At 44.5% G+C, this 144179-nt stretch overlaps 1 protein-coding gene across 1 annotated transcript; it reads right to left on the reverse strand.

Moving 5' to 3' along the window:
- Window positions 1–26384: 26384 nt before the first annotated feature.
- Window positions 26385–76928, reverse strand: SPDEF (SAM pointed domain containing ETS transcription factor). The gene is made up of 5 exons (XM_075850638.1): window positions 76553–76928; window positions 60359–60556; window positions 60214–60261; window positions 57358–57507; window positions 26385–27621 (listed from the first exon to the last, which is right to left on the reverse strand). The coding sequence occupies exons 1-5, from the start codon at window positions 76926–76928 to the stop codon at window positions 27443–27445; spliced, it is 951 nt and encodes a 316-aa protein (XP_075706753.1). The 3' UTR covers window positions 26385–27442.
- Window positions 76929–144179: the final 67251 nt, after the last annotated feature.

Raw genomic sequence — 144179 nt, forward strand, 5'->3', positions numbered from 1 at the left:
AGCTAACGTCTTAGCATTGGGTAGATTCTTGAGGGGCACAAAGTGGCACATCTGCGGTCTACTACAACCCACACCACCGACTTGCCTTGAGATGGAGGCAGATCGGTGATAAAATCCATGGAGATATGGGTCCAAGGTCTCTGGGGAATGGGCAAAGAACATAGTAAGCCCGCTGGTCGGGACCTGGGAGTCTTGGACCTAGCACAAATTTCACAAGCGGCGACGTAGGCCTTAACGTCTTTAAGCAACCCAGGCCACCAATAGTTTCTGGTAATGAGGTGCTTGGTACCCAGGATGCCTTGATTACCAGATAATGCAGAGTCATGATTTTCCCTGAGTACCCTTAGCCGGAATTGCAGAGGAGCAAACAGCTTGTTCTCAGGAAGGTTCCCGGGAGCTGAACCTTGATCAGCCGCAATTTCGGAGACTAAGTCAGAATCAGAGAAAATGATTATACCTGGGGGCAAAACACAAGCAGGATCTTCCTCCGAAGGAGGGCTGGCCATGAAACTACGCGACAGTGCATCAGCTTTAATATTTTTAGACCCAGCCCTATAGGTGACCAAAAAGTTGAATCTAGTAAAAAACAAGTGCCTATATGTATATATAGGTGTATATATTTTTGTGTGTGCATATACTACATTATCTGTACTCAGAGAGTTATAACTGTGTTATCTGTTGGTGTTACATAGGACTGCAGGTGTGTGTGTATTTGTGGGTCTAAGTGTCCAGATATGTATCTGTATGTGTATATATTTTTGTGTGTGCATACACTACCGTTCAAAAGTTTAGGGTCACTTAGAAATGTCCTTATTTTTGCAAGAAAAGCACAGTTGTTTTCAATGAAGAGAACATTAAATTAATCAGAAATACACTCTATATATTGTTAATGTGCTAAATGATTATTCTAGCTGCAAACGTCTGGTTTTTTATGCAATATCTACATAGGTGTATAGAGGCCCATTTCCAGCAACCATCACTCCAGTGTTCTAATGGTACACTGTATTTGCTAACTGTGTTAGAAGACTAATGGATGATTAGAAAACACTTGAAAACCGTTGTGCAATTATGTTAGCACCGCTGTAAACAGTTTTGCTGTTTAGAGGAGCTATAAAACTGACCTTCCTTTGAGCTAGTTGAGAATCTGGAGCATTACATTTGTGGGTTCGATTAAACTCTCAAAATGGCTAGAAAAAGAGAGCTTTCATGTGAAACTCGACAGTCTATTCTTGTTCTTAGAAATGAATGCTATTCCATGCGAGAAGTTGCCAAGAAACTGAAGATTTCCTACAACGGTGTGTACTATTCCCTTCAGAGGACAGCACAAACAGGCTCTAACCAGAGTAGAAAGAGAAGTTCGAGGCCCCGCTGCACAACTGAGCAACAAGACAAGTACATTAGAGTCTCTAGTTTGAGAAAAAGACGCCTCACAGGTCCTCAACTGGCAGCTTCATTAAATAGTATCCGCAAATCGCCAGTGTCAACATCTACAGTGAAGAGGCGACTCCGGGATGCTGGCCTTCAGGGCAGAGTGGCAAAGAAAAAGCCATATCTGAGACTGGCTAATAAAAGGAAAAGATTAATATGGGCAAAAGCACACAGACATTGGACAGAGGAAGATTGGAAAAAAGTGTTATGGACAAACGAATCGAAGTTTGAGGTGTTTGGATCACACAGAAGAACATTTGTGAGACGCATAACAACTGAAAAGATGCTGGAAGAGTGCCTGACGCCATCTGTCAAGCATGGTGGAGGTAATGTGATGGTCTGGGGTTGCTTTGGTGCTGGTAAAGTGGGAGATTTGTACAAGGTAAAAGGGATTTTGAATAAGGAAGGCTATCACTCCATTTTGCAACGCCATGCCATACCCTGTGGACAGCGCTTGATTGGAGCCAATTTCATCCTACAACAGGACAATTACCCAAAGCACACCTCCAAATTATGCAAGAACTATTTAGGGAAGAAGCAGGCAGCTGGTATTCTATCTGTAATGGAGTGGCCAGCACAGTCACCAGATCTCAACCCTATAGAACTGTTGTGGGAGCAGCTTGACCGTATGATACGCAAGAAGTGCCCATCAAGCCAATCCAACTTGTGGGAGGGCCTTCTGGAAGCATGGGGTGAAATTTCTCCCGATTACCTCAGCATATTAACAGCTAGAATACCAAAGGTCTGCAATGCTGTAATTGCTGCAAATGGAGCATTCTTTGACGACAGCAAAGTTTGAAGGAGAAAATTATTATTTCAAATAAAAATCATTATTTCTAACCTTGTCAATGTCTTGACTATATTTTCTAGTCATTTTGCAACTCATTTGATAAATAGAAGTGTGAGTTTTAATGGAAAACACAAAATTGTCTGGATGACCCCAAACTTTTGAACGGTAGTGTATACTACATTATCTCTACTCTGAGACTGCAGGCAACACTACTACATTATCTGTACTCAGAGAGTTATCACTGTGTTATCTGTGGTGTTACATAGGACTGCAGGTAACACTGCTACATTATTTGTACTCAGAGACTGCAGGCAACACTACTACATTATCTGTACTCAGAGAGTTAACACTGTGTTATCTGTGGTGTTACATAGGACTGCAGGTAACACTACTACATTATTTGTACTCAGAGACTGCAGGCAACACTACTACATTATCTGTACTCAGAGAGTTATCACTGTGTTATCTGTGGTGTTACATAGGACTGCAGGTAACACTACTACATTATTTGTACTCAGAGACTGCAGGCAACACTACTACATTATCTGTACTCAGAGAGTTATCACTGTGTTATCTATGGTGTTACATAGGACTGCAGATAACACTACTACATTATCTGTACTCAGAGAGTTATCACTGTGTTATCTGTGGTGTTACATAGGACTGCAGGTAACATCTGCTACATTATCTGTACTCAGAGTTATCACTGTTATCTGTGGTGTTACATAGGACTGCAGATAACTATCTGTTCTGTGTATTTGAGCCTGTATGTCCATATTTTTACCTATATGTATTCTTGTAAGACTCATTATGTGTGTATACATGCCTCGTGTGTGTGTGTGTGTGTGTGTGTGTGTGTGTGTGTGTGTGTATATATATATATATATATATATATATATAATGTATGTATATTTTCCTGTATGTCTAAATATGTGTCTCTATGTATATATGTTCCAGTATGTGCGTGTGTGTGTATATACATATATATATATATATATATATATATATATACATAAAGTCCACAATCCAGCAGCACCAGTCAAAGTTGTGGATGGGTGCACGCCCTGGGAGCTTGATCACTGCTCCAAATCCAAGTATAGTCGTCCAAAGACAGGCAGCACTCCAAGTTTTAGTGAAAAAATGGCTTTTATTTAGCCCTTGTGCAACGTTTCGGCTCAGCGTATGGAGCCTTTTTCAATCATACAAAAAGTGTGTAAAACAGTGGTATATATGGGGATCAGACACATGATTCCATTAACAGGTGATTAGCATAAATAGTAGATAAAAAGCAGTAATTCAATCTTTACAATTTTAAAAAAAGCATACATGTGAATACATAGTGATCAATGTACAGAGTAAGCCAGACGAATATAAATATCGCTGGATGTATAAGGAGCATAAATGTTAATTGGTAAGCATACTATTAAACCCTCACATGTGTAAACCATAGGAAATAATTAAAAACAATACCATGTGGTACTGTGGATCCGTTCCAGTGTGTATCCGGCATTCTAAAAGTTGATGGGCGCTTGTCAGAGATGCTGGTCCATGTATTTCCATGTATCAGCGGCGCATTTCCGCGCATGCGTATCACGGTCTCGAAGCTGGCAGTGGCCATCTTGGTGAAGAAATCTACATAAGGGTTTATTGTAGTGTATCAGTGGCGCATGCGCAGAGCGCTTCGAACGGCGAATTCCTTGCAACAGGGCATACATAAAGATAACTGCCTAAATGGGATCTATCACCAATATATCAAAATTATAAACAATTCAAAGCTAGATTTATTCTGTATATAAAAAGGATTGATTAAAGAAATATTCAATGATATTTCTATAGATGTATAGTTTTACATTGTTTAGAAGGGATATATTTCATAGGTATAAGTGTAAAAAATAAATACACCAAGTTCCTGAAAAAACAAATATGCAAAATTAGCCATTTCAAAGACATTCAATGGTATTTCTATAGATATATAATTCTACTATGAATAAAGTAATAAATTTCATAAGCATAAATGTAGATAATGAAAATACCAAATTCCTGAAAAAACGCTGTAAAAAATGCACAATGTGCACAGTGACATAAGATACTGACATATGTGTTGGGAAAAGGCAATTTGCTAATTTTTACAAAATTCTGAATAAACGCTGTAAAAAAATGCACCATGTGCACAGTGACATAAGATACTGACATATGTGTTGGGAAAAGGCAATTTTCTAATTTTTACAATATTTGCAAAGTCAGCCGTTCAAGGACATTCAATGATATTTCTGTAGATGCATAGTTTTACTATTGGTAAAAGTAATGTGTTTCATAGACATAAGTGTAAATAATGAATACACCAATTTCTGAAAAAACGCTGTAAAAAACGCACCATGTGCACAGTGACCTAGGACACTGACACAAGTATTAGGCTATGTTCACACGGAGTATTTTGGGGGAGGAATATCTGCCTCAAAGCTCCAAACGGAATTTTGAGGCAGATATTCCTCCCCCAAAATACTCCGTGTGAATAGCAATGATCGCGCCGTTTTTCGCCCGCGGCCATTGAGCGCCGCGGGCAGAAAACACGCTTTCTCCTGCCTCCCATTGAAGTCAATGGGAGGTCGGACGCGGAAGTGCCCGAAGATAGGGCATGTCGCTTCTTTTTCCCGCGAGGCAGTTTTACTGCTCGCGGGAAAAAGACGCCGACGCCTCCCATTGAAATCAATGGGAGGCGTTCTCGGGCCGTTTCTGCCGAGTTTTGCGACGCGGTTTCCGCGTCAATAAACTCGGCAAAAGACCCCGTGTGAACCTGGCCTTAGGGAGGAAAAAACAAATATGCAGAATTAGCCGTTCAGTGTGGATTCGATACTAAGACATAACTTCATAGAGCATACTGTTTTGGAGACAAAAATAGCGCATAAACACCGTTAAGAAGGTGGAACGATACTAGTAATTTTTTCACACCGGAATGGAAGATCCAGAGTAGACATAGTAAATGCTTGAGAAGAAATTAATACAGATGATCTGAAAGAAATACGTAAAATGTTATATAAATTTTATACACTCATTGTTATACACAGAGAGCTTATAGCCCACGTATCCTTGCCTGTGGAAAGGTACATTTCTAGATCACACCAGATGTAACAAAATCAACATTGAGTCCGTTAGTTCTCAATGTATGTAGTCTCTCTATCCACTGTAGTTCCTTATATTTAAGTAATTTTATGCGATTGCCACCCCTACGTGGAATCGGTACGTGGTCTATCAGATAAACACGTATTTCCCTCTCCGTATGTCCTGCCTCTGTATAATATTTGGATACCCAGCATCCCAGCATATGACGCATTTACTGCAGTAGTCAAGAGTGATGTTGAGCAGTTGAAAAAGAGCAGTGTGGATATTCCTTTTAAACATCCCAATATGTCCAGGGATGACATCAATGCATTACAGGCTCTTGTCCATGATAGCCACATCACCATCAAACCAGCTGACAAAGGTGGTGCTGTGGTTGTCATGGACACGACCCAATATGAGGATGAAATAGTCAGGCAGTTGAGTGATACAACTGTTTACAAACAAGTAATTTCTGATCCAAAATTCAATATCATGAGACGTATACAGAATATCATTGACAAAGCTTTACAGGGTGGCATTATTGACAAAAAAACATCCGAGTACCTAATTATGGAAAACCCTAGGACACCAGTCCTATATACATTACCCAAGGTACATAAATCTTTAATTAATCCTCCTGGGCGCCCTATAGTCTCGGGTACGGAGTCTATTTTTAGTCATATAGCTATCTTCTTGGATAGGGTCTTTAGGGTATTTTCAACTGAAGCCGTCTCGTATATACGCTATACATCAGATTTTCTAAATAGGCTCAAGTCAGTATGTATTCCAAAAAATGAACAAATTATCTTAGCATCACTTGATGTTGTCAGCTTGTATACGTCGATTGATCATGAAAGAGGTTATTAGAGCCATAGGTATGTATCTTCAAGAAACTAGATACACAACGAGGCTCAACAATTTTTCCTTGACTTACTGAGAATTATCCTCACGGATAATTATTTTTTATTTCGGGACGACTTCTTTATACAAACTCAAGGTACGGCGATGGGGTCAAATGTGGCCCCCAAGTACGCAAATACATACATGTGATTTCTTGAGGAGACGTTTGTCTATGTCTCCCACCACTTTAGTCAGGTCCTGAGGTGGTGGAGATACATAGACGACGTCTTTCTCATTTGGACAGGTGATGCTACTGAACTTCAACTTTTCCATACATTCTTAAATACCATAGATCCCACGGTTAAATTTACTCTAGTAAGCTCCGATACATCTATTCAATTTCTAGATGTATTGATTAATATCCAGGAGGGAAGTTTGACAACTGAGCTGTTTGTAAAGACCACTGATAGGAACAACTTACTAAAATTCAATAGTAATCACTGTATGGTAAAGAGCCTACCCACTAGTCAGTATATTCGTGCTAAGCGCATCACTAGTGAAGACAGCAAAATTGACAGTACTCTTCAGAACATGGAAAACAAATTTCTTCATAGGGGTTATCCAGCGTTGCCCCTTAAACAGCAGAGGACAAAAGTGGAACAAATGCATATGGTCACTGTAAAGGATCTGCCAGGCACAGCTTCTGTATCAACACCCATAGGTAATCAGTCTGCACCTGCTTCTATGTCTGTGAGACTGACTCCATCTTCCACCACTCAGGATGGCAGGCTTAGGAGTGGGAGAGCCTATCAGAGCCTGGCCAGATGGAGCTAGCTCCCACCCTCTGTCTATATATACCTGCCTTTCCTGTTCCTCCTTGCTTGTGATTCTTCTCTGTTGGTTTCCTGGCCCTGCTGCAGCTTCTTGAACTATTTGTCCTTGCTTCATATTGACCCTGGCTTACTGACTACTCTCCTGCTCTGCGTTTGGTACGTCGCACACTCCTGGTTTGACTCGGCTTGTTCACTACTCTCCTGCTCTGCGTTTGGTACCTCGTACACTCCTGGTTTTACTCGGCTCGTTCACTACTCTTGTTGCTCTCGGTGTTGCCGTGGGCAACTGCCCCATTTCCCTTAGCTTCTGTGTTCCCTTGTTTGTTTGTCTGTCTTGCACTTATTGAGCGTAGGGACCGTCGCACCCAGTTGTACCCCGTCGCCTAGGGCGGGTCGTTGCAAGTAGGCAGGGACTGAGTGGCGGGTAGATTAGGGCTCACTTGTCTGTTTCCCTACCCCCATCATTACATAATCACAAGCCTATATACCTAGTCTACCCTGGTCCCTTACACTACTATGGACCCCCCTGAGACCCTGGCTCAGCAAATGCAGGGTCTCTCCCTACAGGTCCAGGCCCTGGCTCAGAGGGTCAACCAGCCTGATGCCACATGGTAGCGCCCCTCACCTCACCTCTTGAACCCCACCTCAAGTTGCCTGACCGGTTCTCAGGGGACCGGAAGACTTTTCTCTCCTTTCGGGAGAGTTGTAGGCTCTATTTTCGCTTATAGCCCCACTCCTCAGGTTCTGAGAGCCAGCGGGTGGGTATAATTATGTCCCGGCTCCAGGAAGGGCCCCAAGAATGGGCCTTCTCCTTGGCTCCTGACGCCCCTGAACTTTCCTCCGTTGATCTTTTCTTTTCTGCTCTCGGACTCATTTATGACGAGACTGACAAGACTGCCTTTGCCGAGAGTCAGCTGGTGACCTTACGTCAGGGTAAGAGACCTGTTGAGGAGTATTGTTCTGACTTTAGGAAGTGGTGCGTAGCTTCTCGGTGGAATGACCCTGCCTTAAGGTGCCAGTTTAGTTTGGGTCTGTCGAACGCCCTGAAAGACCTGCTAGTTAGCTATCCCTCTTCTGACTCCCTAGACCAGGTTATGGCTTTAGCGGTACGACTTGACCGACGTCTCAGGGAACGACAACGTGAACGTTTATGTGTTTTTGCCTCTGACTCCCCCATGATGCCTCCTGAGGTTCCGTTGCTTCGTTCTTCCACGGAAGACTCGGAGGTACCCATGCAACTCGGGGCCTCCGTGTCCCCCCAACAACGTAGAGAGTTCCGCAGGAAGAATGGTCTCTGCTTCTATTGTGGGGATGACAAGTATCAAATGAACACCTGTCCTAGGCGTAAGAATAAGCAGCCGGAAAACTTCCGCGCCTAAGTGATCATCGGGGAGGTCAATTGGGTGCACAGGTATTTCCCGTAAATATAAAACGTAATAAAATCTTGCTTCCCTTTCAGGTCTCTTTTGGTGGTAGGTCTGCTACCGGCAGTGCCTTCATGGATTCAGGGTCGTCTGCTAATATCATGTCTGTGGAATTTGCTATGTCTCTAGCTATGCCTTTGATTGATTTGCCTAAACCTGTCCCGGTAGTGGGTATCAACTCCACTCCTCTTGCTAATGGTTATTTTACACAGCATACCCCTGTTTTTGAACTCCTTGTTGGCTCCATGCATTTGGAGCAGTGCTCTGTACTGTTGATGCAGGGATTATCCTCCGATTTGGTTTAAGGCCATCCCTGGTTGCAGTTGCATAATCCCACGTTTGACTGGAATACTGGGGACCTTACCAAGTGGGGTAATGAATGCTTGACGTCATGTTTTTCTGTTAATTCTATTTCTCCCCCTGAGGAGGTGAACACGCTACCTGAGTTTGTTCAGGACTTCGCTGATGTTTTCTCTAAGGAGGCCTCCGAAGTGTTACCTCCTCATAGAGAATACGATTGCGCTATCGATTTGGTACCAGGAGCTAAGCTCCCTAAGGGTAAGATATTTAATCTCTCTTGTCCCGAACGTGAAGCCATGAGAGAGTATATCCAGGAATGCCTGGCCAAGGGTTACATTCGCCCCTCTACTTCTCCGGTAGGTGCTGGCTTCTTCTTCGTAGGGAAGAAGGATGGTGGTCTTAGGCCATGCATTGACTACCGTAACTTGAATAAGGTCACTGTAAGGAACCAGTATCCCCTTCCTTTGATTCCTGATCTCTTTAATCAGGTTCAGGGGCCCAATGGTTCTCTAAGTTGTATCTACGGGGGGCGTATAACCTTATCCGCATCAAAGAGGGGGATGAGTGGAAGACTGCGTTTAACACGCCCGAAGGTCATTTCGAATATCTCGTCATGCCCTTTGGGTTGTGTAATGCTCCCGCGGTCTTCCAGAATTTCATCAATTTTAAGAGATTACCTGGGGGTATTTCTTGTAGTGTACCTTGATGACATACTTGTGTTTTCAAAGGACTGGTCCTCCCACATTGAGCATGTCAGGAAGGTGCTCCAGGTCCTTCGGGAAAACAAACTGTTTGCGAAGACCGAAAAATGTGTGTTTGGGGTGCAGGAGATACCATTTTTGGGTCAAATCCTCACTCCTCATGAATTCCGCATGGACCCCGCCAAGGTCCAGGCTGTGGCGGAATGGGTCCAACCTGCCTCCCTGAAGGCGTTACAGTGCTTCTTGGGGTTCGCTAATTATTACAGGAGATTTATTGCTAACTTCTCGGTCATCGCTAAGCCTCTTACGGACCTCACTCGCAAGGGTGCTGATATCCTCCACTGGCCTCCTGAGGCTGTCCAGGCTTTTGAGGCCCTTAAGAAGTGCTTTATTTCGGCCCGGTGTTGGTTCAGCCCAACCAAATGGAGCCATTTATCGTGGAGGTTGACGCGTCCGAGGTGGGAGTGGCGGCTGTCTTGTCCCAGGGTACCAGGTCCCTCACCCATCTCCGTCCCTGTGCCTACTTCTCCAGGAAGTTTTCGCCCACTGAGAGTAACTATGATATTGGCAACCGCGAACTCTTAGCCATTAAATGGGCATTTGAAGAGTGGCGCCACTTCCTGGAGAGGGCTAGGCACCAGGTAACGGTCCTTACCGACCACAAGAATCTGGTTTTCCTAGAATCGGCCCGGAGGCTAAACCCGAGACAAGCTCGTTGGGCGTTATTTTTTACCAGATTCAACATTGTGGTTACCTATAGGGCTGGGTCTGAAAATGTTAAGGCTGAAGCACTGTCACATAGCTTCATGGCCAGCCCTCCTTCGGAGGAAGGTCCTGCTTGTATTTTGCCTCCAGGTATAATCATTTCCGCTATTGATTCTGATTTAGTCTCTGAAATTGCGGCTGATCAAGGTTCAGCTCCCGGGAGCCTTCCTGAGAACAAGCTGTTTGTTCCCCTGCAATTCCGGCTAAGGGTACTTAGGGAAAATCGTGACTCTGCACTATCTGGCCATCCAGGCATCCTGGGTACCAAGCACCTCATTGCCAGAAACTATTGGTGGCCTGGGTTGCCTAAAGACGTTAAGGCCTACGTCGCCGCTTGTGAAGTTTGTGCTAGGTCCAAGACTCCCAGGTCCCGACCAGCGGGCTTACTATGTTCTTTGCCCATTCCCCAGAGACCTTGGACCCATATCTCCATGGATTTTATCACCGATTTGCCTCCATCTCAAGGCAAGTCGGTGGTGTGGGTTGTAGTAGACCGCTTCAGTAAGATGTGCCACTTTGTGCCCCTCAAAAAACTACCCAATGCTAAGGCGTTAGCTACCTTGTTTGTCAAACACATCCTGCGTCTCCATGGGGTCCCTGTCAATATTGTTTCTGATAGAGGGGTACAATTTGTTTCATCGTTTTGGAGAGCCTTCTGTAAAAAGTTGGAGATTGATCTGTCCTTCTCCTCTGCCTTCCATCCTGAAACTAATGGCCAAACTGAGAGGACTAATCAGTCTCTAGAACAATATTTAAGGTGTTTTATCTCTGACTGTCAATATGATTGGGTCTCATTCATTCCCCTCGCCGAATTTTCCCTTAATAACCGGGTCAGTAACTCGTCAGGGGTCTCCCCCTTTTTCTGTAATTTTGGGTTTAATCCACGGTTCTCTTCCGTTTCACCTGGTAGTTCCAACAATCCCGAGGTAGAGGTCGTTCATCGAGAACTGTGCACAGTCCGGGCTCAGGTTCAGAAGAACCTAGAGGCGTCCCAGAGCATACAAAAAACTCAGGCAGATAGAAAACGTTCTGCTAACCCCTTGTTTATGGTCGGGGATCTGGTGTGGCTATCGTCTAAAAATTTGCACCTTAAGGTCCCGTCCAAGAAGTTTGCTCCCTGGTTTATAGGGCCGTACAAGGTCATTGAAGTCCTCAATCCTGTCTCCTTCCGACTTGAGTTGCCCCCATCTTTTAGAGTACACAACATGTTCCATGCCTCCCTCCTTAAACGCTGCTCCCCGTCCTTGGCTCCCTCGAGGAAACCTCCGGTCCCTGTTCTCACCCCTGAGGGGGCAGAATTCGAGGTGGCCAAGATTGTGGACAGCAGGATGGTCCAAGGCTCCCTCCAGTACCTGGTCCATTGGAGAGGATACGGGCCTGAGGAGAGGACTTGGGTACCCGCTCGGGATGTTCACGCTGGGATATTGGTCAGGAGGTTTCACCTTCGTTTCCCCAGTAAACCAGGTCCACTTAGAAAGGGTCCGGTGGCCCCTCATAAAAGGGGGGGGGGGGTACTGTAAAGGATCTGCCAGGCACAGCTTCGGGGTTAACGCCCATAGATAATCAGTCTGCACCTGCTTCTATGTCTGTGAGACTGACTCCATCTTCCACCACTCAGGGTGGCAGGCTTAGGAGTGGGAGAACCTATCACAGCCTGGCCAGACGGAGCTAGCTCCCGCCCTCTGTCTATTTATACCTGCCTTTCCTGTTCCTCCTTTGCTTGTGATTCTTCTCTGCTGGTTCCCTGGCCCTGCTGCAGCTTCTGTACTATTTGACCCTGCTTCATATGACCCTGGCTTACTGACTACTCTTCTGCTCTGCGTTTGGTACCTCGTACACTCCTGGTTTGACCCTGGCTTTACTGACTACGCTCCCGCTCTGGGTTTGGTACCTCGTACACTCCTGGTTTGACTTGGCTCGTTCACCACTCTTGTTGCTCACGGTGTTGCCGTGGGCAACTGCCCCATTTCCCTTTGTTCTGTGTTTCCTTGTCTGGTTGTCTGTCATGCACTTACTGAGTGTAGGGACCGTCGTCCAGTTGTACCCCGTCGCCTAGGGCGGGTCGTTGCAAGTAGGCAGGGACTGAGTGGCCGGTAGATTAGGGCTCAATTGTCTGTTTCCCTTTCCCTATCATTACAGGTTAGTCGGGAGGGAGGCCTTCCTAGTCTGGCCCCTACCTTGCAGCAACCCCTGCCGACCTCAGATGCCGATCCTCCTCAGGAGTCTGTGAGGATGGACCAATATAAGCTATCTACCCAGGAGAGACAATGCAGACGCACTTCGGGACTCTATTGCGTGTCTTTATTGCAGCCTCGGAGGCCATCTTGTGCGTCTGTGTCCCCAAAGCCTAGGGTCGGTAGGAGACACAACTTTGGTTAAAGAAGAACTCCCGTCTAAGTTGTCCATACCCATGACCATAGTGTCCGGTGAGAAAACGCATCAGGTCTCTGCATATCTGGACTCTAGATCTGCTGCTAATTTCATTTGTAGAGACCTGGTGGACCTTCTAAAAATTACCTACTACCCCTCTGGAGAGACCGTTGATGGTTGCATCCGTAAATGGACTACCTCTGCCAGACCCTGTTATAGCTGTGATCAAGCCGCTGAAGCTCCAAGTAGGGGCTCTCCACTGTCCTGTCCAAGGCCGTTAACCCTGTGCTGCTGGGTCTGCCTTGGCTCCGACTACATGCCCCAGTCCTGGACTGGAACTCTGGAGAGGTTCTCCAGTGGGGCCCTGAGTGTCACAGCCGATGCCTGGTGCAGATTTGTTCGGTCCAGCCTTCTCTGCCTCCATCATTGGCAGGATTGCCTGGTCATTATGCTGCATTTTTGGACGTCTTCAGCAAAAGGGAGACGAAGACACTGCCCCCACATTGGGCGTATGACTGTCCTATCGAGCTGATCCCTTGGGCATCCCTTCCCCATGGTAGGATATATCCTCTCTCTTTGCCAGAGACTCTGTCCATGTCCACCTATGTTAACGAGAACTTGGAGAGGGGCTTCATACGGAAGTCTTCCTCCCGGGCAGGAGCCGGGTTCTTCTTCGTCAAGAAAAAGGATGGCTCCCTGCGTCCTTGTATTGACTACCGGGGTCTCAACCAAATCACGGTGAAGAATAAATATCCGCTGCCGCTGATCTCTGAATTATTTAATCGTATACGTGATGGCAAAATTTTTTCCAAACTAGACCTGCGTGAAGCTTACAACCTAATCCGGATTCGCCAGGGTGAGGAATTGAAGACTGCATTTAACACCCGTGATGGACACAATGAGTATCTAGTACTGCCCTTCGGCCTGTGTAATGTTCCCGCGGTCTTCCAGAAGTTTGTTAATGACATTTTCCGTGACCTCCTCTATGTTTGTGGTTGTGGTCTTGATGACATGTCCGTCAAGTTTTGCTGCGGTTAAGAGAGAATCGTCTGTACGCTAAGTTGGAGAAGTGCGTGTTTGAAAAGGATGCTCTGCCCTTCCTGGGCTACATTGTCTCGAATAGAGGTCTCAAGATGGATCCTGAAAAGGTAAAGTCTGTTCTGGAATGACCACGCCCTCAAGGCTTGAGGGCCATACAGCGCTTTCTGGGATTCGTGAATTTTTACAGTTTATTCCAAACTTCTCCTCACTGACATCTCCTAACTCTGACTTTACTAAGAAGGGCATGAACGCCAAGGTGTGGACTCCTGAGGCAGAGTCTGCATTCAATAGCCTAAAGAGTGCCTTCACGTCAGCTTCTATCCTCCATCATCCCGACATTTCTCTACAGTTCTCGCTGGAGGTGGACGCATCCTCTGTCGGTGCTGGTGCACTCCTGTTCCAGAGAGGTTCCAAGCGCAAGTCTATGGTATGTGGATATTTCTCTAAGCTCTTCTCTTCCGCAGAAAGCAACTACTCGATTGGGGATCGGGAGTTACTGGCCATCAAGTTGGCCCTGGAGGAGTGGAGACCTCTACTAGAGGGTGCAGCTCATCCCATCCTGATTTTTATGGACCACAAGAACCTCACCTATCTCCAGACGGCCCAACAGCTGAATCCTCGTCAGGCCAGGTGGTCGCTGTTCTTTACCAGGTTCCAGTTTGAGCTCCATTATCGCCCGGCCGACAAGAATGTGAGGGCCGATGTCTTGTCCAGGTCTTTCGAGACAGAGGACACCATGGAGATGCCACAGAACATTATTGATCCGTCTTGTATTGTCTCTGTTAATCCCCTGCAAGTTGGGGACATTCCTCCAGGGAGGACTTTTGTGCATCTGGCTGACCGAGGGAGAATCTTCCGCTGGGGACACTCCTCTAGACTGGCAGGTCCTCTAGACTGACGGGGACTCGTAAGACCCGAGATCTGCTTGTCTGTCATTTCTGGTGGCCCACGCTGCCCAAGGACATTTTGGACTTTGTTTCCTCCTGCTCAGTGTGTGCAGCTAACAAGGTCGCTCACTCCAGACCTGCTGGCCTGCTCCACCCATTGCCTGAGCCCGATGCTCCCTGGCAGCATATAGCTATGGACTTTATTACTGACCTGCCTCTCTCTGCTGGATGCAGTGCTGTCTGGGTGGTGGTGGATCGATTTTCGAAGATGGTCCACTTCGTTCCTCTGACCGGTCTTCCTTCTGCTCCTCTACTGGCCAAGCTGTTCATCCAACACATCTTCCGCCTCACGGCTTACCGGAGCATATTGTGTCTGATCGGGGCGTTCAGTTCACCTCGAAGTTCTGGAGAGCCCTCTGCGGACTCCTAGGTGTAAAGTTGGACTTTTCCTCAGCCTACCATCCTCAGTCCAATGGTCAGGTCGAGAGGATCAATCAGATCTTGGAGAACTACTTACACCACTTCATCTCCAAGCAGCATGACGACTGGGTGCAGTTGCTTCCATGGGCTGAATTCTCATACAACAATCACACTTGCGAGTCCACACAGAAGACACTTTTCTTCATTGTCTACGGCCAACACCCACGAATTCCTTTCCCGGTGCCTGATATGTCCGAGGTACTAGCTGCTGACACGGCTTTTAGGAGCTTTCAGCAGATTTGGCAGCAGACTTGATCCTCCATCCTTCTGGCGGTCGACCGCATAAAACGGAAGGCGGACACAAGGAGAAGAGAACCTCCTCAGTTTCTTCGTGGCACGAAGGTCTGGCTGTCCTCCAGAAATATTCAACTGAGGGTGCCGTCATACAAATTTGCTCCCAGGTTCCTCTGACCCTTCGTGATCCTACAGCAGATCAATCCTGTCACCTACAAGCTTCGGCTGCCTCCTACCCTCAAGATCCCCAACTCCTTCCATGTCTCTCTCCTGAAAGCGGTGGTTCTGAACCGCTTTACCAAGACTCCTAGCCCTGCGGTTGCCTCCAGCGGTCTTTCAGACACCTTCGGGGTTAAGGAGATCCTGGACATTTAAAAAAGTAAGAGGAAGAACCTTTTATTTAGTAGATTGGAAGGGGTTTGGTCCAGAAGAGAGGTCCTTGGAGCCAGAAGAGAATCTCAACGCTCCTACCCTCATTAAGAGGTTTCTCTCTCGTTCTGGTTCTCGTTCAAGAGGAGGGGGCGTAAGAGGGGGATACTGTAACGTCCGTGGTTGCTGAACACGAACTCCTTCCATCTAGTTGACGCCCTTCTCTCCAGAGATGTCTGCACATACGGCCGTCCTGTTCCACTGTTACCACCAGAGTGCGCTCGCGAGCTCAGTCCAGACTCAAGAAGACAGAGCGCACGCATGTGGGAGATTGAGCTAATTGCTCAAAGAGCACCCTGAGCTAAAAGAAGGTCTCAGCCCCTTCCTCCCATGCCTGAGCGTTGTTGTCGTATTCTAAGTTTGTCTTGCAAATGGTCCCCTAGTGTTTCCTGCTCCCAGTGTTCCCTGTTCCTGTAACCTGTATCTAGTGCCGTGTTGAGCTGTTGCCGTGCTGTGCTGTATACCACGCCTGTCCTGCTACTCCACGCCTCATGTCTACCTGCTGCCTAGTCCCAGCCAAGCCTGCCTTGCTACTGTCCGAGCTGTCACAGGTACCCTATATGAACTATAGACTCTGACCTGCGCCCTGTTGGCCAGCTGCCATACCGCCAAGGCGGTACGGCCCTGTGGGTCCACGAACCCTATGTGACAGCGGGGCACCAAAAGTTCCTCGGGAGTTGAAAGAGCAGGCCGAAGGTGGAGTGCGCCGACACTCCTTCATGATGTCACGCAGGTCCCTTTTCCGTGCTGCTGGATCGCTGGTTGTAGGTAAGGAATGATCACACAGTCCCCTGTAGAAAGTGCCACCCCCTATAGATAACACTTCACACACCTCACCCTGTTGACATTGCTACTTCCCCTCCCTGTAGATAGCTCCATTGGGGCTCCCTCTAGGAGTGGAATCCCGGGGATTCCGCTCCTAGAGGTAGCCCCTGTCATCATTGTCCATATATGGCACTGGAGAAGGGGGAGTGTGGCACTATCTCTAGCAGGTGTGTGTGCCACTATCTAAAGCAGGGGTCTCAGTCATGCGGCCCGCGGGCTGCATGCTGCCCCTGGGACTGTCATCTGCGGCCCGCGGGACGCAGAGCCGCTAGTATAGGCTCTGCTCCAGGATGCTCTGGAATCCCCTGACATCGCTGTCCATATCTGGACACCCGATGTCTGGGGCTTCCCGAGAGCGGAAGTCCCGGGCAGAGCGCTAGTATAGGCTCTGCTCCGGGACTCTGTGGAATTCCCTGACATCGCTGTCCATATATGGAGAGTGTTGTCAGGGTCTTCCCCAGAGTGGAGTCCCGGGCAGAGCGCTAGTATAGGCTCTGCTACGGGACTCTGTGGAATTCCCTGACATCGCTGTCCATATATGGACACGTGATGTCTGGGGCTTCTCCAGAGCCAGAGTCCTGGGCAGAGAGCTAGTATAGGCTCTTCTCCGGGACTCTGTGGAATCCCCTGACATAGCTGTCCACATATGGACAGCGACGTCTAGGGCTTCCCCAGAGCTGGACAATGATGTCAGGAGCACAGCTGGAGTCCCACTAGGCGTGCAACTAGCGCTCTGCCCGGGACTCCAGCTCTGAGGTTGCCCCTGACATCTCTGTCCATATATGAACAGTGATGTCAGCAGCAGAGCTGGAATCCCAGGCAGAGGGCTAGAAGTGGCTCTGCTCCAGGACTCCAGCTCTGGGGTTGCCCCTGACATCACATTCCGGTAAAGGAGGATCCCCTGAAGTCACTGTGTGTGTGTGTGTGTGTGTGTGTGTGTGTGTGTGTGTGTGTCACTATCTACAAAGGGGAGTGTGGCATTATCTTCAAAAGATGTGTGTGCCACTATTTACAAAGAGCACTGTGGCACTATCTACAGAGGGCACTGTGGTATGATCTACGGGGGTGTGGCACTATGTACAGAGGGCACTGTGGCATTATCTACAGAGGACACTGTGGCATTATCTACAGAGGGCATCTATGGGGGTGGCACTATTTACAGAGGGCACTGTGGCATTATCTACGGGAGGTGTGGCACTATCTACATAGGGCACTGTGGCATTATCTATGGGGTGTGTGTGCCACTAGCTACAGAGAGTACTGTAGCATTATCTATAGAGGGCACTGTGGTATTATCTATGGGGGTTGGCACTATCTACAGAGGGCAATGTGGCAGTATCTACAGAGGGCACTGTGGCATTATCTACAGAGTCCACTGTGACATTATCTACAGCAGGCACTGTGGCATTATCTACAGACGGCACTGTGGCACAATCTAAAAAGGGTGCCCAATCTTGACATTCTTGTATCTGCCATACGCTGCCAAGTGAGCTGCCAGACTGCATTTAGCGTCACTTAAACTGGAAAACTGGATTGTTAAAATAAGCACGTGCAGTAAACGCGCATATTTTCGGTAAGTTTAAACCTAGTGGTATTAATATAGTAATATAGTATTGTTATAGTAATGTAGTATTATAGTAATGTACTATTGTTATAGTAATGCAGTATTGTTATAGTCGTTCAAAGAAGTAATTAATTAACAATAATTTTGTATTGTATTAACTTTGAAAGTAATGCGGCCCATCAACATTACATGATAACAGGTTGAACTAGATGGACTTATGTCTTTTTTTAAGCCTTACATGTATTGTCATGATTTGGCGGTATGATTTGGCCCTTATATAGTGGTATTACATAGTAGCTGTAAAACGTTATTATTTAGAGGCTGCGTGCCATTCGGTAGATTCTGCTGAGCAGAGGATACAGATGCTTTTCCCCAAACACTGGCAGCCACATCTGCTCAGCAGAGTTTGCTGTACTCAGCCTGCCCTGCATCTTCTAGAACTGGCAGAGAACACGTGCTAACTACTACTACTGCTATTAGCAAGTTTTCCCTTCAAGTACAGCAGCGCTGGTACTGTACACAGCCTTTCCACAAGAGTAGACTATAAACCTTTCTCCTTGTTAACCGGCAGCAACATTCTCTAAGTGCTGTGTGCACGACACTCCGAGTCCAGCCAAAGCTTTATCATTTTTTTTTATTTTTAATAACCACTCCTCTCCTTGAGATAATCCTGTGTAAGATCATGCGCTGGGCAATGGGTAGCCAGTAAAGAGAGTGGCAGAGGGGAGAGCCAGTAGAGGAATGAGAAACCAGACAGCAAAGTTTAGTATGGGTTAGAGTTGTGCAAGAGTATTAGAGGAGATATCAAAGAGCAGGATGCTTCCAGTATTATAGGCTGGTTATGATGAGTGAATGTACAAGCGTTTTTATTGGCTTGATCAAAGAGCAGATTCAATAAATGTTTGTGAGGTGAAAGCTGCAGAAGGTGGTAAGGACTAAAGGCGCTTTTACACCGGCCGATAAGCGGCCGGTACAGCAAGCGCCGATCAATGAGACATTGTTGATCGGTGCTCACTTGCTCCTGTCACACGGAGCTATGGATGGGGACGAGCGGTCGTTACTCCGATCGCTCGTCCCCATCCATTATTATCATGTCGGCAGCGCGTCTCCCTGTTTACACAGGGAGATGTGCTGCCGATAACGATAACCTTTTACTTTTTTAAAAGGTTATATTAACGCTCGTCTGCCCGATAATCGTCCTGTGTAAAACCACCTTTAGATGTGTGGTCTGAAGAACAGAGCAGAATTGAAGGTTATCTTGAAACAGTGGACTTGCGAGACTGGGGAAAATATGGAGCCATTAACTGTAATTGATAGTTCTGGTAGGGTGATTGAGTAGTGATTTAGGTTTTGTTTATGTTGAGCTTTAGGAGGAGGAAGGATCAGAAGGGGGATATAACTGATAATCTGGATAGCTGAGAGGTAACATCAGGAAATTTGAGTGTCATCTGCATAAAAGTGGCAATAAAAAGTGCTTGTTTGTATCTTGTCAAGTCTTCCTTGAAGTAGGGTTTCTTCCATTGATTCTCTGCCACCATGCAGGATGTATTTTTCATCAGATTGGTGCCAAGGTTGCCTATTGATGTGTCGAGTTCTGATGTGAGAAAGGCAACTGAGTTGAATCCTGAGAAGTTATTGCAGTGTTGTAGAAAGTGGCTGCTTCTGCATCGTCCTGATGGAAATAACCATCAGACCCTTTGCTATGATTTTTTGAAACCACTGAGGATACGGTAGAAAGATGTAGAAGGGAGTCTGAGAGTACGTGAATATCAAGACATTTGAGATTCTTACATAGATATGCTAGGATATGTGTTATGTGTGAATTCTATACACCTTTAACTTTTTTTTTTTAAGAAACAGTTTTATGTGTTAGGAGTTTGCTAGGGTGAGAATTATAGATGACATTTTTGCTTAAAAGGCATAGAAGATTTGTGAAAATAGGAAGGAAACTCTGCCAGTGAAGGCTTGATCTTTGGTATGTTTAAATGATTGTAGTAGGAATAAGCTTTAGGCAACTGAAGAAGGCACTGGTGGATAAACATATAATATTATTAATGAAATCCTTTATACATACCACGGATCTAGCCTACACTGGCAGTGTCCGAATATCCTTTAAATCTTGACAAATCTGTTACTGCGTACATGGCCTTGGTGACCCATCGTCCAGTTTAAAGGAGGAGCTGCAACCACTTCACATTCCAAAACACATTGAGCACCCTCACTAGAGGCTTATTAATTTATATATTAAGTACACGTGTGTCTTGTATTTCTAAAAAAAAATCTCTAAATAACTGCAAAGTTGCATGAAGGTGGTTGTGAGTAGGGTGTTTTCCTACACAGTGTGACACTGTCAACACTAATTGGACCACGTCAATGTGTCGTCTTTTGACAAGGCAAATTGTAACATCCAGTTGTCAATTTATTCATACATTGCCAGAAGGAATAAATGAGTAATGTCACGACACAGATTTGTAATGCAGATATTTTACTAAAACAGACAAGTCAGGAGAGCTGACAGATCCTCTTTAAAGGCCCAGTTCACACAGAGTTTTTTTACGCTGATTTTGATGCGGAAACCGAATCAGCGGCAAAAAAATGTCTGAAACCGTCTCCCCTTATTTTCAAAGGGATGCAGAGATGTTTTTTTTTCCGCATTGTTTTTTTGCCGCGGTTCCATCTCTGGCCTCCCATTGAAATCAATAGGAGGCAGAGAAAGTTGTTTTCGCTGTGTTTTTTGCCCGCAAAGCTTAATGGCCAAGGGCGAAAAACGTAGTGAAAAAGTGGCAAGAATTTGCAGGCAGGTAAAATCTGCCTGTGCCTGCAAAAAAAGCTCTGTGTGAACAGGGCCTAAGGGTTTAGTATACTATTTACAAAACAAATTTGCTTCAGCCATTCATGTCTTATAATAAATCATATGTTCCTCATCAATATAACTGGTATTGAATAATTAAATGAGCATAATGCTATTTTAAATGTTATTTAAATCATAATAATATCATTTCAATTACTGTAATGTATGTGTGAAAGGTTCAACTGAGCAAACTTCATGTAAACTTAATTACACAAACTGATAAAGAGACCTTTTGAAATTATAATTCTTGGCTAAAAGTCTACAACAACTAGATACACTTCTAAAATGTATGAACGTTTGCTTACACACCACAAAGTATTATGTGCACTTGTTTTTTTACTTACTCTACCCCCTCCCCCGTTTTCTTCAGCGTGAGAAGACTGCTATCGGGAGGTGATTAGGATACAATAGACTTGCATTAGACTGCAAATAGGTACTGTTTTCTCAAACTGGGATAAGAAGACATCGTGGGAACAAGTACAACTTTGTTGTCGGCAATGTTACACCCAAAACAAAACTAAATCTGAAACTTCGTGAACATATAAAGTAGATAACAGCTTTTACATAGAGAGTTAATCTGTTAATTTAATTTCCACTATGTAAATAAACCTGCATGGAGAAAGTGTTAAATGCTGGGTTATTAGAGTTATTAATGAGTTTTAGATGGAATGAATGGCAGGGGTTTATATAAAGTTACATTTAAATATGTACCTAAATGCTGCAAAATCATTGTTTTGTTATATTGTATCAATTAACAAGCATGCACTTTGTGTATGATGACATATTTACATTACATTTTGGACATAAAGTTTTAGTTATTGCATAGTTATTGCATAGTTATAACCTAATTAAAGCGGTATTCACAGAATCAACATTTGTGTCTGATCGCTGGGAACCAAAACGATCACAAAAAGGGGGTCCAGAGCCCCTAGTTCCAGATCTTTGAATGGAGTGGCGGACAAGCATGTGCGGCGCCGCACCATTCAACGTCTATGGGAGTGATAAGACAGATGAGTACAGCACTCAGCTGTTTCCTTTGCATTTGTGATAAATGATGATTCTGAGAATATCCCTTTGATTGTAGGGTAATATGCAAAGTTAGAATCATATTGGTGGAGTCCATGAGCTTGGGCCACCACCAGTTTCTAGAACCAAAGGTCTGCAAGCATTCTATGGAGCATCATAATCCCTCTGGGTCCGCTAAGAAATTTATTTTAATGAAAATCTCTGACAAAACATTTGAAGCAGAATGCCATTAATTTGAATTGCATTTTGCTCAAATGTTGTGTCAGGAAATTTCTGTAACAGAAACATATGAGTAGTGTGAAAAGGGTTTTGGCCTTCGATGGTTATCCAAACTGAGGAGATTCAGGACCACACACTCCACCAATATGATTGTCTCACATATCTTTTAAACTTGTAAAAGGTCAATTTTGGGTGGATTTCTCTGTTAAAAGATGTGAATTGATATAAGATTGAATTTTCACATAGCAATCCAAATGAGAATGTTGGACCATAGCAATAATTGCTACATCATTGTATAAAGTTATAATAATCTGATGTGATTATTTTTCATGCACATAAAAAGAAAAGTATGGTTTCACAACAGTGAAGTGCAATAAAAAGAAAGTACTGTAGGTTACAGAATAAGCAACAAAAAAAAACAAAAAACAAATAGGACACGTTCCGACGTGAGGAATATGCGTGTGCGGATTCCGCACTACAAATAGGCAGCAATTAATTGTACAATACAAGTTTATCCACATGTAGCGGAAAAAATCCTTAATGAAAGCAGAGCATGCAGCTCATTTTCTTATCCACAGCATGTCATACTGTTGCCGAGAAGCAACGGATTTTTACCACGGATTTTAGCCATTGCAATGCATAGGCTTGGGAAATCTGCTGCAGATTTTGCATGTAACATATGTGGATTTTGCCACAGATTCGTTGATGAAATTGTTCACCACGTCTGAATGTGCCCTTGGGGTCACACAGCACCGCATAACACAGCATCAGCATGGGTTTATGAGGGATGGTTTGGTTCTGTCAAACTAATCTGATCAGCTTTTATGAAGAGGTAAGTTCTATACTGGACCGTGTACGGCTGTGGATGTTGTGTAAATTGACCAAGGCATATGATACTGTGTCGCATAAAAGGTTGACACTAAGCTCTGTAAAGTAATCAACACAGAGGAGTATAAGATAATATTACAAAGGGATATTGGGAACCTGGAGGCTTTGTAAATAGCAAATTACGTTTATTGTGGATAATTGTAATTGCTTGGCCTGAGAAAAGAAATGTTACAATTATCAATTAAAAAGTAAAACATTGGGGACATTGGTGGACAGTAAACTTATGTTTAGCAACCAGTGCCAGGCATAGACGCACATGACAAGGACTTAATTCTGCCCCTATACAAACCACTAGTCAGACCTCATATGGAATATTGTGTACAAGTTTTGGCACTTGTGTATAGGAAGTACATAGCTGAACTAGAGCGGGTGCAGAGGAGGAAGACCAAGGTAATTAAAGGAATGTGTGGATTGTCTTCCCAAGAAAAGTTATCAAACTTGAGGTACAGAGACACTACAGAGATTTTTTTAATTATATTTTTACACCTAGGCCTGTAACAAGGGGACAACCTCTACATCTAGAGGAAAAAAGGTTTAATCATAATCACAGATGGGGATTCTTTACTGTAAGGGCAGTAAGTCTATGATATTCCTCTCGATGTTGTGATAGTTGATTTGGTAAACAAGTTCAAGAGGGACCTGGATGCCTTTCTTGAGTCTAATAACATTACAAGTTATTGGTACTAGATTGATGGAGATGTCATTGATCCAGGGATTTATTCTGATTGCATATTTGAAGTCAGTAAGGAACTTCCTCCTTAAAATGAGTAAATTGGCAACTGCCATCATAGGAGTTTTTTGCCTTCCTCTGAATTAACACTGTAGGATTTGAGGATAGCTATGTAATCTATCTCTTACACAATTTATACACATGACATATTTGTTGCAGATTTTTATTGTGGATTTCTAAATTACAAAACTTAATTTTCACTCTGCAGAACAAAATCCACACAAATTTAAAGGCACACTGAGAAATTTATTTTATGGTTTACCTTCCAGATTTGCATTGGAAAAATGTGCAACAAAATCCACTGCAAAATATAAGACTCTGTTCACATTTGTCTCTAAGCCTCTGTTTATATTATACAATGGAGAACAAGACAGAGTGGTCTATCATGCACAGTTGGTATTTATCTAACAATGGATCTGACAGAGCATAGTGGCTTCTGTTATAAATGGAAGCTGCGATGTAGATGTGAACATAGCCTAAAACATGCAGATGTTGCCACTGATTTCATGGCATCTGCGCAAGAAACATTTCCTCTGAATGTAAAAAAATGTAAGCAGAGGGGGCTTTGTTTGTTTTAAAAAATATTTTTTTTTTACCTAGCCTGATGGTCTCCTAGTAGATTTTCTTTGTGTACTGTACTTTCTATAAACTGAAAAATAAATGTGAATAAAGCAAAACAAATGACTATACTTTATAACAATGTTAATCAAAGATGAGAATTTATTTTAAATGGGTTTTTCCACCACAAAAATATTATGTCATATCCTCAGGATATGCCATACCTTGCTGATTAGTGGGAGTCTGACGACCAACCCTCACCGATCTGTAGAACGTAGCACTAGTAAAGCACAGTGACAGCTCAGATTTTTTTTCTCCGCACAGCACCACTCTGGTCAGGAGCAGCGCTAGTCAGAGAAAAAGCTGAAGGGGACTTTTTGTTTTAAAGTTTGGTGAGGGTGCAAGCGATCATCTAGCCAGCAGCATAACTAGGAAAGACTGGGCCCCATAGAAAACTTTGACTGGGCCCCCCTCCACTGTGTGCCACACACAGCCCCCCTTGTAGATAGTGACATACAACCCCTCTGCAGATTGTGCAATACAGCCCCTTGTAGATTGTGCCATACAGCCCCCCTGTAGATTGTGCCATACAGCCCCCCTGTAGATTGGGCATACAGCCCCTCCCCCTGTAGATAGTGCCATACACCCACCTGTAGATTGTGCCATAGAGCCTCCCCGTAGATTGTGCCATATAGCACCCCCATAGATTATGCCATACAGCCCCCCCTGTAGATTATCCCATACAGCCCCCTGTAGATTATGCCATAAAGCCCCCCCTGTAGATAGTGGCACACAGCCCCATGTAGATAGTGCCCCCACATTCCCCTTGTAGATAGTGCCCTCCACCTCCCCCTTATAGATATTGCCATACAGCCCCCACCTCCCCTTTGTAGACTGTGCCATAAAGCACCCAATTCCCACTGTGGACAGTGTCCCCCAACTCCCATTGTAGATAGTGCCATACAGCCCCCACCTCCCTCTTGTAGACAGTGCCCCTACCACCCCCTTACCGACAGTTTCCCCCACCTCCCCCTTGCAGACGGTTCTCCTACTTACCTCTTGCAGATAGGGCCCCCCACCTCCTCCTTGTAAACAGTGCCCCCACCTCCCCCTTGCAAACAGTGCCCCCCTCCCCTTGCAAACATTGCCCCATCTACCCCTTGTAGATAGTGACACCAACCTCCCCCCTGTAGAGGGTGCCCCCACCTCTCCTTGTAGACAGTGCCCCCCACCTCCCCCTTGTAGACAGCACCATACAGCTTCCCACCTCCTTCTTGTAGACAATGCCATACTGCCCCCACCTCTCCCTTGTAGACAGTGCCCCCCACCTCCCCTTGTATAGTGCCAAACAACCCCCCACCTCCCCCTTGTAGACAGTGCCCCCACATTCCCTTACCGACAGTTCCCCCCACCTCCCCCTTGCAAACAGTGCCCCCACCTCCCCCTTTTAGACAGTTCAACACAGCCCTCCCCCTCCTGCTTGTAGACAGTGCCCCCCCAAAGAAAAACGAAAAAATTTTACTCACGTAGGACCCGTCCCCACAATGAACGGAGCTGCTCCACAATTCCGACGGGATCCTTGCATAGGCCGGCGTGATCCAGCGACATCACGCAAGCCTGCGCAGGAATTCTGTCCCTGCGGTTGCTAGCGGCGCCACCGGGCATGGGGGGGTTTCGTGTGGGGGTAGTGGTATAGGCCCCCCTCATGTCATGGGTCCTGCAGCTATGGCTGCTACGGCGGTAGTTACGCCACTGCATCTAGCTATATGCCATAACTTACGTTGGGAAAATCTCCTTTAAGTTCTGTTTACACAAAGTGATTGCCGATAAGCAATCAGAACTTGACCTGCGGTGTGGATTTTTCAATGTAAAACGGTGAAATTCGATCCAAATTGCATGTTAAACATGAAGATTTTGCAGCGGACATGCAGCAAATTTTGCAGCTAAGTGTGGACCCTGCCTTATAATTTTAAGACCTCTGTTGACACATAAATTATTGTATGCACCGTGGTTGTGTTACTCATTTTAATAGGCAACTATTGTCAAGACCACTATTATGTTTTGCATTTGAAGCAACATCACTGCCAACGATACACAGGTTTTATTATGTTTAACTAATCATGTACAGAATAAACATAACATTGTACAATGATTGGTTTAGGTTATGCATTTAGAGGTAAATATAGAAATAGGTGGCTGTCTACTGCTGTGTGTAGTCCAGGAGGCAGAGAATACCGGTGCCCAAATAGTCAGTGAAAGTGACAAATAAATCTCGAAATTTGGTCATCGTTAAAATGTATTGTGTAGCTGTCAGATTACGTGTCATGAAAGCTGCTCATTAACTTAGATAAAATGTTGCAATAATGGCAAATTATAATTGGTCTGGACCAATGGTTGAGTCAATGCACACAGGAGAAAGTACACGTATTGGCAGTGTGTAGGTATTGTGCTGTGCGACCAAGAACCACGTGATTAAAATCACACGCTTGAGCCGCAACACAGAGCGGTTGAACAGGGTTTTAGGGGCCCCGTTCTAGAGATAGGAGCGGGTCCCAGATGTGGGACCCGCATCTATCCAACACTTATGACATATCCTGGGGATATGTCATAAATGTCTCTGATGGGAAAACCCCTTTAATAGGTTATATTACTACAATAAATAATGCTTATAAAACATATTACTTCATAGAGTTGTAAGGACTGACAAACATTCATTTACATCAAGCTAAAATTGTGTTTTCTTATTTTAATATATATGTTTGCAATGATTTTGGTCACTCTGTTCTGTTTCTCCCCACCTCCCATTGTCCTGTAAGGTCATTGAGTCCAGTAGGTCTCACATCAGTGAGTACCTCTAAAGCAAGTGGGTAGAGAAGAAAACTGAGTAACTGCAGTTTAGAGTTTCCTGTGTCGGTTAATGTCTCTTGAAGCATGACATTCAATCAGCATGTGTGTGATGTGCACCAGGGCTTGATCACTTTGGCAAAGAGCAGAACTCATTGCTATTTTTCTAAAAAAAAAAAAAAAGATCTGTAGAATATAGTCTCTACAAGAATGTACCTGTTCTTCTAGTTGCTCAGCACACAGTTTTTTTTTTCTTTCTGCCTTTTAATTATTTTAGTATTCCTTATCTTCTTTTAAATCCCTGTATGTGTAGACTTTATAATGGTTGTACAAACTGATAGACAAGGCGTTGAGATACGTCAGGCTTACGGATGATGCCTTTTTTGTAGTACTGTCGAATAGAACGGCTTAGTTTATCATAGTTCATTGCTGGGCGGTTCTTTCGGATTCCCCAAAGGCGTGCAACTTGAGCAGAATCTTCAATTTTAAAGATACCTGAGAAAATAGTAGATTGACAATATGAAATGGGATATAAGAAAATAAAATTTAAAGAGACCAGTTTATTTTGTCAACTTAAATGTTTATAGTTTCTCTTAAACCTCATGCATACAGCCATATCACTGATCTATGTGGTAAGGATCTGTAATACCCTCCCTAGAAATCTATAAGTCCATACTATAAAAATGTGGCACGTTCCATCGAATGCTTTATAGCGTTGTTCTCCACTAGAAGCATGCTTCCAGGTATGAATACTGTACCTCATTGAGGAACCGTATGGCGGCATTTAAAGTGGACCCATAGGCATTCTGTATGTTGTCGTAAGGGAGTCTATGCACATGGCATTGCCGTACACATGAGCCCTTAATAAACCAATTCAATTTATTTTACTACAGTGAATTCTTATATAGTTTGTAACTACATAAATCTGCCCCTCATGTTCAGCAGTTCATATTATAAGCCCCATCACACCTTGAAAAAAAGCATAGTCCAAAGTTTGCTTTAGGCCTTTGTAATGAAAGTGATTGTTTTTTGAGTAAGGCCAATAACCATGTTTTAGCCAGTTATGTACAGAAAATAAACTCATGAAATTATCCAGACTGGGCAGAAATTTTATTGCAGTTCTGAATGTATTTTGCGATGTTTTTTTTTAATTTTATGTCCGATTGGGGGGGGAAGATTTATTAATAGGTATTAGCCAGTCTTAGTAAATCTACCTTATAGAGCAACATTTGACACCTAGGCCTGGTCTCTGCAACTTCTAAAGATGGGCAAATGGAAAACTCCTCATTCTGGACTAATGGATCATAAAGAGGTGAATAAAGGGACAATTACTCATTTAATATTTATGGTCCTTTCCCCTTTATCAACTCACTGTCATTTACGGTTTACCTCATTTGTCTAATGACTGGTGGGCAGCTCTGGAAACCTGACCCAAGGACTAAATGTATGACTTGTATAATAGAAAGTGGTTCACATTGTGGAGGTCAATTCCAAGTCTGAGGTTTACTTTCTTTCCTACCATCAAATAAATATAAGATACTCAAAGAAATGCAAAACAATCAAAACAATATTTAGAGTGCGTTAACCCTTTGACTGCTGGAGAGCAGTGTGTATGTTGGGAACCTATCTAGACAGAACTCGTTATATGGTTGCAGCGAGTTGTATTTCCTGGCTGTGTGGACTGCGTTTGGGTGCGATTTATGCTAAATTTTCAACCTAAGGTAAAGGAGAGGGCAAGATTAAGTGAGTGGAAACAGATTTACCCCCTACAGTTGCACGCACGTCACATGCTGAAAAGGTGTGCACGAGACAGTCTTGTTCTCTCAATGAAGATTTGGTGCAGTTTTGAATGAATCTCTGTAGGACTTTAATCTCTCCTATTTCTGCATGCAAAACGTCACCGAAATTCCGTTACCAATTTAACCCTCTCACAGCACCCACATTAATTTTCAGGTAATCCCTTCACTGCCAGGTTTTTTTAAATAATATCTGCACCTCTAATAGCCAGGACAATTTTCACACTTTTGACATGTACAGTTAAAACCTAAATAACAAACTGTAAAAATGATTTTAAACCCCATACCTATCTATTTTCTGAAAGTAAACACCTGGCACATTGTCAAAATGCCATTCAACACTTTAGACACACATGCACCATCAAGCAATTTTTTGTCAAAGTGTATTTTTTTTAAAAATGCATAAAAATTTGTATTTGTGGCTAAAAGCACAAAAATTAGATGCACCACACATCCTAAAAATAAAAGCTCAATATGTGCATAGTTAATTCAAACAATTTATGCTTATGTCTATATGCACATATCTTCAGAAAATCACCGGAATTTATGAGAACTGAAATGTATTTTTAATATGGAAATGTAAAAAAAAAAGTAACAGCCTATACATTACACACCTTAAAAAAGTGAGTACAACACCAACCCTATATCTTTCTTGAAAGCAGACAATCTGATTGTAGTCTTGATGAACTGTTGGAAACCATGTCCACCTTCAAGTAATTTTGACAAACAGGAATGATTCTTTTAGGGTTAGGGTATGTGCACACGCTAGCTTCCTTTTACGTCTGAAAAGACAGACTCTTTTCAGGAGAAAAACAGCTGCGTCGTTTCAGACGTAAATGCTCCTCCTCGTAATATACGAGGCGTCTTTGACGCCCGTAATCTTGAGCTGCTCTTCATTGACTTCAATGAAGAACGGCTCAAATTACGTTGCAAAGAAGTGTCCTGCACTTCTTTGCCGAGGCAGTCAATTTACACGTCGTCGTTTGACAGCTGTCAAACGACGACGCGTAAATTACTCTGGTCGTCGGCACAGTACGTCGGCAAACCCATTCAAATGGATGGGCAGATGTTTGCCGACGTATTGGAGCCCTATTTTCAGACATAAAACGAGGCATAATACGCCTCGTTTACGTCTGAAAATAGGTCGTGTGTACCCAGCCTAAGGCCACATGGTTCAGTCACGGTGCGTTTATGTTGCGTTTTTAACCCTTTCAAGACCGAGCTCATTTTGACCTTCATGACCAGCCCCATTTTCTCAAATCTGACATGTGTCAATTTATGTGTTAATAACTCTGGAATGCTTTTGCCTATCCAAGCGATTCTGAGATTGTTTTCTCGTGACATATTGTACTTTATGGTAGTGGAAAAATTTGGTCAATAAATTCATTGCTTATTTGTGAAAAACACCAAAATGTAGAGAAAATTTGCAAAAATTATGATTTCTCATTTTAAATGTATCTGCTTGTAAAACAGATAGTAATACCACACAAAATAGTTACTATTTTATATATTCCATATGTCTACTTTATATTTGCATAGTTTTTTGAACATTATTTTATTTTTCTAGGACGTTACAACGTTTAGAACTTTAGCAGCATTTTCTCACATTTTCAAGAAAATTTCAAAAGGCTATTTTTACAGGGACCAGTTCAGTTCTAAAGCGGCTTTGAGGGCCTTATGTACTAGATAGACCCCATAAATCACCCCATATTAAAAACTGCACCCCTCAAAGTATTCAAAATAGCATTCAGAAAGTTTCTTTACCCATTAGGCGCTTCACAGGAATTAAAGCAAAGTAGAGGTGAAATTTACAAATTTTATTTTTTTTGCTGTTAAATACTTTTGTGTCAAAAAAGACAAAAGTATAATAGGTGTGATACCTTTATTGGCTAACCATAAAAGTTCTATATGCAAGCTTTCAGAGCGCAGAGGCTCCTTCTTCAGGCGTTTTACAAATGAATGACTTAGAAAAAAGCACAACGTTTAGATGTTACACAAAGACAATTAGTACATGAAGTGACATATCATTAAGATAAGCCGGGGCAATAAAACTTAGGTTATAGGGGTGATGACTTAGGAGTTAAGGCATCTGGAGTCAGTCTGATGGGGGACGTGACGTGTGTCCATGTAGTGGCTCATAAATCCTGGTGTTAGATTGAGGCCTTGTGTCAATGACTGGAATTTTATCATCATCTTGAATTCCCAAATTTTTCTTTCTCTGTTGTTTTTAAAATGACCCTTCAGAATGAGAACCTTTAAATCTGCCAAACTGTGATCAGGTCCAGAGAAATTTTTTCCCACGGGTGTATCCACCTCCTGTTTTATTGTATGTCTGTGAAGATTCATCCTGGTTTGTAGTTTTTGTATTGTTTCTCCAATGTAGATTCCTTTATTGATGCACCTTGTACACAAGGATCATGTCAACTACATTGGAGGATGTACAGGAGAACGTGCCAGTGATTTTATAGTCCTGCTGCGTGTTTGGTATCTGGATGGTGTTTGATGACCAGATGTTGGTACAGGTCTTGCATTTTCTACTGTTGCAAGGAAAAGTGCCAGTCTCTGATGGTGGTGAGAGGGCACTTCTGACCAGGATATTCCTTAGGTTTGGTGGAATATCCTGGTCAGAAGTGCCCTCTCACCACCATCAGAGACTGGCACTTTTCCTTGCAACAGTAGAAAATGCAAGACCTGTACCAACATCTGGTCATCAAACACCATCCAGATACCAAACACGCAGCAGGACTATAAAATCACTGGCACGTTCTCCTGTACATCCTCCAATGTAGTTTACATGATCCTGTGTACAAGGTGCATCAATAAAGGAATCTACATTGGAGAAACAATACAAAAACTACAAACCAGGATGAATCTTCACAGACATACAATAAAACAGGAGGTGGATACACCCGTGGGAAAACATTTCTCTGGACCTGATCACAGTTTGGCAGATTTAAAGGTACTCATTCTGAAGGGTCATTTTAAAAACAACAGAGAAAGAAAAATTTGGGAATTCAAGATGATGATAAAATTCCAGTCATTGACACAAGGCCTCAATCTAACACCAGGATTTATGAGCCACTACATGGACACATGTCACGTCCCCCATCAGACTGACTCCAGATGCCTTAACTCCTAAGTCATCACCCCTATAACCTAAGTTTTATTGCCCCGGCTTATCTTAATGATATGTCACTTCATGTACTAATCGTCTTTGTGTAAAACGTTGTGCTTTTTTCTAAGTCATTCATTTGTAAAACGCCTGAAGAAGAGGCCTCTGCACTCTGAAAGCTTGCATATAGAACTTTTATGGTTAGCCAATAAAGGTATCACACCTATTATACTTTTGTCTTTTTTGACACAAAAGTATTTAACATTTCATATTGTCTCTGGCTAACATGGTACTACACTATTTTTTACTGTATTTTTTTTGCTGAAATTCATTTGTAATACATTTTTTTCTGTAACACAGAAGGTTTTACCCGAGAAATGCAACTCAATATTTATTGCCCAGATTCTGCAGTTTTTAGAAATATCCCACACGTGGCTCTAGTGTGATAATGGACTGAAACACAGGCCTCAGAAGCAAAGTAGCACCTAGTGGATTTTGGGGCCTCCTTTTTTTAGAATATATTTTAGACACCATGTCAGGTTTGAAGAGGTCTTGTGGTACCTAAACAGTGGAAATCCTCCAAAAGTGAGACGGTTTTGGAAACTACACACCTCAAGGAATTTATCTAGGGGTACAGTTAGGGTATGTTCACACGGCCAAATTTCAGACGTATACGAGGCGTATTTTGCCTCGTTTTAGGTCTGGAAATACGTCTCAAATACGTCGGCAAACATCTGCCCATTCATTTGAATGGGTTTGCCGACGTACTGTGCAGACGACCTGTTATTTACGCGTCGTCGTTTGACAGCTGTCAAACGACGACGCGTAAAAATACAGCCTCGTCAAAAGAAGTGCAGGACACTTCTTTGGACGTTTTTGGAGCTGTTTTCTCATAGACTCCAATGAAAACAGCTCCAAAAACGGACGTAAAAAACGCCGCGAAAACGGCGTGAAAACGCCGCGAAAAATGCGAGTTGGTAAAAAAACGTCTGAAAAGCAGGATCTGTTTTCCCTTGAAAACAGCTCTGGATTTTCAGACGTTTTTGTTGACTACGTGTGAACATACCCTTAGCATCTTGACCCCACAGGTATTTTGCTATATTTATTGGAGTTTGTCTGTGAAAGTGAAAATCTACTTTTTTTCTGAAAAAATATAAAAAATAATAATATTTGCAAGGAATAAAGATTAAAAAGCACCCCAGAACTTGTAAAGCTACTTCTCCCGATTACGCCAATACCCCATATGTGGTACTAAACTGCTGTTTGGACCCACGGCAGAGCTCAGAAGGGAAGGAGCGCCATTTGGATTTTGAAGCGCAGATTTTGCTGGATTGGTTTTCAGTGCTATGTCGCGTTTGCAACGCCCTGGAGTAAGCAAAACAGTGGAATCCCCCCAAAACTGACCCCATTTTGAAGACTACACCCCTCAAGGAATTGTTCATGGGGTATAGTTAGCATTTTGACCCCACAGTTTTTTTGCTGAATTTAGTGGAATTAGGCCGTGAAAATGAATATCTACTTTTTTCTGAAAAAACATAGAAATGTTTAATTTTTACAATGAATAAAGGAGAAAAATTACCCCAAAATTTGTAAAGCAATTTGTCCTGATTACAGCAATACGCCATATGTGGTAATAAACTGCTGTTTGGACCCACGGCAGGACTCAGGAGGGAAGGAACAATATTTGGCTTTTGGAGCTCAAATTTAGCTGGAATGGTTTTCGGGTGTCATGTCGCATATGCAAAGCCCCTGAGGTACCAAAACAGTGGAAACCTCCCAAAAGTCCCTTTAGGGGACTGGAACGAGCGATCATTAGGTCGCTGGTACAATACACTGCAGTACTAATGTATTGCAGTATAATGTCATTTTACAGGCTCCTGTAACAGCGCGATCTCTGTTCCTGTCCGTTAGTCCCGGGTGTCAGCTGTAATACACAGCTGACAGCTGCAGAATATGGAGCGGGCGCAGCGCGTGAGCCCGCTCCATATATAACCCCTCGCACCACGACATGCTATTAAGTCGTGGTGCGCCAAGGCGTTAATGCGCAGCGGATGGTGCAAAGTGAAAATTACAATTTTCCACTGATATGCCATTTTAATGCACAATATATTGTGCCCAGTTTGTGCCACTGAAGACAAATACCTCATACAATGTTGAGCGGGTTCTCCCGGATATAAAATGTCATATATGTGGACGTAAGCTGGTGCTTGGGCACGCTGTGGGGCTCAGAAGGGAGGGAACACCATTTGGCTTTTGGAGCGCAGATTTTGCTTGGTAACTGTTCTGTTTGGGGTTTTGCTGGTATTTCAGTTTATGATGTGGGGGTATGTGTAAATTGGGCAGAGTACATCAGGGCATAATAAGAGGGTATAATAATGGGGTACATAAATAATAATCCGCAGATATGTGGCCAGTGTTGCACTTGTATTATAAATGGCGCCCGATCTTATCCGCTTTTGGAACACTCTGCACATTTTGCATCGCCATATTCTGAGAGCCAGAACTTTTTTATTTTTTCTCCAACGGAGCTGCATGAGTGCTTATTTGTTGCGGGACAATCTCTACTTTTCATTGGTACCATTTTAGGATACATGCGATTTATTTTTATCACTTTTTAGTAGATTTTTTTGGAAGCAAAGTGACAAAGAAACAAATTCTGACAATGTTTTTTGTATTTTTTTTTTTTACAGTATTCACCGTGCGGTATTAATGACATTTTACTTTATTCTGCGTGTCGGTACGATTACGGCGATACCATATGTATATAGGTTTTTTATGTTTTGTGGCGATTGCGCAATAAAATCACTTTGATAAAATTATTTATTTTTTGTGTCACCATATTCTGAGAGCCATAATTTTATATTTTTCCGTCAAAAAAGCGGTGTAAGGGCTTGTTTTTTGCGGGTTGTAGTTTTTATTGGTACTATTTTGGGGTACATGCGACTTTTTGATCACTTTTTATTCTATATTTTGGGAGAGTTGATGACCAAAAAAAAGTGATTCTGACATTGTTTTTTAATAATTTTTTTTGCGGTGTTCACCGTGCGGGAAAAATAATATTATAGTTTTATAGTTTGGGTCGTTACGAACGTGGTGATACCAAATATGTGTACTTTTTTTAACATTTTCATTTTTTTCCTATAATAGACTTATTATAGGAAAAAAAGCATTATTTTTTTTTTGTAACTTTTATAACTTGTTTTTACACTTTTATAAAACATTTTTATTACTTTATTTTTTACTTTTTACTTGTTTTACTTGAAGCCTGGCAGCACTGATCGCTGCTATAATACATTACACTACTTAGGTAGTGTAACGTATTATAAACTGTCAGTGTGACGCTGAGAGTCACACTGAAAGGAAGCTTATGAGGAGCGGCCTCCGGCTGGTTCTCATAGGCTGCTGTGCATGGCAGACCCGGGGGCTGTTATATGGCCCCCGGTTCTGCCTTATAACCGACTGCAGCACCTGCAATCGGTCCCCGGGAAAGTTTGTTGTAGCAACAAACTTTCCAGTTTGTTACAGCAACAAACTTTCCAGTTCGTTGCTACAACACACTTTCCCTGCGATCACATGACCGGGACCTGAACTAATCAGGTCCCGATCATATCTCCGGGAACAGAGGTAGGTGATAACAGCGCGATCCGGGTGTCAGCGCTACTCTGAGACACCCGGATCGCGCTTTTAACACCCACCGTGAATTCACGTCGGCACTGCACAAGTGCCGACGTGAATATACAGTGGGCGGTCGGGAAGCGGTTAAACTGCAGCAAGTCATTTTTCAATAGAAGTCAATGGGGAAATTTGTGTTATAAGACAGACGGCTGCTATTATATTACAATGTGTTTTTTGTGCAGTTAACTGCATCTTCATAATATCCGACCGCATGGAGTTAATGACCGCGCTGCAAAAGTTGTTGCTGAACTGCTTGTGTTTTTTCTAACAGTTCTGCAATGCATTGTAATGAACTATATACAGGCAGCACTTAAACTTCAACATGGGTGAAAACTATGTCCATCAATTATTTCCTTTAACCCCTTCCCACCGCAGCCCTTATTCAGATTTTCATTTTAGTTTTTTCCTCCCCACCGCCATAACGTCTTTATTTTTCCGTCGATATAGTACTATGAGGGCCTGATTTTTGCGGGACGAGTTGTAGTTTATCGTAGCACCATTTATTTTGCCATATAATGCACTAGGAAACGGGAAAAAAATTATTTGTGGGGTAGAAAATAAAAAAACAGCGATTGCTCCATGGTTTTTTGCGCACCGTTTTTACGGAATTCACTGTGCAATTACAACAACATGTTAACTTTATTGTGTGGGTCAATACGATTACGGTGATACCAAATATATATAGTTTTTTCTATATTTTACTACTTTTACAAGTAAAAGCCTAGGTGTAAAAAATAAAATTTATTTTGTGTCACCAAATTCCGAGAGCCATAACTTTTTTATTTTTCCGTGGATTAAGTGGTATGAGGGCTTATTTTTTGTGGGATAAGCTGTAGTTTTTAATAATACCATTTTGGTGTACAAGCGACGGTTTGATCACTTTTTATTTCATTTTTTGTGGGAGATTAGGTGACCAAAAAATAGAGATTCTGGCGTTTCCAATTTTTTTTTACGGCGTTCACCGTGCGGGTTAAATAATGATATATTTTAATAGTTCAGACTTTTACGGATGCGGCGATACCAATTATGTTTATTTTTTTTATTTTTTACTATGCTCTAGGGGGAAAATGGGAAAAGGTATTTTTTTTTAACTTTTAATATATTTTTTAACACAAAAAAACAACTTTATTTAACTAATTTTTACTTTTTTTTATTAGTCCACCTAGGGGACTTCAACCAGTGATCGTTAGATCGCTTGCACGATATACTGCAATACTAATGTATTGCAGTATATCGTGATTCTGATAGGCATCTATTAAGCCCTGCCGGAGGTGCACAAAGATGGCGGACCTGGGGGCCTTCATTAGGCCCCCAACAGCCATTGCAACCACAGCGCGATGAGATGTTAGTGGGGGTCGCCCCCCTCTTTTTAAAGATTTAAATGCTGTGGTCGCTATTGACCGCAGCATTTAACAAGTTAAACGAGTGGGATCGCGATGCCGCTCGTTACTCTGAAGTGTCGGCTGTAACAAACAGCCGACACCCGCATCGTATGGAGCGAGTTCACTCCATGAGCCCACTCCATACTTCCCCCACCCGACTTTGGCGTATGGATACGTCAAATGTCGGGAAGGGGTTAAAAAACACAACAGAACTGCAGCATTACAGAGAAAAAAACCAACTAATATGTTCACCCCCCAAAAAAAAATGCTTGTGCGTGCGTGTAAGTATTTGATCCCTTGCTGATTTTGTAAGTTTGCCCACTGTCAAAGTCATGAACAGTCTAGAATTTTTAGGCTAGGTTAATTTTACCAGTGAGAGATAGATTATATTAAAAAAAAAAAAGAAAATCACATAGTCAAAATTATATATATTTATTTGCATTGTGCAAAGAGAAATAAGTATTTGATCCCCTACCAACCATTAAGAGTTCAGCCTCCTCCAGACCAGTTACACACTCCAAATCAACTTGGTGCCTGCATTAAAGACAGCTGTCTTAAATGGTCACCTGTATAAAAGACTCCTGTCCACAGACTCAATTAATCATTCTGACTCTAACCTCTACAACATGGGCAAGACCAAAGAGCTTTCTAAGGGTGTCAGGGACAAGATCATAGACCTGCACAAGGCTGGAATGGGCTACAAAACCATAAGTAAGTCGCTGGGTGAGAAGGAGACAACTGTTGGTGCAATAGTAAGAAAATGGAAGACATACAAAATGACTGTCAATCGACATCGATCTGGGGCTCCATGCAAAATCTCACCTAGTGGGGTATCCTTGATCCTGAGGAAGGTGAGAGCTCAGCCGGAAACTACACGGGGGGAACTTGTTAATGATCTCAAGGCAGCTGGGACCACAGTCACCAAGAAAACCATTGGTAACACATTACGCCGTAATGGATTAAAATCCTGCAGTGCCCGCAAGGTCCCCCTGCTCAAGAAGGCACATGTACAGGCCCGTCTGAAGTTTGCAAATGAACATGTGGATGATTCTGAGAGTGATTGGGAGAAGGTGCTGTGGTCAGATGAGACTAAAATTGAGCTTTTTGGCATTAACTCAACTAGCCGTGTTTGGAGGAAGAGAAATGCTGCCTATGACCCAAAGAACACCGTCCCCACTGTCAAGCATGGAGGGGGAAACATTATGTTTTGGGGGTGTTTCTCTGCTAAGGGCACAGGACTACTTCACCGCATCAATGGGAGAATGGATGGAGCCATGTACCGTCAAATCCTGAGTGACAACCTCCTTCTCTCCACCAGGACATTAAAAATGGCTCGTGGCTGGGTCTTCCAGCACGACAATGACCCGAAACATACAGCCAAGGCAACAAAGGAGTGGCTCAAAAAGAAGCACATTAAGGTCATGGAGTGGCCTAGCCAGTCTCCAGACCTTAATCCCATCGAAAACTTATGGAGGGAGCTGAAGATCCGAGTTGACAAGCGACAGCCTCGAAATCTTAATGATTTACAGATGATCTGCAAAGAGGAGTGGGCCAAAATTCTATCTAACATGTGTGCAAACCTCATTATCAACTACAAAAAACGTCTGACTGCTGTGCTTGCCAACAAGGGTTTTGCCACCAAGTATTAAGTCTGGTTTGCCAAAGGGATCAAATACTTATTTCTTTGTGCACAATGCAAATAAATATATATAATTTTGACTATGTGATTTTCTTTTATTTTTATTTATATAATCTATCTCTCACTTGTAAAATTAACCTAGCCTAGAAATTCTAGACTGTTCATGTCTTTGACAGTGGGCAAACTTACAAAATCAGCAAGGGATCAAATACTTATTTCCTTCACTGTATATATATGAGACAGCATATCTATAGCACTATGACCCTATAGCAATGGATTGTGGCTCAGCAGACAGTATCACACATGATAGGATTAGATATAGGGCCCAGCTCGCTGACATTGTAGCTCCATCGCTCGACCCAGGAAGGGTAAGAATAATAATTATTTAGCGTTTTTATGTGTTACAATTTTTTTTTGGTGCATTTGGCTTTTTGATTCTCAATAAAATGGTTAAAGAGGGTTGTGTGTGTCTTTTTTTATTTCAATAAAATATTTTTTCTATGTCCTTGGATTTTTTATAAACTTTATTACTATCGCGGAATTAATGGCCACTGGCCGATTGACAGCGTCCATTACTAAGGTTTGGGCTAAGTGTTAGCTGGTGAAAAGGCTAACATTAACTCCCATTATTATCCCGGTTCCCACCGCCATCAGGGGACAGGGAAGAGCTGGGTACGATCCAGCTCTTCCGGCAGCTGCAGGCTGGTATTATTAGGCTAGGAAAGTGACCTGTCCGACTCTCGTATTGCTAGGCTGCTGCTGGTATGTTGTATCTGGCTGGTTATGAAAAATGGGGGGCACCACACGACGTTTAATACATTTAAAAAATAAAAATGATGTGGGATCCCCCCATTTTTGATAACCAGACAGATACAACACAGCAGCAGGCTAGCATTACGAATGTGGGAAGGGCCAATGTTTCTTGCCTTTCCCAGCCTAATAATACCAGCCTGCGGCCGCCCCAGTACCCGGCCATCACTGCAGATGGTCGGATACTGGATGGTACCCAGCTCTTCCCGGTAACCTTTGGTGGTGGTGGGTACCGGGGTAATAATGGGGGTTAATGTTAGCCTCTGCACCGGCTAACACTAAGCCCCGTCTTAGCAATAGACGCTGTCAATCAGCCATATCAGTCAATCAGACATAGAAAAAATATATTTTATTAAAAACCCCCCTTCATTTGGTAGGCTTAGTTACAGGGCCCATGTGTGATCCTGCCGTTGGACCCTGTATCTAAGCCTACCACATGTTAGGCTTAGATACAGTGCCAAAGCCGACAGTAATCTTATACTGTATAAGATTACTGTCTGCTGCGGTCCTGTATCTAAGCCTGTGTTGTGGTAAGATTAGATACATGGTCCAACAGATCGTATCACACATGAGCCCTGTATCTAAGCCCATGTGTGATGCTGTCTGTTGGACCATGTATCTAAGCTTACCACAAGGCAGGCTTAGATACAGGACCCCAGCAAGCAGTAATGATTTTACACTTACACAGCTATTCAGCAGATGTCCCGACACCATCCAGCGTTGTGACGTCATGCGCTGCCCAAAGCATCATGATGCAAGAAAACGTCAGGACTTCCGCTACGCTCTGGAAGGAGGGTAAGTATTTGTGTCGTTACTATAGTTTTATGACGAAGGCCCCAGTTACTATAGTAAGTTTCTATAGATGCGCTGTGACGGCCGCGGCCCGGTCGCAATCGCGACCGCTGCAACCCCTGTAGCGGCAGTCACCTGGGGATCCGGGGCACCTGGCCAAAGATCTGGGGCTTGGGCCCCAGTGCTAGCGAAACCCCTGATCAGAACCAAGATCTGTACATATATACAACACCAGAACCAAGATCCGTACATATATACAGCACCAGAACCATGCTCAGTATATAAATACAGTACCAGAACCAAGCTCAATACATATATACAACAACTGAACCAAGCTCAGTACATATATACAGCACCAGAACCAAGCTCAGTACATATATACAAAACACCAGAACAAAGATCAGTACATAAATACAGCACCAGCACAAATACAGATCAATTCACTGCAACCCCTGCCATATAGATGGAATGGCGCAAAACTACAGCTCCCGAACAATGGTAAGGATATGCTGGAGGTTGCTGTTTCACAAAAAAAGACCATATCACCCATCATCTCGCTGCAGATCATACAGTGACTACAGCATGGATTAGAGGCAGAATAAACATTTACATTAAGTGACTTACAGGTGACTGAGATTCTAGTTGTTCTTTTTCTCTTTTTCTTCTCCAACCAGTCCAAACCTCTATGATGACTTCTCCTGGCCACAGCCCATTTCTACAGTTTGATGCTCAGATGTCTTCAGCTTCTCACTTTTCAAAATTTCTGCACCTATACATGAAGATAAAAAATTCTCATGTGCCACACACTACGCCCCTAAATATAATAGCGCCATACACTGCACCTTTGATTATAATAGCGCCATACACTGTGCCCCTGATTTTAATAGCACCATACACTTTGTCCCACAGACAGTGCCCCTGTAGCTAGTGCCCGCATAGAGCCCTGTGTGGATAGTGCCCCTCTTATAGAGCCCCCTGTAGACAGTGCCCCACAAAGAGCCCCCTGTAGGCAGTGCCCCACATAGAGCCCCCTGTAGACAGTGCCCCACATAGAGCCCCCCATAGACAGTGCCCCACAGAGCCCCCTGTAGACAGTGCCTAACATGGAGCACCCTGTAGACAGTGCCCCACATGGAGCCCCGTGTAGACAGTGCCCTACATATAGTGCCCCTATAGGGCCTCCTGTAGATGCTGCCCTCTTACAGCCCCATGTAGAAAGTGGCCCCCAGAGCCCATGTAAGTGCCCCCATAGAGCCCCTGTAGATAGTGCGCCCCATAGAGTCCCCTGTAGATAGTGCCCCCATAGAGCCCCCTGTAGAAAGTGCCCCCCATAGAGCCCCCTATAGATAGTACCCTACATAGATCCCCCTGTAAATAGTGGTCCCCATAGAACCCCCTGTAGATAGTGCCCTACTTAGATCCCCCTGCAGATAGTGGGGCCCCATAGATTCCCATGTAGATAGTAGCTCCTGTAGATAGTGCCCCTCATACAGCCCCCTGTAGTTAGTAACCCACATATAGCACCTGCTGTAGATAATGCCCCACATATAGCCCCCCTTGCAGATAGTGCCCCACATTTAGCTCCCCTGTAGATAGTGCCCTACATATAGCCCCCTGTAGTTAGTGCCCTACACATAGCCCCCCAGTAGTTAGCACCCCACATATAGCCCCCTGTATATAGTGCCCCATATATAGCACCCCTGTAGATAGTGCCCCACATATATTCCCCTGTAGATTGTGCCCCACATATAGCCCCCTGTAGATAGTGCCCCAAATATAGCCCTCCTGTAAATAGTGCCCCTCATATAGCTCCCCTATAGATTGTGTCCCCTGTAGATAGAGCCCTCCTGTAGATAATGCCACTCGCACTTTTAAGAGAAAATAAAAACTTTGCATACTCACCTGATCCCGTTCCCGCGCCGTCGTCTTGCAATGCAGGTCTGCTGGGGCTGAACGATGCAAGCGTCGCTTGTGGCGTTGAAAAGCGTTGATTGGCAGGGTGCCTTGCCATTCAACATCGCAAGTGGCGTGATGATGTCATCGCGCTGCTTCCGTCATGGAACGTGCCCTGCTATTCGGTGCTTATGCATGTAATTGGATCTGTGTCCTATAGACGCAGATACAATGAGGGTATGATCACACGGCCGTAAACGCCCGAAAAACTGACGAAAAATCGGAAGCAGAACGCATCCAAACGGAGCATAAGAAAACGGCCACGAAAAAGAAGTGCAGGACACTTCTTGGGACGTTTTGTAAAAAAAGCTCCAGAAACGTCCGTAAAAAAACGCAGCGAAAATCGCGAGTGGCACAAAAAACGTCTGAAAATCAGGAGCGGTTTTCTTTTGAAAACAGCTCCGTATTTTGAGATGTTTTTGACTCTGCGTGTGAACATACCCTTATAGTGCTGGAGAAGGTGTCGGCGGCTGGTTTGAGTGGAGCTGCCCGCTCAGAGAGTCAGCAGGCCGTCGCCTTACGCAAGAAAATCATCCCACCTAATGGACGCCTGGCCCTGTTAACCCCCCTCCTCCTTTCCACACAGGCTGAAGTGAGAGCTGCAGTTATAGGCAGTTCTCCCTTTAACCTGCTCTTATTTAGGCTAGGTCGTTGGTAGAGCTGCAATCCAGTTCTTGTTTGAAAACCAAGAATCCAAGCTTTAAAACAAGACTTATCAGATACATCCTTGGCTACTAAAATGCCTTCCTGCCAGTACATAGGAGATACATCCTTGGCAGAGATAAGGTGAAAGCAGTTGTCTCGTGAAAATATCCGCTATCCATATGTATATATGTCCTATAGCAGCTCTCACTAATTGTGCATTATGTCGTACTATATTTCACCTGTATCATCTGCCAAACCAGCTGAGAAACATGAGTTTAGGAGCAGAACTCATGGCAATCTGCTGATTAATGGGGCGTATTTCTTCAGGGAATTGCTAGGATTGTATTATTTTATGTTATTTTTATTGTATAATTGTTTTTGCTTACCAGTGTAGCACGATATATTGTATGGATTAATTAACCTATTCATTCATACATTCATTCATTCATTCAATTCATATTACCATTGCCCCATTGTAGATTTCATTTTAATGTTACTACCACTGTTAGGGCAGGTTCAGACGTGGCGGAATTGCTGTGGAATTCCGCAGCGGACAGTCCGCAGTGGAATTCTCCAGCGGATGTTTTTTACATTTGTTTCAATACATTTTTAGGCAAGTTAGTTCAGACGTTGCGGAATACTCCGGTGCGGACCATAGGCTGCGGTGCGGAATTTTCCCTGCGGAGAAGAAGCGGAATTTCACTGCATATTTCAGCATTTGCAATGCAAAAACTGAAATATGTGACAAGTCCGCTGTGTTTTCTGCAACGTCTGAATTACCTGTCAAATATGCAACTGTTGATGCAGATTCGTTGCATAATTGCCCCAAATTTGCACCAACATTTGCAGCGGAAAAACTCTGCCACTTCTGAATGTGCCCTTAAAGGTACACATCACATTAGAGGCTAATGTCACCACAGAACAGATCCTTGGTTTATGGATCTCTCTATTAGCTCTAATGCCCATTGCACATGACTGAGTGCCAACCTGGCTGTTTTTCATGGCATCAGAGTGGCACCCGATAGCTTTCACAGACCCATTTACTTTAGCGGATGAAGATCAGGCCCAGTCATTTGATTTAGGCGTGTAGCTATTGCATACTTGCCAACAGTCCCGAATTTTCCGTGACTGTCCCGAATATACAGAGACAGTCCCGGCAAATTACTGTCCAGGGATTTGTCCCGGCAACTGCTACAATCAATTGTATCTGTGTCCTCAGGACTCAGATACAATTGAATACTATGGCAGAGCAGAAACTATCCGCTTCCTGCTCTGCCATTCACTCCTCCTGGAATCCTAGGCAAAGCGTTGCCGATGCCCTGGCCGGAGATTCTGCTCATAGACGGAGCCCCTGACTTCACTCTCCATATAAGCGCAGTGACGCCAGGGCACCTCCTGCAGCTGAATCCCTGGCCAGAGCATTGCCGATGCGCCGCCTCAGTTTCCGCTCATAGACGGAGCCCCTGACTTCACTGTCCATATAAGGGCAGTGACGTCAGGGCAGGGCACCTCCTGCAGCGGAATCCCCGGCCAGAACATTGCTAATGCTCTGCCTCAAATTCCGCTCATAGACGGAGCCCCTGACTTCACTGTCCATATCTGGACAGTGATGTCAGGGGCTTCCCCAGACAAGGAGTCCCAGAGCAGAGACAATACTAGCGCACTGCTCCAAGACTCCTGCTCTGGGGAAGCCCCTGATATCACTGTCCATATATGTGGGGCTGTGTGGCACTATCTACAGAGGGTACTGTGCTATTATCTACAGAGGGCAATATGGCACTATCTAAAAAACAGATGTGTGCCACTATCTACAGAGGGCACTGTGGCACTATCTACAGGTGGGCAATGTGGCACTATCTACAGTGGGTACTGTTGAATTATCTACAGGAAGCAGTGCGTGGCAGTAACTACAAGGAGCAGTGTGTGGTATATCTACAGGGCGTAGTGTGTGGTAATATCTATAGGGAGAAGTGTGTGGTAATATCTATGGGGAGCAGTGCATGGTAATATCTACAGGGAGCAGTGTGTGGCAATATCTACAGAGGGGCCATGTGGCATTATCTACAGGGAGAAGTGCGTGGCACTATCTACTGGGGGGTAGTGTGCAGCACCATTTATAAGGGGCACTGAGTGTGGCACTTTCTACGCTGGTTTTCACACTACCAGTAGTGGTCAGCACATATCACCTAGCCCTAGTAGTAAAGTCAGATATAAAAAAAATTCAAATGTTGGCAACTATGCTATTGAGAATTTCTTAAAGGCTATTTAACCCCTTAAGGACGCAGCCTAGTTTGGGCCTTAAGGCTCAGAGCCCATTTTTCAAATCTGACATATTTCACTTTATGTGGTAATAACGTCGGAATGCTTAAACCTACCCAAGCGATTCTGAGATTGTTTTCTTGTGACACATTGGGCTTCATGTTCGTGGTAAAATTTGGTCGATATATTCAGTGTTTATTGGTGAAAAATTGCAAAATGTAGAGAAAATTTAGAAAAAATAGCATTTTTCAGAATTGAAATGCATCTGCTTGTAAAACAGACGGTTATACCACCCAAAATAGTCACTAGTTCACATTTCCCATATGTCTACTTTAGATTGGCATCGTTTTTTGAACATTATTTTATTTTTCTTGGACGTTACAAGGCTTAGAACATAAACAGCAATTTCTCATATTTTTAAGAAAATTTCAAAAGCCTTTTTTTTAAGGTACCTCTTGAGTTCTGAAGTGGCTTTGTGGGGCCTATGTATTAGAAACCCTGATAAAACACCCCATTTTAAAAACTAGACCCCTCAAAGTATTCAAAACAGCAGTTAGAAAGTTTTTTAACCCTTCAGGCATTTCACAGGAATTAAAGCAAAGTGGAGGTGAAATTTGCAAATTTCATTTTTCTTGCTGAATTTCAATTTTATTCATTTTTTTTTCTGTAACACAGAAGGTTTTACCAGAGAAACACTACTAAATATGTATTGTCCAGATTCTGCAGTTTTTAGAAATGTCCCACATGTGGCCCTACTGCGCTCGTGGACTAAAACAAAAGCCCTAGAAGCAAAGAAGCACCTAGTGCATTCTGAGGCCTCTTTTTTATTAGAATATATTTTAGGCAGCATGCCAGGTTTGAAGAGGTGTTGAGGTGCCAAAACAGTAGGAATCCCCCAATAGTGACCCCATTTTGGAAACTACACCCCTCAAGGAATTCATTTAGGGTTGTTGTTACCATTTTGACCGCACAGTTTTTTCACAGCACGTATTTGAATTGGGCTCTGAAATGAAAAAAATGTCATTTTTTCCAATAAAATTTAATTTGTGATCAAAATTTCTTATTTTCACAGGGAACAAAATACCCCATTTTGTTGCCCAATTTGTCCTTAGTGTGGCAATACCCCATTTGTGGTGATAAACTGCCGTTTGGGCCCATGGGAGGGCTCAGAAGGAAAGGAGCGCTATATGTTTGTTGGAGTCCAGATTTTTGTTGGATTGGTTTTCGGGTGCCATGTCGCATTTGCAGAGCCTCAGAGGTATCAAAGCAATGGAAACCCACCAAAAGTGACCCCATTTTGGAAACTACACCCCTCAAGGAATTCATTTATGGTTGTTGTTAGCATTTTGACCACACAGTTTTTTCACAGCACCTATTTCAATTGGGCTGTGACATTAAAAAAAATGAAATTTTTTCCAATAAGATGTAATTTTTTACCAAAATTTCTTATTTTCACAGGGAACAAAATACTAAATTTTGTTGCCCAATTTCTCCTGAGTGCATCAATACCCCATTTGTGGCAATAAACTGCCGTTTGGGCCCATGGGAGGCCTCAGAAGGGAAGGAGCGCTGTGTGTTCTTTGGAGTACAGATTTTGCTGGTTTGGTTTTCGGGTGCCATGTCGCATTTGCAGAGCCCCAGAGGTATCAAATCAATGGAAACCCGCCAGAAGTGACCCCATTTTGGAAACTACACCCCTCAAGGAATTAATTTATGGGTAATGTGACCATTTAGACTCCATAGTTTCTTCACAGAACTTATTTGAATTGGGCTGGGAATTAAAAAAATATATATTTTTTCCAATAATATGTCATTTTAGCTCAAAAATTCTTATTTTCACAAGAAATAAAATACTCCATTTTGTTGCCCAATTTGTCCTGAGTGCGGCAATACCCCATTTGTGGTGATAAACTGCCGTTTGGGCCCATGGGCGGGCTCAGAAGGAAAGGAGCGCTGTGTGTTCTTTGGAGTACAGATTTTGCTGGTTTGGTTTTCGGGTGCCATGTCGCATTTGCAGAGCCCCAGAGGTATCAAAGCAATGGAAACCCACCAGAAGTGACACCATTTTGGAAACTACACCCCTCAAGGAATTCATTTATGGGTAATGTGACCATTTAGACTCCATAGTTTCTTCACAGAACTTATTTGAATTGGGCTGGGAATGAAAACAAAATTATTTTTTTTCAAATAATATGTAGTTTTGGCTGAAAATTTCTTATTTTCACAAGAAAAAAAAATACCCCATTCTGTTGCGCAATTTGTTCTGAGTGCCGCAATACCCCATTTGTTGTGATAAAATGCCGTTTGGGCCCATGGGAGGGCTCAGAAGGAAAGGACCACCATTTGGCCTACTGGGGATTTTCTAGTGCGAAGTCATGTATGCAGAAGCCCCTGAGGTACCAGTACAGTTGAAACCCGCAAGAAGTGACCCCGTTTTAAAAACTACACCCTTAAGGCATTCATCTAGAGGTGTAGTGAGCATTTTGACCGGAGACCTACACCCCATAAACTGTAATGTGGGTTCTCCCGGGTATGGCAATACCCTACATGTGGCTGTTATCAGCTGCCTGGACACACAGCAGGGCCCAGAGGGGAAAGACGAGGGGGGATAAGCTGTGTGGAGTGCATCAGGGTAAGTAAAATTGGGGTAAATTATAAACCAAGGGATGTATGATAAATTTTAAAACACTTTCATACAGAGCTCTGGTTATTCGGGACACGTGTCACATTGATATATTGTGTCATCCATTATCGCCCTCTTATAGCAGACTTTGCACCTCTTTTGACTTTTTCCCTTCTTGCCAGTTTGGGGAACTTCTCCTGGAAAGTGTTGCCCTGGTACGATGCGTGTGGGCTCGCTTCCAGAAGTACTGGGTGCCCCCCCTTCTTGGTCCCTAAAGATTAGGTTCTTGATAATCACCTCTTGAAATTCCAGGAAAGTTCCCGTCTGGCCTGCACATCGACGTAGCATGTACGCATTGTACAATGCCATCTGTATGATGTGCCCGGCCAGCTTCTTATACCACACTGCATGGCGCTGTAGGGCTTCAGGGCTTGATCTTACAAGTCCATCCCTCCCATGTACCTATTGTAGTCCAGGATGCAGTCTGGTTTGGGGGTGGCCTTTCCTTCATATATCCTAAACCTGTAGGTATACCCTGATGCACTCTCACAGCTTATACATCTTCACGCCATACCTTGCCCTCTTACCTGGCAGGTACTCGCGGAATTGAACCCTCCCTTTAAAATGTACCAGGGACTCATCAATAGAAATACACTTCTTGGGGGTGAATGCTTGGGAAAACCGGGCACTGGAACGGTCTAATAGGGGTCTCCGTTTATACAAACGGTCAAAACAGGGGTCATCTCGGGGTGGGCACGGCTCATTATCAGTATAATGTAAGAAGCGAAGTATTGCCTCATTTATTTATTTTTTTAGGTTCCAGTTCAGTTCTGAAGTTGCTTTGAGGGGCCCATATATTAGAAACCCCTATCAAATACCCCATTTTAGAAACTAGACCCCTCAAAGTATTCACAACAGCATTTAGAAAGTTTATGAACCCTTTAGGTGTTTCACAAAAATTTAGAGCAAAGTAGAGGTGAAATTTACATTTTTTTTTTGTCAGAAAATCCTCTTTATACCATTTTTTTTATAACACAAAAGGATTTATCAGAGAAACGCAACTTAATACGTATTGCCCAGATTCTGCAGTTTTGAGAAATATCCCACATGTGGCCCTAGTGCGGTAATGGACTGAAGCACCGGCCTCCGAAGCAAAGGAGCACTTAGTGGATTTTGAAGCCTCTTTTTTATTAGGCACCATGTCCGGTTTGAAGAGGTCTTGTGGTGCCAAAACATTGGGAACCCCCCAAAAGTGACCCCAATTTGGAAACTAGACCCCTTGAGGAATCCATTGTAGTTTTCTTGGGGTGCATGCGGCTTTTTGATCAGTTTTTATTCTATTTTTAGGTGGCGTGGTGACTAAAAAACAGCAATTCTACTATTGGTTTTTTTTCTTTTTTTTTTTACGGCGTTCACCGTGCGCTATAATTGACATGTACACTTTATTCTGCGGGGCGATACGATTACGGCGATACCATATGTTTATAGTTTTTTTTTATGTCTTATGGCGTTTGCACAATAAAATAAGTTTTGTAAACAATCATTCACTTTTTGTGTTACCTTATTCTAAGAGCCAGAACTTTTTTATTTTTCAATCAATAAAGCCGTGCGAGGACTTATTTTTTGCGTAACGAACTGTAGTTTCGATCAGTACCATTTTTAGGTACATGCGACTTTTTGATCTCTTTTTATTCCATTTTTTGGGAGGTGAAGTGACCAAAGAATTGTGATTGTGGTTCGGTTTATTATTATTTTATTTTACGGCGTTCACCATGCGGGATAAATAATTAAATAATTTTGTAGTTCAGGCCGTTACGGACGCGGCGATACCAATTATGTATAGTTTATTTGTTTGTTTATATATTTTTATTAATAATAAAGGACTGATAAGGTAAAAAGGGGGATTTTTACTTTTAATACTTTGAAATCTTTTATTTTCTTATTTTTACACATCTTTTTTTAACTTTTTTTTTACTTTATTACTTTGTCCCACTAGGGGACTTGAGGGCAGGAGGCCCTGATCGCTATTCTAATACACTGCACTACATGCGTAGTGCAGTGTATTAGAACTGTCAGCTACTCACTGACAGCAAGCATAGTGGGTCCTGACGTTGTCAGGACCCACTAGGCTTCCGTCTATGGCATAGCCGGACGCCATTGTTTGGTGTCCGGTTGCCATAGTCACCATCGCCGGCCGCTGTCACGTAGCAGGCCGGCGATGGCAGCTTAACCCCTAAAAAGCCGCGATCTCTATAGAACGCGGCTTTTAAGGGGTTAATCAGCGGGGACACAGCGATCTGTCCCCGCTGTAGGAGCTGTGACAGCTGCTGAACAAGACAGCAGCGTCACAGCTCCTGTATGTGTCGGGAGGACGGCCGAAACGGCCGTTACTCCCGAGACGTACTATTACGGCATGGAGCGCGAACGATACAGCTGCCATGACGTAATAGTACGTCAAGGAGCGGGAAGGGGTTAAAGCTTTGAAATGTCAGTCAGTGTGTTTGGTGCAACTTTCAAATCAGTTTTTATTAAAAATTATTTTAACTTTTTGAGATACAGCTGCTCTTTATCCTGTATACAGAGCAGCTGTAATGTTTGCTGAATCCTGTACCCGTCAAGTCATAACTTAGATGTGACAGATTACGGGTGGATCCTGTGCGTCAGAGACGCGCAGGACACGCTGACACTGAACCCGGAATTCCTACGGACCTGACGGATTCAGGCCTTAGCGAACAATATAGCTGCTCTGCTCAGTAAAAATTGAAGGCCTATTCTCAGAATATTTGATCGCTCGGGTTCCGACTGCCGGGACCCCCACCGATCAGCTGTTTTCGTACGAGCGCTGCTGCTCCTTCAAAACAGCTGATTGTCAGGGGTCCCAGCAATCAGACCCCGAGCGATCAGCTATTGATGGCCTATCCTGAGGATAGGTCATCAATTTTTACTGGCTGGAAAACCCCTTTAATATTGCATAAGGTTAACATATTGGAAACACCTTTATCAAAACAATTACCTCTCATGTTGTTTCCTGCTGCTTTAGTGCAATATTTATACAAATTTTTGCTGCAGGAACAATCACAGGAAACGGTGTACCTTTCTGGAGCTGTATACTTTTCGTCCTGCACAAAGAGCCCCATTCTCAGGGTATGTTCACATGCAGTGTTTTCAGGTGTATTTCGGGGCGTTTACGCCTCGACAAACGCCTGAAAAAACGGAAGCTGAACGCCTACAAACATCTGCCCATTGAAATCAATGGGAAAAACAGCATTTAGTTCATAGGGGGTGTCTTTTTACGCGGCTGTTTTCAAAAACGGAGCATAAAAAGACGCTCCATAAAAAGAAGTAGCATGTCACTTCTTGACACGCTTTTTGGAGCTGATTTTCCATTGAACACTATGAAAAACGCCTCAAAAAACGCCTGAAAAGAAGCCTTAGGGTATGTTCACACGCAAACTCAAAAACGTCTGAAAATACGGAGCTGTTTTCAAGGGAAGTTTTTTAAGCCACTCGCGATTTTCACAGCGTTTTTCACTGCGTTTCTTACGGACGCTTTTGGAGCTGTTTACTATAGAGTCTATGAAAAACGGCTCCAAAAACGGCTGAAGAACTGACAGGCACTTCTTTTTCACGGCCGTTTTTTTACGCGGCAGTTTTTCAAAACGGCCGCGTTGAAAAACAGCCCGTCGGAACAGATTTTTCAGGCGTTTACAGCCCGAAAAACGGCCGAAAATAGGCTGTGTGAACATACCCCCAAAAGAAGCTCCAAATTAAAAGAAACTTCATTTTCAACTTCAAAAACGCCTTCAACTCAGAGGCTGTTTTCTCTGAAAACAGCTCCGTATTTTCAGACATTTTTTGTTAAGCAAGTGAACATACCCTAAGGGCATGACCACACGTAGCGGATTTGCTCTGGAAATCCGCAGCGGACCCGTTTCTCCATTGCCTTCCACAGCTTTGTGGTTGTGTTCGTTTGCACGTTGCGGACAATTCCGCTGCGGAGCATAGGCTGCGGTGCGGAATTTGGTGTCCGCAGCATACAATGGTTGTTGCGGACGTGTGACGGACTGGTTGCGAACTCATTGCGGAATTTCTCCATTGACTTCAATGGAGATTCAAAATTCCGCAATGAAGTCCGCAGATGTAATGTAGATGTAATGTGTGCTGCGGAGCGTATTGGTTTTTTGACATGACATTTCTTCATTCTGGCTGGACCTATGTGTATTTCTAGGTCTACAGCCAGACTGAGGAAGTCAATGGGGCTCCCGTAATTACTGGTGACTACGTGTGTGCACCCATAATTACGGGTGACTATGTGTGTGCACCCGTAATTAGGGGAGCGTTGCTAGGCGACGTCAGTAAATAGTCACTGTCCAGGGTGCTGAAAGAGTTAAGCGATCGGCAGTAACTGTTTCTGCACCCTGGACAGTGACTACCGATCACAATATACATCAACCTGTAAAAAAAATAGAAGTTCATATTTACCGAGAACTCCCTGCTTCTACCTCCAGTCCGGTTTCCCAGGATGACGTTTAAGTCTAAGTGACGGCTGCAGCCAATCACAGGCTGCAGCGGTCACATGGACTGCCGCGTCATCCAGGGAGGTCGGGCTGGATGCCGAAAGAGGGACGCGTCACCAAGACAACGGCCGGTAAGTATGAATTTCGTTTACTTTCACTAGGGAAAATGCTGACCCTTCTCTCTATCCTGCACTGATAGAGAGAAGGGAAGTACTTTCACCTCAATACGCACCGCATCAATTTATTGCCCATTTTGGGCAGATTCTGTGCGGTATTGATGAGGACAGTTGCGGAAGAATTCCGCTACGTGTGGCCATGCCCTTATGAAGATTCAGCCTTCAGCCAACACTACAGTATAGAAAGTGTGCTCCTTAGTAGTAGATAACTTTTTTTAAATGGATTTTCATTCAAAATATATAATCTACAGCCTTTGAATTATCTTCTCAGCAGGTTTTATAATGAAAGCTATGTTGGATCCGACTTCGAATTCTGTCAAATTCCATTAACTTTAATGGGGTTCCTCAGGTTTCCGTCGGGATTCAAGTATATTTAAAGAGGCTCTGTCACCAGATTTTGCAACCCCTATCTGCTATTGCAGCAGATAGGCGCTGCAATGTAGATTACAGTAACGTTTTTATTTTTAAAAAACTAGCATTTTTGGCCAAGTTATGACCATTTTTGTAGTTATGCAAATGAGGCTTGCAAAAGTCCAAGTGGGTGTGTTTAAAAGTAAAAGTCCAAGTGGGCGTGTATTATGTGCGTACATCGGGGCGTTTTTAATACTTTTACTAGCTGGGCGTTCTGATGAGAAGTATCATCCACTTCTCTTCAGAACGCCCAGCTTCTGCCAGATCACGCTGTGACGTCACTCACAGGTCCTGCATCGTGTCAGACGAGCGAGGACACATCGGCACCACAGGCTACAGTTGATTCTGCAGCAGCATCAGCGTTTGCAGGTAAGTAGCTACATCGACTTACCTGCTAACGCCGATGCTGCTGCAGAATCAACTGAAGCCTCTGGTGCCGATGTGTCCTCGCTCGTCTGACACGATGCAGGACCTGTGAGTGACGTCACAGCGTGATCTGGCAGAAGCTGGGCGTTCTGAAGAGAAGTGGATGATACTTCTTGTCAGAGCGCCCAGCTAGTAAAAGTATTAAAAACGCCCCGATGTACGCACATAATACACGCCCACTTGGACTTTTACTTTTAAACACACCCACTTGGATTTTTGCAAGCCTCATTTGCATAACTACAAAAATGGTCATAACTTGGCCAAAAATGCTTGTTTTTTAAAAATAAAACCGTTACTGTAATCTACATTGCAGCGCCTATCTGCTGCAATAGCAGATAGGGGTTGCAAAATCTGGTGACAGAGCCTCTTTAAAGAAATTTAAAAAAGGAGGGGAGGTAAAAGCAAAAATGAAAATCCAGAAAATGGCTGAGGCGAAAAGGGGTTAAAGAGGACCTGTTAGTCCTGTCTGTTTTTGTAAATACTTACATATATGGACAGAGACGTCAGGGGCTACCTCTAGGAGCGGAATCCCCAGCCAGAGTATCGGCAATGCTCTGGCAGGTGATTCAGCACATTGAGGAGCCCCTGACGTCACTGTCCATATATGGATAGTGACATCAGGGGCTTCGCTAGGAGTGGAATCCCCAGCTAGGGCATTGCCAGTGCTCTGGCCGGGGATTCCGCTCGAACGGAATCCCAGGCCAGAGCATCGGCAACGCTCTGGCTGGGGATTCTGCTCCAGGAGAAGCCCCAGACGTCCCTGTTCATTAATGGACTGTCAGGGGCTACCTCTAGGAGCAGAATTCCCGGCCAGAGCGTCGACAACGCTCTGGCCGGGGATTCCGCTTGAAGAGGGAGCTTGAAGAGGGAGCCCTGGTTAGAGCATACCCCACCTGCCCACCACCCTGACTTATCAGAAATCTTGCTGTTGCACATGTGCTGGCACAATAGGAACAATGTAGCTATCTTTAATATATGAACATTGTGGCTTGATCTATTATGTTCCACAACTTGCATTTCTGTTATTCGGGGATACCCTTTTGATTTCAGAATATGGGAGGGTATGTAATAATTGTTGCTGTAAGTAAAGAAGATCTATGAATAGGGGCACTGTATTTTTGCATAAAAATGCTCTTAAATACATTTGAAAATTGCTGTCAAGTCCTTAAAGGGTAACTAAACTTTCAACAAATTCTGACATGTCATAGAATGTCTATGGGCCCGTACACCCCTACCTCGGCTTTCCGAAAAAAGTAAACCAGAAACTAAGCGGCTCAGCGCTCATCCGAGCGCTTCTGCCGCTTCGTTTTAGCGATCGGTGGGGGTCTCATTGCTTGAACCCCCACCGATGAAAGCTTTTAAAATGTCACTATGACATGTCAGAAGTTTGTTGAAGCTTTAGTTACACTTTAAAGGTCATTCACAACATGTAAAAACTGTGGAACAACAATGCTTCCTTGTGTACATAAGCGTCTGCCAAATATGCTTCAAGGAGCACACAAAGTCTTCCTAGTCTTTGAAAAGACTGCTAAAGTATTATGTGTCTTATCCTGTGTACTTGTGAAAACATTAGAAATGAACTATGGTGGAATCAGTGAAAACACTACCCAAACTCATACTGTTGTATCCTTACTTGTAAATTCTAGAAATCATGTTGGTGGAATACCTCTGGACTTCTTATTACTTATAGTATATCTAGAAAATTATGTGATTGAAACTAAACTGTGTGAACCTGCCCTTAAGAAGCAATACTCAAAAAAGACGTTCTGCTTGGAGGAAAGTCTATGTGACTTGAAACTAAGGGTTTACACGGCTTATTTTCAAACAGATTTTGGAGCGTAATAGCCTCGTTTTACACTTAAAATATGCCTGGAAACAGTCTCCCATTGATTTCAATGGGAAATACACTGTGCTGTTTACATGAGGCATATTTTTACGCTGCTGAATTTAAAAAACGCCTCGTAAAAAGAAGTAGCATGTCACATCTTGAGACGTTTTTTGGAATTGATTTTCCATTGACACTTCAAATTTAAAACAGCTTAATTTTCAGGGTATGTGCACATGGTAGCAGGCTTTTACGTCTGAAAAGACAGACTGTTTTCAGTAGAAAACAGCTGCCTCGTTTCAGCCGTAAATGCTCCTCCTCGCATTTTGCGGGCTTCTCTGACAGCCGTAAATTTTTAGCTGTGCTTCATTGAGTTCAATGAAGAACGGCTCAAATTACGTCTGAAAGAAGTGTCCTGCACTTCTTTTGACGGGGCTGCATTTTTATGCGTCGTCGTTTGACAGCTGTTTACGACGCGTAAATGACAGGTTGTCTGCACAGTACGTCGGCAAACCCATTCAGATGAATGGGCAGATGTTTGCCGACATATTGTAGCCCTATTTTCAGACGTAAAACGAGGCATAATACGCCTCGTTTACGTCTGAAAATAGGTTGTGTGAACCCAGCCTCATCTTCAAAAACGCCTTGAAATCAGAGGCTGTTTTCCTTTGAAAACAGTATCGTAATTTTCAGCCACATGTTTTTGTACGTGTGAACATACCCTATCATTTCAATTCTCAAACAGAAATCTCATACATATTAACCCCTTCCCGATATCCGCCGTATATATATGGCGCACGCCGGGTGGGGGAATATGGAGCGGGCTCACGGGCTCAGACCGCTCCATAGATCGAGTGTGTCAGCTGTGTGTTACAGCCGACACTTCCGGGTAACGAGCGGAATCCCGTTCGAGCGCGATCCCGCTTGTTTAACCTGTTATATGCAGCGTTCAATAGCGATCGCGGCATTTAAATTACTAAATACGGGGGCGACCCCCTGTAACGTCCCAACGGCCCCCCCCGCGAGATCGGGGGGAGCCGTTGGTAGGCACGGCTGCCTGGGGGCCTGACGAAGTCCCCCAGGTCCGCCATCTTTGTACTCCCATGAAGCTCTGCCATCGGCAGGGCTTCATAGGAGACTGTCAGAATTGCGATATACTGCAATACATTAGTATTGCAGTATATCGTGCAAGCGATCTAACGATCGCTGGTTAAAGTCCCATATGGAGACAAGTAAAAAACAGTAAAATAAAGTTTTTTTAACAAATAAAAAAAAATAAAAAAATTAAAAGCTCAAAAAACCCTGCTTTTCCCATTTTCCCTCAAGCGCAATGTAAAAAAAAAAAAAGCTAACATAACTGGTATCGACGCGTCCGTAAAAGTCTGAACTATTACAATATATCATTATTTAGTCCGCACGGTAAACGCCGTAAAAAAAATAGTTAAAATTAAAAACATCAGAATTGCTGTTTCTTGGTCCCTTCTTCTCCCACAAAAAATGAAATAAAAAGTGATAAAAAAGTCTCACGTACCCCAAAATGGTAACAATATAAACTGCAGCTCGCCCCACAAAAAATAAGCCCTAACATGGCTAAATCGACAGAAAAATAAAAACGTTATGGCTCTCAGAATGTGGCTCAAAACTCAAATTTTATTTTTAACAATCAGTTTTTTCCTTGTAAAAGTAGTAAAACATAAAGAAAACTATATAAATTTGGTATCGCTGTAATCGTATTGACCCGCAGAATAAAGTTAACATGCCGAGTTTACCATATGGTGAACGCCGTAAAAACAAAACCATTCAAAAGGTTGAGGAATCGCTGTTTTTTTTCATATTCCACCCCACATGTATTTTTTTTTTCTTGTCTCCCACTACATTATATGGTACAAAAAATTCTACAACTCGTACCGCTAAAAACAAGCCCTCATACGGCAACATTGATGGAAAAATAAAAGAGTTATGGCTTTTGGAAGGTGGGGAGGAAAAACAAAAGTGAAAATCCGAAAAATGGCTGCGGAGGTAAGGGGTTCACCAGCTTATCAAAATTCACACAAAAACAAGCTTGTATTATTATATTCACATGCATGTCATCCATATTTTTTCAGTATATTTAGAAGGCCAGAATATATGTACATTTTGATGATCTGTTCTTATAATGCAGTTTTGCAGTAAAAAGAAGAGAAGCCTTACCCTTTTCTTTGTTTAGCCAACGTATGGAGCGTCCATAGCTGTGTGGTTTCAGCAAAAGCTCTTTTAAGAATTGCCATAAATGAATTGGCTGCCCTGAACTTGAGGAGTCGACCTCGGCATCTGCCCAGCACTCTCCGCCAACCCCAATTCCTGCTGAACAGAGAACATAACACAAAGGTAATTCAGAATTTTGCAGTTCGCAGAAAAAAAAAAAAACCCCATGTTCTTTCTTCCAGCAGTTTCTGCCTCTCACCTCCCATTGAAGATACTGGGAGGCAGAAAAAACCTGTGGCGCTCTGAGCGTTTTTTGCCCGCAGTCCTTGCATTAAATTCCTGAAGGAATTTTGAGGCAGATTTTTATCTGCCTGCATAAATACAGAAATAAAATGTGTGAGCTATCCCTAAGGCCCTGTTCACACAGAGTTTTTTTGCCGGCGGAAAAATCTGCGCCAAAATTCCTTCTTAGGGTTTGTCAAAAACCGCCGCAAAAAAATAGATTTCTGCTTCCTACTGATGTCAATGGGAGGTCAGAGACAGAAACGCCAGAAGAAAGGTCATGTTGATTCTTTTTCCCGCTAAAGTTTTTTACGGCTTTCAGGCATTTTTTGGCGCCGTTTCTGATGCGGTTTCTGAATCAAAAACAGCGCCAAAATAGTCTGTGTGAACTGGCCCTAATACTTGCTAAAGCCCATCAAGATTTTGGATGCATCCAACAGGATATCACAGAGACACTATTTTGTCAATATGGGAAAAATGTCCTGGTGTCCACCTTGCTATGTCTATATCAGTTATCTGTACACAAGGCAGTTAAAGGGAATGTATCATCATAAATGGAATTATATTCATCAGGTTTTTATTATAAAAACATAGTCTTTAAACATTTTTGGGGCAGTTTTTCCCCCTTTCTGTAACTATCTACATAAAAAAGAAATCTTGAAATATCTTAGTTCTCATACAATAAGCTGATAGTTCCGGTTTTCTGTAAGTCACTTGCCAGCTTTGCTGTATATACAGGGACAGGATGGGGGAATCATATTACTATTACTACTATTAGACAGTGGTCATGTTAATGACATCTCTATTGTACTCATGGAGGCATGGATAAGGCAGAACAGCAACACTATACACGCAGATAAGACTTTGTATGCATCTATCCCTTGGTCTTTGGGGAAGGGGACTTTATCCAATAATTCCTGCAGAATTTTTTGAACTTTCTCTGTCAATTGATTGCTACTTATTTCAGCTGCCATAAAGTAAACACCCTGCTGTACTTTAGCAAACAAAGCAGGAAAGAAGTGTGTTTGCAAAAAAGTGCTTCTGTGTGCCGTGCGCGAGTTTTTACGCACCCATTGACTTCTATGGGTGTGTGATGTGTGAAAGTATAGGACATGTCGTGAGTTTTAAGCAGCGGACATATGCTGCGTGAAAATCGTGGACTGTCTGAACGGCCCCATTGACTAACATAGGTCCGTGCGACGTACGTGATTTTCACGCGTGTATCACAGACGTGTAAATAAGGCCTAAATCTCAGCCTTGTGGGGTGCCGATAGTTTCCATGGCAGCTGGGGGCCTAACAAAGGTCCTTAGATCTGCTATCAGTGTATGCCTATTAGGCCCTGGCAGAGGGAGTGCCTAATAGAATGCCTGTCAGTTTTACACTGACAGCCATATTACACTTCAATACAGAAGTATTGCAGTGTATTATAAAAGCAATCAAACTCCATCATAGTGAAGTCCAATAGAGGGACAAAATCTTAAAGTTAATAAATAAATGAAAAATCCCAAGTAATAAAATGGAAAAACCACATTTTTCCTTACAAAATGCTTTATTATAAATTTAAAAAAAAGCTGCACATTTTTTAACTGTAATGTACTGCCATATATCTTTATGCCTGCACATTAGCCTATATACTAAGAGTAAATAGGCAATTGTTAGGGCATGTACTGTATGTAAGTATGCTCTAACTAAAGGAAATATGGTCAGATAGCCCTGGGGTCCTTCAGTGAACTCTGGGCTGTCTGCCAGTACTAGGTATGGGCCTCGATCGCATCACAGGAATTCCCTGTGACACAATCAAAGGGGTGTCTCCATTAGTCTTTACATTTGAATGCCAATATCAGCAATGATCGTGGCATTAAAAGGGTTAAACAGTGGAGATCAGAGTTTTGTTTGATCTATGCTGTTAGAGGCTGAGTGGAGCTGCGGCTGTGTTGCAGCTGTTGCCCTGCTCCTTATCAAATGGGCACACTTGCATCCAAAGAGACATAGTTTAGGCCACATTTATTGAAGTAAACAAAGGAAATATGGCGCAAATCTATGCCCGCTCATAGCTTTGTATACAGGGCATAAAGTATGAAAAATTATTTAAATGAGAGAAATCCCATAGTAAAGTAAATAGCACATCCGTTCTGCTTTGGTGCATTGTGGTAGAAATTAAAGGGGTTGTCCATTACCGGACAACCGATGACCAATCCACCAGATAGGTCATCAGTACATAATGTGTGGGGGTCCGACACCCGCACCTCGCACCGTTAAGCCGCACCAGCTGCCTCCGGGCAGTATATGACGTATACGCCGGACACGGTTGGCTCCGGCCACGGAATAGTGGCCGAGCTGCAGTAATGCACATCTACTCCTATTCAAGTGAATAGGAGCAGAGCAGCAGTTCTGCAGCACCGCCACTACGCTATGTACGGAGCCAACTGCTTCCTGCTCCGTACATAGCATAATGGGTAATAACATCCGATGCCCGCTGTCCACCGGAACCGCACCGATGATATACTGATAACCTATCCGGTGGATAGGTCATCAGTTGTCCGGTAGTGGACAACCCCTTTAAGCTTTTCCTTACTTACCACAATATCTCATGTCCCCAGGTCCTGTCTTTTCCTTCATCCAGGCTGCTGCAAATTGAACCAAAATATTTAGAAATCAGAAAATAAGCTTGTATAGGGTCCCAATATCACATTCAACTTCTGATTGTCACTTAGGAAATGTTACCTGACTTCCAGATGTCCAAATGAGCATATAAGACATCTCCACACAATGGGGACCTGTCTCTAAAGCCATCTTCACTTAGTGCACATAAGTCTCTTCCTGTTAAATCTTGGAAGCTGCGACCCACTTGTGGCAAACGATATTGGTGCTCTGTCCATAGTATCCACTTCTGAACATTACCTGAGGACCATTCCATGGGGTCTGATTTCAAAAGAAAAATGCTTAGATCAGCGTATGTATTTTTATGTGTATTTTTCATTAATTGTTTTGGAAATACGGCCTTTATGAGCAAAGATAGGTTCACACAGGGCAAAAGTAGTGCATTTGAGATGCAAACAAAGGCAGCAATTTCCACAGATTTTGCTACGAAGCAGTTTTAAATTCTGTAGTGTATTACAGTAGCAGTAAAGTGGATGATACATGGGTCTGATTTTTGGCACAGAAATTTCTGCAACAAAATCTGCCACATGTGAATTCACCCTGACAATGTTCTATTATGGAAGTACAGTCTAAAGGCCCTATTAAACGGGCCAATGATCGAACAAACGAGCGCTCGTTCCCGATCATTGCCCTGACACTCGTCCATTGGCTGATCTGCTCTTTTATGCAGAATTAAAAAACATTGTTGTCGGTAGCACGTCTCCCTGTGTAAACCATAATGAAAATGTATGGGGACGAGCAATCAAAGTAACGATCACTCGTCCCTATACACAAGCAATCATTTCTCTGTGTGAAAGGAGCAAACAAACGCCTGAGCTGTCTCATTGATCGGCACGCGTTTACATGGCCCACATCGGGCCAAGTAATGTAGGACCCTTAGGACTTATTCACACGAACATGTTATACAGATGTAGCCGTCTTTACCTTGACCTTTAACGCATTAAATAAACAATGACTGGATCTCTTATCTTGACATTTTCAATGACTTTTCAATGGCTTTTGTTGTGTGATATCACACTGCAGCAAGTTATCAGAATCAAGTTAAAGATGGCTGCATCCGTACATCCGTGTGACGGTCCGTGAGAAAATAGGACATGTCCTATTCTTTTGTGCTTCACGCATCCCTCCATAGATTCTAGTCTATGGCGGATGCGTGATAACGCATCTTGCAGGGAAAAGCACGGATGCACCTCAACGTGAAAAACTGCAGTTTTGTCTTCACTTCCAGGGAGCAATTCCTACCTCATAGAAGCTATCTGTAGGGGCTGGTAAAGAAGTTTTTTTTAAATGTATTCTGGCCGAGATTTATTGCCTACTTTGCCTGCCCCATGCCTAGAATCTTAGGGCAGACGAAAATCAGTTAGCCATTCCTGCTGTAAAAGTGACAGGGATTGCTGCTGCCTTCTGGGGAACCCCTTAGTAGGTTCCAAAGAACCCCAGATTCCAGCAAACCGTGGTTGGGAATCACTGGTTCAAAAGGTTTGTTCACACGTGGAAGATTTGTTGCAGAAATGTCTGCAACTATACCGTATAACTAAATAGGGCTTGCAGAAATCCATGCACCTACCTACAGAAACAACCCTATTCAGATAGATGTTTAGGAGGGATTTTCAGTTGCAGAGATTTCTGAAAAAAATCACAAAATGTGAATTTACACTTAGGCCTAGATCAGACACACAGTTTTGATGCAGTTTTTTGAGCCAAAGCCAGACGAGGATCCAAAAGGAAGGATGTGTATAAAGAAAAGACTGATGCATCTCCTTTCTTTTGTGTCCATTCCTGAGTTTGGCTGAATAAACGGAGGCAAAAACAGTCACAAAATCTGCATTATAACTGTGTGTGATCCTTAAGGCTGGATACACACACACCGTTTTGTTCCGTTTTTCGTGGCATTTTTAATGGCATTTTTCATGCAGTTTTAAATTTTGACAGATGTTACATTAAAATCTATAGTAAAATATCAAATGTACTAAACACAACTGTGTTTTGGTTTGTGGCATGTTTGAGGCAATTTTGTTGTGAGTGGCGGTTTATTCTCCAAACACAGCAAACTTTTGGTATGGCATTTTTTCCATAGGCTTCTCTATAAGACTTCAAAAACACCATAAAATACACATGTACAAAGTGACACTAAATGAAAAACTCCACAAAAAACGCTATTAAAAAAAGCATGTTACATTTGAAAATTGCTAGTGTTTTTAGAAGTGTTTTTTGATGCAGTTTATAACACCGGAAGAATTCTGTGTGTGAAGGTGTCCTAAAGAGTGACTACACTGTCACAAAACTTTTGATATGTCATAGATACATATAAAAAGTTGGGATCGTTGGGGGTCTGGGTGCTGAGACCCCCACCGTCACTGAAATCGATGCGCAGAAGCGCTCATCTTCAGCCTGTCAGGGAGCGCTGATCATAGCGTAGGTGCAGGACGCTCAGCTGAGCGCTTCTGCAAACTTGTTTCAGCGACGGTGGGGGTCTTCACCCAGACCCCACCGATCCAAAATTTGATATGTTTCTATGACAGATCAATCGCTTGATGAAAGTGCAGTTACTCTTTAAGCCTTAGGGCATCTTCACACTGCGAATTTTTTGACGCATTTTGGAGCATAAAACAGTCGCATTGTGCTCTGAAATACACCTTGAACACTCCTCTGCAACAGCCATTTTTTAAGTAGATTTTTACCATTTTCAATAGACAATGCTAAACGCTTTGAAAATAAAAACCCTTCAAAAGAGCTTGGCAAAACTGCTTAAAAAAACGGCTGGTTTTTAGAGGCTAATTTCTCTAGAAAACAGCCTCGTATTGTTTTTTTTTAGCTTAAACATCTGCCGTGTAAAAAACGGCCTATGGTCTCTTTTCACTCGGCAGTATTTTGCATCAGTACTTTGAAGCCAATTCCAGGAGTAGGAACATTAAGGCATCATTTAGACGAGCGTAATATGCGCGCGTGCGACGCGCGTGCGACGCGCGTGCTTTTCACGCGTATCATATGCACCTATATTAGGCTATGGGGCAGTGCAGACAGTCCGTGAGTTTTGCGCAGCGTGAGTCCGCTGCGTAAAACTCACGACATGTTCTATATTTCTGCGTTTTTTGCGCATTACATGAAGTCAATGGGTGCGTGAAAACCACGCAGGTCGCACGGAAGCACTGTCATTCTCTGAATGTAAACAGAAAAGCATCACGTGCTTTTCTGTTTACAAACATCCAAACGGAGTGTCAAAATGATGGCGGCTGCGAGAAAATCTTGCAGCCGCGCATCATACACTGATGACACACGCAGCTGTTAAGCGCCTTTTGCGCACGCAAAATGCGGCGTTTTTTGCGTGCACAAAACGCACACGCTCGTGTAAATAAGGCCTTAGGGTAAGTTCACATGCAGCATAAATACTGCGGATTTTCCGCAATGGATATCGTTGCTTAAAATCTGCAGCATAAGGGCGGATTTACACGAGCGTGTGCGTTTTGCGCACGCAAAAAATGCGGCGTTTTGTGAGCGCAAAAGGCACTTAACAGCTCCGTGTGTCATGATCATATGGTGCGCGGCTGCGTGATTTTCGTGCAGCCGCCATCATTATGACACTCTGTTTGGATGTTTGTAAACAGAAAAGCATGTGGTGCCTTTCTGTTTGCAATCATAATTTGCCTGCTGTTGAGCGAATCACGCACGTCCCATGGAGGTGCCTCCGTGTGGCATGCGTGATTTTCACGCACCCATTGACTTCAATGGGTGCGTGATGCGCGAAAAACGCAGAAATTTAGGACCTGTCATGAGTTTTACGCAGCGGACTCATGCAGCGCAAAAATCACTGACAGTCTGCACTGCCCCATAGACTAGCATAGGTCCGTGCGACGCACATGAAAAGCACGCGCGTTGCACGGACGTATTACACGTTTGTGTAAATCCGCCCTAATACAGTGGCAGCAAAGTGAATGAGAGTGAACAAATCTCATCCACACAGTGCTTAAATGATGAGCGGAAAAAACTCAGAAATTGAACTGCAGTGCGTTTCTTTTAATCTGCAGCATGTCACTTGTATTTGCGTAAACGCTGCTTATTTGTTGCAGGTTTTACCCATTGAAGTCAATAACAGATGTTGCGTTTTTGCAGCGGAATCACAGTGATTCTGCCGCATAAAAAACACAACTCCGAAAAAAAAATACAAGTCTTATACTTACCCATAATTTAGTGCTTCTTCCTCAAAGCTGGCCTCCTGTGATGAAACTTTATCCTCTGTGTTTTTTCCTCCAGGGCGGCCTCCAGGGCTGACGTTGAATCCCATGTGACCGCTGCAGCCAATCACAGGAAGTAGCGGTGGTCACATGGGATGAAACGTCATCCCAAGAGGGTGGCCTGGATGACGTCAGAGGGCCGGCTGCCTGGAATGACACTTCATTCTATGTGGCTACCGCTGCAGCCAATCACAGGCTGTAACGGTCTCCTTGGTGCGGTTTTTCGCCCAAAATTCCCTGCGGCTGATACGCTGCATGCTTTTACGCAGCGTATCAGCCCAGTGTGAACTCAGCCATACACATGGCTGAGACTGTAATACGCCTGTAGATTTTCCACATGGAAATTCTGCAGCAATTCGGGCCCGTGTGAATCCATCCTTAGGTCCGATTTACACGAGCGTGTGCGTTTTGCGCACGCAAAAAACGCTGCATTTTGCGTGCGCAAAAGGCACATAACAGCTCCGTGTGTCATCAGCGTATGATGCGCGGCTGCAAGATTTTCTCGCAGCCGCCATCATTATGACACTCCGTTTGGATGTTTGTGCTTCCGTGCGGCATGCGTGGTTTTCACGCACCCATTGACTTCAATGGGTGCGTGATGCGCAAACAGCGCACAAAGATAGGACATGTCGTGAGGTTTTTTTTCAGCGGACTCACGCTGAGCAAAACTCAGACTGTCTGCATGCCCCCATAGACTAATATAGGTGTGTACGACACGCGTGAAAAGCAAGCGCGTCGCACGCACGTATATCACGCTCGTGTAAACGAGGCCTTAGGCTTGGTTTCAACGTACCGTAAACGCTGTGGAATTTCTGCAACATTTACAGTAGCAGCAAAGTGAATTATATTGAAACAAATCTCATGCACACGCAGAAATAACGATGAATCTCTCTGTTCTCTGCAGCCCGGGCTCCTGGGATGACAATGCAGCTCATGTGACCGCTGCACTCAGAGATTGGATTCAGCAGTCACATGGGATAAAACCTCACCCCAAGCGCCCGGGCTGCACTCAGAACAGAGTAACGTGTCGCTAAGACAACGGTTGGGGGTAGGTACTAGCTTTTTTTTTTCTTTAAGAGCTGGTTTTCAGATCAACCTGAAAAACTGCACTGCAAATTAACGCGTGTTTTTTCAGGTGGAAATCTCTGCGTTTCTATGTCGATATACGCTGCGTAATTTTACACATGTCTAAATCGTGATAACCCAGTTTTAGGCCAGGTTCCCACGGGCCAGATAGGCTGCATAAAAACCGTGCAGCATATCCGACCTGGAAACCATTGTGGTGCGGTTTTTCGAGTGTAATTTCCGCTGCAAAAAGCAGCACTGTGAAAAAAAAAGCAGTTCATACTTACCCCCTCCCTCTTCACTGTGTGTAGTCCGGCTTCACTGGATGACGTTGCAGGCCATGTGACGCTGCAGCCTGTGAATGGCTGCAGCGGTCACCTGGGATGCAACGTCATCACAGGAGGCTGGACTGCAGGAAGGAGGAGAGAGTTCTTGAGCTTCCTGAGTTGCGATTTTTGCTGCAGAATTCCTGTGATTCCGCTGCAAAAGTCGCAACTCAGGAAAAAAAATGGTATGAAAGTTTCTATTTCCACAGCGGAAATTCCCCCGAAAAATCGCACCGCAATGTGGTTCTAGGTTGGGTACGCTGTGTAGTTTTACACAGCGTATCTGCCTAGAGTGGTCCTACCCTTATGGAGTCAGGGGAGATAGCTATCAGTCAAACACGCATTTGGTGGACATCCAGTGGCGTAACTACCGCCGTAGCAGCAGTAACGGCTGCTACGGGGCCCGCGGCATGAGGGGGCCCGTGTCGCCCGCCGGCACGGGCCCCCACCATGGCCGGAGGCTCCGCTAGCAGCCGCTATGGCTGCTACAGCAGGACGCCACTGAACACTACAGCAGAGCAGGGAGGTATCTCCCCGCTCTGCCATTAACTGGTTCCCGACCGCTGGCTGTATTTTTACGGCCAGCGGTCAGGGTCCTTAAAACCCGAGCCATAGACTTTCTACGGCTCGGGTTTTAACTTGCTGCCCGCGCGATCGGGCAGCTGAATGTCGGGTCTGACCCTGAGGAGAGGATAGAAGCAGCTTTCGCTGCTTCTGTCTTCTCTGATCACTTGTACACAGCGCTCAATGCGCGCTGTGTACAGGAATAGAGACAGCAGCAGCGGCGCTGTCTCTATTCCTCCCGGTGATCATGATCGCCGGGTGCCGTTAGTGGCAGACTGCTGCTGGGTCTTACTAGACCCAGCACAGCCCTATTAGTGACAATGGTCACTATGAGAGGGCTGATTTCCCCTGTAACTGGGGCTGCTGTGCAGCTCCAGTTGCAGTGGAAAAACATGGTGTAAAAGAAAGAAAAAATATATATAAAGTTCTCCAAAGGTCTTCTTTGACCTTTGGGGGACAGACCATAGTAATAAAAAAATAATAAAGTAAAGTGCAAAAAAAATTTAAATAATAAATACACATAAAATACCCACCCCAAAAAAAAACGTTCCCCCCCGCTAATCATTGTTGTAACGCTAGCGCTGACCCAATTACCCTAATGTAGACATGTAATATATAACAATTTACGGTAGACAATGACGATCACAAATAAAAGGTCTATTTTAGGGTAAAACTATGTTATTACCCAAAAAAAAATAGCTGAAATGTAGAAAAGCTTATTTTTTTACTATTATTTTCAAACTTTATGAATAAAAATTCTAAAATAGCAAAAAAGGTGTGTATAAAAAAAGAAGCCTGCATTGCCTACGGAAAAAACGTCGCAAAAATCACGTCGTTAGCCCAACAAATAAAAAAGTTATAGCCATTTAACTAACGCGTGCTAAAAATGGCTAAACGGTGTCTGGTCCTGAAGGTACAAAATAGAGCAAAAGACATGTATCCTCTCTCCACAGGACATGTATCCCCTCTCCACAGGACATGTATCCCCTCTCCACAGGACATGTATCCCCTCTCCACAGGACATGTATCCCCTCTCCACAGGACATGTATCCCCTCTCCACAGGACATGTATCCCCTCTCCACAGGATCTCCACAGGACATGTATCCCCTCTCCACAGGACATGTATCCCCTCTCCACAGGACATGTATCCCCTCTCCACAGGACATGTATCCCCTCTCCACAGGACATGTATCCCCTCTCCACAGGATCTCCACAGGACATGTATCCCCTCTCCACAGGACATGTATCCCCTCTCCACAGGACATGTATCCCCTCTCCACAGGACATGTATCCCCTCTCCACAGGACATGTATCCCCTCTCCACAGGACATGTATCCCCTCTCCACAGGACATGTATCCCCTCTCCACAGGACATGTATCCCCTCTCCACAGGACATGTATCCCCTCTCCAAAGGACATGTATCCCCTCTCCACAGGATCTCCACAGGACAGGGGATACATGTGTGATCGCTGGCATTGATAGGGAGAACGTGGGACCGAAAGTCCCCTGAAGTTCTCCATCACAAACCTCGGACTTCCGGGGTCTGTGTCGGCAGCTCCGTAGAAATTATTGAGCGCCGGTCGTGCTTGTGCGCATGCATGACCAGCGCTCCTTTCATTTTTATTGAGCTGCGCAGACGCCGGAAGTAAGAGGTTTTTCATGGAGAAGTTCAGGGGACTTTCAGTCCCCCGTTCTCCCTATCGCTGCCAGCGATCACTCATGTATCCCCTATCCTGTGGAGATCCTGTGGAGAGGGGATACATGTATTTTGTAGGACACACTGAAGGTCGCATTTTTTTGGGAGGGGGGACACTGTATGGCGTTCCCTACAGGGGGGGGTGGCTGTATGGCGTTCCCTACAGGGGGGGGGGTGGCTGTATGGCGTTCCCTACAGGGGGGGAGCTGTATGGCGTTCCCTACAGGGGGGGGCTGTATGGCGTTCTCTACAGGGGGGGGCTGTATGGCGTTCCCTACAGGGGGGGCTGTATGGCGTTCTCTACAGGGGGGGCTGTATGGCGTTATCTACAGGGGGGCTGTATGGCGCTATCTACAGGAGGATGTATGGCGTTATCTACAGGGTGGACTGTAAAAAAGGCACTATCTACAAGGGGGGGGGGGGGTTGTGTGACACCCAGGGGACGGGGGGGCCCAGTCAAAAGTTTGCTATGCTGCCCAGTCTTTCCTAGTTACGCCCCTGGTGGACAACTATCTCTTGTTTTTAATTGTCTTTAGGTTAAGGTACACAGCGTATCTGTCCTGGAAACTGCAGGAAATTTCACCAAAAAAAACATAATTGCGGTACAGTTTTTCAGGCAGAATGTCCGCTGCGGAAATACTGCAGGAATAAAAAAAAAGTTTATGCTTACCACCCGGACGTTGTCATCTGCTCTGAGACAGCCCGGCCCCCTGGCACGACGCTGTAGTCCATGTAACCGATGTCACATGAGCTGAAATGTCTTCGAGGGGGGCTGGGCTGTACTCAGGGCAGAGGAGCTATTACAATGGCTGAGGGTAAGTATGATGCTTTTTATTATTCTTCAAGCAAAAAATATTTTTTCCTGAATTTAGATTTTTGCAGCGGACTCACAGATTTTCTGCCACAAAAAACCGCAACATCTGCCTATTTGTTGCAGGTTTTACGTCCCCACTGAATTTAATGGGGTAAACCCGCAATAGAAGAGTAGCAATTCCACAGCATCAATTGACATGCTGCAGATTAAAAAAAAACACCACAGGTAAATTTATGAAGGGTTTGGGCATGTTCACACGTGGCAGAGTTTTTCCGCTGCAAATGTTGGTGCAGATTTGGGGCAATTACGCAACGAATCTGCAGCAACATTTGCATATTTGACAGGTAATTCAGACGTTGCAGAAAAGACAGCGGACTTGCCACAGATTTCAGTTTTTGCTTAGCAAAGGCTGAAATACGCAGTGAAATTCCGCTGCTTCTCTGCAACAAACAGTGCATGCTGCGGAGGGAAAATTCCGCACCGCCGCCTATGGTCTGCAGCGGATTTTTCCGCAATGTCTGAACTAACTTGCCTAAAAATTTATTGAAACAAATTTAAAAAACGGCCGCTAGAGAATTCCACAGCGGACTGTCCGCAGCGGAATTCCACAGCAATTCCATCACGTGTGAACCTGCCCTTTCTCTGCGGATTTTTCCGCTGTGTGTGGATGATATTTGTTCACACACTTATGTTACTGTAATATGTTGAAGATTTTCTGCAATGAAATCCGTTGCGGAAAATCTGCAGTGTGTGTCCCTATCCTTAAAGTGGTTCTGTACTACTGTAAACATATGTTACAGAGTGTCAGCTAACATTAAAGTATTCAAATTCAGGACAAATATCCAGCCACTGACAGTCCCTGCTCTCCTGTACATGTTGTAGCTGCTTTATAGCAAATTTACATGAGTACGGAACCTTAAGTATTCACATATAGCCTCACATATACTAGAACAGTCTCAACTGCAAAATGATATACACATTGGCACTAAAAGACTATTTTTTCACCCCGCCCAGTAAAACTTGCTTTCCTGCTTAACTGTTTTGAATATTCCATGTCTTGAGGGGAGTTTTATGGATTAAACAGTTTATACCCCTGAGAGTTAACTGACATGTGTTCATATAAACCAATACTGTGACCACAAAAGCAGCAAGTACTTTTAATGAAATACAAAAACATAGCAAAGTAGCCCAAATAATGAGGAGAATATACTCATAATGTAAAACAAATAAGCAACGTTAAAAAAGAACAGTTTCTAATCGAAGAGCCTATGTCTTAGCAATAAGTGAAAAATAAGAATTCTTCATTAGGCTATTGGAACATTTTCATCTAAAAGAGTAGCTAAAGATTAACAACATGCATTTTAAATAAAATTTAAAGGGTTATAGCCATCTCCGACATTTATAGCATATCACCTGAATAACATGTACCGGGTAAATGATAAGCATTCCGACGTGTGCTTTCACCACAAATCGCTGTGGTGTTCAACTCGATTGTTAATGGATGCATGATTTTGTGGGTTAAAGTACGGTTTACCTGTAGAAAACGCATAGCTATCGGTGGCCTTACCACCCTAAGGCCTTATGCAGACAAACGTTGTATTCGTCTGTGTGACGTCCGTTAAAAAATGCAATCCAATGGGACTATTCAGACGTCCGTGATTTTTCACGCATGCGTGAAACTCACTCCTATTCTGGCCCGCTTTTGTGGACCACGTCACCCACAAGTCTATGGGTGCATGAAAATCACGGACAGCACACGGACGTCATCCGTGTGTTTTCCTTGTTTCACACAACAGTTGCTAAAGAAATGTTGAGAGAAAAATAAATAAAAAAATGTACACCTACACTGGCATTAAAAACTGATGGCACACGGAACTCTAATGCATTTAATTTTTTGCGGACGCAAATGGACACTTTCGTCTGAATCAGGCCTAAGGCTGGTTTCACACTGTGCTTTTTTGTTGCATTTTATTTGTTCTGGTTGATGAACTCTCATTGAGAGATATGGGAGTTTATCTACCAAAACAAAGACATGTATGTTAACCCCTTAGCGACCAGCCTATTTTAAACCTTAATGACAAAGCCATTTTTTATGTTTTTCCATCGTCGCATTCTAAGAGCTATAACTTTTTTATTTTTGCGGTGACATAGCTGTATAAGACAAGCTGATTAATCAACCCACACCTGGCAGGTAGTGACGTCAACCTTGCCTCGTTTTGAGTAAGGGTATGTTCACACGGCCTATTTACGGACGTAAATCGGGCGTTTTTGCCCCGAATTACGCCCGAAAATAGCGCCTCAATAGCGCTGACAAACATCTGCCCATTGAAAGCAATGGGCAGACGTTTGTCTGTTCACACGAGGCGTATATTTACGCGCCGCTGTCAAAAGCCGGCGCGTAAATAGACGCCCGCGTCAAAGAAGTGACCTGTCACTTCTTTGGCCGTAATTGGAGCCGTTATTCATTGACTCCAATGAATAGCAGCGCTAATTACGGCCGTAATTGTCGCGGCGTTCAAGCGCCTGCACATGCCGTTACGGCTGAAATTACGGGGATGTTTTCAGGCTGAAACATCACCGTAATTTCAGCCGTAACGGACGCCCTCGTGTGAACATACCCTAAGAGTGTGCTTCATTGCCAATTTTATTCACCTTTGTGTGAAATCTCGGCTGCTACCGAGTTTATGAAGATCTAAGCCGCTTAAATAAGCATCGACCATTGATGGATTGGATACAAGAGAAATCTCCTCTGTGAGAATTATGATCTGCCATTGAAAGATCGAAGGGGCAAAAACCTGATTGGTATATCTCAAAAATTAGTTTCAACTCAACATTTGTTCCAGGAGGAAGAACACAGTGGAAAGGAGGGAATCTCCAGTCTATCCTAAATTATGAGAAACCAACATAAAGACGAGTATTAAATAGATATGAAGTCTTTACACACACTATCATTACCATCATATAAGAGGAACTGTCCTTGCTAGTTTTGGATCAAAATTTAAAAAAATAAATAAAAAAAAGGGAAAAAAACGCAAGTGTGAACTGAGACGAACGGTTTCTGAACAAAAATTTTAGGAAAAAGCCGTATTCCAGCTAAATACTCTTTTGTTTCTTGAATGACATGTGTATCAAATTTATATTACTTAGAAAATCTATTATGATGTGTTAGGCTGGGTTCACACGTGGCGGAATTTCACTTAAATTCCGCTGCGGACACTCCGCAGCGTTAATCCGCAGCGGAGCAGTTTCTCCATTGCCTTCCACTTCTATTTAGAAGTGTTCGTTTAGACGAGGCGTAAAATTCCGCTGCGGAGCATAGGCTGCGGAGCGGAATTTGGTGTCCGCAGCATGCTCTGTCTGTTGCGGAGCAGTGGCGGACTCATGGCGGAATTTCTCCATTGACTTCAATGGAGATTCTAAATTCCGCAATGAAGTCCGCAGCTGTCATGCACATGTTATGTGTGCTGCGGATGTGTCTTGCTTTTTTGCCATGACATTTCTTCATTCTTGCTGGACCTATGTATTTCTAGGTCTACAGCCAGACTGAGGAAGTCAATGGGGCTCCCGGAATTACGGGAGCGTTGCTAGGAGACGTCAGTAAATAGTCACTGTCCAGGGTGCTGAAAGAGTTAAGCGATCGGCAGTAACTGTTTCTGCACCCTGGACACCCTGACTACCGATCCCAATATACAGCAACCTGTAAAAAAATAGAAGTTCATACTTACTGAAAACTCCCTGCTTCTGTCTCCAGTCCGGCTTCCCAGGATGACGTTTCAGTCTTAGTGACGGCTGCAGCCAATCACAGGCTGCAGCGGTCATATGGACTGCCGCGTCATCCAGGGAGGTAGGGCTGGATGCCGAAAGAGGGACGCGTCACCAAGACAACGGCCGGTAAGTATGAAAGTCGTTTACTTTCACTAGGGAAAGTGCTGTCCCTTCTCTCTATCCTGCACTGATAGAGAGAAGGGAAGCACTTTTCCCGCAGTCCGCAGCAGCTAGTCCGCATCAATTTACTGCACATTTTGGGCAGATCCGCAGCCGTAATCCGCAACCCGGATTAGGTGCGGCATTGATGCGGACAGTTGCGGAGGAAATCCGCCACGTGGGGGCATGCCCTTAGATGAATGGAACAGAATTTCTGCAACAAATCTGCCACGTGTGAATATACCCTAAGATAAGGAATGTTTGGGGCATTATATCCTGGTTTGCGTTGTGAGAATTTGGAAATATGTTTTTTTACTAACACATTTTTTTGTGCATTATTTAGGCAATATTTTACCGCTCTAGTTGTGTTTTTTGTGTTGCGAATTTCTACAAAATCTTCCCCACTGACCCCAAATTGGGGGGGGGGGGGGGGCTGCTATGTGAAAAGTACACCTAAAAATTTTGCACTTCATACAAGCTTTTTTATAGCGACAATTTTAGGAATTACAGATATAAAAAAAAACCCTGACAAATATTGTTTTTTGCTGTTGTCTTAGTGGTCCAGTTCTCCGCTATTGGCTGGGCCTGGCTTGGAGAGGCACTTTTAGTAGAATGTCATGGTCATTTTATTTCTGTGAAGTAGTGGTATGTGTCATTACCGTAGACTACTACTTTTGCACATGGGATATAGTTTGAAACCTCCTCAAGAGACTGTGCTGGCGCGTCATATTAGACATCAGCACAGTATACTACAAGGCAAGGGCAGACGTAAGATTTGGTAACACCAGGTACTGGGTACTATACATGAAAAAACAAATGGGAATTTATGATTTTTTTCTACACCTGTTTTAGAAAAGTCCCTAATGCCTTAAAAAGTAAAAATGTTCAACTTTTGAGGAATTTGCACCGCTCACGTCACTGTACTAAAGAATGGGGCGTTGCCTTCCTTGGACCGATAAATTTATTATAAATTACACCAGAATCTAGGGTGTTAATTATAGTGCAAATCTACTCCAGCTCATAGCTGGAGTGGATTTGACTTTCTGGTGCACCTCAGTAAATTATGTGCATCTTCTGAGACATCAATCAAGCTGTGAGGGGCATGTTTAGGCACTGGAGTTCCTGACTTTTCATGATCACAGCATTGCCCAGCTTATTTGCATATATCGCGCACAGTTTTCAAGGTTGTTTTTCTCGATTATACTGCATCGGCCAGATTACAGAGGAGCATCATTGCTAACCTATTAACCTGCAAGATTACAGGTTTGGGGGCATAAATTCTGCTCGTGTGAACCCAGCCTAACACCGGAACATTGCCGGCAGTCCTGGCTGGTAATTTGGATTATTCTGTAGTGCAGAGGAATTGGAGGAGGAACAGTTGCTTATCTTTCTCAGAATGTAGTGTCAGAGGAGGCAGCCGCAGTGCCGTAATAAAGTTTTATGGCTTTGCCTCCTACTCCTCTCAAGTCCACTACGCCCTTCTTCTGCACTAAGCAAAGAATGTGTGCAGGGGAAGGGCCTGAGTACATGAGAAGAGGAGGAGGAGCCATTAAACGTGGTTACAGCACTGTATCTGTCACCAGCTCTTCATTCCCGCGCTTAGTAGGCCACACTTACCACCATTGGGTATGTGCAGCTGCAGAATCTCTTTTTGGGAGGTCTTCTCAGAAGTAGAGGTTGTCAACATGGCTTCTGACTTCTTCCCCAGCCCCCAACCCAAAACAAGTAAAAACCCATAATACCTGCTAACTCTAAATTAAACATAAGCAGGGCTACGCATCTCGCCCTCCCCATCCCCCCATACCAAAGATCTGCTCCTCTCCACAAGCACATGTATGAGGGCAGGTAATAGATTTGTGGGGGGGACAACGACACATAATACCTGCAGAATTTGAATTGGTATGGGGAAAGATGTCAAGCTCTCCACCAACTACCTGCTCTCCTCCCAAATCTTGGAAGCTCACAAGTACATATATGAGGACAGGTAATAGTTTGGGGTGGGGGTGAGGAGCGATGTTCCTCTTACCAGTTGTATGTATGTTGTATGTAAGCATGTCCTATTAGGCCCTTCAGGCCCATTTCACAAGTAGCGTAATTATTAATTGGAACCATTACCAGTTGTTTCCTGTTTTATATTGGTTATATATGGCTCACGACCATCTCTCAGTGCTAAATGTGTCTCCCAAGGTAAAATAGGATAGGGAACACTGCCCTAGACAAACAATTGCACACAAGTTGCATTAAAATTAGGGGATTTATGCAACCGCATTTTTTTCCTATGGCCAAAAAAAATAAATAAAGAAATCGCAATTGACCCTGTAACAGTTAGAAAAAAATCCAACCATGTTGCATTGTGGTGCTGGTAGTCTTGCAATGTTACCATAAAAAGGCGCATGATCGCAAGTCGCTGTTTAGCCGAGGCCATTGTTAGGACACTATGTGTACTAATAAAATACTTGTGCTTGACGCACCCTTTTTTCTCTTTTCTTTTATTACCTTTCCTTCTATAATAGTTAAGCCTTAGTACCCCCAAATAATAGTTCTATCTAGTTGCCCCAGATTAATGGTGCCAGCAGTGTGCCATTATCAACAGTGTCATGGAGGTTTCCACATTAACAATGCCACCAAAATGCCCTTATTAACAATGTCATCAGGGTGCCCCCATTAAAAGTACCCACAGCATAATGCAGTAGCAGCAGAAGGGATGAGACTTAAATAAATCTCATCCACACGCTGCGTAGATGCAGAGCGGAAAAAAACGCTCAGAAATTGACATGTGGTGCGTTTTTTTCATCCGCAGCATGTCAATTGTATTTGCGTAATCGCTGCTTATTTGTTGCGGGATTTCCCTATTGAATGGTGAGGTAAATCCTGTAACAAATCACAGTGATTGTGTGTTTCTCCCTCCAGGCCGGCCTCCTAGGATGTCGTTTCATCCCATGTGACCGCTTCAGCCAATCACAGGCTGCAGCAGTCACATGGGATAAAACATCATCCCAGGAGGTCGGGCTGCAGGACGAAGTATGAAGCTTTTTTTTTTTCAGGTGCAGTTTTCCGCAGTGGACATTCCATTAGAAAAACTGCACTACAATTTGGTGCGGTTTTTCGGCCGGAATCTCCAGCAGCACACAGGGCGGATACGCTGCGTGCTTTTACAGAGCATATCCGCCCTATGTGAACATAGCCTAATACTGCTTTCTTATCAACCACATTTAAAAACTGGTTTTCTTATCACTTAATCCCTACTAAAAGGACCATAGGGATGAAACTAAATAGCAGCTTTTATCAAATTGTAGTCTTACAGAAACTTTGTGAAAGTACTTTTTAATTACAGAAGAAAATTAGATATTTCACCTAATTATACCTTTGTTTGCTGGGTCTTAAAGCAGATGGATGTGATGCTTATTAAGGCATTAACCTTTTTGCGGGAAGTGGTGGATAAGGTGCTGGCTTATAGTACAGTCTTTCATTGAACTGCAATACACAGCCAGTAAAACTGTATAATAGCAAATTTTCCACACAGCAGTTTATAATATCCATGTGCTAAAAATGGCAAACACAAAGCATATTATTAATATGCTAAAGTATAACCAATGATAATTAACTATTGCGCTATACATAAAGTACCACTCACCTGCTGATATATTGAGAAGTTTACAAGCTGTCTCAATGTCCTTTAAAACTTCTCCCACCACCATGGTTTGCATTTGTTCAAGGGAATGATCCTCTAGATGTAGTGAAGTTTGGTACTCCAATTCATGGTGAAGTCCTTGACTGTCTATAACAGGGCACTGTTCAGGTTCTTTTTGCCCTTCACCTCTGGGTCCACTTGACAGCAGATTTTTATGGGCCCAGCTTCCGCCATCACTACTGTATAGAATGTCACAGAATGGTAGATAGTAACCAGTTGCCCCCTCTTCAGGAGGTTTGTCCAGGCTAGTGAGGGAAGACTCTTGTAGCTCCAGGTGCGTATGTGCAACATTGGGAAGGTTTGTGCCACTGCTGCCCATTCCGAAGAATTTCTATGCAGGAAAACCTGATGGAAAAACATTTAAAGTAACTTGGGTATATATAATACTTTGGCACTATTCCATCTCTTTACTTGCCTGTTTTTTGTAAAGTTGTATGCAGATGTCATATTGACCTTACCACAATAGGAACTAAATATAGTGCCACAGCCTTGCAATATGTTCTCCCTGATATTATGCAATATATAAGATAATGTGACGGGTGTATGTTATCACTACATCAGAAACTTGAAAGACCTCATGTATCAAAACTGTCTCAGAAAAGGTTGGTCTTGTTAATACTATCAAACAATCAGGGGTTCCTACCTGATCTCCTGCAGATGGACGGAATACGTATTTATGTTACGTAACTATCTCACACCTATAGATGATCATTTGTAAGCAAACAATGTCCCCTCCCCAGCAGCTGTGATCCCAGAGATCAGTAAATTTAACACAGCTTGACGTTCTAAAAAATGTAGCTTCATTTTAAAAGAACAAGCAAATATAATATGCACTATATGGACAAAAGTATTGGGACACACCTGTTAATCATTGAATTCATGTATTTCATTCAGTCCTAATGCCACAGGTGTATAAAATCCAGCATTTGTTCAAGAATGGGTCGTTCTAAATAACTCACTGAATTCCAGCATGGTACTGTAATAGGATGCCACCAATCAGTTATGAGTGGTATTATTGGAAAGTGGAAGCATTTAGGATCCACAGCAACTCAGTCACGAAGTGGCAGACCACGTAACGTTACAGAACAAGGTCATCGGGAGCTTTGGTGCTTAGTGCTTAAAAGTCGCCAACTCTCTGCTGACTCACCTGCCGAGTTCTCTGGCACAAAAACTGTACGCTCTGAGCTTCATGGCATTGTTTTCGTGGCCGAGCAGCTGCATGTAAGCCTTACATCAGCAAGAACAATGCTAAGCGTCGGATGGAGTGGTGTAAAGCACGCCGCCACTGGACTCTGCAGCAGTAAAAATGGGTTATGTGTTGTGACGAATCACGCTTCTCTATCTGGCTGATTGGCGAGTGCCACAAGAATGTTACCTGCCTGACTGCATTGTGCTAACTGTAAGGTTTGGGGGAGGAGGGATAATGCTATGGGGTTGCTTTTCAGGGGTTGGCCTAGGCCCCTTAGTTCCAGTAAAGGAATAGCTTAATGCTCCAGCATAACAAGACATTCTGGACAATTAAATTCTCCCAACTTTGTGGGAACAGTTTGGGGAAGGTCCTTTTCTGTTCCAGCATGTCAGTGCCCCAGTGCACAAAGCAAGATCCATAAAGGCATGGTTGGGTGAGTTTGGTGTGGAAGAACTTGACTTGCCCAAACAGATTCCAGATCCCAGCCCCATCAAACACCAAGCCCTCTCATCCATAATCAGTGTCTACTCTCACAAACGCTCTTCTGTATGAATGGGCAAAAATTCCCACATACACTTTAAAATCTTGTATAAAGTCTCCCCACAAAAGTGAAAGCTGCAAAATGGGGAACAATAAAAGGAGATATATATCAGTCAAGATCATGAATACATACAATTTAGAATAAGCACAATATTTAAGTAATAACATTGGTGCTTTTCTCATAATTGTATCGTTTTCTATAGACATTTTTTTAAGGCTTGTACAAAATTGTATTGTTTTTGTATTATTAGATCTAAGAGTAGGTTCACACGCACTGTTTTCAGACGTAATTCGGGCGTATTACGCCTACAAACATCTGCCCATTGGTTGCAATGGGATTTACGGTGTTCTGTTCCCACGAGGTGTAATTATACGCGTCGCTGTCAAAAGACGGTGCGTAAAAAGTCGCCCGCGTCAAAGAAGTGCATGTCACTTCTTGGGACATTTTTGGAGCCGTTTTTCATTGACTCCATTGAAAAACAGCTCCAATAACATCCGTAAAGTACGCCGCGAAAAACGCGAGTAGTTACAAAAACGTCTGAAAATCAGGAGCTGTTTTCAGGCGAAAACAGCTCCTTAATTTCAGACGTATTTTGCTACTGCGTGTGAACATACCCTAACAGTGAGGTTAAATTTCATGTATTGGGGAAATAAATTTGTACATACAAACAGAAAAAAAAAATCTCTTTAAATTCATATGATAAGATATATTTATAACAGTTTTAGCGACGACAAATCACTCAGCCAAAAAGAAAACAATTGAAAGTCCTCAGTATTAAGTATGAGGCCATAGAAACGTTTGGGAATATAGAACTTTGAAATGTGAGAAAAGGTGATAGACACAGCACCACACGGGTGTTAAGTAGAGTTACTAAATGCATTGACTAATAAAACTACTAATGCCCAAAAAAAGTTCTAGGAAGAAATCATCTATGCTTAATATTTTTACTGAAAACTAGAAAAAAGCAATCGTATATCTGCAAAAAGTATCTCACTTTACAGTCCTGTGATGTATTGTCTCCTATACTAGGGTATTGTATTGTCCCCCGACTTTCTTGCCAGTCAGTTCTGCAGAAAGAAGCGCACTTAGGCCTCATGCACAGTGTCTTATTACGGCTCCATACAACATCCGAGTTGCATGGAACAATAATAAGACACCAGTAGAAGTCCATGGTCCCTACTCTACCTCCATATGCCTTTGATTCATTTGGAAGTATACATAGGTTCTTTCCGTCTAGGGGAGAATAGATTTCACCTAACAACATGACAATCTCTATTCCACTGCTGCACATAAAAGTGACGTGTGTGACACACAAATACATAGATTTTTACATGTTTGTGTGACTTAAGCCCTAATCCATTAAATGCTTTCTTAGTCAGGTTAAACACACTTTTTTTCTGCAGGTCATGGAAACATTGGTTCACATACAACAGGCTACATTTGTCTTTTCAAAAAAATACACTGAACTCTTTTACCATTACAGTTAATACAACCATTGCTTCAATACCTCAATAGAATACACAAAATGAGACTATTGCATGTGGCAGAAAATGATAGCTCTTCACAAGGTTATTGCTTATGTGGGTCACTTGTAATTGAGCTATATACGTTGCTAAGTTGTGTTTAAAACACTAAAATCCCATATATTCCAGTGGTTGAACAGAGATAAAGACATTTTTAAGCCTGTTAAAGAGACCATGCTCGGTATAATGAAAGCCTTTTCTTCCAGAGCGTAAGATATAGAGAACGGCAGCCATGACTATTCTGAGGTCAAATGGTTCATCCTCACAGCATATTTACTCTTCAATACTTTTTATACCCTTAAATGTGCAGGATAATTCAGTTCTCTAAGATGCTAAGTTTTCCCAGTCTAACTAAACACTAGTCTAAAAAAAGTATTACCAAAGAAAATGACTGTACTACTAGATGTAAAGGTACAGTTAAATATAGATGGAATTTAAAAAGTGTTAATACTGTAGATGTTACCCACAAATACACATACATGCTAAATGCGATCCATTTAAAATCGTAGGTGGCAAGTTATTCTACATAAGTTTTTCACCTTAAATATGCAGAGAAAGTCTTGAAAACACTACAAAATTTAACAAACTTGGAGCAGAGCGTTCTGTACACAAGAACTCAATGACACATGGACAAACAGTGACATAGTAAACACATAGTTGTATCATCTTTACTGTGCCACATATTCTCTATTATAACTTCACAAAAAGGTAATTTTGCTTTGTTCGTTACCTGACACCAAGTTGGTCAAACAATTATAAGATCTATTCGGAATACATTGGAAAACAAGATAAGAAAATATTGAAAATCCCAAAATGATCCTAGCTTTTCCCTAATAATCTCAAAAATGGAACCAACTCTACAGAAACCATGTACTAGGCACAAAATCTCTCTAAAACAACAAGGGTCCAAACATGACAGCATCATCCAGCACAATACAGCAGTCCTAAGATATGTCAAAGTGTATCAAAATAATCTCAAATTCTACTATTGGGATTTAGAAATTGCGGTGCTACCACCCTCGATAGCTATAGTTAAAACGTTACCTGTCCAAAATGAGAGTCACTTGCAGGATTTTACAGTGTCATTTGTGTCAACTCTTTGACACCTCTTTTTTACCTCTGTAATGTCTCCTTCTCTTATCCAGTTTTATTTCACTCCTTTCCCTCCTCTTTTTCTCTAAGTCTCTCTCCTCCCTCTGTCTCTCGCTGACGATGCTTTAATTCCTAGAAGAGACACGTGTCCCTGTTGTAAGGGATGTATCTCCCACTTTTTTCTTTCTACTCACTTTACTTTGAATACCTTATGGTATACCTCTCTTACTTTGGCTTCATCTTTGTCTTTAGAAACTCTTCATCTTATTCTTTGTTTTTTCCCCATTTTTTTAAACCTTCTACTGTTTCTTATCTCTTATCTAATTTTCATTTCTACTTGTCATGTCTATACCTTACTGTTTGTATGTCTGTGTGTCTCTTTCTTTTTTTTTTACCTGAATCCCCTCTATTTTTCTTTTCGTAGATTCACAATCTTTTTTTCTTTCTTCTGTCCTTCTCTTTCTGCTTTCTTAGTCTTTTCCTTCTTCTCTCCCATGGAATCATCTTAGTTTATATAGTGCTGTCTCGTACCTGAGTAAACACACCCTGTGTGCTCACATTTAACAGGTGCAGGACCTGCCCGCTTAACCCTTCAGTGAATCATAGGAACATTAAGCCTGTTGTATATTTCTGCAAACAAAAGACATACCAACTAAAAGAACATAACAATAATATGTATATGTATTATGAATAGATAGATAGATAACTGTGGGCATGCTGACTGTATCATGTTGATGCTCGTAGTTGATAGATAGATAACTGTGGGCAAGCTGACTGTATCATGTTGATGCTCGTAGTTTATACATTTTTATAATGTCCATGTCATGTGATTGTAGAAAGCAAAGAAAGAGTATTTGCTTTTCTCTTTGTTGGCTGTTAAAGAAAACCTGTCACCATTTTCTGTTACGATCATTGCTTTATTAAAAGGCATTCTCATGGGATGATTCTATAAAATTAATTCTCTAAGGTTTAATTCATACCACATCTGTGGTGCACTGTCGGAATATATGCCGGGAAAATCTCCCGGCATTTACGGCGATGACCTCATGGACTTAGCTTGCCAAATGTATGCAAAAATGGTGTATTTTGGCATATCTTTTACTAGTATATGTTCGGATCCTGCAGCCCCAACGGTAAAGAATAGTGTAGTCGACTGTGCTATCCAATATAAGGGTCAAACATAAATGGTGAACATGGTGAAAATGTAGCCTCTCATATTCAGTGGCCTGTTCAGCTGTTTTTCAAACGATTAATTCAATGGATTTTTACCTGTCTCTGAATACCTCTAAAGCCACTTTCAGGGTTACAGCACGCAGAACGGATACGCTGTGTAAAAGTACACAGCGTATCCATCCATCCAAACTGCACCGCAGGTCAATTTATGGATGGATTTTCTGCAGATTTTTTTTACTGTGTGGATGAGATTTGTTCAAATCTCACCCGCACTGCTGCTACTGTACTACGCTGCAGATTTTCTACAATGAAATCCGTTATGGAAAATCCACAGTGTTTATGCCCAGTGTGTTGCTACCCTTAGGCCTCATGCACACGACCGTAGCCATGTGCATGACTGTGATTTTCGGGCCGGCCGGCGCAAATAGCGGGCCAAGTACATGGCCGCGGCCATTATTTTCAATGAGCCCGACCCGCAGAACACGGCCGTAATAAGACATGTCCGTTCTTTCTGCGGTGCGGGCTCCCGGGCCATGCACGGACCGTAAAAACTACGGTCGTGTGCATTGCCCGATAGAAATGAATGGGGCCGCAAATCTACCGTGGATTTTCTGGGGAATTGCGGCCGCAAAAGCACGTTCGTGTGCATGAGGCCTTACACACCAGTATTTTGGTCAGTATTATGCATGAGTAGTTGTAAGCCAAAAGCAGGAGTGGCACAGAGAAAAGGATAATTGTAAAGACTGCATGGATGAGTTATGTTAATTTTGACTCTAAGGCCTTAAATAGACCATAATTAAGAAAATACATAAAAAAACCTTTTCATATAAAATCGGACTAACTATAATCTTTTCTGGTCATGTACCACCTCGCTACTGTCCATGCACCAAGCTGTGATATCTGTGAAAATAAAAACGAAATCTACAATTAAACTTCATAGAATTTTTTTTTGTCTGGGGTGAGAAGGGCGGGCGTTCCTCTTACCACACAGGCAGAAGGTAAGAGATTATCCCCCAAGCTATCCCCTTGTATTTAAGCTAACTAGCCCTCCCCCTTCCTAAACCCCCTTAGCCAATAGTGCCTCGAAACATTTTCCCGCAGCACTAGCGCCTTCCTTCTTCCCCTACCCTGCAGTCCTCAGCCCTTTCTGTAACCCATTCATTGCTCGTAAGACTGCATGGATGAATTATGTCCATGCAGCGAGCAGGTGACCCCCACGTAAGGTCTTTTCAGAATAATCCACCGCCAAGTTTGAAGATGTGTAAACCTACATATCACTCTCCAACCAACCCCACCCAACAACTCTAAGGGGGGATTTACACGAGCGTGATTTTTGTGCGTGCAGGCCGCATATTTTTCGCGCGCCACGCACAGCCCTATAGAAGTCAATGGGGCAGTTCAAACAGTGCGTGATTTGTGCGCAGCGTTTGTTCGCTGCGTACAAAACGCGACAGGTTCAATATCTCCGCGTAATTCGCGCATCACGCACCCATTGAAGTCAATGGGTGCGTGAAAACCACGCAGGTCGCACGGAAGCACTTCCGTGCGAACCGACTGAAACAGCGCACCAGCTGTCAAAAGGATGAATGTAAACAGAAAAGCACCACGTGCTTTTCTGTTTCCAAACATCCAAATGGAGTGTCTTTGAGATGTGCGAACCCGGACAATCGAACCGAACTTCACCGGGTTCGGCCGAACTCGTTTTGGCCGAACCCGGCAAAAACATTTCCGGTACGCGACGTCAGGAGATAGTCATTGTCCAGGGTGCTGAAAGAGTTAAACTGTTTCAGCACCATGGACAGTGACTACCGATCCCAATAAACATGAACCTGTAAAAAAAAACGAAGTTCTGACTTACCGATAACTCCCGGCTTCTTCCTCCAGTCTGACCTCCCGGGATGACAATTCAGTCCAAGTGACAGCTCCAGCCAATCACAGGCCAAGCACAGGCTGCAGCGGTCACATGGACTGCCGCGTCATCCAGGGAGGTGGGGCCCGATGTCAAGAGAGGCGCGTCACCAAGGACGCGTCACCAAGGCAACGGCCGGGAGGGAAGTTCTCGGTAAGTACAAACTTTTTCTTTTTTTTAAACTGCTTTCTCGATATTGTGTTCGGCATTCACTGTCGAGGGTGCTGAAAGAGTTACTGCCGATCAGTTAGCTCTTTCAGCACCTTGGACAGTGACGGGCGTCGACTAGCCTCATCTCTATGATGGCGGCTGCGCGAAAATCACGCAGCCGCGCATCATACACGGATAACACACGCAGCTGTCAAATGGTTTTTGCGCGCGCAAAACACCACGTTGTTTGCACGTTCAAAAACGCAACGTTCGTCTGAATCTGCCCTAATTCATTTTCCACTCCATCCTGCAAACCAGACAGAAAAATATTGTTCCCGATGTCTGTTAATGTACCCCATCGGACAATAACACGTTGCTGTTATCACCTTCCAACAGACGATGCCTAATCACGATGCCCTCTTGGGCCCTAACAAAATGACACATTCACAAATTTAATAAACGTCTCGTACACTCAATAGCAGCCAGATTACTCGCTCCCCTCCACGCTTGCCTAGGCACCACCTCAGACCAAACTAGCACCAATTTTTGAAAAAATTGGCCAAAACCCATTCATTAAGGTCAGCACCTAACCCAGCTTTACCTTACATAAATAATTCCCTCCAGCGTGTACCACAATCACCGCCGGCCTAGGACAGTCGCGACTCGCAGACACCACTTCCGGCAGAACTTGTGACCAGCGCATACCTCCTAACCCTCTACAGCGAAAATCAACATAGGAAAAACCAAGGCACAAACTCCCTGGTCGGTCCACAACCCGTCGTGCTGCCCAATAAATGTAGGAATGTCAAATGAGCCAAACGCAGACATCGGCCGTATCTGTAAAGAAAAACACATATTCTAAGAAAAAATAACACCACCAAATCAGGATGAGCATAAAAACTGAAAGACTTCCATCTACACAATCTCTTAACCCCTTCCAGCTCCAGGACCATTATTAGGTGACGCTAAGTATAACGTTCGCGCTCCGTGACCTAATAGTAGGTCATGGGAATCAGGGCCGGCCCTAGGATAGATGGCACCCTGTGCGAAATGATCTTTCGGCGCCCCACCTCATCATTAAAAAAAAATGCCCCATAAAAAAATTATAATGCCCCTTTAGTGCCCCCATACAATATAATAGTAATATTTAATAATATATTACAACGCCTTCAAGGACACAGTATTTTGTCCTCTAATTGTGCCCACAGTATTATGCCCCCGTACACAGTATAATGTCCGCTTAGTGGCCCCCACACAGTATACTGCCCCCTGTAGATTTTGCCATATAGCCTCCCTGTAGACAGTGCCATAATCCCCACCTCCTTTTTGTAGATCATGCCATACAGTCTCCCACCTCCCCCTTGTAGACAGTGCCCCCAAACAAAAACCAAAATTTTACTCACCTAGGCCCCGTTCCCATGACGAACTGAGCTGCTCCATGATGGGATCCTGTAGCCTAGTACAGAGTTTCCCAACCTTTTCAGACTCGAGGCAGCACTGGAAAAATAAAATTTGCTCAGGGCCCCCCTAACAAAAATTGTTTCGAGAATGACAGAAAACGCCCTAAGAACAAGCTGTAATGACGGGGTAGGGAGACAGACAGATGAGCCCTAATCTACCCACCACTCAGACCCTGCCTACTTGCAACGGCCCGTCCTAGGTGGCGGTGTACAACTGGGCGACGGTCCCCACGCTCAATAAGTGCACGACAGACAAACAGACAAGGGTACACAGAAGCTAAGGAAAATGGGGCAGTTGCAAGAGTAGCGAACGAGCCGAGTCAAACCAGGAGTGCACGAGGTACAAATCGCAGAGCAGGAGCGTAGTCAGTAAAGCCAGGGTCAAAAATGAAGCAAAGTCAATAATCATCGCAGGAGCAGCAGAGCCAGGAAACAGAAAAGAATCACAGGCAAAGGAGGAGCAGGAAATGCAGGTATAAATAGACAGAGGGCGAGAGCTAGCTCCGTCTGGCCAGGCTGTGATAGGCTCTCCCACTCCACAGCCTCCCAGCCTGACTGGTAGAAGATTGTGTCACTCTCTCAGACTTAGGAGCAGGTGCATACTAACTAACCACGGGCGTTGACACAGAAGCTGTGTCTGGCAGATCCTTTACACAAGCACTACACTTGTAGGGTATGTGTAATGGCAGGAAGGAGGTGAAGGGAAAGTGAGCCCTAATCTACCCACCGCCCTGTCCCTGCCTACTTGCAACGACCCGCCCTAGGTGACGGGGTACAACTGGGCGGCGGTCCCTACGCTGTCTAAGTGCACGGGGGAACAAACAGGGAACACGCAAGGGAAGGGGCAGTAGCCCACGGAACGCCACGAGGAAGCGGAGCGGCGAACGAGTTGTCAGGACCAGGATGAAGTGGAGTATACCCAAGTGAGCACGGAGGAGGAAGCAAGCCGGAGGCAAAGCAAAGCGGGTTAAGCAGAACAGCAGCAAGGCAGAAGCACGGTAGAAGCAGGCTGGCGCAAGCAGCAGTGGGGCCAGGAATCCAGAAGAATTACAAGCACTGAGGAGGAGAACAAGGCAGGTAATAAAGGACAGGGGGCGGAGCTAACTCCGACTGACCAGGCCACGATAGGCTCTCCCACTCCTGAGCCTGCCACCCTGGTTGGTGGGAGATGGTGTCAGTCGAACAGGTCTGGCCTCAGGTGTGGATTGATTAATCCCAGGAGTATACCTAGACGTAGTACCTGGCAGATCCCTAACAGTATGTTCACACACGTTTTTTGTAAGGCAAAAAAAATCAGCCTCAAAATTCCTTCAGCAATTGACAGCGTTGTGTGACCTTTTTTTGTGTTTTTTCTTAAGCTGTTGAAGCGAATGCAAAAGACGCAGGAAAAAAGCTCCAAACGAGCGCCGCAGGTATTTTCTGCCTCCTATTAATTTCAGTTGGAGGTCAGAGGCGGAAACCACTTGAAGACCATCAGCCCCCCACTCACAGTAAAATGACCATCAGCCCACCAATCACAGTAAAATGACAATCAGCCCACCACTCACAGATTCCCCCTGTAGGTAGCGCCACCCAGCCCCTTGTAGGTAGCGCCACACAGCCCCTTGTGGGTAGTGCCACACAGCCCCCTTGTGGGTAACACCACACAGCCCCTTGTAGGTAGCGCCACACAGCCCCTTGTAGGTAGCGCCACACAGCCCCCTTGTAGGTAGCGCCAGACAGCCCCTTTGTAGGTAGCGCCAGACAGCCCCCTTGTAGGTAGCGCCAGACAGCCACCTTGTAGATAGCACCACACAGCCCCCTGTAGAGTGCGCCACACAGCCCCCTTTAGGGAGTGCCACACAGCCCCCTGTAGGGAGTGCCACACAGCCCCCTGGTAGGAAGTGCCGCACAGCCCCGTGCTATGGAGCGCCGCACAGCCCCCTGTTAGGGAGTGCCGCACAGAACCCTGTTAGGGAGTGCCACACAGTGCCCTGGTTGGTAGTGCCCCACAGCCCCCTGGTTGGTAGTGCTACACAGCCCACAGCCCCCTGGTTGGTAGTGCCACACAGCCCACCTGTTGGTAGTGCCACACAGGCCCCTGGTAGGTAGTGCCGCACTGCCCACAGCCCCCTGGTTGGTAGTGCCACACAGCCCACAGCCCCCTGGTTGGTAGTGCCACACAGCCCACAGCCCCCTGGTTGGTAGTGCCCCACAGCCCCCTGGTTGGTAGTGCCACACAGCCCACAGCCCCCTGGTTGGTAGTGCCACACAACCCACCGGTTGGTAGTGCCACACAGCCCCCGGTAGGTAGTGCCACACTGCCCACAGCCCCCTGGTTGGTAGTGCCACCCAGCCCACAGCCCCCTGGTTGGTAGTGCACCACAGCCCCCTGGTTGGTAGTGCCACACAGCCCACAACCCCCTGGTTGGTAGTGCCAGACAGCCCACAGCCCCTGGTTGGTAGTGCCACACAGCCCACAGCCCCCTGGTTGGTAGTGCCACACAGCCCACAACCCCCTGGTTGGTAGTGCCAGACAGCCCACAGCCCCTGGTTGGTAGTGCCACACAGCCCACATCCCCCTGGTTGGTAGTGCCACACAGCCCACAGCCCCCTGGTAGGTAGTGCCACACTGCCCACAGCCCCCTGGTTGGAAGTGCCACACAGCCCACAGTTACCTGGTTGGTAGTGTCCGACAGCCCCCTGGTTGGTAGTGCCACACAGCCCACAGCCCCCTGGTAGGTAGTGCCACACTGCCCACAGCCCCCTGGTTGGTAGTGCCACACAGCCCCCTGGTTGGTAGTGCCACACAGCCCCCTGGTTGGTAGTGCCACACAGCCCCCTGGTTGGTAGTGCCACACAGCCCACTGGTTGGTAGTGCCCCACAGCCCCCTGGTTTGTAGTGCCACACAGCCCACAGCCTCCTGGCTGGTAGTGCCCGACAGCCCACAGCCCCCTGGTTGGTAGTGCCCCACAGCCCCCTGGTGGGTAGTGCCACACAGCCTACAGCCCCCTGGTTGGTAGTGCCACACAGACCACAGCTCCCTGGTTGGTAGTGCCACACAGCCCACATCCCCCTGGTTGGTAGTGCCACACAGCCCACAGCCACCTGGTTGGTAGTGCCACACAGCCCACAGCCCCCTGGTTGTCAGTGCCACACTGCCCACTGCTCCCTTGTAGTGCAAGGACTACAAAATGACCCTGATAGCTGGCGGGCAATAGACATTCAAAAAAGGACAACTGTGCAGGAGCACACAAAATACCCAGCTTTCCCAGCTATCAAATAAATGTGTGGAAATAAGCTAAAATATAACTTTTATTTAGTCTAGCTATTTAGCTAGATTAAATAAAAGTTATATCTTTTTTGCAGGTAGTGCCACACAGCCCACAGCCCCCTTGTAGATAGAAACCCCCGCCCCAACCGCTTCCAGTATAGATAGCGCCACTGTAGCTCCCTGAAAGAGCGGAATCCCCATGTGGCCGGGGATTCCGCTCCTGGAGCGTTGCTTGATGTCTCTCTCCATATATGGACAGTGACATCAGGGAAAACTCCTGAAGCCGAATCCCCGTCCACAGCGTTGCTGACGCTGTGACCGTTGATTCCACTCCAGCAGAAGCTCCTGTAGTCTGTGTCCATGATGTCATTGGCTTCTCCTGGAGTGCAATCCCCATTTATAGTGTCTGCAACGCTGTGACCGGGGATCCCACTTCAGGAGTTTCCCCTGATGTCACTGTCCATATATGGACAGAGACATCAAGCAGCGCTCCAGGAGCGGACTCCCCGGCCACATGGGGATTCCGCTCCAACAGGGAGCTACAGTGGCGCTAGTAGATAACAGAGCAGGAAGATACCTCCCACCCTGCTATAGTGCCGTCGCTACCGCTATAGCAGCCATAGCGGCTGCTAGCGGCGCCACCGCCCTCATGCCCGGTGTCACCGCTAGCAGCTGCTATGGCTGCTACAGCGGTAGCGACGGCCACTAAGTTAAGAAGTGCCCCGGTGGAAAGGCAACTGCAGTTAGTGTGTGTATCCCCGCTGGTAGTTGCAACGGTGCGGGAATACCCATACACTCTTGTAGTGTGGCGGCTGGCGCCCTGTGCGACCGCACTGGTCGAACATATGCAAGGCCGGCCATGATGGGAATAACCGCTCTTCCGCCCCCCTCCCGGTACTTTTATGAGCTGTGACAACTGCTGTCTCGTACAGCAGTTGTCACAGCTCCTTCCCCAGGGACCGATCGCGTTGTCCCAGCCGATTAACCCCATTAGAAGCCGCTTTCCATAGTGATTGTGGCTTCTTAGGGGTTAAAGCACCATTGACTTCCCGTGACATTATCGCGGGCGCTGATGGTTGCTACGACATCCGGAGGCCTAACAATGGCCTCTGGCTATGCCTTCTACGGAAGCCTAGTGGGTACTGACAGAGTCAGACCTCACTATGCTTGCTGTCAGCGAGCAGCTGACAGCTCTAATACGCTGCATTACGCATGTAGTGCAGTGTATTACATTTGCGATCAGGGCCTCCTGCCCTCAAGTTCCCAGTGGGACAAAGTAAAAAAGTATAATTAAAGAGGCTCTGTCACCAGATTTTGCAACCCCTATCTGCTATTGCAGCAGATAGGCGCTGCAATGTAGATTACAGTAACGTTTTTATTTTAAAAAAACGAGCATTTTTGGCCAAGTTATGACCATTTTTGTAGTTATGCAAATGAGGCTTGCAAAAGTCCAAGTGGGTGTGTTTAAAAGTAAAAGTCCAAGTGGGCGTGTATTATGTGCGTACATCGGGGCGTTTTTAATACTTTTACTAGCTGGGCGCTGTGAAGAGAAGTAACATCCTCTTCTCTTCAGAACGCCCAGCTTCTGACAGTGCAGATCTGTGACGTCACTCACAGGTCCTGCATCGTGACGGCCACATCGGCAGCAGAGGCTACAGTTGATTCTGCAGCAGCATCAGCGTTTGCAGGTAAGATCGACTTACCTGCAAACGCTGTTGCTGCTGCAGAATCAACTGTAGCCTCTGGTGCCGATGTGGCCGTCACGATGCAGGACCTGTGAGTGACGTCACAGATCTGCACTGTCACAAGCTGGGCGTTCTGAAGAGAAGAGGATGTTACTTCTCATCAGAGCGCCCAGCTAGTAAAAGTATTAAAAACGCCCCGATGTACGCACATAATACACACCCACTTGGACTTTTACTTTTAAACACACCCACTTGGACTTTTGCAAGCCTCATTTGCATAACTACAAAAATGGTCATAACTTGGCCAAAAATGCTTGTTTTTTTAAAATAAAAACGTTACTGTAATCTACATTGCAGCGCCTATCTGCTGCAATAGCAGATAGGGGTTGCAAAATCTGGTGACAGAGCCTCTTTAAGTTGTATAAAAATAAAAAAATTTAAGTTTTAAAGTAATAGAAGTAGAAATCCCCCTTTTCCCCTAGCAGTCTCTTTTTATTAAAAATATAAATTAAATAAATAAATAAAGTATACATAATTGGTATCGCTGCATCCATAACAACCTGAACTACAAAAGTATTTAGCTATTTATCCCACACGGTGAACGCCGTAAAAAAATAAATAATAAATCATACCAGAATCACAATTTTTTTTGGTCACTTCACCTTCCAAAAAATGGAATATAGAGAGATCAAAAGGTCGTATGTACCTAAAAGTGGTACTGATCGAAACTACAGTTCGTTACGCAAAAACAAGCCATCACACGGCTTTCTTGATGGTAGAATTAAAAAGTTATGGCTCTTAGAATATGGGAACACCGAAAGTAAATGATTTTTTATAAAAAGTATTTTATCGTTTAAACGCCGTAAGACATAAAAAACTATAAACATAATGTATCGCGGTAATCGTATCACTCCACAGAATAAAGTGTGTATGTCATTTATAGCACACGGTGAACACTGTAAAAGAAAAGGAATAAAAAACCATAGTAGAATTGCTGTTTTTTAGTCACCACGCCTCTTTAAAAAATAGAATAAATGCTTAGCAAAAAGCACATGCATCCCAAGATAACTACAATTAATTTCTCATGGGGTGTAGTTTCCAAAATGGGGTCACTTTTAAGTGGTTTCCCCTGTACTGGTACCTCAGAAGCTCTGCAAATGCGACATGGCGCCCAGAAACCAATCCAGCAAAATCTACATGCCAAATAGCGCTCCTGCCTTTCTGATCCCTGCCGTTTGTCCAACCAGCAGTTTATGACCACATGTGAGGTATTCCCGTAATCGGGAGAAATTACTTTTCAAATGTTGGGGTGTTTTTTCTCCTGTATTCCTTGGAAAAATTTAAATGATGTCACTTTTATCGGAAACATATGTGATTTTCAATTTCACAGCTTAATTCCACAAAATGCAGCAAAAAAAAAAACATGTGGTCTAAATGCTCACTATACCCCTCGATAAATTCCTTGAGGGGTGTAATTTGCCAAATGGGGTCACTTTTGGGGGTTTCCATTGTTTTGGCACCACAAGACCTCTTCAAACCTGACATGGTGCCTAAAATATAATCTAACAAAAAGGAGGCCTCAAAATTCACTAGGGGCTCCTTTGATTCGGAGGCCTGTGTTTCAGTCCATAAGCACACTAGGACCACATGTAGGATATCTCTAAAAACGGAAGAATCTGGGCAATAAGTATTGAGTTGCGTTTCTCTTTTAAACCCTTCTGTTTTACAGAAAAAAAATTTAATAAAAAGGATTTTCTGACAAAAAAAATTTAATTTGTAAATTTCACCTCTACTTTGCTTTAAATTCCTGCAAAACACCTAAAGGGTTAATAAACTTTATAAATGCTGTTTTGAATACTTTGAGGGGTCTAGTTTCTAAAATGGGGTGTTTGATGAGGGTTTCTAATATAAAGGGCCCCTCAAAGCCACTTAAGTACTGACCTGGTACCTAAAAAAAAAAAAAGAGGCTTTTGAAATTTTATTAAAAATATGAGAAATTGCTTCTTATGTTCTAAGCCGTGTAACGTCCTAGAATTTTTTTTAAAAAAAAAAAAAAATAAATTATGCCAACATATAGTAGACATATGGGAAATGTGAACTAGTAACTATTTTGAGTGGTATAACTCTCTGTCTTACAAGCCGATGGATTTAAATTCCGAAAAATGCTATTTTTTTTAAATTTTCTCTAAATTTTGCTATTTTTCACAAATAAACACTGAATATATTGACCAAATTTTACCACTAACATAAAGCCCAAAGTCTTACGAGAAAAAAAATCTCAGAATCGCTTGGATAGGTTTAAGTATTCTGAAGCATTATATAGGCTCTGAGCCTTAAGGCCCAAACTAGGCTGCGTCCTTATTAATATCTTCCACACTCATGCCCAATACATCTAATTCGGTAGCAGCACCTATGCTAAAGGAATGCGTTCCAAATGCTGACGCATCCAAACCCAAGTGACGCAAACATGACTTAAGAAGAGATTCAAATTTAAAGCGTGTGAGCGAAACACCCTGTTCGTGTACGAAAAATGACTTTCCCACAGACCGCACTGCTATATATACATGCAACAAATGTACTAGACAATAAGCCAACCCCAGCAATTAGGAAATAGTCATCCATTCTCCCCTTTGAAACTGATCCGTCTTGGACTTGAGAACGCAAATTTTAACCACCCCAGGTAGGACCACTGCATCTTCTGCAGATAAACCTCCAAACTTCGTCCCGCTAGGAGACGGCCGAAAAACGGACGGAAAACAGCTGAAAAATCGGAAGCAGAACGCCTCCAAAGAACTGCCCATTGATGTCAATGTGAAATACAGCGTTCTGTTTACGCGGCCATTTTGAAAAAACGGCATGTAAAAAGATGCCCCGTAAAAAGAAGTGCATGTCACTTCTTGAGCCGTTTTTGGAGTAGTTTTTCATTGATTATAGAAAAACAGCTTCCAAAAACGGCCGTAACACGCGCAGCGAAAAACGCGAGTTTGCTTAAAGAACGGCTGAAAATCAGGAGCTGTTTTCCCTTGAATAAAATGTTTTGTCACACCCTTGAAACCCCACAATTTTAACATGAAATCTACCCCATGCATAGCTTTTCGCGCCTCAGCCGCCGAAGCACCCTTGCTAGGCTAACCCACCAACAACTGTGGGGCAATCTGGCGCTACCTCCTCCTCTTCCAGATGTAGACTCCTGAAGAGATGAAGCTGTGAACGGGACAATGCATCAGCCAACACGTTATTAATCCCGGGAACATCCTTGACCCTAAACAAAATATTTAACTGTAGGCAGCGTAAGATCAATTGACACAAAAGTGCCAAAACCGGAAGAGATCAGGAAGACAAACCTTTCACCACTTTCACTATTGCCAGGTTACCTGCCCAACAACAAATCTTTCTATCAGCCATGCATTCCCCCCACAATTCCACAGCAACAACAATTGGGAGCAATTCCAACAGTGCCAAATTTTTGGTGAGACCTAAATGAAACCACTCCGCTAACCAGGGTTCCCTGCACCGAGTGTCAAAAATTACACCAAAACCAATGCTGCCTGCAGCATCCATAAATAATTGCAAGTCGTCATTTGACACTTCCTCCGACTGCTATACAGATTTCAGAAAGACATGCCCCACTCCCGACATCTTTCATCGATTTCGTCACTCTAATAAATTGATCAGGCCGCGAAGCTCCCTTCGTTGCAAGCGACAAACATCTAGAAATAACCCTACCTATTGGTATTACCCTACTAGCGAAAACCGATAAGCCTAGCAATGACTGTAGCTGATGCAGTTTAATCTTTTTTATAGCAGAAACTGATCTATCAAAGAAAACAATCGAGTCAGCTTATCCTCCGGCAAATGAAAAACCATCTCGACCATAATGATTATGATTCCTAAAAAAGACAGCCAGGTCACCGGACCCTCAGTCTTTTCTTCAGAAACAGGCACGCCAATCTACAAGATAAACTTACGAAATGTAGTCAACAACTAATTACAAACATTCGGATCCTTCGGACCTAAAACAGAAAATTGTCTAAACAATGTATAACCGAGAAAAAAACTGATTCAAATAGAACCATCCATTCCAAAAAACTGCTGAAGGTTTCAAAATAGCTGCACGAAATAGAGCAGCCCATAGGCAAGCACATGTCTACATAAAAAGATTTATCCAAGCGACAGTCAAGAAGATGGAAACAACTCGCATTCACTGGCAACAGCCAAAAGGTGGACTCTTTGTCTGACTTGGCTGATAATGGTCCCGCACCAGCTTTTCTAAACAAAACAACTGCTTAGTCAAAAGAGGTGTAAGACACTGCAGCCTTTTCCTTTTGAAATGCTATTGTTGACTGACTCCCCTGAAGGAAAAGACAGATGACGAAACATCCAAATTTTTCCTGAATTTTGGGGATCAAACCTAGCGGAGAAACTCTAAGATTAGGCAAAAGTGGGTCTGAAAAGGGGCCCGCAATCCGGCCTAAACCAACCTCTTTTTGAAGTTTTTCCCTCGCAATTTCTATATTATCCTTCACCGATTTTAGATTATCCGACAAATCTAACACCGCAAGCTGAACATGTGGGATATAAAAACCATCCCTAAAATTGTTACTGAGGAACTCTGCTTCCTCCCTCTTGGGGTACTTATCTAACCATGCCTGCATTGCATGTACGCTCACCGGGGTTCTCCGGCTGGCTGGCGACACCAGGTTTTACAGTTTGTTTATTTCTGCAGAAGCAAAGCAGGGCCGAATGGGCCCCAGCGCAAATGGAGCACTCATAAAGGAACTTGCAGGAAGCAAAGAACCGACAATGTCATTCACTGAACAACCAACTCGCTCCGTTTGGTGCCTAGCCACTCCCCCGGGAGATTGTCCCGACTAAGTGGCTGCGCTGGTTTTTTGGTTAAAATCAATTGTGACCAGACATTGGTTGCCTTCGACGCCCAGCCAAAACCCGGCATCAACGGCAACCGATGCCTGAACTCTTCATCATAACGCCACCAAGCCACACCACCGTGCAGCCTTTGTGTGCAAATATTATGTCCAGATATACTAAAAGCTCAGTACCTTTCTCTGGAAATTTCTGACATATAACATGAGAAAGAACAGCAAAACCAATTGCCAAAAGTTTTTGATACTTTTGGCTTTTTATCCGCACCCCGCTGAAATGATCTCTCTTTATTTACTGTCACCATCTCAACGGAAAGCAAAGACCAAACATCGACAAAATAATTTTTCCATGTCTTATCTCTCACTTCTTGGGACAGATGAGTGCCCAATAGTGCAACACCACAAAAAAATTGAGTCTCTGAACGTCGAACCAGAAACCAACCAACGTCTTGAGCTGGGAAACTACCCCCCCCCCCCCCCCCCGGGGGAAGAAACTGATCTATTTTCCATACGAGTCAGCACAGAATGTAAAACTGACACTAAATCATTATTGTCCTGTGTGGAGGAAATGTTAGCGGATCATGCTGGCAGGCACGTGGACTCACCCGCATCAGGCATACCGGAAACGACCGTGGGCTCCTTAATCAGTGAAGACGATACCAGAACCACTGCAGACTGGTCTCCCATTGTTACTATCCCAGGCTGACTATGGGGCCCAACAGCTCGTTGTGATCCGCCCTTGGCCTGCTGACAAACCTTGTCTCTGCGACGTCGATGCAAACCCGTGCCGAAAGAAAAAGAGGATGGCGTTCTGGAATGGGATGTTCTTCTACTCTGCAAAACTCTGCCGTAGCGACGGCGATGCCCACAATCTCTGCGGCGGTACTGTCTGCAACTACTCCTCTTCTTGTGCCGATGTGATCGTGTTGAACCTGCAGACGACGGTAGAACAGAGCGAGCAGCAGAATTGCGGATGACCTGTCATCCCACAGCACCCTGGGACTCCTCCAAAGGTATACTCAAGATAAGGGGAACCGCTCTAGAAGGGGCCATGCCATCGGCATCCCCCTGAGTATTCACATGCTGCAGTATGCCTTGCTCAGTGGCCCCTCCGCCACTCACCCCCGCTGCTGCATGCATGGAGGCCTAAACCCATTGAAAACTGCCAGGAGCTCTTCCCATCCCTGAAGAAGGGGGAGGCAACAATCCTCCCACAGGTAGGTGGGCCCTGCCAACATACACCGCCCGCTCCTGTACAAGGCTCCATGTGAAGGCCAAGCAGTAGGCATCCACAATCTCCCGGCCAGCAGTAGAGGAGCTCCCTCCGCCTACGTTACAGAAGGGACTCCCTCCCTGTAAGCATCCTGTAGCCCCGCCGTGCGGGTAGGCCACAAACTAGCTGCTACCACCGAGGAGGGGTTGGGGCGTACGCAGTCCGGGAAAGAGGCTGAGCTGTCCTGCACTCCCCTATGTCTACCACCGTCACCAGACCGCACAGCCCTTCTAGCTGCTGGACTTAGGCTCAGTCGCGTGGGAGGCCGCGTAAGTCTGTAAGGCCTACCTCTGGCTTCAGCCACACTAGCACCTGCCGACACATCTCCATAATGGTGGTAGTGCGCTAGCATGCCTTCCAGTGAAAGGGGTCCATTCTTTGCAAGCCGCCACAAAACCTGATGGGCCAAGGGATCCATCTGCACTCCGTTTAGTCTCACCACACAGATAAAAGACTATCCCCCAAGCTATCCTCTTGTATTTAAGCTAACTAGAACCTCCTTCCTAATTCCCCTTAGTCAATAGTGCCTGGAGCCATTTTCCCACTAAACTAGCTCCTCCCTTATAGCTCCTCCCTACTTCCCCTACCCTGCAGTACTAGGCCCTTTCTGTAACCCATTCAGTGCCTGTAAGGCGGGATTCACACGACAGGGTTTCCCGGCCGGGTGACGGCCGTTCATAAATCGGCCGGCACCCCTAATGGGGCTATTCACACGACCGATTTTTTGACGGCCGGGAAAACCGGCCGTCAAAAAATGGGACATGCCCTATTTTCGGCCAGGTGCCCGGCCGCCCGGCTCCCATAGAAGTCTATGGGGCCGGGTAATACACGGCCATCACCGGAATGTGTCCCGAGTGATGGCCGGGTCTACCGTCGCTCGTGCACTCTCGCTCCCCCTCCTCACAGTTCGGAGTGCATGTGAGGAGGAGGAGGAGGGTCTTTTTTTGCTCCCTGTAGGAGTCGGAATCCCCAATCCCTGGCCGGGGATTGGGGATTCCGCTACAGGAGAAGTGCGTGACTACACTGTCCATATATGGACACAGCGAAGTCACTCACTTCTGCAGCGGAATCCCCGACTCTATGGCCGGGGATTCCGCTACAGGAGAAGTAAGTGACTACACTGTCCATATATGGACACAGCGATGTCACTCACTTCTGCAGCGGAATCCCCGACTCTATGGCCGGGGATTCCGCTACAGGAGAAGTGCGTGACTACACTGTCCATATATGGACACAGCGAAGTCACTCACTTCTGCAGTGGAATCCCCGACTCTATGGCCGGGGATTCCGCTACAGGAGAAGTAAGTGACTACACTGTCCATATATGGACACAGCGAAATCACTCACTTCTGCAGCGGAATCCCCGACTCTATGGCCGGGGATTCCGCTACAGGAGAAGTGAATGACTACACTGTCCATATATGGACACAGTGACGTCACTCACTTCTGAAGCGGAATTCCCGACCTGTGGCAGGGAATTCCTCTCCAGGAGAAGTCAGTGACTACACTGTCCATATATGGACATTGAAGTCAGTGACTTCTCCTGGAAGGGGGGGGGATGGGTGCAACCTACAGGGGGCTGTGTGTCATCACCTACAGGGGACTTGGTGGCTTCACCTACAGGGGGCTGGGTGGCATCACCTACAGGGGCAGGGTGGCATCACCTACAGGGGGCAGGGTGGAATCGCCTGCAGCGGGCTTGGTGGCATCACCTACAGTGGGCTTGGTGGCATCACCTACAGGGGGCTTGGTGGCATCACCTACAGGGGACTTAGTGGCATTACCGACAGGGGACTTGGTGGCATTATCTACAGGGGACTTGGTGGCATTACCTACAGGGGGCTGGGTGGCATTACCTACAGGGGGCTGGGTGGCATTACCTACAGGGAGCTGGGTGGCATTACCTACAGGGGACAGGGTGGTATTCCTACAGGGGGCTGGGTGGCATCACCTACAGGGGGCAGGGTGGCATCGCCTACAGGGGGCAGGGTGGCATCGCCTGCAGGGGGCTGTGTGGCATCACCTACAGGGGGCTGTGTGGCATCACCTACAGGGGGCTGTGTGGCATCACCTACAGGGGGCTGTGTGGCATCACCAACAGGGGGCTGGGTGGCATTACCTACAGGGGGCTGGGTGGCATTACCTACCAGGGGGGCTGTGGCATTATCTACAAAGGGCTGTGTGTGGCAACAAATTTAAATGAAATTCATCCGATTTTAAAACGGACAGGGAAAAAAACGGATGCAAATCGGGTCCAAATCTGCCGGTAAAAATGGCAACTCGGCCCGGAACGGAATCGGAACGGATGCAAACCGGATGCAAACCGACCGTGAAAATCGGCCAACACTCGGACCCTGTCGTGTGAATGAGGCCTAAGATTTATACCTCTTATGTATCTTTAAACCTGTTCCTTGTTTTGCCTTCAAAATACTGAAGCAAAATACGGACCAAAATACTGCCATGTAAGGCCTCATTCACACGGCAGGGTTTCCCGGCCGGGTGCCGGCCGTTCATAAATCGGCCGGCACCCGGCTGCATTAGGAGTAATAGACCCCTAATGGGGCTATTCACACGACCGATTTTTTGACGGCCGGAAAATCCGGCCGTCAAAAAATAGGACATGCTCTATCTTTGCCCGGACACCCGGCCGCCCGGCTCCCATAGAAGTCTATGGGGCCGGGTATTACACGGCCATCACCGGAATGTGTTCCGAGTGATGGCCGGGTTTCCCGGTGCTTGCGCTCTATCTCCTCCTCCTCACAGCGCAGAGTGCATGTGAGGAGGAGGAGTTGATGCCATTCTGACGAATGGCATCGCTGTACACTGTGTTGCAGGGCCGGGGTGTACAGCAGGTGGAAGGGAGCGCTGCGCTGGCTCCCTTCCCCTGCTTGTTAAAAGCACCCTGGCTCGGCGACACCTTCGATGGCGCCGCTAGTAGTAGTAGCAGCAGCTGCTGCTGCTGCGGCTGCTACTACTGTAGCGACACCACTATAGCAGAGCAGGGAGGTATCTCCCCGCTCTGCTATGTGCTAGCCGCACTTTAGCTCCTTGAAGGAGCGGAATCCCCGTGTTTTCGGGGATTCCGCTCCTGGACAGAGCGCTTGATGTCTCTGTCCATATCTGGGCAGTGACATCAGGGGAAACTCCTGAAGCGGAATCCCCGAACACATGGGGATTCCCCTTCAGGAGCTGCCGCTGATGTCACTGTCCGGATCTGCCCGGCCCGGCACGGATGCATAACTTTATGCAAACCGGCCGGGCAAAATGGCCGATTTTACCGGCCGACACTCGGGCTCGGGAACGACCCGGTCGTGTGAATCCCGCCTAAAAGTGACCGTTGGCAAACTCGCGGTTTGACAAGTATTTTCTATAGCGTTTTTTTTTCGTGATTTTTCAAATGCACTGCAGCCAGATGTTCATATAGTGAAATATGAGAATGACTACAAAAATGGTGTTTTGTTTTTTTTCTTTTGTAGCGTTTCAGGCTGTAGTGTATTTCTCAAAACACAGCATGCTCTAGGTATGGTGTTTTTTCAGGTGTTTTTTTTTTCCATAGCCTTCTCTATAGAAATTCAAAAACACAAAAAAAAACGCATGTACAAAATTAGACTAAATAAAAAACGCCACTAAAAACACATGTAAAAATTCGCTAATAACACTTGAAACGTATGGCGTTCTTTAAAGACATTTTAAAACGCAGAAAAATGTCTGTGTTACGAAAGGCTTAGCATATGTTCACATTTGGCAGATTTGCTGTTGCAGATAATCCATGCACATGTTGCAGAGAAAAACCCTATACAAATGTATAGAACTGATTTTTCTACAACAATTTTGTCATGTGTGACCATACTCTAAGGCCTAATGCACATGGCTTGGAGGTTGTACAGCGCCACAGATTTCCATACACCTCAGTACTGCGGAGCCAAACAAGACTGTGTTTGCCGCCGTACAATGCTTCATTAGGTGACATATGCATGGAGCTATTCTTAACAAAAGCTCTGCAATTGCTACATCAATAGAGCATGCCACAAAAAAAACAAGATGATTCAGCGTGAAATTGTGAAGGCCTCATGCACTTCTGTGGGTGCCATATTATCGCTGTATGGCAGCACACTTAACAAGCTTAACAGTACTTAACAAGCATTTTTTAAATTTTGTGTCTCCCTTATTTCCTCATAGATTGTAAGCTCTTGCGAGCAGGGTCCTCACTCCTCTTGTTTGAATTGTAAATGAATTTTGTCAATATGTAATATCTGATATTTCCTATATGTACCCCCAGAATTGTAAAGTGCTGCGGAATATGTTGGCGCTCTATAAATAAAGATTATTATTATTGTATATTAGCACACATACGATGCCTTCATGAGGGACTGTTTTTCTGCTAGAAGCAGAGGTTGCAGTCACATACTTGCCCTGGTGCCTAAGGGGGCCTAAAGGATCCTCTGTCACATGAGATGACACCAGTATTATAAATGGCACATGGTAGGTGAGGGGCCCTGTTGCAGATTTTGCATTGGGGACCGGGAGCTTCAAATTAAGTCTCTCGCTAGAAGCATTACTTCTAGATTACCTTCTATAATTCGGCACTCAATGGAGCATTCCTCATTGTTTTTCTCACAGATTCTATGGGCCTCCAGATCTCATATTACAGACAGGTACCACACATATCCATAATAATGTCATGTGCACGGGTCCTGTAGTTTGGAGTTTCAATGAGGTCTTAGCAGTGTGCGTGAGGTGACATGACAAGCCAGCCAACTGACTGCATGTAGAGGAAGCTGAAAAATTATTTATTGTTCTGCTGGCCATACACACAAGATATCTGGCACCAGCTAGCCTCCCTAACACCCACCTAAATATGTACGCTGTGATCAGCTAAGCATCCATATGTACTGCAGAGAGATACACTGCTCATCTTTAGGAGAACAACGAATTGGCATTTTGAACTCCAACATGCTAGATCCTTGTTTACTTCAACTGCAGACATTGGAAGACTGTCAGTCCCCTACACATAAAATTGTTGGTGGATTCTAGGATCTGATGACATTCATATGCATGGTTGAGCTTAAAGAGGCTCTGTCACTACATTATAAGTGGCCTATCTTGTACATGATGTGATCGGCACTGTAATGTAGATTATAGCAGTGTTTTTTATTTAGAAAAATGATAATTTTTGACGGAGTTATGACCTATTTTAGCTTTATGCTAATGAGTTTCTCAATGGACAAATGGGCGTGTTTTACTTTTTGGCCAAGTGGGCGTTGTACAGAGGAGTGTATGACACTGACCAATCAGCGTCATACACTTCTCCCCATTCATTTAGACAGCACATAGCGATATAGATATATCGCTATGTGCAGACACATAAACACACTATAACGTTACTGCAGTGTCCTGACAGCCAGGACGTGATGTGTATTCAGAATCCTGTCACTTCTGTAGCGTCTCTGTGATATTTACAGCAAGGCAAGCGTAATCTCGTTTGAAATGACAGGTTACATCGTAATCTCGCGAGACTACGTTTGCTGTGCTGTAGTGTCGGGATTGTATTAGCGAAGTATCAGGATTCTGAATACACATCACGTCCTGGCTGGAGGTAATGTATATTCATTGTCAGGACACTGCAGTAATGTTATAGTGTGTTTATGTGGCTGCACATAGCGATATAGCTATATCGCTATGTGCTGTGTGAATGAATGGAGAGAAGTGTATTTTTGTGAAATACAAGGATTTACTATAATAAATATGTCAGGACAGGTGACAGATTCTCTATAAATCCAGTGACTCACAGGTGACTTCTCAGATTCTAGTTGTTTTTTTTCTCCATCCGGTCCAGACATCATGACGACTTCTCCCAGCCACGCCTCATTTCTGCAGAATTTGCCACTCAGATGTCTTCGGCTCCTCACTTTACAAACATTTCCACACCTATAAATGAAGATAAAATTCACATGGTGCCACACACTGTGCCCCTAAACATAATAATAACAACCATACACTGCGCCATACACTGCGCCCCTGAATAAAATCGCCACGCAGCCCCATGTAGAAATTGCCACACAGACCCCATGTAGAAATCGCCAAACAACCCCCATGTAGAAATTGCCACACAACCTCCATGTAGATGCACCACCCCCTGTAGTTAGTGCCACACTTACCTGTCCCCGAACCGGCGCTGTGCTTTTCTCCGATGATGTATGCCTGGTCTCTCCGGACCAGGCCGCATCCAGCGGAAACGACGTAAGCGGCACGACATCATTACGCCGCCCAGTGGCGGACACAGACTGCAAAAGGCCCCTGTGCAGATAATGTGCCAGGGCCCCCCCCCCCCACCCCGCAAACTTCTCATGGCCGACGGTCCGCTTTCAGCTGCATCGCTGGGTCTCCTAAGTGACCCAACAATGCAGCACTAGCAGCCGGGGCGTCACTAAGGCTGGGTTCACACACACACTATTTACGGACGTAATTTGGGCGTTTTAGCATTGAATTACATCCGAAAATGCGGCTCAAAAGCGTCGGAAAACATCTGCCCATTCATTTGAATGGGTCTTACGATGTTCTGTGCCGATGGTCATTTTTTTTTACGCGCCGCTGTCGAAAGGCGGCGCGTAAAAAACTGCCTGTCACTTCTTCAGATGTAAATGGAGCCGTTTTCCATGGACTCCATGGAAAACCAGCTTCAATTACTTCCGTAGTGGACGCAGCAAAAGACGCCTGCACATGCCATTACGGCTGAAATTACGGTGCTGTTTTCTCCTGAAAACAGCACAGTAATTTCAGCCGTAACAGACGCTGCCGTGTGAACATACCCTCAGGGCTTAAAATGTCCGGGAAATAGCCCCAATACATATGTGTCCGCCCCAAAAAAAAGTGTGTGTATAGGAGACAGCATAGCATATCTATAGCACTACGACCCTATAAACTATGGATAGGATTAGATACAGTGGCTGAGCAGACAGTATCACACATGATAGGATTAGATACAGTGGCTCAGAAGGCAGTATCACACATGATAGGATTAGATACACAGCTCAGCAGACAGTATCACACATGATAGGATTAGATACAGTGGCCCAGCAGACAGTATCACACATGATAGGATTAGATACAGTGGCTCAGCAGACAGTACCACACATGATAGGATTAGATACAGTGGCTCAGCAGACAGTACCACACATGATAGGATTAGATACAGTGGCTCAGCAGACAGTATCACACATGATAGGATTAGATACAGTGGCTCAGCAGACAGTACCACACATTATAGGATTAGATACAGTGGCTCAGCAGACAGTATCACACATGATAGGATTAGATACAGTGGCTCAGCAGACAGTATCACACATGATCGGATTAGATATAGGGCCCAGCACAGTATCATACATGATTGGATTAGATACACAGCTCAGCAGACTGTATCACACATGATAGGATTAGATACAGGGCCCAGCTCGCTGACATTGCGGCTCCAGCGCTGGACCCAGGAAAGGTAAGAATAATAATTTTGCTTCTTTATGTGTTACTGATTATTTTTGTGTGTTTGTGTTTTTTTTACAGGTTCGGTTGTTGGACTTCGGATACGAGGACTTCAATGACGGCGTTTTTTTTATTCTCAATAAAATGGTTAATGAGGGTTGTGTTTTTATTTCAATAAAAAAAATTTCTATGTGCTTGTATCTTTTTAAACTTTATTATCACCGCCTTAGTAATGGCCGCTGGCTGATTGACAACCTCCATTACTAAGGCGAGGCTTAATGTTAGCCGGTGCAGAGTCTACACTAACCCCCATTATTACCCCGGTACCCACCGCCACCAGGGGTACTGGGAAGAGCCGGGTACAAACCAGTACCCGACCAGCTGTAGTGACGGGCAGGCACCGGGGTGGCCGCAGGCTGGTAGTATTAGGCTGGGGAAGGCCAAAAACAGTGGCCCTTCCCACCCTTGTAATGCTGCCTGCTGCTGCTGTGTTGTATCTGGCTGGTTATGAAAATTGGGGGGGACCCGACATCGTTCTTTCCAATTATTTTTTAAATGACGTGGCGTCCCCCCCATTTTCATAACCAGCCAGATACAATAAAGCAGCAGCAGCCTAGCATCACCAGGGTAGGAAGGGCCACTGTATCTGGCCTTTCCCCTCCTGATAATACCAGCCTGCGGCCACCCCAGTGGCCGACCATCACTACAGATGGTCAGGTACTGGATCGTACCCGGCTCTTCCCAGCACCCCTGGTGGCGGTGGGTACCGGGGTAATAAAGGGGGTTAGTGTTAGCCTCTGCACCGGCTAACACTAAGCCCTGCCTTAGCAATGGATGCTGTCAATCAGCCGGCGGCCATTACTAAGGCGGTAGTAATATAGTTTAAAAAAAACCACAAAGACATAGAAAAAATATTTTATTGAAATAAAAAAAAAAAACACAACCCTCATTAACCATTTTATTAATAAAAAAAAAAGCTGTCATCGAAGTAGTCCTGGAATCCGCCGTAGTCCAACGACCGAACCTGTAAGAAAACACACAAAAAATGATTAGTAACACATGTGTTAGGGTATGTGCACACACACTAATAACGTCCGGAATTGACGGACGTATTTCGGCCGCAAGTACCGGACCGAACACACTGCAGGGAGCCGGGCTCCTAGCATCATAGTTATGTACGACGCTAGGAGTCCCTGCCTCGCTGCCGGACAACTGTCCGGTACTGAAAACATGATTACAGTACAGGACAGTTGTCCCACAGCAAGGCAGGGACTCCTAGCGTCGTACATAAGTACGACGCTAGGAGCCCGGCTCCCTGCAGTGTGTTCGGTCCGGTACTTGCGGCCGAAATACATCCGTCACTTACGGACGTAATTAGTGTCTGTGCACATACCCTAAGGCTTAGATACAGGGCCCATGTGTGATACTGTCTGTGGGACCCTGTATCTAAGCCTACCACAAGGTAGGCTTAGATACAGGGTCCAGCAGACAGTAATCTTATACAGTATAAGATTACTGTGTGCTGGGGCCCTGTATCTAAACCTACAGTGTGGTAGGCTTAGATACAGGGCCCAGCAGACAGGATCACGCATGGGCCATGTATCTAAGCCTACCATGTGATTGGCTTAGATACAGGGCCCAGCAGACAGCATCACACAATCTGTGATCCTGTCTCATGGGCCCCCTAAGCCTGCTACATCGTAGGCTTAGGGGTTGTGCAGTCCCTAAACATTGATGGCCTATCCTCAGGATAGGCCATCAATAGCTGATGTGTCGCCCGGGACCCGCAAATCAGCTGTTTTGAAGGGGCCGCAGCACTCGTACGAGAGCTGCTTCCCCTTCATTTCACTACTCGCCCACACTGTGAATCGCCGAAACCGATTCACAGTGTGACCGGAATGAAGTGACAGGAATGAAGGGGAGCAGCTCTCGTACGAGTGCTGCGGCCCCTTCAAAACAGCTGATTGGCGGGTCCCAGGAGTCGGACCCCGCCAGTCAGGGCTATCTTACCTTCCTCTTCGGCCGCGGCGGGAGTTCTGTCGTCTCGATGCTGTGCGCGGCGCATAGCGCTGTGACGTCATGTGCTGCGCACAGCGCCTGACGTCAGGACCTCCGCTGCGATCCGGAACCAGGAAGGTAAGTAAAGTATGTTACTATAGTAACAGGGGCCCGCGGCCCGAGTTACTATAGTAACTTTTTATTGATGTGGTGCGGGGGGCCGTGGGCCCCCCTGGCTTCGGGGCCCGGTCGCAATTGCGACCGCTGCGACCCCTATAGCTACGCCAGTGACGCCGCCTGCATAAAAACAAAAGGGCGAATGGCGGGGAAGAGAACCTTGCCTTGCCAGTGATGTAAATTGTATCCATGTCCTTTGGACGGGCCTTCAGTTTTTTTAGCGGTTTTTGACGCTTTTCGTGGCAAGAACATGACAAAACTATAATGTCGTCTTTGGGCCGCCATGGGCACTCTGGGAGCCTCAGGCCCCAAGTGACTGCCCATAACGGACCTATGGGGCAAAGGAGCACCTAGTGGATTTTGGGGCCTTTTTTTTATTAGAATATATTTTAGGCAGTGGAAACACCCCCAAAAAGACACCATTTGGCAAACTACATCCCACAATTTTTCAAGGCAAAAAGGATAAAAAGCACCCCAAAAAATGTCTGTGTTACGAAAGGCTTAGCATATGTTCACATTTGGCAGATTTGCTGTTGCAGATAATCCATGCACATGTTGCAGAGAAAAACCCTATACAAATGTATAGAACTGATTTTTCTACAACAATTTTGTCATGTGTGACCATACTCTAAGGCCTAATGCACATGGCTTGGAGGTTGTACAGCGCCACAGATTTCCATACACCTCAGTACTGCGGAGCCAAACAAGACTGTGTTTGCCGCCGTACAATGCTTCATTAGGTGACATATGCATGGAGCTATTCTTAACAAAAGCTCTGCAATTGCTACATCAATAGAGCATGCCACAAAAAAAACAAGATGATTCAGCGTGAAATTGTGAAGGCCTCATGCACTTCTGTGGGTGCCATATTATCGCTGTATGGCAGCACACTTAACAAGCTTAACAGTACTTAACAAGCATTTTTTAAATTTTGTGTCTCCCTTATTTCCTCATAGATTGTAAGCTCTTGCGAGCAGGGTCCTCACTCCTCTTGTTTGAATTGTAAATGAATTTTGTCAATATGTAATATCTGATATTTCCTATATGTACCCCCAGAATTGTAAAGTGCTGCGGAATATGTTGGCGCTCTATAAATAAAGATTATTATTATTGTATATTAGCACACATACGATGCCTTCATGAGGGACTGTTTTTCTGCTAGAAGCAGAGGTTGCAGTCACATACTTGCCCTGGTGCCTAAGGGGGCCTAAAGGATCCTCTGTCACATGAGATGACACCAGTATTATAAATGGCACATGGTAGGTGAGGGGCCCTGTTGCAGATTTTGCATTGGGGACCGGGAGCTTCAAATTAAGTCTCTCGCTAGAAGCATTACTTCTAGATTACCTTCTATAATTCGGCACTCAATGGAGCATTCCTCATTGTTTTTCTCACAGATTCTATGGGCCTCCAGATCTCATATTACAGACAGGTACCACACATATCCATAATAATGTCATGTGCACGGGTCCTGTAGTTTGGAGTTTCAATGAGGTCTTAGCAGTGTGCGTGAGGTGACATGACAAGCCAGCCAACTGACTGCATGTAGAGGAAGCTGAAAAATTATTTATTGTTCTGCTGGCCATACACACAAGATATCTGGCACCAGCTAGCCTCCCTAACACCCACCTAAATATGTACGCTGTGATCAGCTAAGCATCCATATGTACTGCAGAGAGATACACTGCTCATCTTTAGGAGAACAACGAATTGGCATTTTGAACTCCAACATGCTAGATCCTTGTTTACTTCAACTGCAGACATTGGAAGACTGTCAGTCCCCTACACATAAAATTGTTGGTGGATTCTAGGATCTGATGACATTCATATGCATGGTTGAGCTTAAAGAGGCTCTGTCACTACATTATAAGTGGCCTATCTTGTACATGATGTGATCGGCACTGTAATGTAGATTATAGCAGTGTTTTTTATTTAGAAAAATGATAATTTTTGACGGAGTTATGACCTATTTTAGCTTTATGCTAATGAGTTTCTCAATGGACAAATGGGCGTGTTTTACTTTTTGGCCAAGTGGGCGTTGTACAGAGGAGTGTATGACACTGACCAATCAGCGTCATACACTTCTCCCCATTCATTTAGACAGCACATAGCGATATAGATATATCGCTATGTGCAGACACATAAACACACTATAACGTTACTGCAGTGTCCTGACAATGAATATACATTACCTCCAGCCAGGACGTGATGTGTATTCAGAATCCTGTCACTTCTGTAGCGTCTCTGTGATATTTACAGCAAGGCAAGCGTAATCTCGTTTGAAATGACAGGTTACATCGTAATCTCGCGAGACTACGTTTGCTGTGCTGTAGTGTCGGGATTGTATTAGCGAAGTATCAGGATTCTGAATACACATCACGTCCTGGCTGGAGGTAATGTATATTCATTGTCAGGACACTGCAGTAATGTTATAGTGTGTTTATGTGGCTGCACATAGCGATATAGCTATATCGCTATGTGCTGTGTGAATGAATGGAGAGAAGTGTATTTTTGTGAAATACAAGGATTTACTATAATAAATATGTCAGGACAGGTGACAGATTCTCTATAAATCCAGTGACTCACAGGTGACTTCTCAGATTCTAGTTGTTTTTTTTCTCCATCCGGTCCAGACATCATGACGACTTCTCCCAGCCACGCCTCATTTCTGCAGAATTTGCCACTCAGATGTCTTCGGCTCCTCACTTTACAAACATTTCCACACCTATAAATGAAGATAAAATTCACATGGTGCCACACACTGTGCCCCTAAACATAATAATAACAACCATACACTGCGCCATACACTGCGCCCCTGAATAAAATCGCCACGCAGCCCCATGTAGAAATTGCCACACAGACCCCATGTAGAAATCGCCAAACAACCCCCATGTAGAAATTGCCACACAACCTCCATGTAGATGCACCACCCCCTGTAGTTAGTGCCACACTTACCTGTCCCCGAACCGGCGCTGTGCTTTTCTCCGATGATGTATGCCTGGTCTCTCCGGACCAGGCCGCATCCAGCGGAAACGACGTAAGCGGCACGACATCATTACGCCGCCTGCATAAAAACAAAAGGGCGAATGGCGGGGAAGAGAACCTTGCCTTGCCAGTGATGTAAATTGTATCCATGTCCTTTGGACGGGCCTTCAGTTTTTTTAGCGGTTTTTGACGCTTTTCGTGGCAAGAACATGACAAAACTATAATGTCGTCTTTGGGCCGCCATGGGCACTCTGGGAGCCTCAGGCCCCAAGTGACTGCCCATAACGGACCTATGGGGCAAAGGAGCACCTAGTGGATTTTGGGGCCTTTTTTTTATTAGAATATATTTTAGGCAGTGGAAACACCCCCAAAAAGACACCATTTGGCAAACTACATCCCACAATTTTTCAAGGCAAAAAGGATAAAAAGCACCCCAACACTTGTAAAGCAATTTCTCACGTGTATGGTAATACCCCACATGTGGTCATAAACTGCTGTTTGGACATACAGTGAAGGAAATAAGTATTTGATCCCTTGCTGATTTTGTAAGTTTGCCCCCTGTCAAAGACATGAACAGTCTAGAATTTTTAGGTTAGGTTAATTTTACCACTGAGTGATAGATTATATAAAAAAAACAAACAGAAAATCACATTGTCAAAATTATATATATTTATTTGCATTGTGCACAGAGAAATAATTATTTGATCCCTTTGGCAAACAAGACTTAATACTTGGTGGCAAAACCCTTGTTGGCAAGCACAGCAGTCAGACGTTTTTTTGTAGTTGATGATGAGGTTTGCACACATGTTAGATGGAATTTTGGCCCACTCCTCTCTGCAGATCATCTGTAAATCATTAAGATTTCGAGGCTGTCGCTTGGCAACTCGGATCTTCAGCTCCCTCCATAAGTTTTCGATGGGATTAAGGTCTGGAGACTGGCTAGGCCACTCCATGACCTTAACCCCTTAGTGACCAGCCCATTTTAGGCCCTAATGACCAAGCTATTTTATTCGTTTTTCTATAGTCGCATTCAAAGAGCTATAACGTTTTTATTTTTTCGTCTACATAGCTGTATGAGGACTTGTTTTTTGCGGGATTAGTTGTGCTTTTTAATAGCACCATTTTTGGGTACATATAATTTTTATATTAACTTTTATTAACCCTTTTGGGGGGGGATTATAAAAAAAAACTGAAAATCCGCCATTGTTCTATGCGTTTTTAAATTGACGCCGTTCACTATGCGACGTAAATAACATGTTACCTTTATTCTATGGGTCGGTACGATTACGGCGATACCACATATGTGGCGTTTTTTTTATGTTTTACGACTTTTGCACAATAAAAACACTTTTGAACTAAAATTATTTGTTTTTGCATCGTCGCTTTCCAAGAGCCGTAATTTTTTTATTTTTCCATCAATGTTGTGATTTTTTGGGCTTGTTTTCTGCGGGACGAGACGTAGTTTTGAATGGTACTGTTTTGGGGTGCATGGGACTTATTGATTCATTTTTATTATGACTTTTTTGGGGGGCAATGGAAAAAAATTGCAATTTCGCCATGGTTTTTTGCGTTTTTTTTAACGGTGTACACTTTGCGGTTTAAATTACATATTAACTTTATTAATGGAGTCATTACGGTCGCGGCGATACCACATATGTGTACTTTTTTTTTTTTTTACACTTTTACTAAATAAAACCACTTTTTATGGAAAAAAATGGATTTATTTTTTTACTGTACTTTTTATTAATAATCTTTATTTCACTTTGATGACTGATTTTACTAGTCCCACTAGGGGACTTTACTAAGTGATCTTCAGATCGCTGCTATAATGCTCTGGTATACTTCGTATACCAGAGCATTATTGCCTGTCAGTGTAAATCTGACAGGCAATCTGTTAGGACGTGCCTCCGGCGCGTCCTAACAGGAATATGTCCAGGGCAGACCTGGGGGCTTTTATCAGGCCCCCGGCTGCCATGACACCCCATCGGAGACCCGCGATTTCATTCGCGGGCCGCCGATGGGTGACAGAGGGAGCGCACTCCCTCTGTAAACAAAGTTAAATGCCGCGGTCGCTATTGACGGCGGCATTTAACGGGTTAAACGGCCGCGATCGAAGTAAACTTCGATCGCGGGCGTTGGAGCAGGAGCTCAGCTGTCATCAGACAGCAGAGCCCCGGCTCCTGCCTGCACGGGAGACCCGTGCAGGACTTAGACTAGGCTGACGTGAAAAGGCGTCAGCCTAGCCTAAAGCCCATTAGTGACCGACGTAAAAAGGCGTATTAGTGGTCACTAAGGGGTTAATGTGCTTCTTTTTGAGCCACTCCTTTGTTGCCTTGGCTGTATGTTTCGGGTCATTGTCGTGCTGGAAGACCCAGCCACGAGCCATTTTTAATGTCCTGGTGGAGGGAAGGAGGTTGTCACTCAGGATTTGACGGTACATGGCTCCATCCATTCTCCCATTGATGCGGTGAAGTAGTCCTGTGCCCTTAGCAGAGGAACACCCCCAAAACATAATGTTTCCACCTCCATGCTTGACAGTGGGGATGGTGTTCTTTGGGTCATAGACAGCATTTCTCTTCCTCCAAACACGGCGAGTTGAGTTAATGCCAAAGAGCTCAATTTTAGTCTCATCTGACCACAGCACCTTCTCCCAATCACTCTCATAATCATCCAGATGTTCATTTGCAAACTTCAGACGGGCCTGTACATGTGCCTTCTTGAGCAGGGGGACCTTGCGGGCACTGCAGGATTTTAATCCATTACGGCGTAATGTGTTACCAATTGTTTTCTTGGTGACTGTGGTCCCAGCTGCCTTGAGATCATTAACAAGTTCCCCCCGTGTAGTTTTCGGCTGAGCTCTCACCTTCCTCAGGATCAAGGATACCCCACGAGGTGAGATTTTGCATGGAACCCAGATCGATGTCGATTGACAGTCATTTTGTATGTCTTCCATTTTCTTACTATTGCACCAACAGTTGTCTCCTTCTCACCCAGCGTCTTACTTATGGTTTTGTAGCCCATTCCAGCCTTGTGCAGGTCTATGATCTTGTCCCTGACATCCTTAGAAAGCTCTTTGGTCTTGCCCATGTTGTAGAGGTTAGAGTCAGACTGATTAATTGAGTCTGTGGACAGGAGTCTTTTATACAGGTGACCATTTAAGACAGCTGTCTTTAATGCAGGCACCAATTTGATTTGGAGCGTGTAACTGGTCTGGAGGAGGCTGAACTCTTAATGGTTGGTAGGGGATCAAATACTTATTTCTCTGTGCACAATGCAAATAAATATATATAGTTTTGACTATGTGATTTTCTGTTTTTTTTTTTAAAATATAATCTATCTCTCACTGGTAAAATTAACCTAGCCTAAAAATTCTAGACTGTTCATGTCTTTGACAGTGGGCAAACTTACAAAATCAGCAAGGGATCAAATACTTATTTCCTTCACTGTATAGCAGGGCACAGAAATGCAGGAGCGCTATTTGATTTGGCATACAGATTTTGCTAGATTGGTTTTTGGGCGCCACGTCACATTTGCAAAACCCCTGAAGTACCAGAGTACAGTGGAAAGCCCTGCGAAGTGTCCCCATTTTAGAAACTACACCACTCAAGGCATTTATCATTTGCCTGGACATATGACAGGGCTCAGAAGTGAAGAGCAACATTTGAGGACTATTTTGGTGATTTTCACAGCGTTGGCCCACAATTGCAGGGCTGAGGTCAAATAGTAAACCAAACCCCATGTAACTAGGAAAGACTGGACCCCATAGCAAGCTTTTGACTGGGCCTCCAATCCCTTCGGTGCCACACACAGCCCCCCTTGTAGATAATGTCCCCTGTAAATAGTGCCCCCTGTATATTGTGCCATATAGCACCCTTGTAGAATGTGCCATACAGCCCCTCTGTAGAAAGTGTCACACCCCACTTGTAGATAGCGCCCCACACCTCCCCTTGTAGATAGTGCCATACAGCCCCCTGTAGATATCGCCATAAAGCACCCCGCTGTAGATTGCACCATACAGTTCCCCCTGTAGCTAGCGCCACAGTCCTCCCCCCTATATACATAGTGCCACACAGGCCCCCTCTTGTATATAGTGCCACACAGCCCCCTCCCTTGTATTTAGTGTGACACAGCCCCCTCCCTTGTATATACTGCCACACGGCCCCCCTCTCTTGTAGATAGTACCACATAGCCCCCCCTTATATATAATGCCCCACGGCCCCTGTAGATTGCGCCAGACACTGCTCCCTGTAGATAGTGCCACACAGACCTCTCCCCCTTGTAAATAGTGCCATACATCCCCCTTGTATATAGTGCCACACAGTCCCTTTTGTGTATAGGGCCACACAGCACCCCCTCCCTTGTGTATAGTGCCACACAGCAATCCCCCCTTGTATATAGGGATACACAGCAATCCCCACTGTATAGTGCCACACAGCTCCCCCCAAAAGAAAATATTGTACTTACCTTGCCCCATTCCTGAGAAGGACAAAGCACTGCACAGCCTCCGGGAGGGACACTTGCGCACGCGCAGACCAGCATGATGCAGTGACGTCATCATGCTGGCCTTCGCAGGGAGGCTTCCCAGGGACTTATAGGCTGCGGGCCTAACGTGGCCTGCAGCCAATTGTATTAATTTGTATCAGTGTCACGAGGACGCAGATACGGTAAAAGTGAATGTGGCTGTCGCTATCACTGGGTCCCCCTCTGGTGCTAGCAACGCCACCGGTCATGAGGGGGCCCATGTCGCCCGGCTCATAAATGTTACCGTGCTACCGGGCATGGGGGGGCCATGACGGCAAGCGGCATGGGCCCCCTCAGGCTGCGGGCCCCATAGCAGCCGCAACGACTGGTGCAGCTGTAGTTACGCCGCTGCCCTTAAGGCAATGTAGTGTTTTTTCATTGGAAATGAATGCGCAGGGGATGGTTCAAAGTCAAAATTAAAATTTTCCACTAATATGCCCTTTTAGTGCACAATATGTTGTGCCTTGTTTGTGCCACTGAAGACAAATACCTCATAAAATCTTACGCGGCTTCACCCGGGCATGGTATTAACATATATGTGAATGTAAACTGCTGTTTGGGCATGTTGTAGGGTTCAGAATGGATGGAGCGCCATTTGGCTTTTGGCGTACAGATTTTGCTTGATAGTAATTCTGTTTGGGGTTTTACTGGCATTTCAGTTTAAAATGTGGGGGGTCATATGTAAGCTGTGCGACGTATATCAGGGAATAATAAGAGGATATAATAATGCAATAAATAAATAATAATCCGCAGTTGTGTGGCCGGTGTCGCACTGATAAATGGTGCCCAATCTTATCCGCTTTTGGATAAGATTCTGCACATTTTGCGTAACCATATTCTGAGAGCGAGAACTATTTTAGTTTTTCGCCAACGGAACTGTGTTAGGGCTTATTTGTTACGGGATAATCTGTAGTTTGCATTGGTACCATTTTGGTGTACATGCGATTTTTGTTTTTGATCACTTTTTATTCCATTTTTTGGCAAGCAAGGTGACCAAAAACCAGCAATACTGATAATGTGTTCACCGTGGCGCTATAGATTAAATGTTTACTTTATTCTGTGGGTCGATACGATTACGGCGACAACAGATGTATATCGTTTTTTTCTCTTTTGCTTACTAAAATCACTTTTTTCTTTTTCAGTCAAAAAAAGCTGTGTAAGGGCTTGTTTTTTGCCGGACTGGTTGTAATTTTTATTGGTACTACTTTGGGCTACAGCCAACTTTTTTATCACTTTTTATTCTATATTTTGGGAGTGGTGGCGAACAAAAATGACGATTATGGGATGTTTTTTGGGTTTGTTTTTTTGCGGGTTTGTTCACCGTGAAAAATAACATTGTTTTTGGGCTTTCCTAGCGTAATAATACCAACCTATCTCCCTTCAGGTGGTCAGGTACTGGATCGTACCTTGCTCTTCCCAGCACCCTTGGTGGCGGTGGGTACTGGGGTAATAATGGGGAGGTTAGTGTTAGCCTCTGCACCGGATAACACTAAGCCCCACCTTAGTAATGGACGCTGTCTATCAGACAGATGCCATTACTAAGGCAGTAGTAATATAGTTTAAATAAAAACACAGACACAGAAAAAATATTTTATTGAAATAAAACCCCCTACACAACCCTTGTGAACCAATTTATTGAAAATAAAAACAGCGTCATCAAAGTAGTCCTCGAATCCAACGTAGTCCTATGACCAAACCTGTAAAAAAAAACAAAAAAAAAAAACACAAAAAAAACATTACTAACATTAATAAGTAAAAAAGCCCAACTATTATTATACTTGCCTTCCTGGGTCTGTGACAGTAAACCAAGCAATGACAGCTCTAAACTGTTATTGGTTAGTTTACATCACGTGGTCCCAGGTTATCCCCAGGTCGTTGGCCTACTTTTAAAAGTAGACCAATGAACTTAAATAACCGGGCACCACATGATGTAAACTATCCAGTGACAGCTTAGAGCTGTGACTGCTTAGTTTACTAAGCCTTGTAAGTGGCGCAGGATCACTTGAGATGTGCCAGAATTTTTGTGCATCTCGGGTGCATGTACCACTATATACCTAGTGCGGGGACTTCTTCAGATACAAAGGAATCCCCGCACTAGGAGTTACTAGCGTCGGCGGGGCTCAGAAATAAAGTTTCCGTTGATGTAGGCCTGGTCTTTTCTGATCAGGCCTGCTCCAGCGTAACAATGCGCACTGTTGCTCCATTCATTCTTTATGAGAGTGCCGGAGATAGGCGAATACGGCGTTACAGCCATTTCCCCGCTCCTGACAACAAGCGTGCGCGTGTGGTCAACATGAGCTGATGTGACCAGCGCTGCACTAATGAGCACCGGCGGCGGCACTGAAGACAGAGAATATGGGGGTTTTGTAGTGCGCCTGCCATATTCTCTGTCTTCAGAGCTGGCGCTCAATAGTGCTGCGCCAGCTGCATCACCTCATGCTGACTGCACGCACACACTTGTCAGGAGCTGGGCAATGACTGTATTACACAGCCGCAGGCCCGCTCTGACTACATACATGTATTACAATACTAAGCTGTGCAGCCGCAAAGCTTAGTATCGCAATACATTAATTAATGGTATTGAACCGTTTGAGGATGCACGGCATCGAAATAGTATCAATGCATCATGCAACCCAACACTACATTACATTACATTACACATGTAGCAATACTTTCCTGACCTGCTGCAGTGCACTCCTGCCCTGCTCTGCCGTCCTCTCCTTCTTGGACTGAGTCTAAGACACGCCCACTGTTTTCGGATTGGCCACAGCTGCTCACGTGAGCAGTTATGTCCAATCCATTAACAGTGGGCGTGTCTTACAGCCTAAGGAGCACATTTTCCCCCGCCCTGTGAGTGACCTGACTGCTGGCTGGTCAGGTCACTCTCAGGAGTTACGTTTTTAATTTAACCCCTAGGCACACCACGACGCAACTGTACGTCCGGGTGGCCAGTGTCTTAGCGCACCAGGACGTACAGTTAATGCGCGGTTCCCGGTGACACTCCACTTATTTCCGCTGATTTTGGCAATTAACCCCTTAAATGCGGCGATCGATTGCAATCGCTGCATTTTAGGGGTTTCTAGCACATCGGCAGACCTCACAATGAAATCGTGGGGTTTGGAGGTGGCTAGCATGGCGACCGGAGGCCAAGTAATGGCCTCCGTGTCTGCCTTGTACGGAAAAATAAAAAAGTTATGACTTTCAGAATATGGTGACACAAAAAATGTATTATTTTATAAACAAGTGATTTTATTGTTAAACTCTGCAAAACATAAAAAAAACTATATACATATGGTATCGCCGTAATCGTGCCGACCCGCAGAATAATGTAAATCTGTAATTGTTAGCGCATAATGCACGCCGTTACAAATGGTACAAATAAAAACTGCAGCTCGTCTCGCCAAAAATAAGCCCTCACAACGGTCAATCTACCAAAAATTAAAAAAGTTATGGCTCTCAGAATGTGTTTTTAACAAATAGTTTTTTGTTTGTAAAAGTAGTCAAATATAAAAAAAAAACTATAAACATTTGGTAGCACCGTAATTGTATTGGCCCGCAGAATAAAGCTAAGTTATCGTTTTTACCGGTTTGGTTTGAACATCCTTTTATTTTTCTAGGACGTTACAAGGCTTAGTAGTTTAGCAGCAATTTCTCACATTTTCATTATAATATTAGAGACCACCAATAAGTCACCCCATTTTAAAAACTTCACTGCTCAAAGTATTCAAAACAGCATTTAGAAAGTTTCTTAACCCTTCAGCTATTTCACAGGAATTAAACCAAAGTAGAAGTGAAATTTACAAATTTCATTTTTTGTTGTTGCAGAAATTGAATTTTAATCAATTTTTTTTTGTAACCCAAAGTTTTACCAGAGAAACACAACTCAATATTTATTGCCCAGGTTCTGCAGTTTTAGGAAATATCGCACATGTGGCCCTAGTGTGCTACTGGACTGAAGCACAAGTCTCAGAAGCAAATGATCACATAGAGGATTTTGGAGCCTCCTTTTTATTAGAATATATTTTAGGCACCATGTCAGGTTTGAAGGGCTCTTACGGTGCCAAATCAGTGGAAATCCTCCAAAAGTGACCCCCATTTGGGAAACTACACTCGTTAAGGAAATTATCTAGGGGTATAGTGAACATTTTGACCCTACAGGTTTATTGCAGAAATTATTGGAAGTAGGCCGTGAAAATGAAAATCTACATTCTTTCAAAGAAAATGTAGGTTTGGCTAATTTTTTCTAATTTCCACAAGCACTAAAGGAGAAAAAGCTAAATTTGTAAAACAATTACTCCCGAGTAAAACAGTAACCCATATGTGGTAATAAACGGCAGTTTAGACAAACGGCAGGTCTCAGGAGTGAAAGAGCGCCATTTGGCTTTTGGAGCTCAAATTTAGCAGGAATGGTTTGCGAAGGCCATGTCGTATTTGCAAAGCCCCTGAGGGACCAAAACATCCCCTATAAATATCCCCTATAAGTGGCCCCATTTTGGAAACTACACCCCTTGAGGAATTCATCTAGGGGTGTAGTGAGAATTTTGATCCCACAGGTGTTTCACAGAATTTATTAGAATTGGGCAGTGAAAATAAAAACAATCCTTTTTCTTCAATAAGATGTAGCTTTAGCTCAAAACTTTTCATTTTCTCAACAAATAAAGGAAAAAAAGAACTCCAACATTTGTAAAACAAAATCTACCGAGTACGGCAATACCCCATAAGTGGTCATAAACTGCTGTTTGGGCACATGGCAAGGATCAGAAGAGAAGGAGCGCCATTTGGCTTTTGGAGCACAGATTTTGCTGGATTGGTTTCTGGGCGCTTTGTCGCATTTGCAAAGCCCCTAAGGTACCAGTACAGTGGAAACTACCAAAAAGGGACCCCATTTTGGAAACTACACCCTTCAAGGTATTCACTTAGGGGTGTAGTGAGCATGTTAACTATGCAGGTGTTTTGCCGAAATTAGTGTGCACTCGATGTTGCAGAGTGAAAATGGGATTTTTTTCCATAGATATGCCATTATGTGGTGCCCAGCTTGTGCCACCATAACAAGACAGCTCTCTAATTATTATGCTGTGTTTCCCGGTTTTAGAATCACCCTACATGGGGCACTAATCTTTTGCCTGGACATTCGACAGGGCTCAGGAGTGAAAGAGTACTATGCAAAATTGAGGCCTAATTTGGCGACTTACAAAATATTGGTTCACAATTGCAGAGGCTCTGACTAGGGGCAGTAGAAAGGGGTCCAAGAAAAGGATAGCCAATCCTGTTTTTGATATTCCAAGCAAAATTGGCAAGTTGGGTGATGATGCGAGGGTGTCGGTCTCAGAAATGGCAGCCCTAGTGGATACTGATCTCTCTAACAGCCGGGAGAACAGCCCAGCTAGTAGTCAGCGGGATGGTAATTGCAGGGCTCTGATGTGAAATAATAAAAAGAAACCCCTGAGAAGTGACCCCATTTTAGAAACTACACCCCTCAAGGCATTTATTAAGGGGTGTAGTGAGCGTTTTCACCCCACATGTCTTTTCCATAAATGAATGTGCTGCGGATGGTACAAAGTAAAAATTTAAATTTTAACCCAGATATGCCAATTCAGTGGCAAATATGTCATGCCCAGCTTATGCCACCGGAGACGCACACAAAAATTGTTAAAAGGGTTCTCCCGGGTATGGCGGTGCCATATATGTGGAAGTAAACTGTGGAAGTGCTGTTTGGACACACTGTAGGGCTCAGAAGGGAGGGAGCACCGTTTGGCTTTTGAAGCATAGATTTTGCTTGGTAGTAGTCTTGTTTGGAGTTTTACTGGTATTTCAGTTTATAATGTGGGGGCATATGTGAGTTGGGCAGAGTACACCAGAGGCATAGTGGTATAATAATGGGGTAAACAATAAAATAATCCATAGATGTGTGTGTTACGCTGTGAAGCAATCCTTTATGCACAGGCCAGTGTCGCACTGATAAATGGTGACCTTGCTTATCCCCCATTTGGTCCACACTCCGCACCTTTGCAGTTTGGGGAATTTTGCTGGGAAGTGTTGTCTTGGTATAATACGGGCACCCTCGTTTCCAGCAGATATGTTTGGGCCCTACCCTCCCTGGTTCCCTAATTTTAGGGCCCTGATAAATTGCCTCTTGACATAGTATCTGCCATCACTACCTCTTGGGGAAGGGAATTCCATATCTTGACCACTCTAACTGTAAAGAACCCCTTTCTATATTGATGTCTGAAACGTCTTTCTTCCACACGCAATGGGTGTCCCCTTATCCTTTGTAGAGTCCTTGGAAGGAATAAATCATGTGCTAGTTCTCTATATTGACCACACATATACTTATACATATTAATAAGATCCCCTCTAAGATGTCTTTTTTCCAAGCGTAACAAGCCCAATTTTTCTAGCCTTTCATTGTAAGCGACACCTCCCATCCCATTTAATAATCTCGTTGCCCACCTTTGAACCCTCTCCAGGTGTCCTATGTCTTTTTTACAATGTGGAGCCCAAAACTGAATTCCATTTTCTAGATGTGGCCTTACAAGGAATGTATAGAGTGATAACATCACATTTGAATCACAGGTTTTTATCTCTCTTTTTATACTCCCTAAAATCCTATTTGACATTGGGTGCTGCTGCTTAGCTTAATTGTTACCATTATAACCAGGTCCTAGTCTAGTTCCGTTATCCCCAGTTTTATCCATTTAATGTATATGAATTAATGCTACTATTGCGTCCTAAGTGCATTACTTTACATTTATCAACATTAAATTTCATCTGCCATGTTTTTGCCCATGCTGCCAGCTTATCTAGGTTTTTCTGTAATATCTTAAAGTCAAGTTGAGTTTTAAGTATTCTACAAAGTTTTGTATCGTCAGCAAAACTGACACCTTGCTATCAATCCCATCCACAAGGTCATTAATAAAGAGATTAAAAAGAATTGGGCCTAACACCGATCCTTGTGGTACCCCACTGTTGACTTCAACCCATTTTGAGTAAGTTCCATTTATAACAACTCTTTGTTTTCTGTCCCTTAACCAATTCTTTACCCACTTGCATACCCAGTCCCTGTGTCTGTAGCTTCAGAACCAAACTGTTGTATGGAAGAGTATCAAAAGCTTTTGCAAAATCCAAATACATCATATCAGCCGCATGGCTAACATCCAGATTTACACTTACCTCCTCATAGAAACCGAGCATGTTGGTTAGGCACGATCGGTTTTTCATGAATCCATGCTGGTTATCAGTTATTAGACTTTTCTCTGCTATATACTTTTGTAGTTCATCTCTTAGAATACCCTCAAATACTTTACATACCACAGATGTCAAACTTGCTGGACAGCAGTTACTCGGTTCCACCTTTTTACCCTTCTTAAATATTGGTACAACATCAGCCATTCTCCAATCCTGTGGCACTGATCCTGTTACAAGAGAGTCTAAGAATATGAGATACAATAGTCTGTCCAATACTGAGCTTAATTCCCTTAATACTCATGGATGTATGCTGTCTGGGCCAGGGGATTTATTAATATTTAATTTGCTCAGATATAGCTGTACTTCCTCCTGTGTTAAGCAGGTAATATTGGGTGGGGAACCTTTATCACTGTCCTGAATATCAGGTACTGGCAGCTCATCAGTGAACACAGGGGAAAATTATGTGTTTAATATCTCAGCCCTCCCTTTGTCCTCTAAAATTGTATTCCAATGCTCATCTTTAAGAGGGACAATATTATCAGATTTGTTCTTTTTGCCATTAATATATTTATACAAATTTTTGGGATTTATTTTAATGTCGTTAGTGATTTGTTTTTCTGTAGATAACTTTGCTAACTTGATTTAATTTTTACATTTTCTATTGAGATCTTTGTAAGTCTGGAATGCTTTTGCTGATACCTCAGCCTTCAATGTTTTGAATGTTTTTTCTTTTTGTCTTACTATATTCAGTAATTCCCTATTCATCCATATTGATCTTTTTTTCTAGACATTTTGTTACCAGTGGGTATAAACTCACTAAACAATTTATGTCATTTATCTTTAAAAGCTCCCTATTTAGCATCAGTATCCCTATTTACCATTACATGATCCCAGTCAACAAGACAAATTGTCACGAGGCGGAGTGTGGACCCACTGGGCCGTATCGCGTAGCGGGATGGCAGCTGGCCAAACAGGTATGGTACAGAGTCTATAGTCCAGAAAAGGGTACCTGAGACAATGTAGACAGTAGCAAGGCAGGCTCGGCTGGGACCAGGCAGCAGGTAGACGTCAGGCGTGGTGTAGTAGAACAGGCATGGAGATGCTGCAAAACACGACAACATCTCAGCACGGCAGTAGACCAGGATGGTACTGATAGCACGGGAAACAGGATACAGGATACAGGTACGGGGAACACTGGGAAGCTGAAAGACACTTAGGAGACCATTTGCAAGACAGACTAAGGGAAACAACAACAACGCTCAGGCGAGGATAAGAAGGGCGGTGACCCTCTTATAGTCCAGGAATTCATGAGTTGATGATGATGATTTTCAGGTGCACGCGCTGGCCCTTTAAGAGCGGGCACGAGCGCCCTCTGGGAGACAGACTCGATACCCTGAAGTGAGTGGCAGCTCCTCACAGGAGGATGACGCAGCACAGCAGCAGGACGTCCATGACTGAGGCCGTCGAGGGGTAAGTTAGAACGACAGACCGTGGCCATAGACGTCACAGTATCCCCCCTCTTACGCCCCCTCTTCTTGGGACCAGAACAGGAGAGAAACATCCTTATGAGGACAGGAGCATCGATGTTCTCCTCTGGCTCCCAAGACCTCTCTTCTGGGCTGAATCCCCTCCAATCCACCAAATAAAATGTCCTTCCTCCCACCTTCTTGCTGGCTAGAATCTCCCTTACCTCGAAAGTCCCAGACGAACCACCAGGAGCCACTGCGGAACTAGGAGTCTTAGAGTAGCGGTTCAGGATCACGGGCTTCAGCAAGGATAGGGATCTTGAGTGTAGGAGGCAGCTGCAGCTTGTAAGACACTGGTTTAATTTGTAGGAGGATCTCGAAGGGTCCGAGGAACGTGGGAGCAAATTTGCAGGACGGCACCCTCAGCCGGATATTCATTGAGGACAAGCAGACCCTCGTACCTGGAAGAAACTGAGGAGGATCCCGTCTTCTAGTATCTGCTTTTCTCTTAATGCGATCCACCGCTAGCAGAATAGAAGATCGGGTCTGTTGCCATATTTGCAGAAAGTCCCTGAAGGTCGAGTCAGCTGCAGGCATCTGGGACATAGTAGAGACAGGAAGAGGTATTCGAGGATGTTGGCCGTAGACTATGAAGAACGGGCTGGAGGTGGTGGACTCACTAGTATGGTTATTATAGGAGAATTCTGCCCATGGGAGCAGCTGCACCCTGTCATCATGTCTGGAAACAAAGTGCCACAGATAGGTCTCCATAATTTGGTTAATCCTCTCGACTTGTCCATTGGACTGGGGATGATAGGACGAAGAGAAGTCCAACTTTACACCAAGTAGACCGCAGAGTGCTCTCCAAAACTTTGAAGTGGACTGGAACCCTCGATCCGAAACAATATGAAGGGGCAAGCCGTGCAGATGGAAGATGTGTTGTACGAAGAGGTCAGCCAGTCAAGCAGCAGAAGGCAGCCCTTTCAGGGGTACAAAATGAGCCATCTTAGAGAATCGATCCACCACCGCCCGGATCACACTGCAACCCGCAGAGAGAGGAAGGTCTGTGACGAAGTCCATTGCAACATGCTGCCAGGGGGCATCAGGCACAGGCAGTGGTTGGAGCAGACCAGCTGGTCCGGAGAGGGGAACTTTATTTGCTGCGCATACCGTACATGAGGAGACGAAGTCCATGACGTCTTTGGGCAGCGTGGGCCACCAGAACTGACGGGCGATTAGATCTTGGGTCTTACGAGTAACCGCGTGACCTGCCAGCTTGGAGCTGTCACCCCAGTGAAGGATTCTTCCTCAGTCTGCCAGACGTACAAAAGTTCTTCCTGGAGGAATGTCTCTAACCTGCAGAGGGTTCACAGAGAAGATGCAGGAAGGATCAATAATATTCTGTGGGGACTCCACAGTGTCCTCTGTTTCAAATAACCTAGACAAGGCACCGGCCCTCACATTCTTGTCGGTAGTGGAGTTTGAACCGGAATTGAGCAAAGAATAACTACCACCTGGCTTGACGAGGATTCAACCGTTGAGCCGTCTGTAAATAGGTCAGATTCTTGTGATCCGTGAAGACCAGGATAGGATGGACTGCGCCTTCCAGTAGGTGTCTCCACTCCTGCACGGCCAGCTTGATGGCCAGTAACTCCTGATCCCCAATTGAGTAGTTGCGCTCTGCGGAAGAAAACAGCTTGGAATAGTAGCCACATACCACAGTCTTGCCTTTAGAACCTTTCTGGAGCAAAAGTGCGCCAGCACCAACAGAAAACTGTAGGGACACATCAGGGTGGTGAAGAATAGAGGCTGACGTGAAGGCTTTTTTCAAGGTCTCAAATGCGGCTTCAGCCTCCGGAGTCCACACTTTGGCAATCATACCCTTTTTTGTGAGGGAAGAGATGGGGCTGTCAATGACGAGAAGTTAGGGATGAACAGTCGGTAGAAGTTGGCGAATCCCAGGAAACGTTGTATGGCCCTTAAGCCTTGGGGTCGTGGCCACTCCAGGACAGCCTTTACCTTCTCAGCGTCCATCTTGAGGCATTGATCGGAGATGATATAACCCAGGAAGGGAAGAGATCTTTTTTCAAACATGCACTTCTCCAGCTTGGCGTAAAGATGATTCTCCCTTAAACGAAGCAACACCTGGCGGACATGACTTTGATGAGTTACTGGATCTGGGAAAAAAAATAAAAATGTCATCGAGATACACCACAACACAGAAAGGGGGGATCACGAAAAATGTAATTGACGAATTCTTGAAACACCTCGGGGGCGTTACACAGGCCGAAGGGCATCACTAGGTATTCATAATGCCCATCACGAGTATTAAATGCGGTCTTCCACTCGCCACACTGATGAATCCGAATCAGGTTGTAGGCCCCGCGCAAGTCCAGTACAGAAAAAAAAATTTCCCCCCGTATGCGATCGAGCAGTTGCGAAATGAAAGGCAAAGGGTACCTGTTTTTCACTGTGATCCGATTGAGGCCTCGGTAGTGAATTCAGGGATGGAAGGATCCAACCTTCTTCTTGACAAAGAAGAACCCAGCTCCAGCCGGGGATGAGGATTTCCGAATGAAGCTCCTCTCCAGATTCTCCTTAATGTAGGTCGACATAGACTGAGTCTCTGGCAGGGAGGGAGGGTACACTCTACTGCGAAATGGGGATGAGTCAGGAACCAAGTCGATCGGACAATCATATGCATGATGAGGTGGCAAGGTCTCTGCTTCCTTTTTGTCGAAGACATCAGCGAACTGAGAGAAACAAGGAGGCAACCCTGACAATGACTGATGCGGAGATGGCTGCGGTGGATGGATATGACCCAGACAGCGATCGAGATACTTGGGACCCCACTAAAGAACCTCACCGGAGTTCCAATCCAGGACTGGGACGTGCAAACGGAGTGAAGGCAAACCCAGCAGAACGAGGGTTGACGGCCTTGGGCAGAACAAACAGAGAGATGAGCTCAGTGTGGAGAGCTCCCACTTAAAGTCTCAATGGCTTGGTCACGGAAAAAACTGGGTCAGGCAAAGGCAGTCCATCTAGCGAGGCAACGATCAACGGCCTTTCCAGGTGGACAGTGGGCAACTGGAGAAGATCCACAAGATCTTGACAGATGAAATTAGCTGCAGAGCCAGAGTCCAGGTAGGCAGAAACCGGATGGACCTCTCGCCAGCGACGAAGGTCACAGCAATAAACAGTTTGGAAGAGAGTTCACGATTAAATGCAGTAGCACCCTGGGTTGTCTCTCCAACCAAAACTAGGTGTTGGGATTTTTTGGTTTCTGTGGGCACAGACGCACGACTTGGCAAGCGAGGCCATAATACAGAAAGAGTCCAGAGGTGTGCCTGCGCTTTTTCTCTTGTACTGACAATTTTAGACGATCCACCAGCATCGGCACATCGGGTGTAGCAGTAGATGAAGGCAAGAGGGGTTGTTGGAAGTTGGGCGCCAATCTAGGAAGCCGTCTCAACTGTTGTACCTCATGAGACCTCTCCCTGAGCCTTATATCTACCCGAGTAGCCAGCAGAATCAGGTCATCCAAGGCAGGTGGTAGGTCTCAGGCAGCAGGTTTGTCCTTGATCCTGGGTGACAGGCCATGCCAGAAGGATGCCACCAAGGCCTCATTGTTCCAGGACAGCTCTCCTGCCAGGGTCCGGAACTGGATGGTGTATTCGCCCACGGACGTTTCCGCTTGGCGAAGGTTGAAGATAGCCGTGGCTGCCGAGGAGACACATCCTGGCTCCTCAAAGACAGTACGGAACAACCACTCAAACCCCTGGAAGTCTCGAGTCTCGGGTCCCTGTCGTTCCGAGATTGGGTTCGCCCACACCAGGGCCTTGCCGGAAAGTAGAGACATGATGAAGGCGATCTTGGTTCTGCCCGATGGAAATGCTCTGGCGTGCAGGGAAAAATGGATATAGCATTGGTTCAGAAATCCCCTGCACGTACTTGCGTCTCCATGGAGCCGAGAAGGTAATGGCAGTGAGAACCGGGAATCCGAACCGGAACCGCCAGGAGATGTAGCAGAAGGGTCGGTCGGAGGAGCTTGTATAGAGGCAGGAATGGAAGCAGCTAGCGCCCCTAGCTGCTGCGCCATGCAGTCCACTACCACAAGAAGTTGATACTGTCTTATTCGAATGACTTGGTAGGATGACATGCCCTTAAATTTACCAGCGGAGTCCATGGCCTGAGGGTACTGTCACGAGGCGGGGTGTGGACCCACTGGGCCGTACTGTGTAGCGAGATGGCAGCTGGCCAAACAGGTATGGTACAGAGTCTATAGTCCAGAAAAGGGTACCTGAGGCAATGTAGACAGTAGCAAGGCAGGCTCGGCTGGGACCAGGCAGCAGGTAGACGTCAGGCGTGGTGCAGTAAAACAGGCGTGGAGATGCAGCAAAACACGACAACATCTCAGCACGGCAGTAGACCAGGATGGTACTGATAGCACGGGAAACAGGATACAGGATACAGGTACGGGGAACACTGGGAACCTGGAAGAAACTTAGGAGACCATTTGCAAGACAGACTAAGGGAAACAACAACAACGCTCAGGCGAGGATAAGAAGGGCGGTGACCCTCTTATAGTCCAGAAATTCATGAGTTGATGATGATGATTTTCAGGTGAGCGCGTTGGCCCTTTAAGAGCGGTCACGCGTTGATTGAATATTATTTCCTAAAATTCCATGTTTATGTTGCTTCGCTTTGTATTGTTTTATTAAAAATGATATTAAAGCTTACCATATTGTGGTCACTATTGCCCAAGTGCTTCTGAACCTCCACATGTCATATTGTGTCTGGTCTATTAGATAAGACCATATCTAGCACATTATCCCCTCTGGTTGGTTCATTAACCAACTTAGTGAAATAATTGTCTTAAATTGTGTATAAAACTTCCAGCTTTAAGCAGATCCAGCAGCCTCTATGTCCCAATTAATGTCAGGACAGTTAAAATCCCCCATGATAAGGACCCATTATTATTTGCTGCTTTTTCTATTTTTTGCAGAATTTCAACCACAGCCTGTTCCGCTATGTTCGGTGGCTTATAACAAACTCCAATTAGTAGTTTACCGTTATTGCCTGCTTTATGAATATTTACCCATAATGACTCCATACTGTCACAGTCTCCCCCATTCAGGAGTGGTCTTAGGCTGGATTTTACAAACAGACAAACCCCTCCACCTTTTTTATCTTTTCTATCCCATCTGAATACGGCGTAGCCCCCCACATTTGTTACCCAGTCATGGCTCTCATAGAGCCAGGTTTCTGTTATGCCCGCTACATCATAATACATGTCGGTCATTAGAATCTCCAACTTGTCCATTTTACATGCAGGACTCCTTTCATTCGCCAGCATACATTTAATCTTACCGACACCTTTAATATTCTCAGGTCCGTATTTATTCCTAGTCACCTCCCTACTTGGCTTGCTAAACCCAGCCCCCACTAAATCCCGATTAACCGATTCTGTTTACCATTCCCTATTTACTCTATCTAACCCCGCTTGTTTATCCCCACCCTCTCCCCCCCAGATTCTAGTTTAAAAGCTCCTCCAGCCATATAACCATTCTTTCCCCAGCACAGCTGCACCCTCTCCATTTAAATGCAGCCCGTCGCTACCATAGAGCCTGTAGCCAACAGAGAAGTTCTCCATGAACCCAAACACTTACTTCCAGTTTCTTAGCCACTTATTTAACTGCCTAATCTCCCGGTGTCCTTCTATTGACGCTCGTGGCACTGGTAGTATTTCTGAAAACACTACCTTGGAGGTCCTGGACTTTAGCTTCTCTCCTAGTTCCCTAAAATCATTTTTAGGGACCTTCCATCTCCCACTGATTGTGTCATTGGTACCGATGTGTACCATGACCGCCGAGTCTTCCCCAGCCCCACCCAGCAATCTGTCTATTCGGTCCGCAATATGCCGAACCCGAGCACCCTGCAGACAACACTTTGTTCGGCATTCACGGTCGAACCCTTTAACCCCTTCCCTCTTTGGCCACTTTTGACCTTCCTGACAGAGCCTCATTTTTCAAATCTGACATGTTTCACTTTATGTGGTAATAACTTCGGAATGCTTCTACCTATCCAAGTAATTTGAAGATTGTTTTCTCGTGACACATTGCACTTTATGTAACTGACAAAATTTGCTCGATACATTCAGTATTTAATTGTGAACAACACCAAAATTTTGTGAAAAATTGCAGAAATTTGCATTTTTCTAAATGTAAATGTATCTGCTTTGTAAGACAGGCAGTTATACTACACAAAATTGTTGCTAATTAACATCCCCCATATGTCTACTTTAAATTGGCATTGTTTTTTTGAACATCCTTTTATTTTTCTAGGACGTTACAAGGCTTAGAACTTTAGCAGCAGTTTCTCACATTTTCAAGAAATTTTCAAAAGGCTATTTTTACAGGTGCCAGTAGTGAAGTGGCTTTGAGGGCCCTATATATTAGAAACCCCCAATAATTCACCCCATTTTAAGAACTTCACCCCTCAAACTGTTCAAACCAGCATTTAGAAAGTTTCTTAACCCTTTAGACCTTTCTCAGGAATTAAAGCGAAGTACAGGTGAAATTTACAAAATTTAATTTTTTTGCAGAAATTCATATTTAATCCATTTTTTTTGTAACACAGGAAGTTTTACCAGAAAAATGCAACTCAATATTTATTGCCCAGGTTCTGCAGTTTAAGGAAATATCCCACATGTGGCCCTAGTGTGCTACTGGACTGAAGCACCGGCCTCAGAAGCAAAGGAGCACCTAGTGAATTTTGGGGCATTATTTTTATTACAATATATTTTAGGCACCATGTCAGATTTGAAGGGCACTTGCGGTGCCAAAATAGTGAAAATCCCCCAAAAGTGACCCCATTTGGGAAACTACACACCTCAAGGAAATCATCTAGAGGTGTAGTGAGCATTTTGACCGCACAGGTTTTTTACAGAAATTATTGAAATTAGGCCGTGAAAATTAATATCTAAATTTTTTCAAAGAAAATGTAGGTTTAGCGATTTTTTTTTCTCATTTTCACAAGGACTAAAGGAGAAAAAGCACCACCAAATTTGTAAAGCAATTTCTCCAGAGTAAAACAATACCCGACATGTGGTCATAGACGGCTATTTGGACACACGGCGGGGCTTAGAAGGGATGGAGCACCATTTGGCTTTTGGAGTTCACATTTAGCAGGAATGGTTTGCGGAGGCCATGTCACATTTACAAAGCCCCTGAGGGGACAAAACAGTGGAAACCCCCGACAAGTGACCCCATTTTGGAAACTACACCCTTTGAGGAAATTATCTAGGGGTATAGTGAGCGTGTGACCCCACAGGTTTTTTACAGAAATTATTGCAAGTAGGCACTGAAAATAAAAATCTACATTTTTTCAAAAAAATTTAGGTTTAGCTAATTGTTTCTCATTTCCACAAAGACTGAAGGAGAAAAAGCACCACAAAATTTGTAAAGCAATTTCTCCCGAGTAAAACAATACCGCACATGTGGTAATAAATGGCTTTTTGGACACATGGCAGGGCTTAGAATGGAAAGAGCGCTATTTGGCTTTTGGAGATCACATTTAGCAGGAATGGTTTGTGGAGGCCATGTCGCATTTGCAAAGCCCCTGAGGGGACAAAACAATGAAAATGCCCAAAAAGGGACTCCATTTAGGAAACTACACCCCTTGAGGAATTCATCTAGGGGGGTAGTAAGCATTTAGACCCCATAGATGTTTCATAGAATGTATTAGAATTGGGCAGTGAAAATAAAAACAATCCTTTTTCTTCAATAAGAAATAAAAAAACAAAAAGACGGCACCACCTTGTGTAGATCAGTAGGTCAAGGTGAGGCAAAGTAGCAAGAAATGTGCTCACCTGGAAAAGGAGGTTTTAAAGCATGTAATAACCACAGTGCTGCTGCCAGATCCGAGTCGGTATTCAGATGGGACCGCTTAGGTAGAAAGAAGTGCAGGAGAAAAAAACTCCAAATCTGCAGGGGTCAAGGTGCGATCGTGACGGGAGTGACGTCACAATCGCACCTTGACCCCTGCAGATTTGGCGGTTTTTTCACTTGTGTCAATTTGAACCTACATGCTATATAAGATGTGTCCATTCTGATATGTACATGCCCTGAGGAAGACGATTGTTCATCGTTGAAACGCGTAGCCACTCACAATAAATTGAACTTACTATCAATACCTCGGGACTTCGTTCTCATCATTTTCACCACACAGCAGCGCCCTTGAAAAGATCCACCTTTTCTCCTGCACTTCTTTTTCTTCAATAAGACGTAGCTTTAGCGCAAAATTTTTCATTTTCTCAACAAATAAAGGAAAAAAAGAACCCGACATTTGTAAAGCAATTTCTCCCGAGTACAGCAATACCCCATATGTGGTCATACACTGCTGTTTGGGCACACGGCAGGGCTCAGAAGGGAAGGAGCGCCATTTGTAGTGCAGATTTTGCTGGATTGGTTTCTGGGCGCCTGTGGGGCCAAAACAATGGAAACCCCCCAGAAGTGACCCCATTTTGGAAACTACACCCCTCAATGCATTTACCTAGTGGTGTAGTAAGCATGTTAACCCTGCAGGTGTTTTGTAGAAATTAGTGTGCACTCGATGTTTCAGAGTGAAAATGGGATTTTTTTCATAGATATGCCAATATGTGGTGCCCAGCTTGTGCCACCATAACAAGACAGCTCATTAATTATTGTGTGGTGTTTCCCGGTTTTAGAAACACCCTACATGTGGCCCTAATCTTTTGCCTGGACGTTCGACCAGGCTCAGGATTGAAAGAGCACCATGCGAAATTGAGGCCTAATTTGGCGATTTACAAAGTATTGGTTCACAATTGCAGAGGCTCTGATGTGAAACCCCTGAGAAGTGACCCCATTTGCAAACTACACACCTCAAGGCATTTGTTAAGGGGTGTAGTGAGCATTTACACCCCACAGGTCTTTTCCATAAATGAATGCGCTGCGGATGGTTTCAAATTAATATTTTATATTTTTCCCTAGATATGCCATTTCAGTGGCAAATATGTCATGCCCAGCTTATGCCACTGGAGACACACACCCCAAAAATAGTTAAAAGGGTTCTCCCGGGTATGACAATGCCATATATGTGGAAGGAAACTGCTGTTTGGGCACGCTGTAGGGTTCAGATGTGAGGGAGCGCCATTCGGCTTTTGGAGAGCGGATTTTGCTTGGTAGTAGATATGCTTGAGTATTGCTGGTGTTTCCGTTTATAATGTGGGGGTACATGTAAGACGGGCAGAGTACATCAGGGGCATAGTCAGGTGGTATAATAATGGGGTAAACAATAAAATGATCCATAGATGTGTGTTACGCTGTGAAGCAATCCTTTCTGCACAGGCCGGTGTCGCACTGATATATGGCGTCCTTTATTATCCCCCTTTTGGTCCACACTCTGCATCTTTACAGTTTGGGGAATTTTGCTGGGAAAGTGTTGTCCTGGTATAATACGGGCACCGTCGCTTCCAGCGGATATGTTTGGGCCCTCCCCTTCCTGGTTCCCTAATTTTAGGTCCTTGATAAATCGCATCTTGAAACAGAAGAAATGTTCCCCTCGGGCACAACTGCATATTTTTTTATTTCCTGACTTATTGGAGCCATAACTAATTTTATTTTTTCATAGACGTAGTGGTATGAAGGCTTTTTTTTTGCGGTACGAGCTGTAGTTATTATTGGTACCATTTTGGGGTACATGCGACTTTTTGATCATCGTTTATCCTATTTTTTGGGAGGCCAGATAAACAGAAAACCGCAATTCTGGCATAGATTTATTTAGTTTTTTTTATACAGTATTCACCATGAGTTATAAACTACATGTTCACGTTATTCTGCGGGTCAGTACGATTCCGGCGATACCTAACTTATAGAACTTTTTTATGTTTTACAACTTTTTGCACAATAAAACTACTTTTGTAAAAATAATGTATTTTTCCTGTCGCCAAGTTATGAGAACCATAACTTTTTAATTTTTTTGTCGACGGAGCTGTATGAGGGCTTGTTTTTTGCGAGATGAGCTATAGTTTTTATAGGTACCATTTTTGGATACGTGCGACTTTTTGATCACTTTTTATTCCTGTATTTGTAGGCAGAGTGACCAAAAAACAGAAACTCTGGTAAAGTTTCTTACGTTTTTTTTTTTACGCTGTTCAGCGCGTGAAATAAATAATATAATATTTTGATACCTCAGGTCGTTACGGTCGCAGCGATACCAAATACGTATGGTTTATTTTATTTTTTCAATAATAAAGGACTTGATAAAAGTAAAAGGAGGGATTGTGTTTTATTTTATTACTTGAAACTTTTATTGTTTTCAAACTTTTATTTTTTTCACTTTTTTTTTACACTTTTTTATACTTTTTTTTACACTTTTTCTCAAGTCCCACTAGGGGACTTGAAGGTCGAGATGTCGGATTTATTTTTTTCTAATTCATTGCACTACCTATGTAGTGCAATGTATTAGATCTGTCAGTTATTCACTGACAGCAAGCCGATTCGCCTTCGCCTCCCGGCGGGGCCTAATCGGCTTCCATAATGGCAGAGCAGGAGGCCATTGTGTCTCCTGTTGCCATAGCAGCAGTCGCCAGTCCTGATTGCACGTCAGGGCTGGCGATCTGCTAGTAACCGCTAAGATGCAGCAATCGCTTTCGATTGCTGCATCGAAGGGGATAATGGCAGGGATCGGAGCTAGCTCCGGTTCCTGCCGTTACAGGTGGATGTCAGCTGTAACATACAGCTGACTTCCCCTGCCGATGACGCCGGATCAGCTCCTGAGCCGGCGCCATCTTGCCGGCGGCTACGAAAGCCGATCAGGCTCCGCCGCCGGGCGGATCTTGACCGGCTTCGGTGCTAGGCAGACCGGGAGGCCAGTATTAGGCCTCCGGTTGCCATTGCAGCCATCGGAACCCTGGCAATTTCATTGCTGGGGTTCCGATGAGCTGCAAACACCTTAAGTGCAGCACTCGCGTTTGAGCGCTGCACTTAAGGGGTTAACGGCGGGGATCGAAGCTAATTTCGGTCCCCGCCGTTACAGCCGGATGTCAGCTGTAAGATACAGCTGAGATCCGGCGATGATGGCGCCGGCTCAGCTTCTGAGCCGGTGCCAAACATTTGGCGTATGGGTACGGCAATTTGCAGGAAGTCATGGCTTTCCATGGCGTACCCATACGGCAAATGTCGGGAAGGGGTTAAAAGGGTTTTTATTTTGCAAACGTAGGAAAACATATAAAAACTTTACATATTTTGTATCCCCGTAAGAATAAAGGTAACATGTTATTTATGCCGCAAAGTAAACGCTGGAGTACCTGTTTATTTTTAATTCTTTCTTGAAATAAAGTTAATAAAAGTTAATCAATATATTATATGCACTCAAAACTGGTGCAATTGAAAAATACAACTCGTCCCACGAAAAACAAGCCCTTATACGGCTATGTCGACGGAAGAAAAAAAAAGGTACGACTCATGGAATGCAACAGTGAAAAAACAAAAAATAATCCTTGGTCATTAACGCGCAAAAAGACCTGGTCATTAAGGGGTTAAAGTCTCGTATAGGGTATGTTAAAACATGCAAAACCATTTGAAGTGCTAATTCATCATCACACGCTTGCATGCCCCACACACATGCTGTGCCACACGCGTGACTTCCTGCAAGCTGGTGGATACACCACTGCGTCTATGCGCCCAATAACATATCGGTAAGCGTGATAATATTCTAAGCAATTTTATACCTGGCCTGGTTTGTTCTGCCATTGGCTCTTCTACCTTTAAAAGGCATCTCGCTGCAGTTTAGCACCCCAGTTTAGATGCAGTTTAGATGAAGGCAAGCGCGCTGAAACACGCGTTGGGTTGATGCCAATCTGTTCATCTGTTCAGTCACTACATCATGGGTCAGTCTGATTGTTTCTGATTAACCAAACTGTAACATAGGCATATATGATTGTATTACACTGTTGAAATGACTATTTTCTATGTGCTCCTATGTTGACAGTATGTATTGTACCTATACTCTTTCCCAGGGGCGTAGCTAAAGGCTCATGGGCCCCGATGCAAAAATTCTTACTGGCCCCCCCCCCCCCGCAAACTCCTTATGGCCGACGGTCCGCAGCTTTCAGCTGCATCGCTGGGTCTCCTAAGTGACCCAACAGTGCAGCACTAGCAGCCGGGGGAGTCACTAAGGCTGGGTTCACACACCCTATTTACGGACGTAATTCAGTCGTTTTAGCATTGAATTACGTCCATAAATGCGGCTCAAAAGCGTTGGAAAACATCTGCCCATTCATTTGAATGGGTCTTACAATGTTCTGTGCCGACGGTCATTTTTTTTACGCGCCGCTGTCAAAAGGCGGCGCGTAAAAAAGACGCCCTCGTCAAAGAAGTGCCTGTCACTTCTTCAGACGTAAATGGAGCCGTTTTCCATGGACTCCATGGAAAAACAGCTCCAATTACGTCCATAATGGACAGAGCGAAAGACGCCTGTACATGCCATTACGGCTGAAATTACGGTGCTGTTTTCTCCTGAAAACAGCACCGTAATTTCAGCCGTAACAGACGCTGCCGTGTGAACATACCCTCAGGGCTTAAAATGTCAGGGAAATAGCCCCAATACATATGTGTCCGCCCAAAAAAATGTGTGTATATGAGACAGCATAGCATATCTATAGCACTATCTATACGACCCTATAAACTATGGATAGGATTAGATACAGTGGCTCAGAAGGCAGTATCACACATGATAGGATTAGATACAGTGGCCCAGCAGACAGTATCACACATGATAGGATTAGATACAGTGGCCCAGCAGACAGTATCACACATGATAGGATTAGATACAGTGGCTCAGCAGACAGTATCACACATTATGGGATTAGATACAGTGGCTCAGCAGACAGTACCACACATGATAGGATTAGATACAGTGGCTCAGCAGACAGTACCACACATGATAGGATTAGATACAGTGGCTCAGAAGGCAGTATCACACATGATAGGATTAGATACAGTGGCTCAGCAGACAGTATCACACATGATCGGATTAGATATAGGGCCCAGCAGACAGTATCACACAAGATACGATTAGATACAGGCCCCAGCAGACAGTATCACACATGATTAGATACACAGCTCAGCAGACAGTATCACACATGATTGGATTAGATACAGGGCCCAGCTCGCTGACATTGCGTCTCCAGCGCTGGACCCAGGATAGGTAAGAATAATAATTTTGCTTCTTTATGTGTTACTGATTATTTTTGTGTGTTTGTGTTTTTTTTACAGGTTCGGTTGTTGGACTTCGGATTCGAGGACGGCGTTTTTTTTATTCTCAATAAAATGGATAATGAGGGTTGTGTTTTTTTATTTCAATAAAATATTTTTTCTATGTGCTTGTATCTTTTTAAACTTTATTATCACCGCCTTAGTAATGGCCGCCGGCTGATTGACAACCTCCATTATTACCCCGGTACCCACCGCCACCAGGAGTACTGGGAAGAGCCGGGTACGAACCAGTACCCGACCATCTGTAGTGAGGGGCAGGCACCGGGGTGGCCGCAGGCTGGTAGTATTAGGCTGGGGAAGGCCAGAAACAGTGGCCCTTCCCACCCTTGTAATGGTGCTTGCTGCTGCTGTGTTGTAGCTGGCTGGTTATCAAAATTGGGGGGGACCCCACATCGTTCTTTCCAATTATTTTTTATTTTTTTAAATTACATGGGGTCCACCCCATTTTTCATAACCAGCCAGATACAATAAAGCAGCAGCAGCCTAGCATTACCAGGGTGGGAAGGGCCACTGTTTTTTTGCCTTTCCCCTCCTGATAATACCAGCCTGCGGCCACCCCAGTGGCCGACCATCGCTACAGATGGTCAGGTACTGGATGGTACCCAGCTCTTCCCAGCACCCCTGGTGGCGGTGGGTACCGGGGTAATAAAGGGGGTTAGTGTTAGCCTCTGCATCGGCTAACACTAAGCCCCGCCTTAGCAATGGACGCTGTCAATCAGCCGGCGGCCATTACTAAGGCGGTAGTAATATAGTTTGAAAAAAAACACAAAGACATAGAAAAAATATTTTATTGAAATAAAAAAAAACCCACACAGCCCTCATTAACCATTTTATTGATAATAAAAAAAAAGCCGTCATCGAAGTCGTCCTGGAATCCGACGTAGTCCAACAACCGAACCTGTAAGAAAACACACAAAAAATGATTAGTAACACATGTGTTAGGCTTAGATACAGGGCCCATGTGTGATACTGTCTGTGGGACCCAGTATCTAAGCTTACCACATCGTAGGCTTAGATACAGGGTCCAGCAGACAGTAATCTTATACAGTATAAGATTACTGTGTGCTGGGGCCCTGTATCTAAACCTACAGTGTGGTAGGCTTATATACAGGGCCCATCAGACAGGCTCACACATGGGCCATGTATCTAAGCCTACCATGTGATTGGCTTAGATACAGGGCCCAGCAGACAGGATCACGCATGGGCCATGTATCTAAGCCTACCATGTGATTGGCTTAGATACAGGGCCCAGCAGACAGGATCACACAATCTGTGATCCTGTCTCATGGGCCCCCTAAGCCTGCTACATCGTAGGCTTAGGGGTTGTGCAGTCCCTAAACATTGATGGCCTATCCTCAGGATAGGCCATAAATAGCTGATGCGTCTCTCGGGACCCGCAAATCAGCTGTTTTGAAGGGGCCGCAGCACTCGTACTAGAGCTGCTTCCCCTTCATTTCACTACTCGCCCACACTATGAATCGCCGACACGGATTCACAGTGTGACCGGAATGAAGGGGAGCAGCACTCGTACGAGTGCTGCGGCCCCTTCAAAACAGCTGATTGGCGGGTTCCGGTGAGTCGGACCCCGCCAGTCAGGGCTAACCTTACCTTCCTCTTCGGCCACGGCGGGAGTTCTGTCGTCTCGATGTTGTGCGCGGCGCATAGCGCTGTGACGTAATGTGCTGCGCACAGCGCTTGACGTCAGGACCTCCGCTGCAATCCGGAACCAGGAAGGTAAGCAAAGTATGTTACTATAGTAACAGGGGCCCGCGGCCCGAGTTACTATAGTAACTTTTTATTGATGTGGTGCAGGGGGCCGTGGGCCCCCTGGCTTCGGGGCCCGGTCTCAATTGCGACCGCTGCGACCCCTATAGCTACGCCAGTGCTCTTTCCCCTATTTACTTGAGCATTCTGATTAGGCTGTCCTCTTTTTACTGTGTCTGTGGACCATATTAATATGTATTAATGGTTTGTTAATAAAGATTTTTGTAATTTTGATACCCAATAGTTGCTATTTGCATCTTTTTCTCTTTTGGTATATATCTTTACATGATGCAGGCAATATATGTTCGTTATTTGTTCACCTCCTAAAAAATTATTTATATACACTATCCGATAATACATGGTATGTGATCACAATCCAAAATAAGAGGCAGCACTCCAATAATATAGAAAAATCCAAATTGGCGTTGTGAAAAGCCCGCAGCGCATGCTCACATCGGCTCATCCGGCTCTCACTAACAACCAATCATATGTTAGATTGGAGAGAATTGTGGGAAGAAGGTCACCTGACACAGCGTGTCATGCGCGCATGCGTGTTAGTTGAAAGGAGACCATAGTCGCCATCTTGGAGTAAGTATATATATTATTTTTTATATAATACCTCCTGTATTGTAATATCTAAAATAATCAAATTTATTATTACAACAATTATTAACACATCCCCCAAACTTATTATGTGGAACAAAGCCCTAGTAACCTGACAGTAATTTCCGACAGGGAATAAATGTCGAACGGCATCCTCAAAAGTGCACTATATCTTTGGTTCTCAAAACGACCCAAACTCAGGAGGGTCATATCCCTGTATACAGGAGCACGATCTAACAGAGGATCACTAATGTAGAACTCGGGATGTGTGTAACACCTGTGTTCATCACGGAGCCGTTGACACTACGGGTCGGAGCTCTTCACTTGGAGCAGATTGCCTTCCTTGTACTACCTAAGGCTATCAATCCTATCCTGCTGGGTCTGCAATGGCTTCGCCTACATTCTTGACTGGAGTTCCAGAGAGATTCTTCAATGGGGTTCCAGATGCTATAGCCATTGCCTGTCACAAGTTCGTCCTGTTATGCCCCCTCTGCCTCAGTCACTCTCCGATCTACCATCTCAGTATGCCAGTTTTGCGGATGTCTTCTGCAAGCGAGAGGCTGAAACGTTGCCTCCACATCGGAATTATGACTATCCCATAGAAACTGGTTCCAAATGCTTCTCTTTCCTGTGGACGGTTATATCCTCTCTCTGTCACGATACTGGTGTATTAAGCTGGGTCCTTTTAGCTGAAGAGCAAACGTACAGATAGAGCAGGTCGTCAGATGAAGCCGGGTCGGTACACAAGCAGGTAGTCAGATGAAGCCGGGTCGGTACACAAGCAGGTAGTCAGATGAAGCCGGGTCGGTACACTAGCAGGTAGTCAGATGAAGCCGGGTCGGTACACTAGTAGGTAAATATTCCAACAGGAGCAAGTGCAAGGCAGCAGGAGCAGAGCAAACAGATACTCAAGCAAAGGCTATATTCAGGAAGTACCTATTTATAGGCCCAAACAGGAAACAGGAACCAAGATGGATTCTTCCGAGGTAAAACTGGCCATCTTGGAAAAGGGCAAGTTCAATGGGTTATAGTGGCCTCTAGTGGCTGGAGGTGGTAATGGCTGATGATATTCCTAACACTCTCCTTGCCAGAGACTTTATCCATGTCAGCCTATATCAACGGGAATTTGGAGAGGGGTTTTATACGAAAATCTTCCTCCCCGGCTGCAGCAGGCTTCTTCTTCGTTAAGAAGAGAGACTGATCTCTTTGACCTGGCATTGACTACCGTGGGCTCAACCAGATCACGGTAAAGAACAAATACCCGTTGCCACCTATATCCGAGCTGTTTGATCGCATACGAGGAGCCAACATTTTTTCTAAGCTAGACCTGCGAGGGTCTTATAACCTAATCCGGATTCGCCGGGGTGACGAATGGAAGACTGCATTTAATACGTGACGGGCACTACGAATACCTAGTGATGCCCTTTGGACTGTGTAACGCTCCCGCAGTCTTTCAGGAATTCGTCAATGATATCTTCCGTGATCTCTTCTATATGTGTGTTGAAGTTTATCTCGATGATATTTTCATTTTCTCCCCAGATCTGATGACCCATCGGAGGCATTTCCGTCAGGTTCTTCTGCGACTAAGGGAGAATCGCTTATATGCCAAGTTGGAGAAGTGCGTCTTTGGAAAGAGGTCTTTGACCTTTCTGGGCTACATCATCTCGGATCATGGTCTTAAGATGGATCTTGAGAAACTAAAGTCTGTTCTGGAATGGCCACGTCTTCAAGGCCTAAGGGCCATACAGCGGTTCCTGGGATTCGCCAATTTCTACCGGCAGTTTATTCCAAACTTCTCATCTCTGATGGCTCCCATCAGTCCGCATTTATTAGCCTCAAGGAAGCCTTCACTCCAGCCTCGATCCTCCATCATCCTGACGTATATCTCGGCAGTTCTCATTAGAGGTGGACGCTTCCTCCGTTGGTGCAGGTGCACTTCTATTCCAGAGGAGCTCCAAAGGATATGCAGTAGTGTGTGGCTATTACTCGAGACTTTTTTCTTCTGCAGAGCACAATTACTCTATTGGGGATCGGGAGCTGCTGGCCATCAAATTGGCTCTGGAGCAGTGGAGACATGTTCTAGAGGGCGCAGCTCACCCCTTCTTGGTCTACACCAACCACAAGAACCTAACCTATCTTCAGTCCGCTCAACGACTAAATCCCCATCAAGCCAGGTGGTCGCTGTTCTTCACCCGTTTCCAATTTGTGCTCCACTACCGTCCCGCTAACAAGAATGTGAGGGCCGATGCCCTGTCCAGGTCATTTGAGACAGATGACTTGGTGGAGTCCCTTCAAACTATCATAGACCTGTCCTGCATTGTCACTGCTAATCCTTTGCAGGTTAGAGACATCCCTCCGGGGAGGACTTTTGTTCGGTTGGCAGACAGGAGAAGAATTCTCCACTGGGGACACAGTTCTAAACTGGCTGGTCACTTCTAGTCTGGCCCCAAGAAGAGGGGGCGTAAGAGGGGGGATACTGGAAGGGTCTATAATATATTGAAGAGTCTCTTCAGAGTCCTCCATCTCAAATGACCGGGACTGAGCATCGGCCCTCACATTCTTGTCAGCGGGATGAAAGTGCAGCACAAACTGGAATAGGTTGAAGAACAGCGACCACCTGGCTTGACGAGGATTTAACCGTTGAGCAGACTCTAGATAGGTAAGATTCTTCTGGTCGGTAAAGATGATAATAGGATGTATGGCGCCCTCCAGCAAATGTCTCCATTCCTCCAAGGCCAATTTAATTGCCAGTGTCGCTGCAGAATTTACTTTGTCCATTTAACATTACCTGCAGTTGTCTATGAGTTCCAAATTAATTAATGTTCTCTCACTGGTGGATTTGAGAGAGGCCGGCCGGCCAGAGAGAGAGACCATGACATGCAGCGTTGGTGTTCAAAACGATCTCTGCCATGGGGGGCAGTTGCATCTTTATTTATAATGGAATGAGAGTAGGCGTTATCCTCATACTTACACATATACATACCACATATGGTAACATGCAGAATTCCAAGCTTATCTTAGTATATATATTTAGCCAAATAGTATGCAAACGTAATTAGGTTTTGTCATGTCAGCCTTTGTGTCAGCTGATTACAAGGTGATTAGGTCATCTGCCAGAAGTCTTAGAATAGAATACTCATCCCCCTTTGTAGGCTGTTTTAGAGTTACAACTGTCCATAATGTTGAGCAATTTTAGGTCCACAGTTTATAAAGATATTAAAATATCTTTGACACCAGTAATTCCCGATCCGCAATGGAGTAATTGCGCTCTGCGGGGGAAAAAAGTCTTGAGTAGTAGCCACACACCACTGCCTTACCCTTGGAGTTTCTCTGGAACAGAAGTACAACTGCACCAACAGAGGAAGTGTTAACCTCCAAAGAGAACTGTCGGGATATGTCCGGATGATGGAGAATCGAGGCTGAAGTGAAGGTGCTCTTGAGGCTGTTAAATGCTGACTCTGCGGGGTCTACACTTTAGCGTTTACACCCTTCTTAGTAAAGGTAGAGATAGGAGCAGTAAATGATGAGAAGTTTGGGATAAACTGCCGGTAGAAGTTTACGAATCCCAAAAATTGCTATATGTCCCGAAGGCCCTGAGGACGTGACCATTCTAAGACGGACTTCAATTTCTCTGGATCCATTTTGAGGCCTCGAACGGAGACAACGTAGCCCAGGAAAGGCAGAGAATTTTTCTCAAAGATGCACTTCTCCAGTTTAGCATACACATGATTCTCCGTTAGCCGCGACAGGACTTGACGAACATACTTCCGATGCGTTGTCAGATCTGGTGAGTAGATCAGGATGTCATCCAAATATACCACCACGCAGACAAAGAGGAGATCCCGGAAGATGTCATTCATGAATTCCTGGAATACTGCTGGAGTGTTACACAGACCAAAGGGCATTACAAGATTCTCGTAGTGTCCGTCTCGAGTGTTGAATGCGGTCTTTCACTCGTCACCCTGACTGATCCGGTTCGGGTCTTTGCTCCATGTATGCGATCAAAGAGCTCCGCGATTAGCGGCAAGGGATACTTGTTCTTGACCATGATCTAGTAACCGATATGGTAACCAATTTTTCGGTCGTAAACGGTCGAAAAACTACCGAAAAATCGGAAGCATTGATTTCAAAGGGAAAAACGGCGTTCTGTTCCAAAGGTCCGTTTTTTTAATGTGGCCATTTTGAAAAACGGCCGCGTAAAAAAACGGCCACGAAAAAGAAGTGCAGGTCACTTCTTAGGACGTTTTTTGAGCCGTTTTTCATTGACTCTATTGAAAACAGCTCCAAAAACGGCCGTAAAAAAAGCCACGAAAAATGCAGCGAAAAACGTGAGTGGCTTAAAAAACATCTGAAAATCAGAAGCTGCTTTCCCTTGAAAACAGCACCATAATTGAGACGTTTTTGGTTAAGCATGTGAACATATCCTTATAATTCTTTATTTCCACAATTCCTGCAGATTGTTTCAAAAAAATTAGGAGTTATGTAAGGGAGCAGAAATGACATTGTGTCTTGTGGACAAAAAGCAGATTTAATATTGATTTATTCTTCCTTGAATTGACCCATAATAATTCCCCATTTACTCAGGGGGCATTCATGTTCTAAAAAACGGACCACTCATTTAGAGAAAACAGCCAAAATTAAAGGACTCATTAAGTCCATTTGGGTTCAATGAGTTCATCTTATAGATCTACTTGCTTTCCTCTTTTAGCAAGATGGAATTTATATCGCAGTGGTAAGCTGACATATAGCCCAACCCGACAACTCCTTTAAATTGAGATTATGGTGGTGTTTGAAGTGCTCTCCGCTTCCAGTTTATCATAGTTTTTGATACTACCCATATGTTCCCTCATTCTGACTTTAAGTTCCCTTTTGGTCTTTCCCACGTAGTGTAGGTCACATGTACATCTCAGTATATAAACTACCCCTTTTGTGGCACACGTGATATGTTCCTGGATCATGTGGTATCCGCCAGTTCCGTTTATAAAGCCCTTCTTCTTTTTGAGTATTTGACAGGTTGTACACAGACCACAAGGAGAGAAAAGAAGGAGTCCCAGGCATAGCACTAGAAGCGGCTCTGCTCCGGGACTTTATCACTGGGGAAGCCCCTGACATCACTGTCCATATATGAACAGTGATGTCGGGGGCTTCCCCAGAGCCGGAGTACTGGAGCAGAGCCTTTATTAGCGCTCTGCCCGGGACTTCAGTTCTGCTCCGGACGACACTATCCATATATGGACAGTGATGTCAGTAGCAAAGCAGGAGTCCCAGGCAGAGAGCTAGTAGGGAAACAACCTACAAGCGCACAAGCGCAAGGGACATGACATCCCAATAAAGTATGAAAGTAAATACCATGGATAGTAAGAAAATATATAACTTTATTAGTACATAACAATACATGGTATAACGATATTAGATATAATGAAAATATGGCGGATCATATATCTAAAGGAGTAGCGATCTGGTAAGGATGACAACATACCATAAGGAACACAAGAAAAAACCAACCTCAAACAACGTCCCAGTACTAACATGCCATGGATACAAGTAAAATGAAATGTCAATAAAAGAAGTATATATGGCTATATATATGTTGGAAAAATAATGCCCATTACAAAAAGTGCATAGCACAGATATGCTATGGATAAATAGCGTGCATGCAAACCAACATATACAAATGAATGCCAGATAGAAAGAGTAAGAAATTCAGATACCTGTAGACATGATGAAAGCAGGGGACGTGGAGAGATGGCACAGGAACGTCTCGACGCGCGTTTCGCCTGCGACCGGCTAGTAGTGCTCTGCCCGGGACTATAGCTCAGGGGTTGCCCCTGACAACATTATCCATATATGGATAGTAAAAGGAAAAGCACTGGACCAAAAGTTTGTGCTCGCCTCAACAGAACCTGATCCGCAGTGCCTTAGAGTAGGCAAAAATAACAGACAGAGAGGCAGCACTTCCAAAATG

Source organism: Rhinoderma darwinii, chromosome 2, assembly GCF_050947455.1.
Source record: "Rhinoderma darwinii isolate aRhiDar2 chromosome 2, aRhiDar2.hap1, whole genome shotgun sequence".
In the NCBI taxonomy this organism is placed as follows: Eukaryota; Metazoa; Chordata; class Amphibia; order Anura; family Rhinodermatidae; genus Rhinoderma; species Rhinoderma darwinii.

What these genes read in the sequence shown, in the direction of transcription:
- SPDEF (XM_075850638.1), bottom strand. Translation starts at nt 76,928, where the DNA reads ATGGGCAGCAGTGGCACAAACCTTCCCAATGTTGCACATACGCACCTG. An exon ending in ACTTCTCAATATATCAGCAG is followed by an intron (nt 60,557 to 76,552) that starts GTGAGTGGTACT and finishes TTTTGAAATCAG; the next exon opens with ACCCCATGGAATGGTCCTCA. An exon ending in TTGGCTAAACAAAGAAAAGG is followed by an intron (nt 27,622 to 57,357) that starts GTAAGGCTTCTC and finishes CTATTTTCTCAG; the next exon opens with GTATCTTTAAAATTGAAGAT.